The sequence below is a fragment of the Maylandia zebra genome, linkage group LG6 (assembly GCF_041146795.1).
Source record: "Maylandia zebra isolate NMK-2024a linkage group LG6, Mzebra_GT3a, whole genome shotgun sequence".
Classification (NCBI taxonomy): domain Eukaryota; kingdom Metazoa; phylum Chordata; class Actinopteri; order Cichliformes; family Cichlidae; genus Maylandia; species Maylandia zebra.
The window spans coordinates 37,006,172-37,147,525 of record NC_135172.1 but is presented as its reverse complement, the minus strand read 5'-3'; the positions used below and the strand labels follow the sequence as shown (position 1 = coordinate 37,147,525).

Genomic DNA, 141,354 nt, shown 5'->3' with positions numbered 1-141,354 from the left:
GAGAGTTTTAAAAAAAAAAGTTTCAGTTTAACTCTAAAAGTTCAGCAGGTTTTGCTGTAAAGGATCACACAAATATATCCCCACACAATTTTCCTACTGCAACTTTTATTTATTTATTTATTTATTTCAATTTTTGATTTGGAGAGAAATCCCAAAGCCCAGTACTGAGGCTTATCAAAAGTAAGAGTATAAGAAACTATACCTCATAAAATATTCTTTTGTTTTAATTGGTTGTGTAAGCTAAAAATTTTAACTTTTGGACTGGAATAATTTAATCCATTTCTATCATGTTGTCCCAAAAACTCTTTGAAAAGTCGTTTGTAGATCCAAAATGAAGCAGATTTTATACAGTGGCCTTTAAAATCCAGAATTGATTGATTTAGAAATTACTGCCATGTGCAAAAGTGACAGTCAGAGTCTCATGCTGTGAGATCCCTTTTCTCTTGAACTGGCTTCTTGTTTGGGTTCAGCCACCTTCTCTACTTTTGAGATTGAGCTTCAAACGTTCCTTTTTGATAATACCTAGAGTTCTCTCACAAACTCAGGCTGCTGGGTAATTCCCCGTGATGCTTCTTCTCCATTCCCCTCATTCCCTGTGCTTTCATAAGCCACTACTGCACGCGATTAATGTTTTCTTTTTTCTCTCACATAGTTTGCACTTGGTTCTGTGTTGTTATCTCTTTTTTTTTGTCTCTTTCAGTTAGCATAGAAAGATGCTGCCAGTTTCTGGACCAAGAAAGGCCTTTTTTAGAGCCATGTGATTGCTCATAGAGGATGGTTGACTCACTGGATTTCTATCTATGACTTTGTGGTTTCTTTACATTATAATATAAAGTGCCTTGAGATCACTTGTGATGTGGTGATATATCACTGCTTCTCCTCCGTTTTGCACCCCACTTTCCTTTTGTTGTGTTAGCTTGCCGGTATTGATGGTTATTTAAAAGAGCTGTTTGGGAACTCACTTCAGCTGATTTTGCTTTATCTACTAATTAATCACATCTTTGTTTAATGATAATTTTCAAGGCATTTTTAGTGCTTATTACAGACTATGGGAATGACGTGAGTCTCCTGCTGGATATAAACCTGGGACACCACAGGTAATGAACACCTAACAAGGGTTTCCTGTCATACTGTGGTTTTGAGGTCTTGTTTGCCCTTGCAGTTGCACGTGTTTCAGCATTAATCATCACCCCAGCATAATCAAACTAATTTATAAGAAGATGTTAATTTAACTTCTGAGGACATGAAAAAAGGTGCATCTTCATCCAAGCTCCTCTAAACTCCTCTTCCCTGTGACCAACCTGTTCCAAACATGGCTTTATATTTAATTTCCTCCACTTTCCAGGCTGTAGCCACCATTGTCTTGATGATGGAGTTTATGAATCTTACTACCTTTACAACCTCTGCAGCAGTAATTCATCCTTTAGTGATGAACTGTGGATGAAACTCTACACTGTCCCAAAGTAATAACAGTAATCATCTGCCCCTCTTTATCTGCTCAAATTCGCATAAACTGTGGTGGATTTTTTTTTTCCATCAACATAAGCTGAGAATGAATTTTAAATAAATATAATTATTTAATTGTGCTTGTGTTCAGAGAGGAAAATTTGTTTTTTAATTGAAAAAAAGTATTGAATTGTTGATGATGGGACCCTCTTCTGTGCAGTGATTGAACTGAGAGGAAGATCCATTAGAAGTTTCCAGGCAGCATAATATTACTCCTGTTTTCTGCCGGTGCAATAGACGGGATATGATCATCACTCTCCGCTGTCTCTCTGTTTCTGTCTCTGTTATATTTTTTACAGCAATGGTCCCTGGAGTGTCATTTTCTGTGATTTACTACAACCAAAATTCTGCCTCCAACCACAGATGGATTAATCTGATCTGCACTCCTCTGCTGCTGTGCCAACCTTTAAGGCATTTACAAAGCGAGCAAGTTATCCTACCTGACAGGAACTAACCAGGCTGTTGCTCACAGCTGTCAACACCTGACGGTTCAAAGGTAGGCATAAGCATCTCACTTTCAAGGGACAGAAGTTTCAAAGTGCTTACTGAATTGGGAGCCCAAATTAGGAGCACATCTGTCTTCCATGGGCTGTGGGATTTGGAAGACGTGGCCAACAATTTTAGGTTTCCTGACTGTGGTTCATGGGTTTTAAAACCAACATGGCTTCAGTATGACTGCTTTTCACAATCAATATAGCAAACAATGTAAAAGACAGGAATAAAAAAGAAAAATGCCTGAAACCATACACCAGAAAATCTAACCAGAATCAGAAAAACGAACAAAAGTAACTTAAAAAGAGAACAAATGTGAAGGGGGAGTGGTTGGAAAGCTTCACTAGAAGTTTCAAGAGAAAGATGCAAGCCTGCTAACCAAACTAGCTTGCTTTTGCTAATAAGTTAGCATTTCAAGTTCTCTAGTTGTGTTGATTTGTAGCTCCAAAACAACAACAAAAACCCCTTTTCCATGGCTACATCTTTATTTTGAATACAGTCAGTGTTAAAGAATGTCGTGTTTACCCATTTCTGTTTTTGCTCCATGATCTCAAAATTTGCCTCACCTGCTCACTCTCCCCAACTTCTTGTACAGAATTCCAAGTTTTTGTTCAAGTTTAGTATTTTAAGGTTATGCCAAGATGTGAGGGTTTCAGAGTCAATCAAAGCACTATAACTGCAACATTATTTATGTAGTGTTGTACTGTCACTTCTGAATACTAATGAAGAAGACTTCATTCCATTAGGGAGTGCATGCTATACACAGAAACTAGAGTCATAAACTTCACCACCACCGTAACCACCACTGACAACATGCAGTCCTGCACTTTGACCAGAATTTGCCTACTTAAATTTGAGATAGCTGCAGAGTGTCTGTACATTCACCAGATAGCTTGTGTTCCTCACACCAGCAGTAAGTCTGGTGAAACACAGTGGTAAGAAAAAAGCTTTAAGTGGTTCTTAAGTTTCTATTTTCATAATTTAACCATCTTTTGCAAAAATTTTTTAATGGTTTTATCACTTGCTGTGTAAAAGGTGTTTTGCACACTTTACAAATATCCAGAGATAAAGCGTACTAGCAGCTACACGGTAAATCATTTTATGTTTTTGTTCTAAAACTAGGAAGCAAGGGAGTGTATCGGGAGGGAATAAGGTTTTCTTTCCTTTCTCGAGTCTGTCTGTGAGTCATGTTTCTGGAAGTAAATTCTTCCAGCATCTCTAGTATGATTTATAGTTTGCTTTGGGGGCTTGGCAGAAGATGGAGTTTTATCACACAACTTGTGGCTTTGCAGACATCTTTCCAAGAGGACAGATTCCCCCAAGACTGTGCAACTCTGGCACCGTATCTGTACTTTTCCGTTTAGTTGTTTCCAGTTTTTGTAGCACATACATTGCAACACTGGTCTGTGTTCAAGGACAACTCACACACGCATACACACACACAGATGGACGGTTTTCAGCACGTATACATATTTGCATATAAACATGTCTGATTAGAATTAATGATTTGTGATGAAACAAAAAAGGTAAATGATTTTTTTCCCTCCAAAGGAAATCACATGACCTCATTTGTCACTTTACTGCAAGGTTATTTTCGTGCAGGAAGATTTTAAGATGGTCGTGAGTGTACTTGGCTGTAGTGACACTGGAAACCAGAGATGAGCGCACAGCTTTTTTGGGTGGGCTGTGTTGCTGCTGGTGTCATAACAGTGCTCCTCTAGCTTGTCAGGTGATCTTGGATGACTCCTGCATTAAGGTCACTTCAGATCACGGATTGGCAAAGAGAATCTGAAACCTATTTGCCACCAACAACTAATTACTACAGTGATTTTCAGTGGAACAACTGGATGGCTTTCTGCCAAAATGCTTTCTGGAAATGCAGCCCAGACTCATATTTGTGTATCACAACTTGGCTACACAAGAAATTAACAAGCGAAAGCTGTGCAGCACCAGAGAGCAAAAACAAAGTACCAGGTCATCAAGTGAACAGATGCAACAGATGCAGAGCAGGCCTAATGCAACTTTACCCCAATCCTCCCTTTGTGAAGGGACAAAACAAACTTTTGTATATTTTCACCCTCTGTGAAAGTTTTTCATCATTATTATGTTCATTATAGAAACGTTTTGTTTTTGCCAAAATGTCAAAGAATCCGTATCCCCAAGTTACAAATTGAGCATAGAGCTTCTTTATTTTCATCCCTGTTATTTATTTTCTGAAGAGTGATGTGTGATAATGATTACTTGAGTGTTTTAGATTTATTATTCCACCCCAAGACAGACCGGACCATAAATCTCTAACCACTGTAAATATTCAGAACAGACAACGGTCACACTGCATTGTTTCTACAACCAAAGATTTGAGCCCCATCTTAGCCTGGGTGCATACACAGTCAAACACACATCTGGTTTGTGTATGCACAGATGTGTCGGTCTCCTGTGTGCAGTAGTAGCCTTTGGATGTAGAGTGGTGTGCACACATTAAGTGAGGTAAGAAGTCCTATTTATCAGTTGTAATCATCCAAAGTAGCGTCTGTGTTTGAAACTCATTTGGAGCTTTTTCCCGTATTTTGGTAACTCAACAAAAAAAGTTTCCACAAGTAGCTACAGATTAATAGGTGTTTTGTCTGGTTTTTACTCTCTTGAGACCCATGCATGTTGTATACGACCCCTGAGTAAAGCACATACACAATGTCTCTGGTTACGCTCTAGGTTTCTATCAGTGTCAGAAAAAATGACTCAAATGCAGAGTGAAGAAAGAGGTAGTCAAAAGTCAAGTTTATTCGAGATAAGTCTGCTTATAAAACAGGCAGATTAGTGATTCTTACTCAGGTTCCAGGTTTAGCTGAGGCACGGCTAGATCAGGCTATACAAAGACTGGAAAGCTCTATGAAGCATTAAAGGACAATCTGGCAAAAGCATGACTGATTGGCTGCTAATATGTGCACTGATGGCATTTATGGTTGAAGCCTATTTCAGTTGTCATTTGGTAAGAGTCAGTCGGTCACACAACACAATTCATTCACAATGACTTGCACACCAAAATTAAGAATCACTAATTAACCAAATAAGCACGTCTTTAGGTTGTGGGAGGAGATTGGAATATCTGCAGAGAGCCCACACAGGCACAGGGAGAACAAAAGACTCCAGCCAGCCAGCAGGACCTTCATGCAGTTAAGGAAGTTAGTGATTGATGTGTAGCTACTATGTGTAGCCACTATGTGTAGCCATGTGCAGTGGTTGTGCCATAAGTTTTTTTGGCTATGCTGCTATGCTGCAGTAGGTGTAGGCTGCTGGGGGGATACCCATAATGCACTGACGTGTTTTGTGTCCTTCCCGAGTAGATTAAAAACAACACCCATCCCTGACAAAAAGCAGGAACAACTTACCAGGTTTGTCAACCATGTCACATTCAATGTGCTCACCACACTCCATGTCCAAATCTAAAGCAATAGTATTCACCTTTTTAGCCCCAGTAAAGCACCCTTTAGTCCAGAGTACTGGGCAATTCATCTTCCATTGAATTGACACCTGAAAATTTACACACACTCTCTGCTCTTGCTTGGAACTGCCCTGGACCCCTTACCTGGAAACCTCACAATAATCACGTAACTTACCATCACCTCTACATCCCTCAGGCTTCCCGAAATACTCACACTGGGTCTTGTGAATAAGAAAATATTTATCAGCCAAACATGCAGCTCCTGAAGCAGTTTTAACCCTGCGTTCAGCCAGTGTTGTCCAAAAAAACTTGTTTAAATAAATAAAACAAAAAAGAAGCCTTACACAAACCATGGCGTGTGTAGTCAGTATAATCAGTGGTGCAGATGAGTGTACGGGTGGAAGAATGCGGGGTGCAGCAACCAAAATCCAAAGAGATGTCTCAGGGGAAAGCACCAGCAAGCAACTGAGATCTGAAAGCTTTTGTAGAGCGCTGGCACACCGGGCGCAGGTGTTGTCATTATTTGTTATCACACAATATTGTTGTTTACAACACTGTATTTTTATAAAGCTATGTGACAGTGCAACTATTTTCAACACTGGATCCCTTGAATTGGTTCATATTTCCTCCAGAGAGTTATGATGGTTGCACATTCATTATTGGTCAGCCTTATTATTTTTCCTCCATGGCTGCATTAATTTGTATTGACTGTAGTCCAATAATTGTTACCTGCGGTCAAGAATTAAATGAGTAATATCACTCATAGTGCCAATTCCACAGACGATCAACTGGGCAAGCAGTTGCAGTTGTTTTATTTATCGGGGACAGGTTTACACAGTTAAAGCACTGGTTGTGTTATTTACCCCACATAAGATAATACTGAATTACTAGAGGAGTTAACAAAATAATATTTTTTAAATAAACTTTGTACCAACATGTGGCGGTTTGCCACGGTACTGGGCCATGAGGCCCAGGGTTTAAGTTCTAATGCATATTTTTGTATCCACATGTGTAGTTTAACACATCTAGTTTTCTAGTTTGCAGTTTAGTCCTTGGTTTCTTAGTCCCTTTTGTCATCTCTCCCTGGTCCGTGTACCTGTCATGTTTCATGTCTCTGGTTAGGTTAAGTTCATGACTATGTCTCTGTGTTTCCTGTTTTATTCTGAAAGAGAATGGTGTTCTTTGTTCATTGTAGTTAGTGTTACTCTCCCCTGTATTGTCATTATGTTTCCTTCTAGTCAGCTGTGTTCTCATGTGTCTCCACTTCCCCTGATCACCTCATGTGTGTATTTAAGTCCTCAGTCTTCCTTTGTTCGTCGCCGCGTCGTCTGTTCAACTTCCCCCATGTTACGCCAGGTTTCAGGACTCTGTGCTGGTCATGTCCATATTGCTTACGTGTATACGTCTCACAGTTCTTTGTTGTTCCAGCACAGAGTCCTGTTCATAGTTGTCTCCGTCATATGCATCGTTGTCACCCTGTCTTCGCTTTCCCTGCTGTCTGAGTTAAGTGTCAGTTCTTAGTTTTCCCAGTTCAGCTTCTAGTTAGTTTTGCCTCTGTGCTTTCTGTTTTTTGCCACGTTAATCAGCCCAAATAAAGGCTCGCTTTTCGTTTCAAGTTCAGTAATGTCTCCTCGTCTATGTCTGCACCTGGAACCTCACACTCCCACACACGGTTCGCCCGCCGCAAACCGTGACACGGTTAAAATTATCTGGCCTGCAGAATATTTCTTCTAAGTCAGGTCTGGCCAAAGTTGAGACTGACATTTTAACTAATGGGAAAGTGCCAAGGCAGTGTGGCTAACAAAGACTAAAACATAGAATATGACTCAGAATTATATTCATACACACAGGGGATCCGAAGCATTAAAGGGGTCTTATGTGGTGGAGCGTTAAATGCCTTATTTCTCTATAGGAGGTTGTCAAAAGCAATAAAATTGCACAGGAATTTGAGACAGGCAATCCTGTGGCATGTTTATGCTGTAGAGTTTCTGGATTCTACCAGTATGCCACTTTAACTGTTTCATACTCTATTTGTAACACTTCAAATAAATATGAAATGCAGCCTACTGCAAAAATGCACATACATAAATATGTTTATGTATAAACATATTTATATATAAATATAAATATATTCCCCCTGCAGCTTTAACTAATGAACTCCTGATTTAAACATCATTTTCCTCCCCAACAGTCCCCCTTCATATCAACCACATAGTGTAAATCCACCCAGGGATAAATCTAATTTCAGATGAATGAGCTGAGACATCTTTGAGTGAAAGCAAATCATCAAAGTGGCTGAATTTCCAACCACCAGCAATAGTTCACTGAAAATCCATGTCTCCTCTGCAAACACTGTATAACCTTACATGAACCATTTTTAACTTGCTAGGATAGTGTGACAGGACACAGGCAGACACTCTAGCTGTGCTCATTACAGAGGAGCTTCTAGCCAAACGCGCTCTGTTCCAAACCACTGTGGTTCCTGTAATGTAGGAGGCAATGAATTATCAGGTGTAAACCATGGAAAATGGATATTAGACCTTCAGTCACAAGAGCTGCGAACTTACCGTGTCTGTTTAAGAAGAGGATTTGTATTATCGTCCTAAGTATTAACACTTGCGTTTTGTTGATCTTGGGTTTTCTTCCGTATACTTTGGTACCCGACAGACGCCTTACTTGCATGTGCAAAAACAAGGGAAAGCGATAAATCAGTCGCTATTGTTTTTTAAATATACATTTTTTTTAACCTTCAAAACGTTTGAAACTATTGAAGTGACCTTCACCCGTTCTGTTACAAACTTGGTTTGCATGTTTGATAAAGGTACAGCTTTTTTGGAGTTTTTTCGCTTCCTGTATTGTAATCCCAGTGTTAACTGCTAAATGCAGATATATTTCATCAGACTGTTATATCAATTTGTTTAATAAAAATGTATTAACGCCACAGAGTATTTAAAAAAATCAATGCAATTTCCAATTCTGAACAGTGAAGTGAATGCAGAGTGAACCAGGATTAGCCGGTTCCTTAAACCTGCATTTATTTCTCAAAACCAGCATCGGGGGAAATCCTGTGCTTGCAAAAAAGTAGTCTGATTGTATAAAAGTCATTGGGAAAATGGAGACCAGCTTTTTAATTTATGACCTCAATAAAGACTTTATTTAGTAAATTATTGTTCCCATTAGATTCAGAAATAACAAAGTTGAGTATGCTTTACAACAGGCCTACCTTGTAATTTGCAAGTCACAACCTAATAAGAATGCAGTCCACAATCAAGTTGTCATTCAGATCAACCCCATACTCTTAAAAACACTCAACTCGGGGCTTCTTAATGCGACCTCACTGTTGATGTTGGTACCTAAGGACAAAACTAATCTCAAAAGCCAGGATCTCTTGCCCTGTATGAGTGGTAGGAAGGATAATGCTGCTATTATCTTGTTTCTCCTTCTCCTCTTCACCTTACAATCATGATAAAATGCTGAAATGACCACACATTAACACATCAAATAGCTCAATATTCAATTATTTCATAGATTACATTTTGCTATGCAATGACGGAGCCAAAACATATCTCCATATGCAAATTTTAACTCCCAAAAGACCCCTAAATGTGCCCTGCGATATCAAATGCAAAGACATGAGTGGCAGATCCTTGTAAGTCCTGCAAGGTCAAAGAGGTTCAAACATGTTCCAGCAACTTGGGTCAAGATTTGTCTCTCCTTGTTACTCACTCTATAAACCACACATTTTGAAGATGAACTAAATTGTTTGGACGTTATAACATTTAGTCATTTTCCCTGCATCCAACAGAAACTGGATGTTCTCTTACCTTCAAATGTATTCCAGACGTTGACATGCACTGTTGTCACACAGTGAAAAACATAACATCGTCAAGCGGCTTTATCTCACTGGTTTATATCTTGGTTGTGATGTTTTTTTTTAAAAATTTTCTTCTTTTGCTACGGGGAACTCTACAGACTGACTCATCAAAGTCAAGTAAATATATTCCAGGAAGTGTATACAGTGAGAGTTTGTCTTCTTTTTATACTCGTTATTGGTTACTATGGTTCATTTGAAAGTCTGTAGATGACAGACACATTCAGACAGTCAACAAGGTCCAGACTCAGCCGATCCAGGCACTAAACATGGAACATACTCATTAGAGGGTAACCTGAGGTAAGGTCCCTGCCCACACGTAACAGGTGTCTGACTGTTTAATTTGGAAAGTAAACATCTTAATATATTACCTGTGATTATTTAAAGTTCAAAACCTGCTTTGGTCAAATATATAACTGGCTTCACTCACAATCCCAGAGTAATCTCACTTACTATGCACCTAACAGACACTAAAAATAAGTTCAGCACTATGTGTAATAAATAGTGCTAGTAAGGAAGAATAAAATCCTTGTTTCAGATTTTTGTAGGTCTCACATCATTTGATGGGCAGAGTGGAAAAAGTATACATTGGATGTTATGTCTGTGAAGGTTCTCAGTCATCCAGGTCATCGTAGTCAAAGGAGCTTGCAACGAAAAGCGTCTGGACTTCTATAAGTTGCTTGAAGACGTTTCACCTCTCATCCGAGAAGCTTCTTCAGTTCTCAGGTCAAATTGTGGGGAGTCCCAGATTTAAACCTAGTGGGAGTATCCCCCCAAAGAGGGACAAAAGGACCCCTGATGATCCTCTAATCGCCTGAGCCAAGGTGTGAAACTGGGTGTTCATCCCAATCAGCCAGGGTTTTGGGTGAGCTCATTGTGAAACCTGGCCCCACCAGGATGTGAGTGGGCGTTAAGGCGTCTGGGGAGGGAACTCAAAACTGGATTATAGATGGCAGAGAGTTGGTGTCGTAAACCACCGCCTCTGTTCAAAGATGGTCGCTCACAGTGGACGTAAATGGCTTCTTTCACTCCTCTTTCAAACCATCTGTCCTCTCTAGGGATGGGTATCGTTTAGGTTTTATCCGATACCGGTGCCAAATCGGTACTTTTGAAACGGTGCCGGTGCTTAAACGGTGCTCGAACCGGTGCTTAAAGAATGGAGAACACAAAATTGGTCCAAAAACCTCTCATGTTCAGCTGGGTTTTTTTGTAAAAAGATAACAATGTTAGCCTTTTCTGCAGCTATGGGGCATATATGGCATCACTCTTGGCTGGAAGCAGTGCTTAAACAATGGAAAAAACACAAACTTAAACCCTCTCATGTTTAACTGTTTCCCACTTTTTCTTTGGTCATTTTAGCCTTTTTGGCCAGGGTGAAGGGAGTATCTGCCATCAAACAAGAAGACAGCCGCATGTAGCTATGATGATGTTTGCTAGTTCACCTTACATGCATTAATGTAATAACGTGGTTAGCCTACTCAACGTAAATTGCACACGAACAACATGAAGCTACTCACGCAGAGAAGAACGGCTGCTGCTGCATCATCATCCGTCATCATTTCTGCTACACTGGCAGGGCTAGGGGCCAGGACTCTATTCTTCGGGTTTTTGGGGGATGTTGCTCCGGGTCCGATAACTGGCAACCCACCCGACGTGCACGGTATGAGGTCTCGCAGCAAGCTATCAAATACGGCACATTTCTCGGCTTTTAAAAAAAAACGCTATGCGTCGCCAGCTGTTTAATCGGATTCTTGGTGTTACCTCCTTTGACAGTATCACAGTATCACCTTAAAGCACTTGTTGCAGACTGCTGAGTTTGCATATTTTGCTGTGAAGTACAGCCAGACTTTTGACCGCTTCGCCTTGGACATTTTTAATCTGTAGCTCTGCTCTAACAGAACGTACGTACCTGGCCCCGCCTACTATCCTCGGAAACGTAAAATGATTGGCTAGAAGTGTATCACAGCTCAGGAAAAAAAGCACCGAAATAAAGCACCGAAATGTGCGCTGCTTTTCGGTCTGGTTACTACCGTTTATGTCAGAACCGGTGCCATCATGGCACCGGACACCGGTACCCATCCCTAGTCCTCTCTGTCCAAAATATGAACATTGGCATCCTCGAAAGAGTGACCTTTGTCCTTAAGATGCAGATGGACTGCTGAGTCTTGTCCTGTGGAGGTGGCTCTTCTATGTTGCGCCATGCGCTTGTGAAGTGGCTGTTTGGTCTCTCCGATGTAGAGGTCTGGGCATTCCTCGCTGCACTGTACAGCATACACCACATTGTTAAGTTTGTGTTTTGGAGTTTTGTCTTTCAGGTGAACCAGTTTTTGTCTGAGTGTGTTGCTGGGTCTGAAATGCACCGGGATGTCATGCTTGGAGAAAACTCTCCTGAGTTTTTCTGATACATAGGGGATGACAATGTTGTTGCGTCTGGACAGAGAGGACAGATGGTTTGAAAGAGGAGTGAAAGAGAATCTATGTCCACTGTGAGCGACCATCTTTGAACAGAGGCGGTGGTTTACGACACCAACTCTCTGCCATCTATAATCCAGTTTTGAGTTCCCTCCCCAGACGCCTTAACGCCCACTCACAGCCTGGGCCATCTGACCTCAGGAATTCGCATGATAAGGTGGGGCCAGGTTTCACAATGAGCTCACCCAAAACCCTGGCTGATTGGGACACACACCCATTTTCACACCTTGGCTCAGGCGATTAGAGGATCATCAGGTTATTAAGGTGGAGAGGTGAAACGTCTTCAAGCAACCTAAATAAGTCCAGACGCTATTCTTTGCAAGCTCCTTTGATTGGATGTTATGTACAAGCTCCAAGTGACTCTTCATTGTGTCACATAAACAGAAGCCTCCTCCATAGTGCAGTGATGCTCTGCAGGGCTGCACAAACTCCAAATATGGAACCAAAATTATTGGGAAGTGACCAAATTCTTTCAAAGCTTACTGTTTTATTTTATTACAGGGGGCTGTTTATAATGATGCCTCATTCAGCAGCAAGTACAGGCTAATATAGCCGCCCGCCCCATCTTAATCCCGCTGAGGGGAAAAAACGCAGAGTTTGGCTGATGAACAAACGTTGACTCATGTAGTTTCATAACCGATTGTTCACTCTCTCCCCTTGGACTCATCATGTTCCTCTTTCACTCTCTGTGAAGGTTCAAGTCAGCAGCAGTTCTTTTCAAACATGAAAACACCATCTAAATTAACCCTCGAAACACACGCTTTAGTGATAGTAAAAAAAAAAAGAACTAAATAAAACAAAACTTATGTTAGTTTTTTTCCAATTTCAAAGCTCACTTTCTTATAAGAGGCAAACAAACTCATTGTGTACCATTGTTAAATCCACACTTAGAGAGACAGAGTACAAAGATTGTATATAAAAAATGGAAATAGTTGCTGTGATGCCACCCACAGTTTCAAAAGACTGTGGGTGACATCAGTCTTTTGAAACAGACTGGAAAAAAGTGCTATCAACCTCTAGTAAAGGAACTGCATTTTTTTGGCACCCGGAGGCCTTGGAGGTTCCTGCTTGCTAGGGACCAACACACAGAGGCACAATAATTCATTAAGGTGATAAGGCACTGTCTACAAGCAACTGCAAGTTAAATCATTTTTAGTCCCACTGGGGTTGCAAACAAACACTAATGACCTTTTCATGATGAATCTTGCTGATATAATATTGGCAGACCTGTTGATGGAGTTTAATGGTGTGTTTCTGTGGCAATAAGTAAGACATACATCTGCCTGGTTGGATTCAAAGCAGGACTTTGTACCAAGTGTGTAAACGAAATGGTGACTATAGTCAAACCAAACAAGGTGACTAATAATAGGTTTATCAGTCTCTGCCTCTTAGTGTTTCTGCTTCCACACAAACACCTCTGTCTCTCTGCATATTTAGCTGTTGCCCTTTTTATTCTCTCGAGAGCTGTTTTTAGATGTTTGTGGAAGTTGGCCAGCAGGCTCCACCTGGTCCCTTTGTGGATAGAGGATAGCAGTCCAGTAACCCAATGTCCTCTCCACCCACAGTACACAGAAGCCAGTCAACAGTTTTTCACCAAGGGATTTTTACATCATACTCTGGAGCTATAAATTTTAAATTTCCCATAAATTCACACAAAGACCACTTCAGGTCCTGATGCATGTTAAACTGCAAAGTTTTAAAATATTATTGTGCAATGACTTACAAAAAGCAATCCACCCAGACTCCACAGAGAAATAGGCAAACATGAGATCTGCATAGTACAAATCTCATGCGAACAAAAACAGAATAAAAAGTTCAGCCAGTCGGCTGCACAAACTGCCAAAAAGAATGTACTGTACTAAAATCTGTGAAATTACAGGATTTCCAGCTTCACACCCATTGGATTAAGCCTCTATGTAGTTTCATTTTTCATCACTTCTTATAATTGTGCTTCTTTTCCCATTCTCCTCTTTTCTGTTGGGATTAGTGTTTCATGAGTTGAAACATTCCAGAATGCCGTGGAGATCTGAGGTCATACATGGATAGCAGTGCTGCTACCTTTGGTGAAAATTAGGGACTGCTCACTGTAAGAAGGAGCAAAGAGGAAAAATTGTACATTCCACTCTTGCTGCACCTGTTCCATATTTCATAACCGTTTGGTGCCAAGTTGCCAAAGTGGATTCAAAAATTTATTTCACAGTTTAATAAGGCTATTTGAAAACACAGACCAAAATGCAGAGACCCAGGGAGTCAGTGTTCAGAATACAAACAGAACCATTTATTAAGGCTGGTTACAGGACACAGGATAAAGCAGGAAACAAACAGACGGCAATACAACAAAAAACAGAAATAAACTGAGGGCTTAAAGACATGAGAGGTAATGAAAGAAGCAGAAACAAGTGGAGAACTAAACATAGCTGAAACTAACCAAGGATGACAAGACAAGGAAGGTAAAGCTAGGAACGAGACATGGAAGATAACAGCTTCCAAAACAGAACAAGAAGTGACACAGACTTAACAGGATGCAATGGAACACAGGTTAAACTGAAGCTCAAGGACCCCCCAAAAGGTTAATTCTGTTCATCTGGAGGTTTTCAGTGGGAGAAACATTTCGTCACTCATCCAAGTGACTTCTTCAGTCTCAGGTGACTGCAGCTTTCCCCAACCTTAAACATAAACATTGCATTTGCATTTACATTACTGAGGAACAATGGGCTGTGACGTCAGTTTCTTGATTATTAATGTGCAAATTGTCATGACCATTGATCAACAACCACTGATCAAAGCCCATTAATCCATAATCAATGACCATTGATCAATGGCTATGAGTACCATTTACAGAGAGTTAGGGAATGGCTGCAATCACAGCATTGTAAGATGGCGATGTACCCTTAGGCTCCCTCCTTGATTCAGAGATGGTCTTTCCCTTTTCACGTAAATGGCCTCCTTGACTCATCTGGACAGTTGATTCTGTCCAGATGCACAACAACAACTTTTTATGATTTCCTTACCATGATGATTGAGCATGCATCATGAAACTCAAGCCTTTAAATATAAACTCTAACAATAAAATAGAAACGTCACTGTAAAACACAACAAAAATGAAAATAAGAAAATCTAAACCGAGAAAATAACCAACCAGACAATCTGTAACATAATAATAACACAAAATTCAAAAAGAACTCAAAACTACAAAGGACAGATGCTTAAAAATCGGATGAGTCAAGTGGAGGATACCAAAAACAAAAAGGTAAAAGTTCAAGAAGGTGACAAAAGAGCTCAGGAAGCGCTCATCACCAAAGGAAACAGGCAGGTTCAAAATCCAGAGTCAAGCAGCAAGCTGGAACATTCAGTTCCAGTTCAGTTTAACTGCTTAACATCTGACATAAAGACGCTCTAAGAAGGAATGAAAAAGGTCTTATCACAATGCAGCCTGTAACCATGTTTGCTTCATTAGTGTATTGGTGTTAAACAGTTCCCTACACTGGATGCTGTTCTACATTAAAAAGTGTTAAGTGGATGTGTTGGTGCAGTACCTGTTCTGTGTCCAATATAAAGGAAAGTCCACACAGTAAAAGATACAAGTCCCATGTGTTTCTTTCAGAATCCTTCGTCTGTTTGGGAAAGACAAAGGTATCCTAAAGCTTGCTGTTCTTTTTTCCTCCCCTACATGTTAATTAAGTAGTAAAATAATCCAACACCGCATCAGCTACAGTGTTGACTCTACACTGAGTTACACTTGTCACAGAGTGGGAGGGTGTATGGTATGGACTGGAATTGGGCCGCAGACTATAAACACACAGAGGGATACCAATTAGGCACATGTGCAACACATTAGAACAGGAGAAAGCAATCTTCCTGGTGGTAAACACAAGAGGACAAAAACTGAAACCAGAGGAGTGGGGCGGTGTTGGGAAATAAAAGAAAAGAACCGTAATTTACGATGGAAATAGTGTCTGACTCAGAGACAGACAGACAGAAACAGATATAGCTGATTATTTTAACTTCACAGGTGCAGCTGACATGTGTCAAGTAGACTTTTTAAAAAAGATTTAAATACAGCATTGTGCTAAAGGTCTGTGACTAAAACAAAATATCCCACAATGATAATTTGGTAGCCTTGCCAGCTGAAGATCAAACAGCATTGTTCTTGTAAGTAATACATATGTAGCAATCTCATATCATCACATCATGATGCTGCCTCATAACTGGCTCCTGTGAAACTACTTATGATAGGTTGAAACTAGTTAATGATATTAACAATGGATATACTACTGAAGTTAATGGTTGCTTACATGAGAGAAGATGAACATGTATCATATAAAAATATGCACTTTTCCTTCCAAAGGCAAAACTATTTGCATGTAGAGTTTGCTGCCTTGACAACCTCAGCCATACAGTGTCAACATAAGGAGCAACTGAAAGCATCTGCACTTTTATGCTAAAGTGTCTAAGACAGGATTGGACCACTTAGTGCAACAGATATGGATTGATACATCTGTTGTGAATTGCTAGCACAGCCTTTTAGGTTGTCAGCACTTCCATTTAAGTTTTAAAGCAAGTGGCAATACTGTTTCTCAAGAGGGATCTGTGGGACATCTAATGGGTTTCCAAGTAATAACTTGGATATCCAGCAAGTGTAGGCCAGGAAATAAACTATATTTCCTTACTGGTTTTACCGGCAAAGTCTAAACGTTTATTCAACTGTTTCAATAAAAAAAAAAAACCTCATTTAGATTCCAGATGTTTCAATAAAATCAACCAAGGCAAGTAAAAACACAGGTAGCTCACAATTGGCTGCACAGCTCATTTCCTCTTCTAGCTGATCATTTTAAGGGTGAGGCATAGCCTGTATTTCAAGTTAATGGATATGTACAACATGAAGACTCAAACACTGAAAACCAGTGCTCTGAGATGGGCCTAAGTTCAAAGGAAAAGAGATTTACCCCAGCCAGACTTGCTAATGATACGCAGATGCAGATTAGTCAATTGTTCAACAGTCTGCTGAATGTCATAGCCAAGGTTTTCCAGCACTAGTTCTTTGGAACTATACTTTGGAATTATTTGGCATTTATTTCAACCTTTCCCTGATGACAACTGTAAGAGGGCTGCTGATGTGGTGGAGGAAACGCACTTGGAGACAGGAATTCTCTTTATTTAAAAATGCTGATAACAAGGCAGCTCAGGTATACAAAAACACAAAAGCATAACAAAGAAATTCTACTTACCACAAGTCTCTTCTTACAAATACACAAGTGTGTTTGTGATGTTTAAAAGACTATTTGAAAATATTAACAATAAAATTATAAACTTCGCTCTGTGTTAGCCAGTTAGTAAGCTCCAAATCCCCTTTATTTCAAAAATGTTTGGACAACGCCACTTCCTGATTGATAGTCTGGACTTTGAGGATGGCAACAACCTTCAAGCATTTGCAATAATAAATTAGATTGGATGCGTGAGCCCACTGTTTAGTTATATTTATAGTATGACATGAATTATGTTAATGCTTATGAAAATTACAGCAAGTATATATCAAATTTATTCTAGCTAAGTCTCAAGAAAACCAATGAAGGACGGCCCACAGCATTAGCCTCACATTCACAACTAAAACAACTTTGTTTTGCCTGCTAGATGTAATAGAGCAATAGAAAACATTAAGACACATTTTATTTTAAACTTAACAGACAGAGTTGAAAGAAATAAGTCACCGCTGTATGCTGACTGTCTCTGCAGCACGAGCCTCCGGTCACGAGGAGTTTATAATTGCCAGCGCCAGTGACGTGTTCACTTAACATGAATTCTCCTGGTTTAGTTCATTTTTGTTTCAAAAGCAGTATAAATCAGCACTTGACCTACTTTGAACTGACATGAACATATCTGAAAATTGCCAACAGATGTCTGACAGGAACTATTACTGTTGTCACGCATACATAAATATCTTATTACTAAATATTTGTTATTACATGTAATAACACTGTTGGACAAACTAGAGTTTTAAATTAAGCTTGAAATAGAACTGTCATCATCATACCAATCTTATGTTCACCATCCATCTGTCTGTTTAATCACTTATCCAGGGTAGGCTAGTGTGCACCATGGACAGACCATTAGTCTGTCAAGTCCATCACAGCCATAGACTGAATAAAATAAACTTTCTTTCTTTCATAACTATGAAATCTAAACCAGAACTCTGCATTTAAAAATGAATGATTTAGGCTGCTTCTTCATGGTATTTGTGGTGTTTGAAATTATTTCCTTTCTTACAACATGGACGCATTTAACATGGTAACATTGACTGCATGAGGATTCAGTATGAGAAATTCTAACAGAGAAATCGTTAAATGACAGAAAGTTGGCACCAGTCAAGTCACTCTTCATAAAACTTTGGCTTTCCTTTGTTCTCAGTATTAAGGCTTAGTTCTTTTCTTTTTGCACTTTTCTTTTAAAATTTCCTTTCTTCTTCTTCCATTCATTACCAAATGACAATTTTATTTACACACACTCGGCTCATTTGTTTTGCTTCTGTTTTTAGAGACAAAAAATCCAAGATTCAATTTATTTTTTCTCTAAATTTGATCTGCAATATGTAAATATGTTGGGAGGAAAAAACAGCCATTACATATCCACAGTGTTGGGAAGGTTACTTTTAAAATGTATTCCATTACAGAATACAGAATACATGCCCCAAAATGTATTCTGTAACGTATTCCGTTACGTTACTCAATGACAGTAACGTATTCTGAATACTTTGGATTACTTAATATATTATCATGCTTTTTACAACAACGTGAATGTACTATTGCTGTGTGATTTATTACTATTACTGAAGGTCCGCGACTCCGAACTGTAGTAAAGGGACCTCTGACTAATACGGCGGGGTCCCTGTCGGCTCGTAGCCGAAAAATAGCTTTACTTTGTTGTGTGGGTCAACTTTTCTTGCAAGAGATAGAGAGAGGCGTCGAAAGGCTGCTCCAACGGAAATTATTGTTTCGGAGGAAAACATGAACACGGTGTACAGTCAAGTCTTAATAGCTTACTTACAACTGGGCTCGTCAGGCACTCTTCTTGGCTGCAGTGGTTATTATTATATTTACATGCTTCCAGCTCCCGTTTTTGCTCGATGACAACTCGTACCTTTCCACTCCCCTTTTTCTCCCTCCTCGCGCTCACAGACCCATAACGTGTATGGCAGTCCATTCTCCCTGCAACACGGACTACACTGCCCATGATGCTACATTCTTTAGAGCTATGCTTGTAGCATTCTGCCTGTTAGCTTAGCACAACAACAACAACAACAACGAAAAGGCGCTCTCTCACCCAGGAAACACACAGTCGCAGAGAGAGAGAGCATCGCCCTGTAACCATGGCAACCGTAACGCTGCCGCCTGGAACAACAGAACGTAGCTGTCAAACAAAACCCAAACAGTCCTGACCCGCGACAAAATGAAACAGGAAAGTACTGCAGTGTAATCCATTTATTTCAACAAAGTAACTGTATTCTAAATACCACCTTTTTAAACGGTAACTGTAACGGAATACAGTTACTCATATTTTGTATTTTAAATACGTAACGGCGGTACATGTATTCCGTTACTCCCCAACACTGCATATCCAATAGTTTAATCTTTAATATTAGGAAGCAATAGCCACACTTTTACACAATAACTATATACTTCAGCAAAGAATTGCAGACTACTGTGAGCTGAGAATACTAGAATGTATTTTTTATTTAAATTATAATCTAATTTACATTTAAATTAGATTATAAGTGACACTATTAGGAATTATCAAAGGTTTTATATATTTTAATAACCAAAAAGCACATCATGGGCTGAGGGACTTGTGTGGTTGTACTGTAGCTAAACAAATACTCTTACCTGTCAAAACAGCCAGAAAAAGGGAAGGTCGTCTCATGCTGGGTTAAAAATGTGCAACTAAAGCGTCCTTTGAAATGCTGCCAAATGATACAAAGTACTCATTAAAAACATCCATTAACTTCCTTAATGTCTAAGTAGCTAAAATGAGGTTAAATCAGACACTGCTAGTACTCCTGATTTGTACCCCTGTAGACCCTACATTTACAGTAAAAAAAAAAAAAAAATGGCTGTGATTTTAGACAACTTTAAAAGCTCTGTTGTTTTTTAAGGTGGAATATTTTATAGACCTGCAGGTAGTCATGCATGCTTTTCACTTCATGTAGACTTGACTCGTGAAAGTTTGGTATGTTATTTTTAATATTTCCTGTCTTGCACATCTGCAGATGGTACAAAATGCAGCAGCCTGTCTTTTAATAATTTTAGCCTCTAACCAGATGCTTCTTGTGGTTACCTAACAGGAGGATCATGCTTTTCAGGTTGCCGCCATAAAGCTTGAAGCGTGAAGCAATTTACTGCTTTTTATCAGATAAGCCAAAATATTATCTACTTTTAAATCAATCCTTTACACCTGCTGTTTCCAGCAGACGTTTGGTCCAGCTTGAGTTGAGACTTATTAATATTTTTTTATCCTGCTATGAGTAAGCAATAACTTACTTATTATGTATTATTTGTGCCCATTGTTTGAGATAGTCAGTGTGTTTTTCTACGTGTGTGTTTGTGTTTTAGATAGCCTTTTTTTCCTGAGAGTTATGCGGCACTGCTGTAGTTTTGAAATAAGGTCTTGAAGTACACTTTGACTTGACATACAGGGTGAAAGGTCAAACAGAGGCCAGCCTCAGGTGCTGTTGACTCTCAAAGACTTCAGATGCGTTATATATTCTCATTAGTGAATCAGGATGATCAAGAAATGTCAAATTTCATATTTAACAGTGTCTAAACTATTATCCATTATAATATTTATGACTGACATCTGCTCTCAGTATGTGCAAAATGTGAAAAATTCACTCTCTTGCCCAGATCTTGTAAAAAATACTTAGCTTACATGTTATTGATTCCAGATGATTCAAAGTCTGGATTCTCATTCATTCTTTAATCAAAAGGCTATAATATATTAAGAAAAACTCACATTTCTGTTTGAGTACTATATTTATATTGAGCTATGTCTGAAATTGAATTTTAGTTAACTTTTTTCATTTATTGCTTTTACAGTAATTCCTTCTGATGTCTAACAGATGCAAATTAAGCTCAAACTGCTTTTTAACCCCGTAAAATGTGGGCTGTAGTGCCCTAACATGGATAACACTGCGACAGTGTGTGGTTATGAAAAGCAGCTGTTTGTCCCAAACATGTGGTTTTGGTTCAGTGTATGAGGACACGGGGTCATTCAAACATGCACTCGTGCTGTTAACACACCATACATACAAGCAGGAGTTGTGGAGACCTTGCTATTTTACTGCCTTTCACTGAGTTTATTGTGTAAATAAGAAACACTTACAGAATTCAAGCTGGAGTGTTTCCAATGCGATAAGAGGAAATTACAGTATAGGTCACAAAGTCAAGTCGCTCTTTTATGCCAACTGCATTTCTTGGCCAGCAGCTCTGTCTCTACCCAACTCTCCCATGTTTGTGAAATTGCACTGTAAGGAGTGATGTAATGTGCTTCTTTTAATGCCCGTCTATCTAAAAGTAGTGCTATCATTACCATCCATATTTTTCCATCAAGTTTCATCCTCAGATATTTACTGCAGAGATTGTAGCAGACGTCCACCTACACAGAATAAGCTCCACGTTACTAAGTGGAAACTTGCACATCAACACGTCCATCAGAAAAATGTTGTTCAAGCACAGCCAAAATCAGAGTGCTGGGATTTATGTGCATTTTTGACTGCATATGTCAATGAATATGTTTGTGTATTTATTTGTGCAGTGTGCACATGTATCTATAAAGCCAGCTCACCCAAAGCATGTTTATAATCATGTTTAGTTGCTTGTGACTAAAAGCCTTGTGTGATATTTGGTCTCTCAGTGTTTCATTAACAACACAGGACTATGAACCGTGAATATATACAAACAGTGAGCCATGCACCAATCACACCAAAACATTAAAACCATTAACAGCTGTGAACTTCCATTTTTAAGCTGGCAATGAAAGTATTAGTGATCCATGTCATTTCTCCTAATGATCCGCATACCATAATCAGCTACAGTATCTTACAGGAACTTTTAAAACCCCTTTGGTCCAGTTATTTTTCTAATACTTATTCTTTAGAAATGCAGGAGCTTCTGAAAGATGTGTCCCGGTTCTGTGTTTCTCAAATGCCACTCCACAGTTTTATTTTTGTCTAAGAGGAACCAACTGGAAGAAAATGTGTGATACCATCAAATCAGTTTGAGCCCATGCTGTAAAGATGCTGTGGAAACGAGGCTCGGTGATGAGCCTTTGATCCTCCATAAAGCCTCGTGAAAGGGTAGAACAATGACTGACCTCCCCTGGCTCTCACCCCAGCTGTTAGAGAAGAGAAAATAAATAGCCTCCTCAGGACAGCCTCTGTAATCAGAAACGCTGTTTGTCTTTCTGTGCAAACCGTAAAGTGTTGATTTAGTTGCCTGCATTTGCAATCCGTTTGTTGGACACAGTGAAAAGCTCGGAAATTCTAATTTTATCGTGTTATTGATGAATTTCCAAAATATGTCTTTTTTACTTTTGTGATTTTTATTTTATTTTAATTGTTTTATTATGGTGCAAATTAAATTATCTACATATAAGCAAGACAGAAGACAAACTGCACTACCCAGCAGCATGACTGTTAAGCCTTGCAAATCTAAATGTAGTTTTTTCTATTAAAGTGACTTCATATCCACACTTTTAAATTACTTTATAAATATCAGGACTGGGTAAGTTTGTATGAACCTTTAAATCTATAAGAGATTTATTTATCTTTATTTTTTTTTTATTAAGAACATATGATCATTAACAAAAGTTGACATCTAGTGTGCTTCACAGCAGTACATTCTATTTAAGAAAAAGTAAATAAATAAGGGACAAACAAAATCACAATGTATATATTAAAATTAATTTTAACAGTTCCATCTAACACAAACATTTAGGAGTGAAAATAAAGTAAATAAAGTATAGAATAAAGATAAATAAGTAAAATAAGTAAAAGCTGTAGCCAAACCAGAAAAGAATAGTCCATCAAGCCTAGTCATGTTAGAAAATTCAAAAAGCGAGTCCATGTTTGCTCAAACTGTTCATTTCCCCCTATACTGAATGGAGGATTTTTTCAGGAGTGTAGTTTGATGACAGCTCGTTAATCCAGTGTTTCTGGCTCGGAAGTGCTGTTGATTTCCAGTTTTTTAAGTATACGCATTTTGCTACAGTAGTTGGAAGCAACGCAAAGTATCTCCAAGTATCCAGATCTTAGGAGCAGAGTCCAAATGAAATTCACACACCTCTGAGGTTATTGTGATCACAGCGTTCCAGTAGGACTGTAACTGCACACAACTCCAAAGCATATGAACAAGATCCCCAACAGAGATTTTACACCTTTTGAACTGGTCAGAGATACAGTCTCTCAGTTTACTCAGTCTATATGAAGTGTAATATTCAGTGGATAATATTAACTGTGTTGAGTAGATAACAATCATGTCTGAGATGAATTTAGCAACCAGACAAATTACTGTCTTCATATGTTCAATTTAAGTCTAATTCCTTATTTGATTTTTTTTGAACAATTATCACAGGCTGGTAAATTGTCAGTGACAATTTCATAAACAGAAGAAATAAGGCCTTTTGTGGAGTTACGTTTGGTATGGTATGCTAATGTTTGGCTCCTGACCCAATGTTTAATCTGTAGGCATTTAAAAAGATTATGTCTGTGTAGACCATTGAATTCGGATAGCTGTCTGAAGCTAGTAAACATATTATTAGTAGGTCTCCAACTGAACTAATGTCAAACCCAGGTTTGTGATATAGCATCTGCTAAAGCTGCAAGGATATTGGGGTTGTCTTTAAGTGGTGTGTTGACAAACAGCTGTACATCTAGGCCCAAGGCGGAGTGTGACTGCTGCCATGCATCTTAAGTAGCTAAAATAAAAGGGTTTAAAGGTTAATGTGGCAAGCTGCTAGCAATTATCCCCAAGATAGGGGATAATTTCTAATGGTATTGACTTTAATTCCTGATTTATTTATCTTTTTAAAAGAACTATCTTTTGTTTTAACCTCTTTATGAGGCTTTTATTGCTGAGATCTTGTGTTTATAAAAAGAAAAAGTGTTTGTTTTTGGGATTCTACCCTGACAGGATTAATAAATAGTCAGATGGAGTCATGGAGCAACAGATGGCCTGGAAAAGCTAGGACTGATTTTAAAATAAATGACTTACACTGCTTTAAATAGTTATTTTAAAATTATCAGTATTTCAGTTTAGTGCTGGATTTTCCTAAATTTGCAAATTTCATATGACATTGTAACCTTCGCTATGATAAAAATTAACAAACATTAGGGAACCTCTATTAAGAGGCAATAACCTATAATGTTAAACCTTTTGCTAGAAAGAAAGGCTCACGTGTTGAAAGACTACCTATACATCCGTACATACATACTTAGTCGGACTAAGGAACAGGATCGTGCTTTAAAAGCCCCTCGTTATCGATCGACCTATCCAAAAATTGGTGATTCTTGTTGAAAGGGAAAAATAATCAACATGTTAATTTCTGAGATGAACTGACAGAAATGATGTAACATTCCAAGTGACAACTGCTCGATGATGGTCTGTACACCTTGGTTAAACTGGTTCACCCATTTGAGTTCAGATATATACACATAAAGGGCAGGTGCACCAAGCCAAAAAACAAAACAAAACAAAAAAACCTTTTTCCTCCATTGAAAAAAACGGACAAATCTACAGAGACAAGACAGGCCAGGTCCTGCTCCAGAGAGTGAAGACTAACAAAAAATGGGCAGGAGATGCATTAACAGGAAGCCAAGAAAAACAAAGGGTCATTTAGCAAGGCTTATGAGTCCTGGAAGGAGTTAGCAACAGGGATTTGACCGAAACTAAAAGGTTTTTGCTCAACAGAAGACCTTATTAGAACACAAATTGACATTAAGGCTAAAGAAGCATTAGTGCATCAACTGTATGAGCCTATCTGCCATAATCATACGTCTACTCCAGATGTTGTCGAGAGAATGGATGAGTGTGTTGCCCTAACAACAGAAATTTGTGATCTTATTGGTAAACGACTAGAAGATATAGATAAGACCTTTAATGACAGGCTCAAGAAGGAGCTTTTAAGGATGATAATAAGTAAAGAGGAGTATGGATCTGTTTTGGGGGGGAAACTGAAACAGAAACAGTTATTTCAGAGCATTCAGATTCTCAGGCTCAGATTCATACTCCAGAGCCGCCTCTGTGTCTTCTAGCAAACTTGTGGACGCAGAAGCTGACCTTGCAGCTAAACTAGAACAGACGAAAGCAATGCAACAAATACATGAACAGCAAGCAAAGTTGAGTAGCTTAGCATGAATGGAAAATCAAAGAAGCACAAACAATTGCAGAATTTACAGTAAAACTAGAGGACGAGAGAAATAAACTACAACAGCTACAAGCAGAAAATAAGGTAAAAGTAGCAGCAGCAAGAGTGAGAGCTTACAACAATTGCAATAGATTGGAAGGCTTTAAGGATGAGGCAGATGACAAATCACAGCCTTACAGCCAAATTATTGAATCTCTAAATTCATTGATCCCACAGGCCAAAAACCATTTCAACCTCAATGTGCACCACCTGAGATTTTGTGAAAGCAGGAGGAGGTCAGCCTGACACAGGAGCTTGCAAGCTTGTCTCCAACCGTCTGCCTGCACCTGAACCCACAGTGTTCACTGGTGACCCTTTAAAGTTTAAAGACTGGAAGATATCTTTTATGGCATTGATTGGCCAAAAAATCCTTCCCTGCAGGAGAAAAATGTTGTACTCGAAAAGTTATCTTCCAGGTGACGGGTCACACTAGTAAAGAATGCAAGAGAAGGCACACATGCACTGTATGTGGTCGAAGCCATCCAACCTGATTGGACATAGAGAGAAATGAGGGTGCCAGTGAAATGTCAAAGTGATTCACCATCTGAAGGAAATGAGACAAAGGAAGTTCACAATGTCATGTCACCCACATTGACAAGATACTCCTCTGCTACATCTAGTATTGTTCCAGTTTTTGTGTCTTTGGCATCAGACCCCCACAGATAGATTTTCACATATGCTCTTCTTAGCACACAGAGTGACTCAACTTTCATCTGGTCTCTGGACTAAATGTGAAGCCTCAGTCAGTGCAGTTCAATACACTGACATAGACAGTCATAGTGAAGTTGCTTGTGGATTGCAAGTTCATGGGTTCAACAGTGAGTTGCATGTTCAACTACGCCAGGTGTACACAAGGGATTTCATCCCAGCTAATAAGTCTCACATTCCTGCAAAGGATACTGCACTTTAGTGGCCACACCTAGGGCAACTGGCAAAAAAGCTACAGCCACTTTAAGACTGTTAAGTGGGATTTTTGATTGGCTACGATTGCCCATCAGCACTGCTTCATCTAGAAATAATTGCAGGCTGAGAAAATCAGCCTTTTGCTCAAAGAAATGTGCTTAGATGGAGCATCATAGGATGGGATAAAATACACTGTTAAGTCTGTTTCTGACATAAGGTTTGCTACTGTGTTTGCATCGTGATATATCTGTAAACTCTCTCGTTCTATACTTACGTTGAATTGCTATTTTTAGCAAATGGATGCATGTGTGTCACTTAAGCTAGCAGCGCTCCACGAGGAAGGGATCAAATGTTTAAATGTTCACGGGAGTTTTCCCCCTTGGCAAGCGGAACAAGGTATGTGATGTAATGTTATATTTTATTTGATTAACCTGTGAAGCACCCTTTTTTGTTTTATTTAATCAGTGACTGAAAGTAAATCTCAGAAGTACTTATTTTTGAATTTACCTGACTTAATTTAAACAAATTTTTTGTTATTGTTTATCGGTAAAGCATAATTCAAAGGGACTGTGTGAGTAGAAATTTTTTCTTATTTTTGTAGTTTGCTCAACAATGCCCAGTGAATGAGACTCTTCTGTCATTGCTGATGCCAGGGGCTGCCACACTTACCTACATATATGCATACATCTATCCATCAGGTAGGATACATCATGAGCAGATCACCAGTCTCTCAAACAAATACTGTTTTGTTTTTTATATAAATCCTCACATCAACTTGCTTTTAGATGAGTTACAGATGCTTTAAAAGCTTATAAAAACAAGTGCTTGAAATTGTATTATGCCATGTCGTATTCATCATCTCTTGGTTTTCTGTAAATGTTATATGGGGTGTTAAAGAATTTATTCCTGCTATTAAGGATAAATGTCCTTTAATCCTAGAGATGAGGTTTGACCTTTATTAGAGTCATAAGACAAATTACCTGACAGTAGAAAAAGGTCAGACAGCACAATAACTGTCAGCAGTGTTACGATTATGTGTGAGCTGGCAGGTTACTTTTGCTGTGTCACCAGGTACAGCCTGTACCAAACTATGCTGAGCAAGATCAGTGTCGTGAAAGCAGTTATCTGTCCTTCAGCCAACACGATGTCCTGCAGCGTCACACAGCTGTGGGCGGCCTGCACTAAATCTGCCACACACTTCAGTACTCTCATCCCTGCGTAACCACTCAAGTAGAAGACAAATGAAGGAAAAGTGAAGGAGGAGCTTCTTATGCAAACAGCTTCCCAATCCACCACAACAGTGTGCAACAATATTGGCCCATTTAAAGGTATTACTGCTGGTCCGTGAGTTCAATACTTTGATCTGAGAAAGCATGTTTTTATCAACAGCTCTGCAATGACACTTGAGTTAATATGTATTCTATTGATATAAAGCTTTAATCTTCAGAGCACTGCCACCCACAGACATTTCATCACGGCTGTGACACTGATGGCAAAACGGAAATTAAATAGGTGGAGGGGACTGGAGCGAAGAAAGATGGATGGCTTTAACATTTCAACCCACCCACAGTGGTAAGGTTTCATATTAGTGCTAGCAATGTAAATCTTCAGCATGAAAAACATTAAAAAAATTAATAATGTATAATTAAGGTCTCTGTGTATATGCATAGAGAGATATCTGATGTCCATCACAGTAGCCAACAAAGTTCAAAGCAATGAAGCGACTTCATTGATATCTGCAAACAAGAGCAATCCTGTGACTCTGAATTGGATAAATTGTTAAGACAATAAATTGATGGATGAAAAAATAAAAAATTAGTTTATGTAAATGATCAAGTTTTTTTCCACATTAAATCCGGGTGGTCAAAAATTTTCTTCATCAGTCTAGTCACATATCTTACACAGTTCATTTGTGGCAGATGAAAGTTGAAAGAAAGATGAAAGAATGCACGAGAACATGAACTGCCAATTGGCAAGACAGGGCAGAGTCCAAAAATGGAGACCATCCAGCATTTATTATAAGGTAAATAGGAGCTTAATGTGTCTTTGTGAGTCTGTTTTAGAAGTCAGAATATTAAAAAAATGACAAAACAGAAACTACTTCTGCTCGTTTTGTTTCTGTCATTTAACTTTGTAAATGTTAAAGCCTTGGGGCTGACTCCATTTGTCTGCGTTAAATGGCATTTCTGTCCTCTCAGCTTCAATTGTTGAATATTTTGTGCTGATAAAATGGTTCTGAGAACCGAGCAAACAGTAAATAGTGACAAACATTACTGAACAAGCTATCACAAGAGTGATAGCCTGGTATTTTTCAAATTAAGACATCTTTAGCGGAGACTGTTGGGGTTCTTAGCAAAAATTCTCGGGGGCAGGGGGGCTCTAATCAGTATTTATCACTTATGTTACAAATAATCTGACGCCACCAACAACAGTGCTATAAAATAACAAGGAAACGGCAGCCAAAGAGCACACTGACTGGTTATTAGGCGTTAATACTCCAGCTAGCTCCTACGTTTTTTTGGTCTGCTAGCTATGCTAAAAAGATTACTGTCTGTGTCCTGATGAACTCCACTCTGTTACATTACCACACAAGGCTGCAACATCAAAATAAGCAAAAGAAGTACGTAATGCTAGTGGAAGTTATTCAAATCTTCCTCATATTTAGGGCTAGACTAGCAGCAGTTGATTATTTAGCATTATATTTATTATTTGATACACTCACATCTGTCTCCCTTGTTTTCTCTCTTTGTTTTCATTGTGATGTTTTCCAAGCTGGCATTACTTTTGTCACGCATAATCATATGCAGTGTTGGTCAAGTTACTTTAAAAAAGTATTTAGTTACTTTATTACTTAGTTACTTTTAAAAAACATGATACACAACCTGATTACTTTAGCCCTTTCAGCCCAATTCTATTTTTTCTGCATATTCCAGCAAAAAATAACTAAAAGTAAAGATTCAGCAGCAGGATCTTCAGTGGACGCTAATGTTTGTGTCACTTTTTAATGGAACCAAAATTAAAGTAATGGTGTTACTTACAAGCTTTAAATGCTGCATGGTCGTACTCTCTCCCACACTCCATATTATGCTTTGTTGATCTACACATGTGTGATGCTACCACGGACGCCAAATGCTCGTACGTCATTGTCAGGAGACACTCTCACAAACAACATTACTTTTTTTGCAACAGTAATCCCTTACGTTCCTCGTTACTTGAAAAAAGTAATCACAGTGCCCATCCCTGATCATATATGATACTTGCAATGGAAGAGAGTCAGCTACTGTCATTGCAAACTTTCTACATTGCCACTGCTGTAGTTGAAAGTTTGTCCAACCTCAGAGCCCCCCTCCCCCACTGGCCTGTAACCCTAAACAGTTGCCTGGCTTACCTGTTATCAAGCAGGGCCTCTTTTTAATGTAAAATACAGAGCTACATCCAGAAAATAATTGGAATCAAGAGGTTATGTATAGATTTAACAAGATATAACACTTTAAATAGGAAGCTATTAGGTGGATTTTGTCAGTACTGAGAACAACAAAAGTTGTTTCTGCCCTGCTTTAACTTCTTATGTTAGGGTTGGCTAACGATCTCTGGACTCTACCTTCAAAATACACAGATGTTGGCCATTACAGCATCAGGAATCCTGCTACCTACCTAATCAGCAGTGACTAAGCAGGAGATTACGCATACACTCATAAAATTGAACTTACACCCAGCTGCTACCATTAGATCTTTTCAAAAGAATCACTTCTCTGTCCAACAAAGGCCAGTATGAATTCCCAACCACTCATAATAATAATAATACTTGTCTTCTGAGCTTCATTGGAAATAATAGATTGAGCCAACAAGATTTTAATCAGTTCAGGGTTATTTAGAAAGTTTTATCATGACCTCAACATGTACTACTGCATGGCAGTGAATAAGTTTTAAAAAAAAGTATTCTATAAGCAAATATCTTGATTTAATCTAAATAATATTAAAGAAATCTCACCAGTATTTCAAAACTATGGTGAATAATGCCATCATCTGCTAAGAATTAACAGTGACGTTGTTTTTGAATAAAGACGATTTAAAGACTAGCTGGCTTTCCAGGTAAAAGGTTAATGTCTGTTTTTGTGTGTGAGGTGGTAGGTGATGAGCACTTGCATCACAGTTTCCTTTTAATAGCATCTCTGCTAATTAGCAGGCTGCGGCTCTTAAACCTCGCACCAATGCAGATGCACTTTAATTACCTCATCCTCGCTTTTCTTCACACTGACAAGAGCTCTCATTAATCACTACACAAAAGCAAGCGCTTCATTTTTATTACCCCAGACATCAGCAAGACCTCTTAACTCTCAGCCCACATAGTGCGATGGTGGGTGCCGCTGTCTGGGATTAGATCATTCAGATATGTCGAGTCTGCTTGCAAAGTTTCTACATCTTCACCCAGCTTGGTGCTACATTGTTTTTTAAATTCAGTAATTGAAGTGGTCCTGAAATAGAAACTTGGAGCGTATTGCGCTTCACGTTAGAATTTATGTTTTTCCAATGTCAGTCATGCATTTAAAATTTCTGTCCCAGGAACATAACCATCCAACCAACCACGTCGACACAGCTGGAGGTAGACAGAGTCCTCTTTAAGATTCATTCAGAGTATGGGTTTATTTGGCAGGGACAGAGATCTGATGTAGGCCATTAGATGTTGACTGGGAAAACTGTCATTTTTTTTTTCCTCTATGAAAAAGATTTAAGAGAGAAAAGCCCACAAAAATGTTACAGTCTTTTCAAGGATAACAGGAAGGAAGCTATTAGAATTTCTCTTCTTGGATTAAGATTCAGTCTTTTTTCTTTATAAAAAGGTCACTGTGTTCTTCTTGTGTTCACTGAGAATTTACTGCATGAACATTCACAGAACAATTTAGGGAGCTCAGAGTGCTCTGTACATCACCAAATATGATTTTTTTTAATTTATTTATTTATTTATTTATTTATTTATTTATTTATTTATTTATTTTATCACAAAAGCTCTGAAAACAGCAGATGATCACATTTATAACTAAAGCACTTTTTTTGACAAAATGGGAATGAGCTCTATTCAGAAAACTTAGCAACGACAAAGTGAATAAGGGAAAAAATCAGATATTTAAAGAACAGGTGTCTCAAGCAAGCCAACCAGTAAAGACTGTGCTTGTACTTGGCAAATCTTGGTTGTAAAAAGCTGTATTGCTAAAACAGCATGTGTGTGTGGTTGGATAGCTTTGAAGTTATAATGTTCCAGTATTGGGTAGCATGCTGGAACAGTGGTTAGCACTCGTGTCTTTCTGTGTTAGCCCTGCGTCAGGTTGGCGACCTGTGCAGGACGTATCCCACCTCTTACCCTATAGTAGCTAAGGTTCCGTTAACTCTGTTCTTTCTTTTAATTTATACAAATCTGTGCCATATCTTTCTTTCCTGAATGAATCAAATTTTTATAGGCTCATATTTTGGCTTTGTCAGTATACAGTGAATGTAATATATACTCACCTGCCACTGTTAGGTGTTTGGACCCTCATTCTTGGCATGAAGACCTATAAATCGCCCTCACAACCACCAAGTTCATCTGATTTCCCAGTTTGCCGAACTTGTTGGCCAGACAGACTGTATATGTAAACTGACAGGAGTTTAATGGGCTTAGAAATATAACTTTCCCTTTTTGTTTTTACCTTGATACAAGGCTAGATGGATCCATAGATATTTGAATTGCTGTTGCCTCCCTATCAATTTGAACCTCTTTTTTTCTGTAAAACCTGGAGATGGTGAGAAAATCCCAGTAGGTCAGGAAAATTTCAGAGGATCCCCTACTACCTTTTCATCTTTCTTCCCCAGACCTGTTTGAAGTTCAGGAGGCTGTTTTTGTGCCTAAATGCACTGAGCTGCTGACATGTAATTTTCTGATTAGATATTTGTGTTAATGAGCAGTTCAACAAAGTCATCAGTGCTTGTTGGGTAGAGAAAGGTTTGAATCTGCAGAAGTATTTTTGACGTTTCAACTCTCCAGTGGCTGAGCCAACAAAGCTCTAATGAAAGCATATACATGGTGGATTTTGAGGCAAGAGATCTGATGTAAATTTGATTTGAAGAACTCCAAACAAGTCAAACTTTTAAATGAAAATCCCATACTTCAGCAGAATTTGTTTTTGAATATGCAGATTGTTATGGTTTTAATTAAAATAATCCTGGATTGCTTTACAAAAATATTATGTATTGTTGTTGGTTACAGCACAAAAACAATGCGTTGACTAGTTAACGTTTACTCTCCCTTAATCAAATAAATGCTTCTTTTATTTTATGCATTGAGAATGTCTTACTAAATCCAGCTTGGAAAAAACATAACAGCAAGGCCAAATGTGGACAATGGCATCTGTTTTAAATCTACAAATATTTGGTCTGAGTCACAGTCTGCAGTGTCTAAACAAAACACCTAGTATAATGAATGCAGAGTACTCCAGATTCTTGAGCTTCATGCATTCATTTGAGACTGTCATGCCACTCTCCTTTCACATATTGTCACAATGGAGTTATTTTGTATTGCTGAGGAAATCGAGGCTCAAATTGACCAAACTACGGAAGTTCTTATGCCATATGCTCTTTTCAATGAATCACTGCAACTGCATTTGTACAGATCTAACAACTATATCTGTCTACAAATTTGTTTTTCCCTTAAAACATAAAGTATTAGGAAACCTATCCATTAGGAAAGCTTGCTATTGCCTTTACACTGTATGCGGTTCAACAATAAAACCACACGATTAGTGTCTTTTCCCTCAAATTCTGACCTTGACCTTGAAATCTGCATCACATGACTGATTGTATTTTGTCTCAGAACACTGATTACCATGAGTTCTTCTTAATGTTTATCCATGCTGGAAACCAAAAAATCAACCATAATGATCATGATACACTGCCCAGAGCAGATGTCATCTGTTATTATCTGTGGATCCTACAAGACTGGGATTTTCTATTTCTCCTGGCATAATCAGCACCCGTCTTTACAGAGTTCGAGACATGCAGCAGGCAAAACAGTAACCAAATATTAGAAATTGCTTCTGGGTTCCAGCCTGACAATCTGACAGTGTGTTGTTTTTTTGTTTTACAATTTGCACTGCAGGGAGTGTGTGCTACATCAGAGAAAAGTAGTTGAAATTGTTTCTCTCTTTGACAGCGTGTTTGTCTTTTCTTCTCCCAGCTGAATATTTTCATGCAAACATTCCACTGTTCGGTTTTTGGCCAGACAGATAATGTGTGGCTTTCCACTCATAATAGCAAAGAATTCCCATAAATATAATAAAACTGAGGAATGCACCCATATCATGGACACCTTTGCCCCACTGAATATGTTTGCATGATATCACAATGCTTGATTAAAGCTAGTACAGTATAATTGTGCAAAGTGGTGTGATAGAGGGGAATGTTCTTGATGTTAAAACCAAAACTGCAAATCACTTTTCTAAACCCGTAAAACTCCTGTCAGTTCACATATTCAGGCTCTCTAAACAACATGGTGGTTGTGGTGGGCGATTTTTGAGTCTTCATGTCAAGAAGATTTTTTCTGCATATGCAACACTAGAATTTCTTTTTCTTCCATGTTGCATGTTAAAGGATAAAGGCCTTTGTAACCTCTGAAGAGCATTTCCATCTCCCAGTGCGACAAAAAAAAATCAGGTATGCAGTGAGTGAGTTTTTTCTCTTTGCGGTGAATGTAAGGGTGTAGAAGGAGCCTCAAACCCATAAACCTCAGACTTAGTATTGGACAAGCCAGTGGACTGCAGATGCCAAATGGCATATTTTGTAATAATTCGTGAAGAAAATGGAGGCAGCAGGGTCTCCTTTAAGAGGTAGGATAACAAACATGTATGGCAGCCAAGCGCTCGATTGTTGCGCTCTCTAAGTGGGCACTGGTAAAGGAGAAGGATCAGACCTAAATGATTTAGTCCAAGACCAACATAAATAGAGACATGTCTAATTGAATGTCCTAACAAGATAAATGAAGCCAATAAAATATAAAACTATCTAGTTTAGAATTAACATCGTTATGTGCCATCGTTATGTCTCTGTTCTATCAAATAGTGAATTTCTTTCTGTTGGATTTAACAACAAAACTAAAACTAGCTGAAGTGATCTATCTGGTTCTCTTTCACACCTGCTGTGTTTTAGCTCATGGTATTTAAGCACTGGCTGGCACTGCTACTCTCTGCCTTCCATCTGGACTCTGTGAACAATGTCATGAGGTAAAAACTATTTTCATGTAGAAAATTCACCAAATAAAGAAATCAAATGTTCAGGAAATTGTGGCGATTAGGTCAAGTACATGACTCTTCTGGTTCATGAAGAGTAATATTGAGCTATCCCTCTGACTGGCTAAAGTGGGTTTTTATAGTGTGTCCGTTCACTTACACTTTTTTGGGAAAAATGTGCGTCCATGCAAAAGAAAAAGGATTAAAAGCACAGACAGAGGCTGCAGTTGACACTTTTCATTATTTCATTGTGTCCTATAACTTCACTCTCCTTTCCGTCTGGTTCACAGAGCAACAGCAACACAACCAAGAGTGGACCATGGATGGCTGGAGCGCGTGCTTTGTACCCTGCCGTCATCTGACAACAGAGCTCAATGCAGGCAGACGGGCAGTCCCTGGAGTGGAACGGACGGCGAACGTGCTCCCTGTGTTTGACTATAAATCCCACTTGGGTAAAAGGATGAAGAGACAAAGTAACTGGTTAAAAGGAAGACAAGTGGAGAAAAGGAGAAACCTTTAGGAGGCAGTAAGAGAAGCTACTCTTTGCCACGTTGTTGTTCCTATTGTAGTGGGTGTTAAGCCTCTAATGCCTCTAAAAAGTTTTTGTGTTTTTTCAGTCTGTATACCTGCTTTCTTGACTGTTCTTCAGTTGCCCAGCCAAAATCAGAGTGATTGCACTGTTTTCTGGGACTCCTGTTGCTTCAAGGAGTGTCACAGACACTTCCAGTTCCACTTGCCTGGACCATCCAGCCAGTCACTGCTCCTGCAAAGAAAAACACTGCAATACTACAACAACAGGGAACTCATCAGAGGCTAGATCCACTGAATCGCACTATTCAATCAGTGAATTTGAAATTGCCACAACCCTCTGTCACTGAAACATCAGTTCAGCCCAATGTAATGGAATCTGATTTTGTTCCCCTGTGTGTGCAACCCCTGTGTATACACGTGAGCTGGGTTACTGCAGGGGTTTTCTGTTGAAGTGGCCTTTATTGCTCAGTAATACACCCCGTGGCTTCTCTAACGACTACCCAAAGATTTCTCATGTTGTGGGTTTGCTTAATGATCGAGCTGATAACGACTGTGTTGAGTCTGTTCCTTCCCATTCCCTACAAGGCCACCTGGGTTGGCTGGAAGACTCTTTACTTAGCCTGGCAGGGCGAAGGACACTGTCTCAGCTGAACTATGGACACGCACACACATACATATACTGATACTGATAAGCACTCACTGATGCATCACCCTCCCTACCCCGGATCCAACGCCACCTCCAACGCTTACCTCCCCCATGATGTGGACATCGGGTCAGCTGGAGGCGCAGTCGAAAAATTGTAGCGGTCCCAGATCAGATGTACACACTGGAACTCTTTCCCATGTTGCTTGTCTGTGTTTATTGTGTTATGGTGTGTTGATACCTGTGCATTCCTGTATTATCCTTTTGTGTTGCACATTTCAATGTTTTTTTTCCTCGCTACCTGGCCTGACCTGTCTCCCCAATGTGATGTTTGTATTGTATGTACGGTCGGCAAGGTCTGTCATCTCGGTTGTAGGCAAAAGATCTGCAACTGACAAATAAAGGCTATCTCATCTCTCATCTCATCTCTTCGGAGAGCTGAGTCTTATTTAATTAGCAGGTCAAATGAGTCATCCACATAAGTTTGTAAGGCGTTTAAGAGAGTGTTTGATCAGCTAGATGGTTCTTTAATTTATACCAGACAAATACTGTCACTGAGTTCTCAACTGAATTGTGTCAGGGACAAAGGCACTAAAAATCGGTTACCATCATTTCTTAAATAATCAGCTTAAACATGAACTAGCTTTAAAGGACGAGCCAGCATCTCTGAAAGACTTAAGATCTCTAACCACAAGAAACGATAGTCAGCTTTCCAAGTCTTTGTTGATTCCACTGGAGAACAAATCCTGCTTGATGACCAATTGTGGCTCCATCCATCCATCCATCCATCCATCCATCCATCCATCCATCTTCTCCAGTGGGTGCTGGGTTTTTGGAAGACCACATTTAATACACCTTTATAGTATCGCGTGGTGTCTTTTTGGATTAACTAACTCAGCTTCAGCCCTCCAAGCTTTACTTTCTTAAGGAATTTCTGAACAACTTTGTGTTTCTTGATGACATTCTAGAAAAAAATAAAATGCCATTTCATTAAGGCTTTGCAAAAGTAACTGGAAAAGAGACTGTGTGTGAAGGAAAAGAGATGTGAATTTCACACTTCTTTAGTATCATTTTTGAGTTATATTCTCAAGAGTGGGCCAGTGAAAATGGACCCGGAGAAAGTCAAAGCCATGACCAAAGGGCCCACTCCAACCACTTGGAAACAATTACAGCACTTTATGGGCTTTGCCAGCTTCTATTGCCAATTCATCACAAACTATAACCAGGTAGCAGCACCTCTAACTCATCTCACTTCTACCTCCAGAGCTTTTGCTTCATTTCCAGAAGCTGAATGCGCTGACCAGTTACTCCTATTTCATGGCCAGGCTCAGTTGTCATTGACAGGTTCTTAAAAGTAATGCATTTCTTAGCCTTGCCTAAACTTCCCACAGTTACCATAACAAACCAACAATTAGTTTAACATGTTTTCAGGTTGGATGGAATTCACTCAGACATTATTTCTGTCAAATGACAAAGATTCATCTCTCAGGTTTGGAGCGCTTTCTGTGATGCACTATGATTCAAAGTTAGTTTAGTTTCTGGTTTTCATCTACAATCCAGTGGCAAGACACAGATCAAATCATCCAGGCAGCAAATCAGGAGGATTTGCTGATTGGCTTGGAGCTGCCTTGCATTGTGTTGTTTCTTCCAACCCACCTACGTGAAGCTCAATTTGCCTGCTTCTATGAGAATTTGTCCCACTTTCTCCATTTCTCAAATCATACCAGTCACTTCTGTTTTGGCAGCCGTCTTTTTTGGCAAATCCCTAAGGACCTGTGGGGAGGCGTTCATTATCCTGAGAAAATATTTCCTGCTGACCTTTATCACATTACTTCTCCTCAAGCTTTAAAAAACATTTTTTTCATTGCAGACAAAAAATTATAACAGAAGACAGGGGTAAGATGCAACTAAGGATGCCTTAATTTTTATGTGTTTATTTTGGTGGGCACTTTCGACCCTGAAACATCTGTTTGGGTACATGTGATTCTGAATACGAAACTTCAAACCACAGGGATCCAAAAGAGCGCTTACAGTTTCGCTTTGCATTTAAACATTAATAATAATTGCTGGATGGCCTTCATATTTTGTACACAAGGATGAACCCAAATGACGTTAGTTCAGTTTAATTCAATTCGGTTTTATTTACATAGCACCAACTTACAACAACAGTTGTTTCAACACACTTTATATTGTAAGACCAAACAAATGGAGTACACAAACATACAATTTTGCTCTTTGTATGTGTGTTTGTCATTGAGAAAGAGAGAGAAAGCAAGAGAGAGAATGTGAGTGTCTTTGTATAAGCGTTTGTCATGAAACATACTTAAGAATGAGGGTGAGAGACTCCAACAACAACAACTATGCCCCCTCAAAAGCCAGAGGTTAACAGTGAATACATGGGAAGCCCTAAGAAAACCCAAAACCCAAGGCCACACATGCAGATGACGATTGAGCACTCAAATCAGACGGGGGAAGAGAAAGGTCCCGGACAGAGCCGAGGGCAAGAATGCCAAGGGACTGCAGGCAGCGAGAAGCTGACCCCAGTACAAGCCGAGGACGGGGCCCCGCATGCTTCAGTATTAAGAAGTAATGATGCTTAATAGTGAAACCTCTGAAAGGCAGAGTAGAGATCTTTACTGATGTAAATAATGTTACCTGATTGTAATGGAGTGGTGGAGGTGTTCTGATATTTACAGTTCACAGGTAGAGGTCTTGATTTACCCCAGTTAAATCTATGAGCGTAATTCGCTCCAGAAGAGAGTTTTGTGAGTTCCCAAGGAAAAGTAATAGCATCATCAGCGTATAGGCATGTCGGATTGCTGCTGCTAGTGGTTCAATGAAAAGGACAAAAGCTAGGCCTGTCTGGTGCCCCTCATTAGATTAAAGCCTTGCAAATTAAGTTTATTTGTCCTAACACATGCATTTGGATAGCTGTGTTTTGATCCATTTTTTGAAGAATGTACCAAATCCAAATTTGTGTAAAACTGCAAATAAAAATTTCCACTTTACCTGGTCTATGTCTAACGAGACAACTGTGGTTTCTAGTTTATTGATTGTGGAGCAATGATCTATTGCATTAAATGGTCTGTGTGTATTGTTTGCTAAGTGTCTACGCTTGATTAAACCTGTTCAATCAGGATGTATTATGAATGGAGTAATTTCACCTGCTCAGGTGAAATTAACTCCAGGAGGAGGATTTTTGGACTTCTGCTGTTTGCATCAATGTGTGTCAGTGTGAAATAAACCAAGTCAAGGGTAAACAGTGTTGGGGAGTAACGGAATACATGTACCACCGTTACGTATTTAAAATACAAAATATGAGTAACTGTATTCCGTTACAGTTACCGTTTAAAAAGGTGGTATTCAGAATACAGTTACTTTGTTGAAATAAATGGATTACACTGCAGTACTTTCCTGTTTCATTTTGTCGCGGGTCAGGACTGTTTGGGTTTTGTTTGACAGCTACGTTCTGTTGTTCCAGGCGGCAGCGTTACGGTTGCCATGGTTACAGGGCGACTCTCTCTCTCTCTGCGACTGTGTGTTTCCTGGGTGAGAGAGCGCCTTTTCGTTGTTGTTGTTGTTGTTGTGCTAAGCTAACAGGCAGAATGCTACAAGCATAGCTCTAAAGAATGTAGCATCATGGGCAGTGTAGTCCGTGTTGCAGGGAGAATGGACTGCCATACACGTTATTGGTCTGTGAGCGCGAGGAGGGAGAAAAAGGGGAGTGGAAAGGTACGAGTTGTCATCGAGCAAAAACGGCAGCTGGAAGCATGTAAATGTAATAATAACCACTTCAGCCAAGAAGAGTGCCTGACGAGCCCAGTTGTAAGTAAGCTATTAAGACTCGACTGTACACCGTGTTCGTGTTTTCCTCCGAAAACAATAAGTTCCGTTGGAGCAGCCTTTCGACGCCTCTCTCTGTCTCTCGCAAGAAAAGTTGACCCACACAACAAAGTAAAGCTATTTTTCGGCTACAAGCCGACAGGGACCCCGCCGTATTAGTCAGAGGTCCCTTTACTACAGTTCGGAGTCGCGGACCTTCAGTAATAGTAATAAATCACACAGCAATAGTACATTCACGTTGTTGTAAAAAGCATGATAATATATTAAGTAATCCAAACCAGTCTTTCGTAGAGGAAAATGTTTTTCATCTGCATAAACAAGAAAAAAAAAGTATGACATTTGTGTCTTGGATCATAAATCAACTAAATTTTTCGCCTGTTTTACAAACCTCTTTGAGACTGGGCTTCTTTTTCAAGATGTAATCCCATCTAATAGATGTTTTGATATTTTCTGCGCACTCCTCCCTTTAAGACTCTCGCAGGGCCTAAATTCTTCCTCCAGGTGTCTTGATTTAATTTTTTTAAAGGAAAAAAAACAAAATGAAAACAATTTACATGTCAGTGCCCATCTCTGCTCTTTCCTGTGAACCAGCAGCCAATCTCTAATGTTGCTTTTGCTCAGTTTTCAACCCAAAATGTGTGCTAGTGTGCTCCAGCTTGCATTCCGCGACCTTGTAAAATTCAAACAAACAAAGCCACCTGGCTTCAGTATGTACTACAGGAAAAATGTCAATCAAGCAGAATACATTTTTCCTTTACACAGCTGCAGAAACCCTCAAGACTAACACCAGGGTCCTTGAGGAACATCTGTTTTTTTTTCTAGAGCGTGAATATGGCTTTTCCATACCAAATTATCTAAACTACAACTGCAAAACAAACACCTTCACATGTATCCTCGTCCTTTTTAAACATTTTTTTTATTTAATTGTTTTTTAAATTATATCTATAAACGTCAGCCTTTTGCTCCTGAATACTGAGGTCGTTTATTGGAATTACTGAAATAGAAGACCCTTCATAGGAAGAACTAATATCCACCATGTACTGGACAACTGATACCTCAGCAGAGGTTATTTTGAGCTCAGAGTTACGCATTCAACTGCAAAAATAAATAGATTAATAGCGCAGCCTATGGAACCGAATCTGTTCAGATCGATTCATTTACAGAAGAGCCAGGAGCTGAAAAGTGTCTTCGCTTCAAGCTGATTACTGCAAATAAAGCTTTATTAACTATTTCGAGACCAACATTTTGAAGTTTACAGGGAAATTAAAACTCTAACAGCTGCTTAGGTAAAAAATAATGACTTTTTCTTTTTAAATTATTTTTCCCTTCACTCTTTTTTTGAGAAATAGTGACGCTAGGTTGCGCTTACTGGTCGTGCAGGTAATGTAAACAGGCTGCAGGGAAAGTGCAGCACAGGGGTGAGACGGACTTGACTCAGGGGGCGAACAGCAGCAGAGACGCCCACACAGACTGGAGGACACCGCGCTATAAAAATGTGAGTCGGTATTTCAGCGTCAGTGGGGATCCTTTAAAAGCCACAGTGAAATAGACAGGAGCCTTAAGCAATGGAAAAAACTCCGCGACGGACATCGCTGCAGTGGAGCTTGTCGAAAGGAAACATGACTTCTAATGAAAACAGATTTTTTCTTCTGGATTTCTTTGGACTATCCTTATGAATCACAAAGATAAACCAGCTGGACTTATAAGATAACTAATCAACTGTCGAGTGGTAAGTAATTTCTTCCATTTAAATAATAATAATGATGAAGAGGAGTAATAAAAAAGAATAAGTCTTTGTTCATTTTATATGTATTATTTTTTGTTAACATCTGTATATATGTTTCTTATTTAGTGGAAATGTGAACTTTTCTGAAAATATACAGATCAGTGTGGGAATTCTCATAGATTTAACAAAGTGGTGAGAAGAAATTGTGATAGGGTGTGTTGTGGTGCAGAAAAGCAGCTTACTGGCTGTCTCTGGGCTCTGTGGAAGTCTGAAACAGTAGGCAGGAGACAGCCCTAAAAAAATAATATTTCTTTCTGGTAGAAACTGGATCCAGTAATTGTTTTAATTAGTTTAAATTAAGGCAATTACTGTTACTGTTTAGACACCACAAACGAGGTATAAGGATTCTCTGTGTTAAAAAAATGTATGTGATTATGGAATGAAGCATCGTGAACAGTGAGCTGAATAATGCTCAGCTCTGATTTCCCCCAATATTTAGTCTTTTTTTTTGTGTTGCTGGGAGTTCTGTTCTGTTTAACTATGTTTGACCTCCAAACTAAACCTAACAGTGACGCTCCACTTTGATTAACAAAGCACTGCAGTCCTGACAGCTGCCTCAGTAGCCTCTACTTGCTGTCTGTCATCCTGTGTCCTTTCATCGCTCAAGTGTGTCAGGTTGGGTTCAAAAGGAATATTTACAAATCAAAAAGAAGAAGAAGAAGAAGAACTTAAACATTTGTCATCTATTAAATATATATATATTAAATATATGTATAAAAGATTGAAAAAATGTTCCTGCCTATGATGAATAATTATAAGTACATTTATAAGACATTTGTGTGTCATACGACTATTAAAGTTCTCTCCTTTGCACTTCTTTCACATACTTCCACCTGAATCAAACTCAGTTATAAAAGAACAAGAGCCATATTCGTGGGGAACGCAATAGATGTGAAAACAATAATTTCCTTCTTTTCTTTCTTGTAGTGTTTTTGAATCTTTTAAATGTCAGCAGCCCTGAAATCTTAAAAGATGACCATTATAGGATGTCACGTAAAGGTGGTGCCTTTGGTTTCAGAAGTGGCTTTACTGCCTCTTGTCAGTGATTCTTTGGCCAGAGAAAGAGATGAACGCATTTCTTCTGAAAGCTATTGTCTCTTTTGGCGTTTTAACAATCTGCCAATATCTAATAGCCTACCCTCTAAGGGCTGTGGCTAAAGGACCACCTGACCTGGCACTGTCCCCCACTCAGGAAGATAAAACATATTTACGGTTGTAACCGTACTGCATTTTGTGCCCCAGAGTTCAATCGTGTGCTTCAGTGCAGCCACCATGCCTCATTGCAAGGCAGCCACGTCTCCCTGTTTATGCTTCGAGGCAGGAATTCTGTTCACAAATAAAACCGTTAGTCTCATGTTCCCCCCACCTGGTTGGTTTTTGTGTCCTCCTGTGTCATCACATTTAAATAAACAAATCTGGGAACACTATTGTAGATGTTTGGTTGGGTTGGGATTTTCTGCATTCATTTTTTCCAGGATATTTCCTGAACTTTTATTTGTATTTGTGTGAATAGTTATTACAGCTTTTGTTAAATCAACTCATCAATATCATTTTACACGGATCAACAGCAGCTTAAGAGTGCTTTATAACTAAATATGCCTTTTCTATCTCCTGCAGCCTCACCTAACTATGGATCTCACGACCTTCAGAGTTCAGAGATGTTAGCTTTGAGCCACTACAACTCCTCAGCCCCCCTGCTTCTCCCTCATGTGGCTAATGACAGTGGAGGGAAGGTGGAGGTCAGGGCTGCTGTTGAAGGGCTGTCACACCATGAAAACCTCACCTTTGAGGAGCCTACCGCTGGTGGAGCGTTCATTGTCATATTGTCCATGACACTGGGCATCATCTCCAACATTGTGGCCCTCTTCATCCTGGTTAATGCTTACTCCCTTCAGCGCCGGCGCTCCAAAGCTACATTCCTTCTGTTTGCCACGTCACTAGTGATTACAGACTCGATTGGCCATGTGATTCCTGGTGCCCTGGTTCTCCGACTCTACCTCTCTGGAGCTGCAAGGCCTCAGTATGTCAACTCCTCTGATGGGATGTGCCAGTTCCTCGGTGGCAGCATGGTGTTCTTCGGACTATGCCCTCTCTTCATGGGCTGTGCCATGGCTGCCGAGCGATGCCTGGGTGTTACTAAACCACTGCTGCACTCATCTTTGGTCACAAAAAGACGTGCAAAAATTTGTCTTTCCATCATCTGGCTGGCAGCCTTAAGTGTGGCCTTGCTACCCTGCTTTCAGCTGGGTTCCTACACCTATCAAGAGCCAGGGACCTGGTGTTTCATCAAAGTGCTCAGTGACACTAAGGAGGTGGATGTGGCATTTGTAGTATTGTTCTCTGGACTTGGGCTGGCCTCGCTAGCTGTGGCGCTGGTTTGTAACACCATCAGTGGACTGACACTGGTCTTCGCCCGGCTCAGGAGGCAGCCCGGCTCCCATCACTCAACCAAGTCCCACGACATAGAGATGGTGGTGCAGCTCGTTGGAATAATGGTCACTTCGTGTATCTGTTGGAGCCCTCTGCTGGTGAGTGTCAGGAAGTACAAGGTTAAGAAAGAAAAGTCAGTAAGATGGTAGACTTCACCTGTTGTCTAAAAATAAAAAAAGAAAGAGCTCTTACGCATCAAATGTTCTCTCACACAGATGTTTCTACTTAGGTTGGATGATTAGCGACACTCTGAGCATGCTTGCCTTCATGCCCATACTGTGCTTTATTAACTCTCGTCAGTTTTATTGCAGCTGTTAGATCACAACAGCTTTACAGCTCTCTTACTCATTCTGGCAGCTCACTACAAGTGGATTTTTAGCCAGTATGTTTGAAAGCACCTATGTGGTGGTTAAGCAGTATTTTTACTCCTCAAATTTTTGGAGGTTTTCAAGTTATGTCACATAGTGCAACTGTGAGATTAGGGGCAAACTGAGAATTTTGGTTAAAAACTGTGAAGTTAGAAGTAATATTTAAAGTCACACTGCATTAGCAACAGGATCAGTGCTGACAAAGACAAAAAAAGAAAGAAAGAATCTTCTGTCCAAATGGCCTTGTTTCTGTAAAAACAAAACAAAACATGAAATTCTTATTTAACACATTTCTGAAGAGAACTGGATCACATTACACAGCTGGATCATTATGGGATCAAATGTCAGACAGGGAACAACAACTGCTAAATTAAAGAGTAAGTGCTCTTACTTTGTGTAAGTCAATCACTTTGTTTAAATATCAAGCTCAGTTAAGAAAACAAAAAAAACAATGTGCAAACAGAGACTGAAGCAGAAATGTGGTCAGAAAGAAAGACCGCATATTTAAAAAGTGCGTCACATGCATAATAACAGAGGGATTTTGCACGCTATCAAGGGTTTATATAGGATTAGCAGAAAATGAGAATGGGAAAGTATCTCTCAAGTTAGACCTGCCAACAAACTCTAGCTTACATCTCAAGGAACAATAGCAGTCCAAAAATTCTTGCTCAAGCTTTCATGCAGCCACTCAAGTGAACTGTGCAGCAGTCCTCAAGGACAAAACAACATACCGTACACAGCTGGTATCTGGTTTGTATCATATTAAGAAGCTTACAATGTGTTTTTTAATTTGGTGATTTCAGTTTACTCAGATTGTCATTTGCTTGACTGACTCACGTAAAGATTCAGCCAAATTCTGTTTTACTAAAGTGAAATTATTTCCATCGGTTGCTTCCATCCTTCCATTTTCTTAACTGTTTATCCAAATTCAGGGTTTGTGTGGGGCTCGAGCCAATGCCACCTGACAAAAGTCAGGGCGCACCTCGGACAGGTGACCAGTCCATTACAGTTTCAAACTGGGCATGACAGGCATGGTGACTTTGTTATTTTTTGGTCAAACATCAGCACATTGCTGATAGTTACATATCAGTAGCATGCAAATTTAATGTAATGTAATGTAAGAAGGCTCAGGTGTTACTTCTGTGCACAAACATATATGAAGCAGAAGGTTTTTTGTCTTATGATACCTGCATGTGATCAGAGAATTTGCACTATCATTATTAAATAAATGGTAAATACAAGTGATCTCATTACATTGCTCTCCCTAAGATGATTGCATATTATAGATTTCACTAATTAAAAGTATTGGTATCAAAGCTGAAGCTTTTAATACCAGGTATTAGGCGCAATGCAGTCCAGCTAAACTTTTACTCCTGCAGTCTCTACTTTAAAATATCAATAAGAGGTTAGTACAACTATAGCCAGACCTTATAAAGCAATGTCACTGTATCTATGACACTAAGGAGGGCAGAGTGGCATTCTATTTTTATAAACATTTATTTTGCTATTCTTTTAATATATTGTTTTTACTTTTCATTTTACTAACTGCAGTTTTATGTTTCATGTCTGCAGATCTTTGGCCTGATGTCCGTGATTCACTCCTACACGGGAACCATTGGACACAGCTTGTCATACTATGAAACCCTGATGGTGATGGGAGTGAGGCTGGCCACGTGGAACCAGATCCTCGACCCCTGGGTTTACATCCTGTTGCGCCGCACCGTGCTCCGCAAAATCTACCTCATCGCTAAGTGCCAGGCAGGCCTGAGGGGTACTATTTTGGGCCGTTGGGAGCCGTCCTCTTTTCCTAGCTCAGAGAAGAATGATGTAGATCAAGTCTGATCTGAGAGAAAGGCTGACATAGTAATTTGCGGATATATTTTGTTACCAGGTCAGTGAGCATATGAAGAACTCAGCAAAGATCTTTATAAAGAAAAGCCAACAGAAGAGCAGGATGTTTGAAAACACCTCCGTGGCTTTTAAACCTTCTCTAAAAAAGTGCTTCTTGGATTTAATCATCATTTCTCTTTCTCACATCATCAAAGTTTACCCTGAGTTCATGGTCTGGACCTTATAAATGAAAGCTAGCTAATGCTATGATTTTGCACAAAATATACACTTTTCTACTGTTTACCTGCATTGAGTGAACATTCCTTGTTATTATACCCTCATAAGGAAACTCTGAAGAGGACAAGGGAACGATTTAGGCCGCATATGGCTGCAGTACTAACCACGCTTTGTCTGGAGAAGCTCAAAGTTTTGCAGAAGTGCCACTTATACAGGGACTACATACAGTATTGCATTGATTTATTTGTACTCAGTTCTATCTGCTTTTAAAGACATGAATTGCACAGTTGGCATGCCTTCATTGTATGGTTGCAAAAGAAATCGGTTGTACTGGTTTTAACATTTGGAGGGAGCACCGAACTAAACCCAGAAGTATTTAGAGCGTATTCTGCTGAATGTGTTTCATTAAGGAATGTTAATATTCAAATACTGTGGAGTTTATGTATGTTTATATGCTCTATGTGTGCTTATATATTTCTTTTTGTGAAATAAAGTAAGAGGTTATAACGTAATACTTGAATTATACACTCATTTTTCTGAGTGTGTGTAAAGACTGAATGTAAATAAAAAACGATTCAATGTGATTTTATTCCAGAACTTTGTATTTATTTTTTCCCTAAGCTAGAAACAGAATCTTTTAGCTTTTAAAAAATGTTGTACTCTACTATCATACAGATGTCTGTGACATCAGTGTTTATTATTATTATTATTATTATTATTATTAGTAGTAGTAGTAGTAGTAGTAGTAGTAGTAGTAGTAGTAGTAGTAGTAGTAGTTCACCTACAACCACATAAAAGCCTTTTTATTTTGTCCTAGAAATGTCTCTAAATTCCTAGAAGATCTAGACTTGCTATTTCCAATTGCTCCTTCATTATTCTGGATAATGTTAAATATTACTGCAAAATGTTAAATAAATGAAATCTGATATTTATTTAACCTCCCATAAAGCTTTCAGTCCAATCATAATAGGTTTTGCCATCCAATCTTGGTGAGTGGACATATGCCCTATTGACCCTTTCTTATTTCAGCTGATCACAGGATCTGGACTGGTTATATTGTGGGGTACAGAGCAGGTAAAATAATTCAATCATGATCATGTTTCTTGCAAGTTTGTTTTTTCATTTACCCATACAGTGATTAACAAAATTATTAGACCACATAAAAACAAGAAAACACAAATATTTTAGAAATCTGTCAGTAACTAAAAGTCATGTTGATGTTTATTAGGGGAAAAAATAAACTGAATTCATGTTGTAATACCTACATTTGAACTGGCAAACTGGACTTCTCTGAGAAGTCCGAAACCAATCCAGCATAACATTCAACAACGACAACAACAACAACAAAATAATATTATTTTTTTTGTTCAGGACTCCAAGTAAATAACTGTAATTTCAATTTCAAAAAAATATTTTTATGTACTAATTTTTTGCTTTTTTATGGAACAGTAAGTTTTAAAATTTGTGGATAACAAAAATTTTTGCATAAAAAAAATATCATTTTGATAAAATAGCTTGTGAAGATGGATTAACATTACAGAAACATAAATAATGATTTTCGCAATTACCAAATTTTAAATTATTAATTTAGGGCAGTTGAGCCTTACATTGGGTGGTGATCTTATAATTTTGTTAAGCACTGTATGCAATGGAGGACACTGATACAAATTCTACATTTTTGTTTTTTGTGTATGCGTTTCTAAATTAAATACAGTTAACTTTATGTGTGTCTGAAATAAAATAAAATACTGACCTGTATTAAAATGGATCTCAAACAACAGAATCCTTTACAAGAACTATTTAGGTTAAGTTCAAACAGAAATATTGGACCAAATAACTGTTTTTAAGTGGACTGGATCATCTTTCCATCCATTTTCTAAATCACTTTCCAAGCTTAGGGTTGCAGGGAGTGGCTGGAGCCTATGCAGCTGTCATAGAGCAAGAGGCACAGAACAACCTGGACTGATCGCAATTGTATCAGATCATTTAAAACTAAAAAATAATCTGCATCATGAATAGAAAAAATTGATTAAATTAACATATTTATTCCTATTTGTTCTCCAAAATATTAGCAGCTAACAACATTGCATTATATCTTTGTTAGTATGAAGCAGGACCAAAGTCTAACCAGATTGCATAATGCAAACTGGTGAAAGCTGACATGTTACAAAAAGGGAAATAACGATAGCAGAAGAATATGATGTGAAAAGGTAAGAGTAGTAACTGTGTGATGTAATGTTCCTCCATGGATATTTTCAGTGTTAGATGTGGACTTACATCACACAGAACAGAAGAGAAAATGGATTCAAAAAAGAAAGATGGTCTGAGTTTATGTAAAGAGGAATTACTTTAATACTATACAAATATTTACTTGGGATGATCAGGGGAGTGGATATCTGAACATATACAACTGAGTCTGATGGCTATATTGGAAAAAAAAAATTGACGTAGAGCAGTTAGTTCCAATAATTTTTGGTTTGTAACAGATAGAAGAGGCCCAAGAGGCTTAGATCCCAGAGCCATAAGTAGACACTGAGATCATCATATTCCACTTAGAATGTTTTTCCTCGAATAGTTAGGTCTCAGCAAATGGGTGGGTCAAGATCCAAATATAAACAGAAATGCATAATGAACTTCAAGAGAAGAAATATTGATGAACTAATGGATGACAGTCGAGCGATACCATAATGGAAAACTGGGAGACAGTGAAGGATTTGTGACAGAAGAAGTGGTATGCAGCTTTTCCATTGAGGATTATCTCCTTCCCGTCTGCATTCTCCTCCTGTTGCACTAGTCTGTTCTCCTCCTTTCCTCCTGCTTCAGAGCTCCTTCTTCAACAACCTTTGCCCAGTCTATCCTCTGTCCCTCCTCTGAATATTCAAGATTAAAGATTCAAGGTTTTTATTGTCAGTATAACAATATACACAGTATACAGCATATCAAAATGCCATTTCACCCCTTGCTAAATTTAAGTCAAATTAAAAAGATAAAAATGTACTACTACTAACCAAATATATGTACAATAAACAAAGACAGAATAAGAGACAATACAAAGTGGTCATGTGCAATTACAGTAAAGTGAGACTATTGTGCAGTGGGTATTGAATACCAGGTTCATGTTATGCTCACAATATTGTAGACAAGACAGGACGAAGACATGTGCAAGATGCAAAATGTGCAAATATATTGTAGACGTGTTCAATAACTATGTGACTGAGGTGTGCAAATAAGCATATTGTTCCAAGGTCTAGTTTGTAGTGCATTTGTGGAATGTCCAACATGGAACATGTTCAAACAAGTCATCCTTTTTACTCTTGCTTTTACTTTGCATTTATTTATTTATTTATTTAGTTAGTTAGTTAGTTAGTTAGTTATGACATAACGCACACTCCGGTTCACCAGGTGGCGGTATACACCTAAACACGGTAATGTGCGACCCGCAATTAAACTAGGAGAAGAAGAAGCGAAACTTCACCGGAGTGACCGATCCTGCGCAGGCCTGGCTCATCTCAAACTAACCTAACATCCTGAAGCTAACAACGTTAAGGGACCTACACCTGTTTACTGGCCCGTTGACAGAGGTGAGCTCTAAAGACATAATCGAAATGTAATGCAACGTTAACAGCACTGACATTCTGGGTAACTTCACCTAGCTTGCTAGCATCCAGTCGCTGTAAACATAGGCTAATTGGCTGCCTTGACTTATGTGGATGGAATAATTATGGGTGTAAGGGACCAGTTTTTTTTATTATTATTATCATCATCATTATTATTATTATTATAAATATATTTAGTTTGCTGTGAGCGTAGTTACTGCATCCTAACCACATGTCTCAGCCTGCAGCGTAACAAGTGTACCGCTTAGTTAACGTTAGCATATACATGGATAATGTCAAATCATCTGCTGCTTTATTGTGGTTGTTATTACACAGCCAATTGCCTGCTAACTGTTTTTAACAGTGGTGTATACTTGGGGGCGCACAGGTGGTAGCTTGGGTCCTGCGATCGCGACAGCATGGCGGCCGCTGCAGCGCCAGTGTGGGACGAGCACCAGGCATACGAGGAGCTGCTGTACTGGGACAGCCTGATACAACAGGGACACCGCCTCCATCCGCATGATTTCGACAGGTACACGCACATGATGCATGGTCCTGAATAAAAGATGCCCGAAAGCTAGCATTTGCATAGTACACTCTGTACTTTTCATTAAAATACAGCAACAGGTTCTGTATAAAGGAAAAAAAAAAAACTAATGAAATTAGGGCTGTGCGATATGACCAAAATCTCATATCCCGATATAAGAATTCTATCTTCCCGATAACGACATAAATCACAAAAATGTAGCATTTTCTGTAAATTCTGTGACTCTCGGGAAGCTCGTCTTGCGGGAAGTGTTTCCAGCTGCGCGTCATGTAGCTGGAGTCGAGTGTTTTAACCGATGCATGAAACTATACATTTTTAGACATAAGTTGTAACAGCATAACTGTAACAGTTTTCTTTGTGAGTATTTATTACACAGCGTGCTGCGGGGAAAAGCCTGTTCTAACGTTTGAGTCTAAGGTTTATTTTTTAGCACCTGGCGGCTCTTTTTTTAATTCTCATCCGTAAATAATCTGCTCTTTCACGTGATTCAGTTTATTTTGAAAAGTCTCAACAGGATCTTGAGCTTTATTGTGAAAGGTTTGTGTGGAAAATAAACAAGCGGACACGCGATGCTGTTACCATCTTTGTTGCTAACCACAATGCATAAAAACAGGCGCTTGTCCATTGTAGTGTGGTTATATAAAATATAAGAGAAAGAGAGAACTTTAAGAAATTAATATAGCCACTACAGTGACCATCAAAACGATGAAAAAAATATTGCTGTAAACAGTTTATTTTATGACACCACAAAACAAACGATAGTGTAAAATGAACCATCCGATATATATCGTTATATCGAACAGCCCTAAATGAAATAAACAAAACACAAACTATGAAGAATAATCTCTTGAAGACTGAAAAGTCTCTTTCAGTCAGGCAGCTCATGTTCAAGGAATTGGTTCATTGCAAGCACAGAATAAAGGTTCACTCACATGTTGCCACATTGGCCTGTGTTCACACCATGCTTAAACATCTGGCTGGAGTATGCTTCAGGTTTGTTTGTGCATCTCATTGCCTCTCTCGCTTTCTTGAACACACACACTTTTTAAAGGCACACTTGCAAAATATAGGGAGCTTCATGACTTCATGTATTTTGTTGTTTTTTTGTTTTTTTAGGTAAGTCTTCTCTTAAATGGCTTTTAGATCTGTCAAATAACAAAGCAATCAAGGCTGCTGTTGTTGACAAAATATCTGAGTTTCATGTTTGGGCACAGTTTACATTCATCACATACTGGCACTAGTCAAATAATGTGGACTTTGGGGGGGTCAAACATACTTGAGCACTGTACAGAGTGTGCCTAGTGTGATTATACTTGCACAGCCAGTTTACAGACCTGTATTATACCTAGTTCTAAAGTGTGAAAAATTAAAAAAGAATACCACTTTTTTAAAATTCATTTTTAATCTAAGGTTAGTTTGTGTCTGGGACACAGAGTTTTAGACTTTAAATTCTAGGCTCAGTCCTTCCAAATATGCTTCCTATAAAATTGTGAGAGGCGAGTAAACATCCCTCCCTTGCACGTAGGTATTGATTGAGTGTTTGGGATGTCACGCAAGTAGAATAAGGCACATTATGTGTCTATGATGCGGCACAGTTCGACTTGTCTGCTGGAACAAGTCTGCAGCCTTTGAACAGCTCTGTCAGATAATGAGGAATAGATTTGTTTTCCAGTAAGCTAAATGCTTGTTATTATTGTGCTGAAAACAACCTTTATTACTCTATAGAAGAAATTGTTGTTATTATCATTGAAGCATACTGAGTAGATCAGCCGTTTCAGTGCAAATTTAAGAGCCGATACATTAACAAGAGTATGTTTCCCTGTCCTGTGAAATTAAGCAGAGATGGGCGCGTTACTGTAATCTGATTACTTTTTTCAGGTAACGAGTAAAGTAAGGGATTACTATTACAAAAACGGTAATTAGATTACCGTTACTTTCCCGTAGTAACGCTGCGTTACTAAAACCGTGATTTTTAGCGAGAATGTCTCATGACAGTGACGTAAGCGAGTGCGACGTTCGTGACAACAACTGTGTGCAGATCAACAGTGCATCATATATCGAGTGCGGGAGAGAGTATGAGCGTGCAGCGTTTAAAGCGTGGAAGTACTGACCTTACTTTGAGTTTGATTCCATAAAAAGTGACAAAAACATTAGTGTCCGTTGTGCGTGGGAAGAAAACTTCTTTTTAAAGTGAAAAAAAAAACCCTAAACTTCCAAGCAAGCACGGAGTGCGCTATGACGTAATGGGAAATTCACAGAGAAACTCGCGGATTCTTCCACTGACTGCTGCGGCACACCTGCACCAGGGTAAACCTCCGCCTATGCCACTCCTGCTGTACAGGTGAAAATAGAGCAAAAGCACCGCTAGTCTTTGATGTTATTTATTTTCTGCTGTGTTTTACTTGCATCTATTTGAAAGAGTGAGTGTAAACACACAAAAAATATATATTTTATGTGCTGGAATGTGCAGAAAATAGGTTTAAATAGGTTTAAAACAAATTTCTTCCAGTCAGAGAATGTTGCATATAATTTAATTTTTGCTTGATGCATAAAGTTAAAAGGTTAAAACTGATAAAACAAGTTTTAAAAAGAGACTTTTCCATTTGATTACATTTTGTATGATGGATTATGCAGAAAAAGTAGAATTGGGCTGAAAGATCTATCACTTTATCACCTATTCGGACTAAGACCACCAGGTACCGGAACAGCTTCTTCCCCACAGCTGTCAGACTCCTGAACTCTGCCTCCTGACATCTGACCCACGTTAAACTCATGGACTGAACATACACACACCCACAATGGACAACTGTACCCTCAAACACAATAATAACATGGACTGAACCACCACTCACAACCACTAGCACTTTATATAGCCTCTGTAGAAACTATCTACACCCTCACTTATCTTAACTGCACTACTGTATAGCTCTGTGTAAATAATCATTCTGTACATTCGATAATTTTTAATCCTACAACTGTTTACAACTTGCATAGTTCCCATTTCTGTATAGCTGTATATCCCAGATTCTGTAAAGTTATTTATTTCATATTCTGTATAGTTTTTCATATTTATATCCTGTTCATATCCTGTACATAGCTTGTACTCACTACAGCCTGTACATACTTATAGTTATAGAATATTCACAACATACTTCATACCGTGTACATTACAACATACCATAATAGACCCATTTCTGTAATATACTCACATATCTATATTATTGCTAATATATATTGTAATATATCTATATCACTAAAGCACTTCTGGATGGATGCAAACTGCATTTCGTTGCCCTGTACCTGTGCATGTGCAATGACAATAAAGTTGAATTCTATTCTATTCTATTCTATTCAGGTTGTAAATCGTGTTTTTTAAAAGGTAACTAAGTAACTAAGTAATTAATTACTTTTGAAAATAAGTAATCAGTAAAGTAACGGGATTACTTTTTTGGGGGAGTAATTGGTTATTAGTTACTGATTACTTTTTTCAAGTAACTTGACCAACACTGAAATTAAGTGACATAAATTATGTCACTTGACACATCTCTTCTAACTTGAGCTCTGAAACTTTTCTTCATATGTTCTCAAATTCTTTTGTCTTCCAGATATGAGGAGTTGCGTTACTGGTATGACTGTCTGTGCTATGAAGAGGAGCTTAGACAGTACCATGACTACATTGCTGCTATCGAGCATATGGAGGATAAACGTTATCGTGAGGTTGGTTCTGTTTTGCCTGATAAATAGATACACTAGATAATCACAGGGTTTCTACTCCATTGTATTACAAACCCTGCAGCTTTCCATGTCTAAGTTTAGCAGAGGTTAACGATTAAATATTATTAAGTGTTGTCCTTCTGGTATTTCTATGATTTTAAACACACAACCTTTTTTTAAGTCTTTTTTAGTCGTGACAATATAACAGGAGAATATTGTCTCATGAATATCTTGTGACGTTAAGTTACTGTAATAAACCCCCATTTTGGTCACAGTAGCCGCCAGGTCCAACAACTTCCCTGGTGGAAACCCTGAATTCACAGAACATGTCGTATTTTTCCATCCCCATTTTGTTTCCCCTCGTTCTGCAAAAACATTGTTCCTCTTGAAAGCTGTCGCCTGTTTATTTTTCCTTTTTTTTTTTTTTTTTTTTTTTTAAATCACAGACTTCCTATTACCGCTATTACTCTATTATTATACTTCTTCATATGTCTTCACTGGAATATATCAGCAGCAGTAAAACGTAGTTTAAAAATGGCTTTAATGAATCCTAACACTTACCTGTCATGAAATAATATTGCAATATGAAGTAATTATACATTTACTGTTATCTGCAGTGAGTTTCCTCCAGTATGAACTTTGTCTTTATTTTATTTATTTTATTTTTTTTTTCTATTTAAGGAATCTACAACAACTCACGTACAGGCGGGCCCATATGATCGCTACGTGTTGGCCAAACATTCTGAAGTGTACCCCCCAACAGAGGAGTTGGAGGCAGTACAGACAATCGTCTCCCATGTGGAGTGCGCTCTCAAGACTGTATCTGACCAGATGGATGCTCCAAAAGATGACGAAGCAAATACAGAAGCACAGAGGTAAGAGAGAATAACCTGCGATGCTTTTAAAAGGATATCTGCAAGCTTTTAAAATAAATAAATAAAACTGCTTTTGTTTTAATATAAATGATTTAATTGGCAATTTTTATTTTTTATTTTTTTGCACCCCTCAACTTAAAGTGATGGCTCACAAGAGCGTGTGCTGCGTGGGGTTATGCGAGTTGGTTTGGTGGCTAAGGGACTCCTTCTGAAGGGGGACAAGAACGTGGAGCTGGTGCTGCTTTGTTCCAACAAGCCTACAGTTACTCTGCTGAAACAAGTGGCCGAAAAACTCTCTGCACAGTTAGAGGTAGAAATGAGTGCCTGCAGCATACTTTAAAAACACATGTCACATATTTTGACTTGGATTATTTTAATCCAGGTTTAACCGTCTTAATTATTTGTTCTCTTTTTTTAATAGACTAATTCACCTGAGACATATGCAGTCAGCCAGTGTCCAGGAGATGCAGCCATTGTTGTTACGAGCACCAAGGAGTCAGTTCTGACTCTTATTATCCACCTGACATCACCTCTTGTCAGGACAGTGCAAGAGAGTGAAACTGCTGAAGAAGAAGCAGAAGAAGAAGAAGGTGCGTATGTCGGCCCAGCCCTGATCTGTGTTGTCGGTATGCAGGCGCTGTACTGCTCCACTGATTTATTAATCTGCACTGACTGTTTGAAATCAAACCAGTTGTCCCATCTCATTAAACCTCAGTGGAGCTTGTACAGTGACCGTGTCAGACTGATGCCAGTGAACATTGACTCTTTGCTCGCACGAGAGTCCTTTCGTCGTTTTTGTTGCAAACTGACGTATGCAGGATATTTCCTCTGTAGTCACTGATGCATCCTGCTCATGTTGTTAGTGACAGTGCCTCAGTCATTTAAAACAACAACAAAAAAAAACTTGTATATTCTTGTTGTTTTCATGTTTCAAGTGAAGGCTTTTTTTAAGAATAACAAGTTCAAGCGCGCATGCATGATCCTTGATGCTGAACATGTGTTTGGAACTAGCTGCAGCAAAACTGATCAGCTGTTGCCTACCTTAGGAGGATTTACAGTATAAGGCAAAAAAATCATTGTTCAGGTGAATATTTTGGTTGGTGTAGTGTTTGAAAGCTCCTGTGTTGATTAGCGTTAGCTGCATTTATCTGGTAGTCTAAAGTTTATTTGAATTTCAGGGGGAGCCTCAGACTGAGAACCATATCAGTCTCAGTGCAGTTTTAGTCCATTTTAATACACTATACACTGGGACTGCACATTAAAAATCCTGCAATATTAGTAATAAAATTATTAGACTGGATAATTATTGGAGCTGTTACGTCCTGGGGTAGGATTATTAATGCTTAATCATTGTTGGATCAAACCATATTTGCTCTGTTTCAATAAAACAATCATTTTAGGCAAAGGTCTAATTTAAGGTCAAGGTTTGGACAAGTTAAATGTGCAGGTTGATATTTTAAAACTTTAAGTTGTGTTTGTTAAATGCCACAGTGATTAAAATCCTTGCTAATATCATGCACCCCTGATGAAAATGCATATTATCAATTTAAATTCAGTCAACTCCACTCAACTCAACAGAGTCCAAGCAGAGTTGTGCATAGTATACTGTCCAAACATGGATCAGCCTTGTTAAGTGAGCAGATATTTTTTTCCCAAAACATATTTACTGTTGCATATTTACAGTGGCAGAGATTGATCTTGTTGATCTTTCACATCAATTCTAGGGGTAATAAATACTAACAAAAAATCATGGCATAGGTTACTGCACAAATTATTTGTCATCAGCATTGGCATAGATTATCAGCCGGTGTATCCCTAGCTGTATAATGTAGAACAAATGAGCTAAAACTTGCCCAAAGCTGGTATTTTTTCTTTGTTTGTTTTGTTGTTGTTTTTTGTTTTTGTTTTTTAATATAGTCAGTCTGTCATAAAGCCTTTTTAGGCCACTTTTTTTCTGAGGGATTCATCAGTTTTGCTGCAGCGTAGGGCAGACGTAAAGCTTCTTAAATGCTTGTGATTTACAACTGATTACCTTTTAGTTTGTCAAGTTTTTTAGGAACGCTGGACCTTTGACCAACTGGACACACTGTCTCAGGAGGGGGGAGAAGCAACAAACCTAATCCCAGTGGCTCAGGGGAGGGGGTATTTGATGTAGTGCAGTGCATATATTTTAATGCTGTGCAATGTTATAAATAAATACTACAGCTGTTTCTGACAGTCGTCTTACTTCCGCATACACTGTGGAAAATATAATTGGGATCTCTTTTAGCAGACCTTTATGGTTGCTGGGACAAAACGTGTCTTTATGTAAACCCCCTTTCCCTGCTGCTGGTTGTTTGCTGGTTTTTGTTTGCTACTCCCTGAGCTGCAAGACAGAGACAACCCCCTTGGTCAAACTGTACCTTTTCTTCTTACCCCACCTCGTCAATAGAAACGCGAACAGTCAACGATCCGCCGGACGTTCTGGACAGGCAGAAATGCCTAACTGCCTTGGCGTCTCTCCGCCACGCCAAGTGGTTCCAGGTTTGCATTCACGTCCTTACTTGTACATCAGGTTGAACTGTTTTCCTTGAGTGATCTTTTATTTCCTGTCCATTTAGAGGACCGTAACAGTTTTTGCTCTCAGTTTTTGTTCATATTGTTAATGATCTTTATAAAATGTCTAAATTAATGCTCATCTATACCAATGACAGAAGTGGATAAATCATTGGTATCGACATGAGTACATGTCGAGAGACTGAGCTCTCTCGATTTCAACGTCAAAGGTCATAAAAGGCTAACATAGCTTGAATAAGTTTTACTTACTGTTGATTTGGAGAAGGCTCAGTACTTATTACTCTTCTGTGCTTGGGTTGTTTTGTTTTTGTTTGTTTGAAATCTCAGAAAGGATTCCATCACAGACAGAAGCTCTGCTAACCTAATGGGCTTTGTTTCTGCCTCCAGGCAAAAGTTAACACCCTGAATTCTGCCGTCGTTGTGATCCGACTCATGAGGGACTTGTGTAACCGCGTTCCTACCTGGACGCCACTCTCAGGATGGGTGAGGAAACTCTTTGTGCATCTACTCCGACAGCAGCAAAGCAGAGATTTGTGTTTAAGTCATTTCAGCTGCTTTCATCCTGAAGTGTCAGTTTTGTCTTCTTGTCTCCACATAGCCACTTGAACTGCTAGTGGAGAAAGCTATTGGTACATCTGAGAGATCACTGGGAGCGGGCGAGGCCCTCCGCAGGGTTTTAGAGTGCGTAGCCTCAGGAATACTTATGGAAGGTGAGATTTTATTTGAGTTGTGCAACTTGCATGTAAATTTATACACTGAGCTGACATTCATGCACCAGTTGAATGGTATTTGTGCACAGATGGCCCTGGAATTAAAGATCCTTGTGAAAAGGAAGCTGTTGATGCCATTGGCTATTTGACTAGGCAGCAGTGTGAAGACATCACACAGAGTGCTCAGGTAAGGTGAGCCTGTAGAAGCACCCACACACATGTACACCTTTAAAATTAAATCAACAAATTAGTGCATAACTTTGATGTTTTTCTTAGTTTGCCTTGAGGCTGTGTGCATTTGGACAGATGCACAAAGTGTTGGGGATGGACTCTAAACCTCTGAGGTCACGAAAATCGCTGGGAGCAAATTACAGAGATGGCATGGGTGGGCTATTATTTTTTTTTTATTTTTCTTTATTTCCTGTGTTCGAAAAATCAACACTTCCATCAAATCTCCTTTTTTTCCCTTTTTTTTTTTTTTTTAATAACTGTAGCCCAGATACCACCTGTTGGACAACTGAACCTGCCAGCTAAGAGACCTTTCACAGACGTGGACACAGGAGAAGAAGACACACACCTCAACAGCAAACAGAGAAAGTTTCTCAAGTTCCAGAAACGCTTTCAGAAGAAATCCTGTGAGTAATGAATGTCAAATTATTCACTGTAACACAAAAAATACTGCTGTAAAATCCCTTTGATCTTTAACTGTATGACAAAACACAGACTTGGTATTGTGGAATAAATATTCTGTATGTTTACATACATGAACATGCTTTTCTGGCAAGGTGTACATAATTTCCTTTTGCCATAATATTTCATTCTGTTTATCAAAATAATTATAAATGCTATTAAAAGTTAGATTTACTTTTTTAAATCTTTTGGTGTCCTTGGATAGAATATTTAAGTCACATAAGCTGAGTAGTGCTGTGAAAATGACAACTTTGTGACTCCTATGTTAATGTGACATTTGTCTTTTACTCTTTATGCTGACTTCTGTAGCCTTATTTTTCTGTGTGTGCTTCTCAAAATGAATCTGTTTGCTCATTTTGTTGTTTCCTTGTAGTCACCGATGATCTTACCATGAATGCCGTGATGCGTCTGAACCAGTACAGACCTGGTCTGGATTACAGACTTACATCTCAGACTGGCCCAGTTCACGAGCCGGTCTTTACAATGGCTGTCGATCTAAATGGAAAGACGTACGAGGCAACGGGGCCTTCCAAACGTGCCGCTAAGCTTAATGTAGCCACAAAGGTAATGGTGTTTGTTATCTACACAAGCTGACTTTTAGTATAAATACTCAGTACTGTGTTCTTCTTGGTTACTTTTTGGCTGATGGACTAGTTACTGTTTATTGATTGGTTCCATACATTTTGCTAATTGATTGTTTGTTTAAGTGCAGCCCAACTTGTAAGTTTGAACATTTATAAAGTCAGACTGGGCAAAGAAATCAATGTTGTTTTATGTGTCTTATAGTTTTTTTACTTTCATTTTTCACAGGTACTGCAAGATCTCGGTCTTCCCACAACTTCTGAATCTAAATCAGAGCCCAGTAGTGAAAATGAAGGAAGCCAGGACTCTGTTAAAGCTGTTGCACCGACTTCTTCTACATCTGAAGATGTATGTCGTTGAGCTCTCTTTGGACTCCGTATTTACAAATGCATCCTAAAAGTTCCCACAGAGAGAAACACTTGTGCATTTCACCACAGTTTTTTCTTATGTGTGCTTGCTGTGAACAGACTGGTCAGGGTCCAATCTTAACAAAAAATGGCAAGAACCCTGTGATGGAGCTGAACGAGAAGCGCCGCAGCCTGAAATACGAGCTGTCGGCAGAGACGGGTGGCTCCCATGAAAAGTGCTTTGTGATGGAGGTGAGTCAGCAGTATTGTATACAGCAAACAGAAATCAGGTGTAAAGTGAGCACTGCACTGTATAGCAGCTTTGATATCTTGGGCTTTGTAAAGGCAACTGTAGAGCCAAGTAAAGATTTCTGTATTTGTGTTTAATCTGTTAAGTCCCATGTGGGTGGGATTATTTCAGAAAGAAGGACAGAGGTGGGAGATAAACGATTTCCTTTGGTCCTGTGAGCCATTATTCTGGACAGGATTCTTCCCAAAATTAACAGCATATGGTCTGTAATAGATGTTTAAACTCGGCAGGATAAACCCAAACTAATAAACATCCATAGATCAGAGGATACATTAGAGTTACTATAATGAGCTGTTAGGCTGTGTGGGTGTAACAGGCGATTTGTTGGTGGTGGCTCTCCACTCACTAAAATTCTAATGTTATGCTATGCTGCACATGTGGAGGTTCAGCAGAACACTGTAGCTATGTTTTTGCACTGCTGCTCAAAAGAATAGACACGGCGTGCACAACACACATTCTCCATCTCCTCTACCAGCAGGAGTCACTCTCTGTGTATAAATGCTGTGACATGCTTCATAAAATCCTAAAATCTTTTCTCCTCATTTCTGTCTCACAGGTGGAAGTTGATGGGCAGAAGTTCAAAGGACGAGGCTCCAACAAGAAGGAAGCAAAGGCCTACGCTGCCCTCGCTGCTTTAGAGAAGCTGTTCCCAGATGACAGTGGACTTTTAAATAACAGAAATCCCTCAAAGAAGAAAGTCACCTACACTGACATGGTAATGTATCCAACTGGTGAGCTTTAAAATGCACAACTCAAGCAATTTAACTATCAGGCTGTTTCAAAATGACATTTTTCTCACGTTTCCTTTTTGACAGCACATCCCAGGATTCGGCACCATCCGCGGCATCCCTTCAGACTCAGGGTCCCGTGGCTGGGGTCCCCACAGAGGGGGTCGGGGCAGGGGTCGAGGCAAGCAGTTTCCAGCAGGACCCAGCTATAACAAGAGTAAGAAACTTTATGCTATTTACGAGTCAATTTAATCATCGTAGGAAACCTTTAAACCTGTAAATGGAGTTTGCACTAAATGGTGATTTCTTGTTTTAAAAGCCAACTACAGTTATGAGAGCAGCACTGGCACAGGCTATCGTAAGTATCTGAATGTCTGTTAGCTTTATGCACTCTGGTTTTATGTTAGGGTGTGTGTATTTGGTTTTACATGTTTTTTTGTGATGTACACTTTTTTTTAAATAAGGCTTAAATGTCATGCAGAAGCTTTGCTGATTCGTTGAAAGGCATAAGATGCCTAATTACAGTTATATGTGATGGATATATGTGATGATGCATGCAATAACAAGGCTAAAAGACCTTTTTTTTTTTTTTTTGTAATTATGTTTACCAAAATTTAAAACTTCTAGGTAAACATTCCAAGATGTGTTTCACTTATTTATCTTTGTCCCAAAAAGTTGATTCTGTTCTTCTGGGCGTAGCTTTTTCAGTTGGAGAAATGTTTCAGCACTCATTCAAATGACTTCTTCAGTCTCAGCTCACTGCAGGTTTCCAACCCAGTACATTTGCATAAAGACTGAAACTAGCACCACTGGTGAAAAATGGCCTGGAGGTCAGTTTCTTGATCATTAATATGCAAATTGACATGACCATTGATCAACAAACATTGAGAAGTGATAGTTGGTCAATGGCCATTCACAGAGAGTTAGGGATTGGCTGCAGTCACAGTGTTGTAAGATGGTGCCCTTAGGCCCCCTGCTTGATTCAGAGGTCTTTCCCTTTTCATGTAAATGGTCTCCTTGACTCTGCGCTCAAACCAGTGTTGCTCCCTGCCCAGGATGTGTACATCCTCATCATTGAAAGAGTGTCCACTGGCCTGTAGGTGTGAATAGACCTGTGGGTTGTTTGGTTTCCCCAGTGTATAAATCATGGCAATGGCTTAACATCCATCCATCCATCCATCCATCCTCATCCGCTTTGTCCGGGGCCGGGTCGCGGGGGCAGCAGCCTAAGTGTGTGTGTGTGCAATGGCTTAACAGCGTACACTAAATTACTCTGGTTGTGCCGGGGGACCCGATACTTAGGGTGGACCAGAGCACGTTTTGGGGGTTGAAAGCCACAGAGATGAGGTCTCAGCCGTTCCGATACTCCTGACACATAAGGGATCACTAAAGGTTTTCACTTAGGTAACAGTTGTCCTTCTTCTCTTCTGGATTGCCTGGAGATTTCTTTAGGTGCCCTCCCACCTTTGACAAATGTCCAGCTGGGATAGCGACTTTCACTCAGGGCTTTCTTCAAATGATGTTTTTCTGCTTCCCTGCTACGCTATGTCCAGATAAACAGGATCAACTTTTTGGGATTCCCTTACCTGGATGATTGAGCATGCATCAAGATCTTTATCTTTATGTGTGTGGTGGGGTTTTGTTTGTTTGTTTGTTTAAACTTGAACAAGCGTGAACTGTCTCGGTTCTATGATTTGCAAATAGATCAACAGTCACTTGTAGTTGTCGTCAGTTGCAGCTCTAGGATCGTGTCTTTTAAGAAAATGGCACTTACCTCTCATTTACCTCTTGTTTCTCTTATCTTAAAGATAAATTATATGGCAATAATGGAGCCACTGCCACAGCCAAAGGTACCGCCCCCACCACCTCAGCCTACGGCACCTTTTACCCCGAAAGCACCACCATCACGTACTCATCCCCACCCGTCTCCAGCTCCAACACCAGCACCACAAAAGAAGAAAGCTACCAGTCAATGCCGCCTCCTGCTGATCAGGAGAGTCCGTACAGCTACGGCTACGGAGATGAGAAGAGAAAGATGCTGACCCAAGGTGGAGACTACTCTATGTACAGCACTGCTTACCCCAGCTCTGTCACCGGGGGACAGAGTTATAATAATTATGGCAAGTTCCTTTTCTATTTCTTACAGTAACTTCCCGCTTTTCCTATTTCTTTATATTTAATCTTGATTTATACATATAAATGATCTGGGGTTATAAATGTTTCTTCACAGGCTGGGAAAACCAGTCGTCCTGGGGGAATCAGGGGTACAGCATGTACCAGGGATTTGGAGGACACACCCAGGGCTCATACTCTGGATACGGCGACATGAATTACTGATCATAACATCACTGGTGCTTTTTATTATGCTTACATGACTCCCTTTTTTTCCTCATGTCTTGACTGCTTCAAGCAATGCTATAAGGAAGGATAGGCCTGTTTCCCAGCTCTGAGCTCCTGCAGATGCCTCCTCATTTCCTCAAGGTGGGATTTAAGCAGTTCAGAGTTCCTCTGTGATGGCAGAGGGGTAGGGGAAAGAGTGCAAGGAAGCATGTCAGCATAATGAAATATGTAGTCTTTCCCACCTTGATGATTAGGGATCATCCTAAGGTACCTCTCTTAAAAAGAAATAAAAAAAGAAATGCTGGTGTTTTCTCTGAAACTGGAATTCTGCTGATCTTGTTTGATACTCTTAACCTCAGTTGTCAGTTCTTTTGACAAACCAGTAAGCCAGTTTTAAGTTACGTTTCTTTTATCTGTAGCCTTCATCACGTCAATGTTGACATGAGTGTTACGTTGGGTTGTTTTGTCTTTTTAATGTAGTGTACTGGTTCTGTATCAGTATATTTTTTTTATGTAAAGCTGCTTGTTGTTTTAAACTGAAGTCCTTTCTGTCTCATAAAAACGCTCTAATCCTTGTACAAATAAATGACTTATTTTGGAGCTGAGCTTCTGACCATCAGTTTCTTAATTACAGACATTGCAGAGATCTTGTTAGTATGATTGTTGGCATTTTAAGAGCTTCATCTTATTCAAGCTCTGACATGTGGCAGCTGCAAATGATTTGTGCATGCACAGCCAGACTGCTGTGAATGCAGGACAAGCATACGGCACCCACGCGCTCCCTACCTGCGCTGCTATCAAAGCTGACAGGAACCCTCACTGACCCGTAATTAGAGGAGTGTAGTTAAAAGTTATTTGAAAATTTAAAGCACATTTTGCAAGCTTGATCCAATATTAGCACTCCCAGTGAAATTTGATAAAGATTAAAGGAGGGGACAAGTGGAAGCTCCAGAGATGAGGGTTTGCTGACTGTCGGCAAAAACAAAAAACTTAAGGACAGCAAATTATTAACAGTAAAACTCATCTTGTGTTTTTGTTTTAGCAAATGAATATCGCTCGAAAACAACTTTAGGGAATTGAGCTCTGTAACCACACTAAAAGGAGAACTGCATACTTTGTTTTTGCATTAGTATGTGACACCTCTAGGTGTGAGAGACAATTCCAGTAATGTCTTACAGCAGTTTTTCTTGATAGAGGCTTCACATACTTCAACCTTTTACCAAAACTTGTGTGAAACACTGTGAAAAAGTCTTCAACCTCTTTTTTTTGTTGGATATTTGTAAGACTTGCGTGTTTCAGCTCAAGCAAGTTCTAATATGAGATAAAGATAAGGCCGGTTTTCAGGTGATGATCGTCATTTATTAAGGGGAAAAAGGCCCAAACCAAAACGAACTAACTGGGATTAACCACGTTTTTTGGAAAGCATTGTGAGTCAGTGTTTTCAGTCGTTATGCAAATGTAGTGTTTGTAAGGTTGGGAAAGCTGCAGTCAGCTGAAACTGAAGTCATTTGAATGGGTGATCAAAGATTTCAACCAGTGAAAATGCAACGTCCAGACGAAAAGAATCAACTTTCTTTGGTTCATGTTTAATGCTGCAAGACTATATTCAGCAATTTGACCCATTATTTTACTGAACTTAGTGTTTTACGTGTTATTTTGAAGTTATTCAAAAAGCAGGAAGCAAAAGATGGAAAGAAAACAAGCTAAACAGGAAAATCTGAATAATATTGAAGTGGAAAACATGTCTGGACACCAGCTATATTAACCACAATAGATCACATGTGTGCCCTTATGACCTTCTAGTCAGTGTCTGAGCAATGATCATGCCTCTCCAGCGTGTCCCGGGGCTGGTCCTCCTACATCCTCTCCTCCAGGACTGCTGATAAAAGGCGAGGGGGGAACGACGATCACTCTGAGGGTGGAGAGTGTCCCAACAGATCCCATCAGCCGTGAGTGTTTTGTCTTTGACGACATTATCTCTGCATATTGACACCTATTCTTTACACATGAAAAGCTGTTTCCCCCCCTCATCAATCAGGCAGCACTTCACACTGTTGTTGTGGCGTCTCTGTTGAGGGTCTTTTTATCTGTTTAATTATGTAGACGTTTGACCTTTGCCTCACACACACACGGTTTCTTTGATTGGTTTCTATTTACTCCAGCTGAGGCATGTCAGCTTTAGGCTGCAGCCAATCACAAGTCACCTTTAGGACAAAAAAAAAAGCATAACTGAGGGACTTGTTCTTTAGCGTAGTGGGAGGCAGAGAGAGAGAGAGCGCGAAGCTTAGCGTCACATGGTAGGTTGTGGTTTTGGTTGTTTCATTTTGCTTCTGCTTTGTTGCTTTTGCAGGTGCTGACTTTCATTTCTGTGGTGTCACATCTTGTGACTGAGCCGAGTTTAAATTTGCCGTTAACTTAAATTCCAATGCTTTGTTTGTCTTTGAAGATGGCAGTCACTATTTTATCCATCTTGATTGCTGCCATCCCCGTGGCCTACTGCTATCCAACTGCCTTCCAAAACCTGGAGGAAAGTCGCAGTGAGTATTACGCCACACTGACTTTCATAAGCTTACTTTCCAATCAGAAGTACTAATATTCTTTTCCTCTTACAGGCAACAGAACCTCCATTAAGTTTCTGGCAGTGGGCGACTGGGGTGGTGTGCCTTATCCCCCCTACATCACTGCTGTGCAGAAGGCCACAGCTCAAGAAATGAGCAAAATAGCAGACCAGATGGGAGCTGATTTTGTTCTTGCTCTGGGCGATAACTTCTACTACAAAGGTGTGAACACTGTGGATTCTCCTCGGTTTAAGGTGAGTAGAATAAATGTGGCGTGAAAAAACAACACTGTATTTTAAAACTGTGTGTTGAAAGCAGTAACTATGTTTTCCTTATTCTTATCAGGAAACTTTTGAATCTGTGTACACTGCAAAGTCCCTCCAAGTCCCTTGGTATGTGATCGCTGGCAATCACGACCACGCAGGGAATGTCAAAGCCCAGATCGACTACAGCAGCAGATCTAACAGATGGTAAGGGGCAGAATATAAAGTTCGGACATCTTAAAGTTTTAAGCTTTTAGGAAATACTCAGTTAAATTTTGATGCCTCTTCATTACCTTTGATAGGAAATTCCCCTCGTACTACTATGAGCTGAACTTCCGCATTCCCAACACGGGGAAGACTCTGACCATCATCATGCTTGACACTGTGATGCTTTGCGGTAACTCTGACGACAATTCGGACAAGAAGCCAAGTGGACCCCTGAATGAATTGGATGCCAATCGCCAGCTGGCTTGGCTGCAAGAGAGACTGGCTCTGTCCAAGGCAGACTTCCTGTTGGTGGCAGGCCACTACCCTGTTTGGTCTGTGTCCGAGCACGGCCCCACAAAGTGTCTGGTGCAAAGCCTCCGTCCACTGCTCATCAAATACAAGGCCACTGCTTACCTCTGCGGCCATGACCACAACCTGCAGGTTGGTTCGGGAAGAGTATGTTTAACATTTGATATAAATCTGCATAGCTACTCTTAGAGCTACAATGAATTTTCCTCTTCTTTTTCCCACAGTACCTCGAAGAGTCTAACATAGGCTATGTGGTGAGCGGTGCTGGAAACTTCCTGGATCCTGACACCCGTCACTGGCGCCATGTTCCCAAAGATTCTCTTAAGTTTTTCACCGGCAAGGCTTCAACACTGGGAGGATTCATCCATGCAGAAGTGACAAAGAACAAGATGACCGTGACTTTCTACCAGGCGAAAGGCACTTCTCTCTATCGCACAGTTCTCTCGCAAAGAGATCTTGAATAGACTGATGAGCAGGAACAGTTATATATGGTGTAATCTGCAGCGTAAGTGTGAAATCAAGTAATGAGTCTTGATCTCTTATTTTTTTTTTTAAATCTTTGGCATTAATTTCAAAGCATTTTTAAAAGAATCATCTGGTTTTAAATGTGACTTTATGCTACTGTAAAATAAATAGTGCCTTTGTCATCTGTCCTGAACTTTTGAAAATGTGGCTGTGGTGCTTGAATTTCTTACTCTGCAAGTGCATCTGAATTTATGTCTTTCAAAACAAATGAGAAATTAGAGAAAGCATTGAATGATTTGGGGGCTTACACTGATTTCTGAAACCTGTCAAGTCTTATTCAATCCAAAGACTTAAGAAATGTACACGTTTTATTACCAGTTCTGATATAACTGACTGTTAATATCAATGCATTGGTGAGGTATGCATCAAAAGAAAGGCACTTTTTTTTTGCAAATAAAAGACATATTGTGACAAATTTAGAGTTGATTTATTCATCTGTTACATGTGTGCCAGAAACAGCACTTCATCACATCAGGAGATTTAATACTGATGAGGCTGGCTATTGCTGAAGGACAGGAGAGGTCAAGACTTTCACAGGGAGAGCTCTTTTGTCTGTGAGAGAGAACCACCTGGCCTGCCAGCAGAGGATCAGGCTCGACGACAGCAGATTTGCAGTGACTGTGATCTGAATAAATTCAGCCAGCCAGTCAAAGTTAACCTGGGAAGGACGCAGAGACTGACAACAGGCTGGTTTTTATTCTTTCTACCTTCGTCTGCTGATATATATTTAAAAAAATTCATAAACTAAAACCTGTTTCATATAAAATAAAATTATGAGAATCGTTGATTTTTATTCTCCATTGTCAAAATATGTTCACCCATCGCTTTCAGAAACAACAACAGGCAAGAACTATAATTTATTCTACATGATGTAATGCCACAAACATTTTTACCTTAAGCTTGGCCTTGCCTTAACTACACCGAGGCTATTACAGGGCCGGTGAGTGTTATCCTGATCCAATTGGGATGAGTTAAAGTCCACTAGTGTCATGCATCGTCAGAGTGAGAGCAAGAATCACCAAGTGAGTCAATGCTGATGAGAAGTCAGTTGAGGGTAAGCCATCACCTGAAGATAGAGGACTGCCAAGGATCACTTAACCCTGACTTATTTAAATCCACTGTAGACCAAAAGAAAACCTGACTGAGGTACATGTCAGGTCAGACACTAAAGATTAGGCAGTTTCTAAAGTTCCTGTAAGTGAGTCAGTCTACTGATCTTTCACATCTAGTGGATGCCTGTATGTTCTAGCAGTACATCAGCAGCAGTTAAAATTCAGGTTTTAAGTGGCTATCATACATATTTTCAGAACTGGCATGAATGGAAAAAAGCACTAAAAAGGCAAAAAATTTAGCAGATTAAGTCACAAATATCTTCTTTAGGAGACCAATATACATCTTAGACTTCTTAAAACTAATTTTAAGAAAACTGTTAAAATAACATACAGATGAAGTCCTTGATCCGCCCTCTGCTGCTACAAAGTTAGCTCAGTTAGTTAGTTAGGTTTGTTGCCACTGACACCACTGAAATAGAAGAGAGCACAAAATGTGGGATTAATAACAAGAAAAAGGAAAACATTGATTTGATTTAAAACAAAAGGAAAAAAAAGGTTTTAAAAAGTTTTTTTTAATCTATGTATTTAGTGAAATAAAAAAGTTGTGTCATCAATTAGCTGTTTGAGTTGTCTTGAGAAGCGTTTGTGCACCTGCACATCTGCAATGCTCAGCTCCACATTTGTGCATTTGTTTTCCTTTCAAGCAAAAGCAAACATCAGAGGCAGTGTTTAAAAATGCAGTCATAGAAATTTTAACCCTCTGTGCCTCTGTCACACAAAACCCTTTCAGAGAGCTCAATCCTGGGTCACTTAAATCCGATCATTTCCTCTCCCCATTAATCTCTGGCTCTTTACTTCCTGCTTCTGCTCTTGACCCCTCTCTTCCCCGGAAGCCATTGAAGATCTTCAGTCATTCGTCTCACACAAGATTTGGAAGTTCATACACTGAGAATGGCCCGATGCTGTCCGATTATCTAATTCCACAGCTCAAAAGTAATAAAGGGACACTGTATTAAAGGCTAAGCCGCTCATCTAATCTTCTCTCCGTAATCTCCACCCCTCACTGAATGCTGACCTCCGGGTTTCACAGATGGAATGAGCAATGTGAACTCAATGAGCGTTCCCCCTGAAATATGTTACTCTGGTCATTTTTCTCCTTTTAAGCTCCAGGCCTGTACCTAAAAAGGAGATTACTCCACCTTTGCTGGCAAACGTCGTATTAACATGGTCTGTTTTTATGAGTGAAAGTGCTGACAGCGTGCAAATATGTGTGTGTGTTGTCACAGCCTCCATGTGCTTTTAATCTCCACGGATTTTGCCGGCCAATATGCTGCTTAAAATGGCCCCTGAAATCTGTCATTTGGTGTTGTATAACCATGTTTTTTTAATCCCAACAAGCAAAAAAAAAAAGTATCCCTTCTACAGATGTTCATTACATATACACATTTTTTTTAGAATTTAAATAACAATCAATTATAAATTCTTAGAAATAAAAACTTGTTTTATTTGTTGATGTTGCTTTTCTTAACCTCAATATCAAAGTGGAGATTCTTGTTCTGTTTTTGTATTTTCCATTTTTTGAAGTAACCTTCACATCTTTAGAAAGCATCACACAGTCACCTTAAAGAGGTCACACTAATCGAATCAACTTCACCCTATTAATTAGCGAGTTCAGCCTATCCTCCTAAGGCTCAGAATATATTTAGTATAGGAATAAGTCTGTGTTAGCAAATAGACTAAGCACCAATATTCACCACATGAATTCAGCACAAACACCTTCAAGGTGCACTGCTTTCATTATTATTTCTCTTTAGGTATTTAAATTTTGTGAATAAACTTTGTGATATTATTAACAGTTGTTAATAAAAGCTTTAATACATGATATTAACTGAAGTTTGAACCTTTGCCTTTGTTCACAATTATAAATGTGGTTAAATGATCAAAATTAAGTTCTTTATATCTTAGCTACAGACTTTAGTGACAGTTTAGGATGACATGACAACTGGCAGGAGAAAAAGGTATAATCATGACGCTAACTTGGCACAAATCCACAACAAGTGAAGGCTGTTAAACAAAGTATCACAGGCTCTACGTGAGCTCAGGACTGCAGGAAATGTGCAGTAGTCTGTTCCCGTCTTGGTCGAATACACATCAGCTGCTCCAAGAGAAGGAAATCCATGCATGCAAACTGGCCTTGTGAGTCATACAACTTGTGTATTTCCAGACAGATAGGGTGACTCTAGGGCAGGTTTGGAAAGGTGTTTCAGACATGACAAAAAGGAGCTAAAGAAGCTCAGCAGAAGAAGGTTGAGATCCTGTCTCAGATCCTTTGTGTTCTTCATGCATCGCTCTCCTTTGGGATTGGTCGACTGTGAGAAGGGCTGCCCAGACTGATGGAGTTGGGGAAAAAGGACGGTATGTAGTGGGAGACAGTCATCAAAGGGCTGGGCAGCGGGCTCTCATGCTCGGGCGTCATAGGGATGATGATGTCGTCTTGATCCCACACGTGGAAGGCATTTGGGTGGGAGTGAGTGAGGGCAGGTGGCATGTGGTGAGGGCTGACTCCCTCCACCTCTCCATCTTTCGTTAGCTCCTCTTCAATTGGTCCCAGCAAACAGTCTGTAGATGGATAAAAAAGCAGGGATAAGATCAAAATTATTGACCTTTACTGTCCTATAATTTACTTCTGAAACACCCAAAATTCAGTCTGCACACCAGTAAAAGGCAAATCGAGTAACCTCGGGTTCTTTAAGAAATAAACTAATAAATAAAACGGCGAACTAGTAAAGAGCATGTTCATGGTTGCATTGCACATTGACAATGATGTCAGAAAACCTCAGCTGCAACTCCACCAAACCTGAAACTTTGGTAATGACCATAATCATAATGTTTCTGTTCTAGTGATAGTAGTTTGCAGTCTCTTCACTTGTGTTTAGCAGTCCTTTAAAAATAGCGGGTGTGTTTTAAAAAGGATACAGCCTGGTCCCAGTACAGGGATCTCCAAGGTGAAAGGATTTAAGGTTTGGACTATTAATACAAACTACTCCAACTACTACATCACATTAGCAAACACCACAGCACATCACTTTATTCCAATTTTTAAAAATAAAATAAAATATGGTCTTGTATATAAAAAAAATTTCAGATCATTGGAGTGAGCAGCTACCTCTGATAGAATAGATTACCTGTTATATCCAGCATGAGGTCTTTGATGAGATGACCCACAATAGCGTAAGCTACAGCAACCACGACCAGGGCGGCCATCAGAAGGTAGAGGACCGATTTGGGCAGCTGGATGAGATCTCTGGGAGGAGGCTTGTACTCCTTATAGAGAGGCTCCTCATTGTAAACCAAATACTGAAATGATGGCAATCCTTCTTCTGTGTAGTTAAAACTGTCCATATTCCCAGATTAGCAGCCTCCACGTCCAGCACAGAGAAGCAGTTATTCCATTGCATGTATAATTTACCTTCTTGCTGAGACGTCACTCCCAACAGTTTACAGGAAAAGTGTCAAAATCTACATCTGTTATCATTTCAAATCCAGTCAAAGAGTAAATTTACCCACCTGCCAAGACCATGTGTTTGCTGCTTGCAGATTTAACACATGTGGATCCCTCCAGCTCATATTTCTACCCAGCTTATTCTTTAATTTGCATTATGATGCATGTTGTTATCATCAGTTCATCCTCCAGTAAAGCAAAAAAAAAAAAAAATCAGGATATCAGCCTCTGTGCTGCCTCCTGCGTGCTGCAATCTCTGTTCTGAAATAATCCAGACTATGATCAGCAGCAGAGCAAGAGAGAGAGACAGAGAGAGATGAAGGGAGGGATTAAGCTCCAAATCACAGCAGCGATCAAGCAACTCCTCATCCCATCCCAATCCCAGCCCACAGAATGACAGAGCACCTAATCCACAACTATCTTGTAAGTGCTTACTCAGCTATAATACTCACTTACTATTAAACCCATTCCCACAAATCCACACATATGAAGAGCATCCCAGTGAAAAGCTCAGACAAACCAGCTTCCTAAAGGTGTTTCACTATTACTACTAGCTTGCATCCTTTCTTTTGAAAAAAAAAAAAAAAGATACAACATATAAAAAAATGAACCTATGTCTTGTGAAAAAGTACATAAAAAAAGAGTTTTCTTTCTACAGCCTTTTAACAGGAAGTTGTCTGCATGATAGCTTCAGACACTATTGGCAATATCTAAACCAGCTTAATGGGGTCATCACCTGGAAAGGTCTAAATTTAAAAAGCTGGGTCTTCTTAAACATTACCTAATGTTTGCCTTCTTTTGAGCTCATGAGCTGCGTTGCTCGTCTTGGTCATGTTGGTGCCATATTATTGGAACATCAACCAGTCAATCTAATGTAATATGCAAAGAACTGTTGTTTTCAAGTGCAGCTGCAAAAACTTTGCAGTTAAAGTGCAAAACACATCCAAATATCACTTGTAGGAAAAAAGCTTAACTCACTCACTTACTGCAAGAAGACCACCATTTCTGGAAGCTGATAGAAATAACGTGAATTTTAGTTCAAACTTTTTCTTCTAAGCCAAATAAAAGTCAATTTACATACATGAGAAATATACATAACATCAGTTCAGACTATTGAATTCTCAGTGCACTTAGGTATGTGGACCTGATCAAGGTGACCTGCTAAAGTTCAGTGGGATGGCTGTGCCTCAGGAGGTGGAGCAGGTCATCTGCCCGTCCAAAATTGGGTGCTCTGATTTTTTTAAGATGATGCAAAAAGGATCTAACATAACCATACTTGATGATACACGCTCATTTACATGATACATGGTTAAAAAAATGTTTGCCTCTGTCCTAACACATCACACCTGAGCAGCATTGAACCTGGATTAAATGGGAGTGGAGACAGTGGCAAGTAGCGTTACTACTCCCTCTTGTGGTGACAAGTTGTAATAGCACCAAAAACATCAAACGGCTCTAACACCAGGCAGAAGTTTGAAAATGTTAGAAACTGCTGATCTATTTGAATTTCCTCACATTTCCCCATCTACAGAGTTTATAGATGGTCCAAAAGTAAGTATCCAGTGAGTGGCAGTTCTCTGGCTCTCTTCTTCTCTACCTTGTTGATATCAGAAGAAAAGTGAAAACACATCATCTCTGAATGCACATAAACATAAAACCTTGAAATCTGGGCAAAAGAAGACTAGAAAAATATTGCCTGACCTGATGAATCGCGTTTTCTGCTTAGACATTTACTGGTATTAAGGTATGTAAGAAATATGACAAATACGTCCATTTTTAAAGTCGGTTAACTCTCAGGTATCCAGACGTCTCCGTTTCAATAAATATGTGTATCTAAGCTGCTTTTTCTTGTATTAGGATATTCTAAAAATAAAGTATATACATAAATTAAGCCGCTTGGACTATTTTTTGTTTTTAGGATCATTCAGATGGTTGTTGTTTTATTAATTTATTACAGTTAACTAAAACTTAACCAGTAGTTTCATTTAGTTTAACTATGATAACCTTGCTTTTATATCTACAAAATTATAATCATACGTCGGTGGGTTTGGAGTCGAGTGTGGTTTACTGTTGCTTTACTATTCCCAACTTTTCGAGGTATCTGGGAACATCTCCCCGTTTAACCATTAATTGCAGACACACATGATATATACATTCTGTGGTTTTAACACAATAATGTTCAAGTAAGTATGGCTGAATAGGTTTTAGTAGAAAAACCGCCGGATTATGACTCTAGCTTTAATCCTAAATAGGTAGTAGTTAGCCGTTAGCTAGTGTAAAGCATTATTTGTGTAGCAGTTTTGGGCCAAAGCTAGGTTATAGCCCTTGTTTATTACTGTATATGACCAACTGAATAATGTAATATGTATGTTATATAGAGGGGTTCTTTTTGACGCAAATATGCCTGTAACTAAGCTAGCTTTACAGACTAGCCTAACTAGCTATATACTTTTGCTAATGACTGTATTTTAAACTTTTTTGTAATGGTGTGATTGTTTTTCCCCCGTTCAGCTCAGATTTAGCTTTGCAGAGTCAAAAGACCCAAATGGATTTTGGTTTTGAGGACCTACCATCAAATTTTCAGTACACTCCCAAGAAAGGGTGTGAAGTCTCACGGATGGTAATGTGTATTCTCTTAATACAAGAATAAAAACAACACTGGCATATTTAGATAAGGTGACAAAGATTATGTGCAGTTATGATTAAAAACACTATATGAAAATAAATAATGGTCCACAGGTGTGTCATATCAAGCACCTAGCCGTGAAATCTTTCTTCATTTGTGAAAGGATGGGTCTTTGCTACTGTTGCAACAAGTCAGTTTGTAAAATTTCCTCCCTACTAGACATTCAGTGATCAGCTGTTAAGTGTTATTATTGCAAAGTGGATGCATCTAGGATCAGCCATTTACAAGGTAAAGTTGCAGAATAGGGTTTAGGGCATAATTTGTAATGGTTTTGACCCAGTAAGAGGTTCAAACCTCCTCTGGTTTTAATATCAGCACAAAAACTGTTCACTGGGAGCTTCTTGTGTGGGTTTCCATGGATGAACAGGTCCTGCAGGTGTAATGTGTAGGTGCCCCAGTGTTTCTGTGGATACAGTGTATTCCAGGAGGGGCCAGTATCACCACACCACTGCTTAATAAACACCTAAGACTAGCACTTTACAGGCGGCTCTTTCCTTTAACATTGGAATATCTTTTGAACGGTAGTAGTCCATCCCTCAAATTGAGCTCTAAGGAGGAAGGTACTGTAGCCTAGTGCCTTAATTATCTGAGATTTTACTTTGGGTGATTGATGATTATACAGGTTAAACTATAATTTCAGTTCTTCCTGAAATTCAGAGCATCTGCAGCATTAGATCTCCATGATTAATGTTTCTTATACAGCTGATTAAAGTAGAATAATTTCTTTGTTTCATTATGTTTGATGAGGCAGACAGAAGACACAGACTGTGATTCATCAAGGGGGGAATCTTCAAGTGTGAGCGTGACTGAGATTCAAGAGCACCATAGCAGGTAGATCAGTCATCTTTACTCACCCAGCTGTGTAATGTTGGGAACGTTACTTTAAGATCACTTGTATCTTTCCTCAAATAATAAGTGCTTCTGTACTTAAAGGTTTAAGTTACTGTATATTTAATCCAATTGTGAATTAAATGGGTGGAAGAACCATGGACTGCTATGTCTGGCAAATAAGCAAAGTTTCCAATTTACACTAGTTATGAATTTATTGGTTACATTAAGTTACTAAACTAAAATAATTCCTGCCCAATGTGATGAAAAAGAGTGAGTGAAAGAGAGTGCAGCCCTTAAATTATCAGGAAGACAGGATTTCACTTATGTGCTAAAAGAACCAATCTGTGATGGGGGATAGAGGACAGATCGTTAGGTAAAGGAAGTGGGGAAAATGTTAATTAAATAGGAATCTTAACTTCAATAAGGAATTGGATTCTAATCTAATCTACATTTGTTGTAGCTCAAGGACAGATGATATCAGCAGAAAGGCACAGGAATTGGTGGAAAAGATTAACCAAAGCCGCATCAGTAACCAGAAAATGATAGACAGCTTTCAGGAGACGTTGGTAGAAAAGGTACAAAATTAATTTTATGCATCTAGCTGGAGCTAGTAGCAGATGCTCGGCTGTCATGTCTACAAAGCTTCTGACCATCTCTGATCTGTTCTGATCCTTTCCATCTATCAGGTGACAGATTTGTGCATGCAGATGAAGGAGCACATGTACAGGGTCTTTGAAGAGAACAGTGACAGGATGCAGGTGAATCTGCAGGAGCTGCAGGAGGTGCTGGACAGCTGCACAAAGTTCAGTCATGAGCTGCTGGAAGCCAACAGAGCCCTGGCATGTCTCCGTGAAGGAGACATGCCATGAGATTATAATTTCTATCTGAAGTTAATCGTATTGTGAACTCATTAAGTTATTCAGTATTAGTAAATATATTCAGTGTAATGTTCAGTGTTTTGCTTCCTCTTTCTTTTGGTTGCTTATAGGACAATAGTTCTACTTAACATTGATGGCTTCAGTCCAAGATAAGAAAAGTTGAATACTGTTTTCTCTCTCTTTTGTTTTAACATAAGTTGATTTAGTAAATAAAATGACAACAAACAAGCAAAATATTCTAAATTACTTGTGATTTACCATTTATGTATTGTTATAAACTGTTGTCTTTACAGTGATCCCAGTGTGCGATTCTTTAGATTGAAATCAACCAATGTGACATGAAAACATTTGAGAATTCAAGACGCGTTATTTAGGGTCTTCAATTAAAACATCTTCCTGTTTATTTCAAGCCATTTATTTACATGCATTGTCATCATAAATATCATATCTCAGTTGGACCGTAAGCTATGTTAGGTTGACCTTTAATATTCACTTTAACAAGGCAATAATATATTGCCTCCCCCAGTATGCTATAAATGTGAATATGATGAGGTGTTTGTGATGTATCCCACCATGAATTGCTCTTAATATGAGGTAAATTAGTTTCAAATTTCATCACTTCAAGTCAGTTTGAAGAAGATAGTTGACATCATTTAGTTTTCCACAGTGAAAGACTGAAGTCCAGTAATCGCTCTGCCCAGGATCAAGGCATGAATATCATGGGTTCCTATAAAGAAAGTAGTGAAATGGAAAAAAGGTCATAAGTTGTTTTCAAATACAAAAAATATCTCAAATACAGTTTAATAAGTAAACCAAAAACGTTCCGTCAATAATCTGTACATTGCTGACATCTAGTGGTGGACATATGTAACTGCTGCTGAGTTTAAAAGCCTTTTCATTACTTTTAATTTTCCCTACCCTCGTATGTATTGACAGCCTCCAAGTTCATAACATGACGGATGATGTGGTACTCATCCGAGATGCCGTTTCCTCCTAGCATGTCTCTGGCCTGTCTAGCAATATCCAGTGCCTTGCCACAGCTATTTCTCTTCAGCATGGAGATCATCTCCGGTGCCGCCCTATTAAGATGAGGAAGAAAAAACAAAAGAAACCCTTCTTTAGTTGTTTTTTTTGGGGGGGGGGGGGGGTTTGCAGGGGAGGGGCAGTAGAACAGCAAACAATAAAGCAGGCAGTGACACGTGAAAGACAGCCCTCACTTCTTCTCATCAACAAGCCTTCCCAGGTACAGGCATGACTGCAGCCCAATGGTGATCTCTGTTAGCATGTCAGCCATTTTCTTCTGCATCAGCTGGTTTCTGGCCAGTGGCACACCAAATTGGATTCTGTTTGGAGGATACAAAGGTATGAGCCATGTGCGGGGGAAATGGTAACATGGATCTCTTTTCTCTGGATTTTTATGTTTTGCCACGTTTTTGGGCAATGTCTGCAAACACAGTTGTGTACCTGTCCAGAGTGTACTGTCGAGCAGCGTGAAAGCAGAATTCAGCTGCTCCCAGAGCTCCCCAGGCAATACCATACCGGGCATTGTTCAGACAACCAAAAGGACCCTGTATACAAAGACAAACAACAAAAAATTTAAGCTACTAATATTCATACAAGCTGTAAAAATTAAGTTTGCCAAACTTCATTAGATAAAACATTAACTTACACCGAGGCCAGAGACATTGGGCAGTAGGTTCTCCTCAGGAACTTCTACTTCATCCATCAGGATCATGCCAGTGGCAGACGCCCTAAGAGAAAATTTTCCCTCAATCTTGGGGGTAGAAAAGCCCTTCATGCCACGCTCCAAGATGAAACCCCGCACTCTCCCATCTTCACACTTCGCCCAGACTACTGCAATGTCTGCCACAGGAGAGTTTGTGATCCTAGGAAAAGATGTGGGGAAATCAGTGTATTTGATTATTTAGATATTTAAGTAATTTAGTTTCACAGAGAGCAACAGGCTTTGTCAGCATGTCTAAATTATTACACATGTTTACTTCTATATGATTAGTCATCAAATGGCAGAACTATTGTGTCCTCACCCATATGGAAAAGATATATATAAATCTTATAAAGTTTGTATCTGTCTTGTGTGAAACTTGTATGAAAAGCATATAAGAGTGAAAACAGATATAAGATCCCTTGAAAAATTATATAATGAAACTTGTATGTTTTGGATACTTACTAAAACAATGTATGAAAGTAATGAGAAAGTGGCCACTTTCATGAGTAATCACATATAAGTTTTTACTATTTCTTTTCCATATGGGCAGTATGGGGATCCACACAGTTCCAAGTTATATAAACTTATACAGGTCTCTGCTCCATTGTCTTATTTTTACTCCATGCAAGTTTCAAACCAATACATCTTGTTCTATATGTGTCTATCTACCAGGTCTTAGCTCCGCTGATGGTGAAGGTACCACTCGATGGGTTGTACTTGGCCTTAGTCTCCATACTGCTGGGATCACTGCCATGATTTGGTTCTGTCAAACCAAAGCAACCTACAATTTCTCCCCGAGCTGCAGAACAAATAAACACACACCAGAAATCAGATGGATTTTAGCCCTTTGCAAATTTTAAATGTCAAGTACAAGAGGAGAGAATGTCGCACTTACCAAGCCGGGGCAGGTACTTCTCCTTCTGGGCTGCTGTGCCGTACGCATTAATCGGGTGCATGACCAGTGAAGACTGGACGCTCATTACAGACCGATATCCACTGTCCACCCTCTCAACCTCTCTGGCAATCAAACCATATGCCACATAACTCGTACCTGCACAACCATACCCTGCAGTGTAAAGGGAAAAAAAACAACTTAAAAAAACTACTAAGTGTAATCAGTGAAATATAACAAAAAGCAGGAAAAAAGGAGGGAGGGGGGAGCATTAGTTTTTTTGTTTGTTTTACCTTTAATAGTCGGGCCTAGGACTCCCAACTCTCCCATCTCTGAGACAATCTCACGGTGAAAATCTGTAGCATGGCGCATGTTAGAAAATAAGAAAATGACAAATATTTAGATGAGATTCATTTTACACACCTTAATGTAAAGGCGGATTAAAGACAGAAACAGATTTTTTTTCTGAATTATTCACAGTGTGCACAGCCTGAACCACACATATTAATCCTGCTTAACTCACGTTCATGTCTGTTGGCCATAAGGACGCGCGGCATGAGTTTTTCCTGGCAGTAGTCCCGAAACGAGTCCCGGATCATGATCTCTTCCTCCGTCAGCTGACCCTCCAGGTCGAGTGCATCCCACCAGTTGAATGCCACCTTGGCTGAGCGCCAGAACATTAACACACACACATTCACTATGATCACATCACTATAATAGAACATAAGATTCACTTCAAATCTTTACCTGGCTTTGCTGGCTTTTTGGCTTCTTCAGCACCTAAAGATGTAAATTTAAAGTGTTGTTGATCATCTGAGACAAATATAGAAAACATATTCATGTTTTTCCAGCTCTTATGTGTGCTTTCTTTTTTATCACAACTAAAAATTGCATTTCCTACCTCAAGACACCCATAGACTGTGATTCCAAACTTTACACTACCTTCCTGTGTATCTAAAATATCAGTCGTACCTTTTTGTGCTGCAACCGCTGTGCCCTGAGCTCTGGATGCAGTGACAGCCACGGACATACGGCTGTTGGAGAGTAGACGTGTGAAGGCACTTCTGAGAGCCATTTTACTAAAGGGCACAAAATAAAAGTAAATGCATATTAGAGTGTACACCTCACAGTGTTTGAGGCGTTATTACGCAATAATACCTGAGTGCAAGTTGTAGCAAAGTTACTTTTGTGTTTGGGTATTGTTATATCATCTTATTATATAAGGGGCAAACTTTGGTGTGTAGTTTTTATTTGGGTTAAACAAATATGTTAAAAATGTTTAATCAGACATTTCCTTATAACCTGTGTAAAATGCTTCACACATTTCTCCTTAAAGCATGCCAAATACATCAAGATCAACATATCCAAACAAAATACTTTATAGTAGCCTACCTTTTTTCCCCTCTCAGGTGGGTGATCAGATTATAAGATGACTTTTCGATGGCGATATGAGCTGTGAAAAGTTGCTTAAGTAATAGAAACGTCACAGGTTTACGTAAAGTGTAAGACGGGAAGACTTTTCCGCCATGATAGATGAGGCAAAACACTGAGCCAGCGCATGACAGTAAAAGTAGTGCAACTCGTGAACGTCACGCAACGGACTTTGAAGAGCCTTTTGCGCTTGTAACAGATTTTTATAAGATAAGTGCGGGAAGTTTGAATATTGGAGGTGTTCGAGGCTGCTCCTGCGCTATTTTTACACAAGTGTGCGAAGTTTCAGCAGGTCTGCGGACTGAATTTGGCACATATTTACGCACTCAAAATGGCGTGTGTGGATGGATGGATGAGTTAGGGGTGTGGAAGGTGTTGGCCCAGCCTTCGAGCTCATTGGCCGGTAAAATGAGCCATGTGCAGAATGTTGACCCTGCACTGAAGTTTTACAAGTGACAAGAAGCACATATGTAGGTTACACTGTAACTTTTAAGTTTGGGTAATATAAAGAAGAAAGGCAAAGAAATGAATCTGTAAAATGTAAATGTGCATATATAAATGTTTTTGATGTTTTTCCTGCTCACAGAAAAAAGCCAATTAAATGAAATCTCAACCTATATATTTACAAATTTTAAAAAGAAAGAAATACCAGTGAGCTTTGTAAAATGTTGTATGTTACAGTTTATTTGTTTGGCATATTGTACTAAAAAGCAATAAAAAACATCCTCACGCTTTTCATAAGTAACCTGATAACGTGCCAAACGCTTTAATTATTTATTGTTTTCCTGGCAAACCTTTACATGACACTTTTGGAACCAAAGGCTGGAGCCTATTATGCAATGTGAAGATGCATTACAGTCTTTCCAAACTGTTCGTCTTTCAATCATTAATTAATCTTTCCAAGAATGTGAAAATTGGTTTTGTGTAACACAGCATATCTGTAATGTCAATACCTCCCGCGTGGAGCAAAGAAACAGCAGGCCAGCAGTTTTGCCAGTGATGCCCTTCTCCCTTTACCCTTCTGATGAAAATATGTCTCCAGGTCATAGTATCTTCTTGGTATGCATGAGTTTCCTACTCCACTTTTCTATAAGCTTGAGTCTCCCATGTTATGAGTCAGTAAATGGTAATAATTATCTTACTTATTTCTTAGTAAAACATCATTTCTCAGACTACACGACTGTGCTGGTGGAAGAAGAATCACTTACTAGCAATGATACAAAATACATAGGTTAAAGAGAATTTTCTCTTCATAGAGCCTCAGAGATTTGCACATTTAAGCCACGTTTACTTGTAAACACAGAGACTGAGGGGACTGTATTGACAAATTTGGATTTTCTCTCGGTGGCAGAATCCCAGTTGATACTTTTTCTTTTGAAGAGAAGATTGCCAATAAAATTTCATTTTTATGGGGCGGAAAGTTTCATTAATTTGAGGTAAATTTGACAAAAATGTATTTTTCATCACCGTGCTCTTTGTATGCGTCTTCTTTGGGAAGTAGTTCTCTTCGATTCTCAGCAAACGACGTAATGATGTTTAGACAAAATAAATAACTTAAAATAATTACCGTATTATGCAATAATCTTTCTGAATGCGTTATGTTCTTTAAAAGCACATTTGGTCTTTAAATTCTACACATTCCATTGCACAGCCTTTGTCCTCGTCAGGGTAATCCTGAGTGGCTGCAGCAGCTGTCGGTCAGCAGGCCCCGGTCTCTCATTGGCTGGCTCTCCTTTCCGTTAGACTGGAATGCGCTTTGCTCCAATTTGGCTTGGGGTGGTCTCCGTCTTCAGTCTGCTGTGTGGCTGTTGCAGTCGGTCACTGTTATTGATGTTTTTTTGCCTCGACATTTCCATGGAAACTGTCCTGGGTTAGGTCTGATCAGCAGCAAGCAGCAGTGCGTGAGAATGGAGATGGAGGAGAAAAACCCGGACCCCAAATACGGTAAGAACAGTTTGTTTTACGGCTTTCTCTTCGATCTTTCTTTCTTTTTTCTTTAAACGGGGGAAGAAATGGAAACAATGACTGCAATGGATGGATGGGTGTGGACCTCATGAGTGTCATGCAGATCTGGAGCTATCCACATCTTCAGCAACCGGACTATTTTTTTTCCCCGATTTATCTTTAAACTCTGAGAAAACGCCCTTTAAGTTGCATTTAATTATTCAGTTTGCATTGCACAGCGGGTGTAGAATGCGTACTCTAAACGAGTCGTTTATTTGTCATTAAATTACAGCCTGTATAACAAACTAAATATAGCTAAAAAAAAAAAAAAAATCGAACAAAAACTAAAGGTAGTTAATTATTGCTCTTTCGGTTAATTAGGGGTAATAAACAGAACTAGGTTGCCGGGTTTTTCCCTATTAGGCTTTATATGGAGGCGATTCTGTACTGCAGGAACACACAGAAACAGAGCAGAGTGGAGAAGGAGAGCACATATGCTGTCTCTTGGGCTCCATAACCATTTGGTATTTTGTAGATTGACATATGGCTGCTTCATCCACAGATGCACACAGCCTTTTGCAAACACATACATTTCACAGATGTTCACAGCTTTTGTATTTTTATTACATTTTCGTACACTTAGTGTGGAAAAATAATCTTCTATGTCAGTCAAACGTATGACTCATTGCAGATTATTATGTGCCACACATGCATTTTTTCCACCACCACCAAGTTAGCAGCCCACAGCAGCCTGGCGTGGTCTGGGCAGGGTTGTTATTCATATGGACTGTTGAGTCATGAAGTTTTTGTAACCACTGTTATTCTTTCTTTAATACTCCATGTCTACATTATTACATGAAAGGTTGTTCTTAGAAGGCTAAAAACCAAACCACAATCCTCATGCATTGGGAAAACTGCCCTAATACTGCCTTACTATTGAGCTATTCCTTATTTCACAATGCAAATTGAAATGTTAAATCCACATCTTCTCCAGTCAACTCCCATAGTGGGCCATTTCCTTGTGGTTTTCCTGTTGCTATACAGTGATCTGTTTTCCTCAACTGCCCTCTCCCATGACTCAAGGGTCAAAGACCATAAGCCCTTTAAACTCAAGATAAAGGTTTATACGACACCAATGTACAATACACATTTCAGCTCCTTAAACATGAGTTTTTATTTGGAGTTTCAGTTTAAACTGTAAGCAGTCACTGGCTTCTTACTACTATTGCCACATTTCCTCCATGTCTACGAAAGTGTGCGTGCTTGCAGGCAGGCCACAACCCGCTCTGCCTCGCCTGTGTTCAGCCTTGTCTGTACTACCCACTCAACAGATTTAGGAAAGTGATTTTCAGTCAATATCAAGCTGGGAAATAAACACAAACACACACACACACACACATACAGCTCTGTACACAGACAGAGATGCCGCTGACGATATTCGTCATTTTTGATGATCATTGATTTAGTTGGTTTTAGAAAATCTGCTTTTTCTTGATGTGAAAAGTAGCGACTCTGAGGAGTAACAAGAGACAGTGATCAAAGCCAGTGGATGACAGATTTATGTATCTCCTTTAAAAAGACTTTAGTATGTTTCCTTGTTCCACTGACCTCATTAGTGGCTTCAGGAGGAGTATTTGAAGCAGTTACAGCTGCTTGGCACAGTACAGGAACAGTTTTACACAGAGTGGCTTCTGTCCTGTATTGTAATGATGTTCAATGAATCTGCGTGCCTGGAATATAAAGATAAAAAATTCAGGGATAAGCACTCTTGTGACGAGATATATTCAGAATGTCTCCTTGTGTATGCAGTCAGTGAGTGTACATACAATCATGCACAACCACAGTAGCCACTATCCCATTAAGGTAGGCAGGGAAAGGTTCATCTGATAACCCCTTTGGGCCCATTAGCACATCATCAGTCATGACATCATCTCTCCCTTAAACACGCACACATACACGCACACAAACAAATACACGCAGAGTCACACACAGTACTATACAACTAAAGGCTGGATCATTGGCAGATACTTTTAACCCGTTACTGACCTGAACCTGAGATCTGAAGGGCCTTATACATTTTCACAGCCTAGGTTCTGTGTAATGAAGTACCTGAGGACATCCGGTTACCAAAGTGAAAAAAATATATGTATGTATTTTTAACCTTTTAAAAAATGTGTTTAAGGTGGCAGACTGACATCAGTGAACATTTTGCCAATTACATAAACGAACAAGACGACTTACACGATATTTGGCAGCCTGAACACAACAACAAGAAGAACAAATCTGCTCGCATGCTTTTCAGCACAATCAGAGATTGTTTTATGGACAAAACAGGCAAAGAGCCGCCTGTTCCTCCAGCTCTAATGGAGCTGTGTCTCACATTCACAGATGGCCCTACAAATGAAAGGCTGAAGGGAGAATCTCTTAATGTTTATCTTCAGAAGAGAGACAGAGGAAACTTAGTAGTGATGGCAGACTGTGTGGGGTAAAACTAAAAAGCAACAATAATAAATGCTGGAGAAGAAATATCTAAGCACTCTGTTATTTATTTATTTATTGCAACTCTTCTTTTACAGTATTCTTGCCCAGAATAAATATTCTTACACCAATAGCTTTATAACAGTTTGGTAGTTTGAGCTCTGTTCCATTCAGGTGCTATGGCTTAGCGGCTCTGCTATCATTGGTAAATTTATGAATGAGAAACACACTGTAAAGTGGGTTGTAGATCCTAATAAAGGTTCAAAAGGTGCTACGTATGTGTAGATCATTCAAAATTATGTCCCCAGTGGCCCCTACTCATTTTGTTTGAAGAGAAAAAGCGAATCTACTACTACTGTTCTTAAAAAAAAATCGATGTACGTCAGTGCTAATACAGGTTAAAATGCTTGATTCATAAGAACAAGGCTGATTTTTGTGGTCATGTCTATTTGCAGAAGAGGCCAAGATACAATATTGTGCCCAAGGCTAAAGTCACCCTTCATTTGTTTATATTTTGCTAGAAAAATGAGAAATGGGTGTAGCAAATTATCAAAACATCTGCAAACATTCATAGGGATACAGTATGTAAGGCAAAAACAGAACTTGCACTATTCTCATGGGTTTGAAAGTTAATATTTGACATGATGGCCTTTATTCTTCAGCGCACTCTGAACTCTCTTATACCTGCATTCTTGTAATTACTTAAAATAGCTCAGGGGCAGATACATCTCTCGGGTTTTGTGTCAGGTCTTTACTCGATTTTTGGCTAATTCTTAAAGACATGACCTTCAGATAGTGTGCATCTGCTGTAGATGCTTTTTAAGCCTGCCACTTTGTTTGTCTGTTTCTTTTCATCCTCTTTTTGTCAAGTTTCCTCTCATTTTTAAAAGACTGAGATATTTCAAGTCTCAAGTTAAGACTAGACTAAAAGTAAGTTAGACACAAAACAAAACAGCAAACATGTTTAAAGTGACCCAGCACATGATCACATGGGAAGCTGTGCCAGAGTCTCAGAATGTGTAAATTCAATGCACTAAAACTCCATCCGGCCATCGGCTTTGAACTGAGAACCTCTTTGCTTTGGAACAACCACAAGTGTTCACACGTTGCACACGTTGCACCACCGGTGGTTAGGTTGATTCATTAACCTGTAACCCCAGGAACTCAACTAGTGGTTTTTTTTTTTTTGTTTTTTTGTTTTTGTTTTTTTTAAAGTTTTACCATTATTTTATTTTATTATTTTATTTTATTAGTGTATTTTACCATTATATAGCTATTTATGAAGAAAAAAATGTAATCAAATGTACTGAGAATGTTTTAGGGTTTTTTTAAATTTCAGATAAACTTCCTGTGAAATTAATAGTTTAGCTAAGACTTTATGTTCTAACTGCACCATTCTGAGAGTGTTTAAAGAATGTTGTCACGTTTCAGTTCATAAAATGTTCCCACACTGTTACAATCCAACACTGAGTGTGTATTTGAGGTCTGAGATGAAACATTGTTTCATTATGTGATTCTGAAACTGTTTTCATAATGTTGCACTGAGAATGTTTTTCCACTGTAATCTGTCACATGCCAGCAGAGGTGGTCATGTGCCACCAGAGTGGGATGGCGTTATCTCTGATGTGCTTATCAGCTCATTGCTGTGTATATGTCAGACATGCGCAATGCATCAACATTTGCCATTGGATGACTGTGGTTATGATGGCTTTGTTCATTGTTCCGTTTGAAACCACTGAGAGGTGGGTGCGCTCAGAATGAGGTAACAAGCTGATAAAACAAAACAGGATGCCGAGGAAACAGAAAGAGGGCAAGTCGGCTAAAATTTTAAGAACAAACGACACAGTAGCTCAGGGGTGAGAAATTTTTTTTTACAGGTGGCAGTGCAGCTGCAGCACATGCAGGCACACTCTGTAAAACACAGCTTATCTTGTTGATTCAGTGAACTGAGCTGAAGTCTGAAATAACCATTATGTGTTGGGGTTAAAGACTGTTTTGATGTGAGAACAAGCACCCACAACTGAAGCAAACACTCTCTGCAGCAAGATGTATAAAACTGGCACATTTTAGTTTTTAGTTCATGTTTTTGGCAGCTTTGGCAGTTATCAGGTGCCACAAGTCTCTGTTTATTTCGATATCCTGTCTCAATTTTTCCATCGATACTTCTTTGCTGCAATTGGGCTGACGCAGCTTTTGCAAGGAGGAAACCCACAGAGTAAAAGAGGGAATTGGAGGTGAAGGCAGAGCTTTGAAATCTAAAATAAGGAAGTGAAGAGTAAGAAGCTAGAGGACACGCAAGCACTGTTATACAGGAAGGACCTTTAAAGAAACAACAACAGAACACAGAACACTGAGACGTATCTGTAAAACCATCCGTGACACAAACTGAGAGCAAAACAGCACCGGAATGACAAAATATGATGGAAAAGGTAATTCGCAAGCCTGCATTTCTTACATAACTGTGACTGAACGTCTTTTTGATAGACTTGTGAGATAGTTGAGTAATGGCTCACAGTCCTCTAATTGTGATGGCTAATGTGCTGCTTCACTGCTAATAAGCATAGTTTGTCTCAGACAACGTGACGCTTTTTGGTCGTTCCTCCATTGTGTGAGGAGAGCACGTGTGTTTAAGTTCTATATGTGTGCGTGTGTGCAAGGGAGAGTGTATTGTTTCCTCGGTAAGTGTAATGCAGTTAGAAGAAACAGATGGGGCTGGCTCTAGTGCTCGGCCCATTGTTTGTGCTATAGATCCTTTAATAAAAGTATCTGTTTTTAAAAAAATGTTAAAAACTGCTCAACTATAGATTTTAGGAGAAAGTAGTAGGCCAGGTTGACGCTGACAGTAATAGGTCATGTGTGACACATCACAGAGTCTGACATCAGTTCATATTTTAACAGGATGTAGCTTGTGTTTATTAGTGAGAAGTCTTTTCTCACTGATTCTCAAAAACGTTGGCTTGCACTTTTGGCTTCGTTTCACTGTAACCAACGTGGGTTTGGTTTATGCTTCTCTCCCCTGTTGAGTATGAGGTGTTTCCATGGCGGCTGGCGATGTCCACAGGGGGCTCCCACTGTCACCGGGGAGCCATTTTGTGGGTTGCTAGGCATGACGGTCAGGCAGAAGAATCCTTTTGTTCTGTAGAAGTCACTACATGAAGTCACTCTAATGAAATACTCCCTTGTACACATATATACATTCCAGATAAAAGCATTTTCTGCAACACTTTGGCCTGCAGCCTACCTGTAAATGTGTAGTAAATGTAGTGACTATTATTTCGTAGCTAGTTTCACTTTGGTTTAAACACAGAGGCAGTGACAGCTATATTTTGAATGCCTAATTTTTTCTTATTATCCAAATTTCATTTATTTATTTCACTTATTTATTTTCGTGTAAAAATGTACCAAAAGCTGCATATGTAAAGCAGCTTACGTCTTTCTCTTTTTCTCTCTTTTGTTTTTGGTTCTTTCTTTTCTTTCTTCTTTTGCATTTCCATAGTAGACACCACAGATACAGACAGGAAATGTGGTGAGAGACAAAGAGGGAGGATGTGCAACATGACTCCATTATTGAAAGGGCGGGCCTGTCATAAAGTGTTTTTACCATAAGCCCAAAAAAGTGTTGAGCAGCTTTACTGAACACTTAGACAGACGTGTTACATAAAAGAGGAAACTTTTTTCATTACAATTATGACATATGCTATGTCAGTCATAGATAGTGCTATATTTAAAAAAAAAAAAAAAAAAGGCCCTTTCCTGATTTTTTGCATATTTGATGCCAAAGCTGTCAGAGCAATCAGGTTGCTTATTTTCCAGTCAGCAGTCCAAGACCCATATAATCAATCTGGTATTATTTTAAACATTAGATGCAGCAGATACAAATTACTGAGAAACAACACTGTCCAACATTTTTGCTTCACCGGGAGTTTTTAATTCTATGCTTTCAGCAAAAATGAAATATGAAGACAAGACACAGCAATGAAGGCTAAAAGGGGTCAATTGTTAAATGTGAAAAATAATGACCTGTGACTCAGGCTGGCTGTTGAAGGTTAGGATGGAGTTTTGCAGAAGAAGGAGGCATGTGAGCTGTTAAACTAATAAGCCAAGAAAGGAGGATAAATCTTGACATATTCCCAGCTGCCTATGTTATGCACTTTATTAGAGTAGCTTTGCATGATTCATTGCTTCAAATAATGTTTATTTATAATTTTTTATCTTAGTCTTGAGGCATACCCTTTGTTTTTCCTTTCGAAGAAACAAGCTCCCTTACCTATTAATAAAGTAGTAGTAATGCAGTATGTACTATTTTACAGAAAAAAAGGGGAAATTATATTAGGTCCCATTTAAAAATCACATTGACAGAACTAAACACATCTAAGCGGGCCAAAGATTTTCTGCTGCCAAACATTATGGCATAGAAATCTGAGTGAAACTCCTGGGTAGCTGAAGAGGCCGATGAATGATGGGATGCAAATGTGCAAGTTGTTGAGGTGCCTCACCCACATGGGCGAGGCAAACTCACAAACACAGAGACGTACACAGGGGACAAGAAACACAGGGAATGGGAGGCAAATGGAAAGACGGGAGTCTTGGTGAAGACCATAAAATATTTATGAAAAATCATTATGGACTCTCAAAATAGCTGTAAATTATATATTATTTTTCTGTAATACAAAAATGTATCTTATATACTTTATTCACAATCCAAAAGCAAAGCCCAACAATGTAATTGTATACCTGTGTTGTTAACTTTTAATACATGTTTGGTGTAGTTGTTCTGCCCCTTATCAAAATAAATTCCAAGAAAATTTAAATTAAAAAAATAACCATGCCCTTAAAAGTTGTTAAAATTGTATGATTAAGATAGACAGTGTATCCCATAAACGTAATGTTGTACAAGTACACTGTTATACTGTGAATTTATATTGAGCTGTATCTCCCAGATCTTTCGACATGTGTCTGTCTCAGATAGCTGACCGGTCAGTGTCAGAGCCGACCTGACTGTTGTCCATTCATCCATCGGGTCACCAGTCCAGTGCAGGGATAACACAGAAAGACAAACAGCCATTCACACTCACATTTACACCTACACCAACTTTAGAATCACCAGTTAACCGAACCACAAACATGTGATTTGGACTGTGGGAGAAAGCCAAGGTACCCCGAGAAAATCAGTTCAAACACAGGGAGAACATGAACTCCACACAGAAAAGCCCCAGGCCGCCAGCTTTGAAAGCAGGATCTTTTTTTTTTTTTTGCTGTGAGGGAACAGAGTTAACCACTGCCCCACTGTGCTCCACTTCTTTCAGCATATGTTTATTTGTTTATTTATAAGGAACCCCATTAGCTTCCACAACAGTGGTTGCTAGTCTTCCTGGGGCCCAAACCATCAAATACCACCAAATAAAATGTTACACAATGAGTTGGATGCAAATTGTCCACATAATTTGGCTTTTACATCCACAATAAGGTTTTACAATTCTGAAAATGTAAACATGTGAATATTAAAAATTATATAAAAAAACCAAAAAAAACCAAAAAACAAAACACTCAAACAAAATACGCAATTTCCATTACAAGTGACATTACCCTCTACAATTTTTACAAATAAATTAAAAACTGCCTAAATAGGCTTTTAGGTGATTTTTAAAATTATGAATAGAAGCCAATTCTCTAATTGCATAAGGCAACTTATTCCACTGAAAAGATGCTCTAAATATAACAGAGTTTTTCAAAAAGTTACTTTTAACTCGAGGAGTTACTAAATTGTGGTTAGTTGAAAATCGTGTGGCATGGTTATGTATTTCATCTGGATACTACGGAGCCCCCCAGGGGACATGGGAGAAAAAAAAATTACGGAGGAAAAAAAAAAAATTAGGGAGAAAAAAAAAAATTAAGACGGACTTTTGCGAGATCTCGCAAAAGTATTGCGAGCGCTCGCAAAAGTATTGCGAGATCTCGCAATAAGTATTGCGAGCGCTCGCAAAAGTATTGCGAGATCTTGCAAAACTCCAACAATGGCGGCAGCTACTTAGTTGTAATATTACTCTTTCTGGGTCACAAAATACACTTTTAAGATATTTTGAGGCGTGAATGTAGTTGTGTAAACGTCAGATACCTGCTCGGTTTACAAGACATCACATATTTGCAAAAGAGCTCCGACGTTTTTGGAGATCTGACACCCACTAGCTCGAAGCTAACGGGAGGTCGAGACCTACTACAGCCGGGAGGAACACCGCTTTCCCGGCACATCGTGCCTCGACCTCCCGGTCGGCTTCGAGCTGGCGGCCTCCGAAGAATGCGGCTAAAACTTTTGCGAGATCTCGCAATACTTTTGCGAGCGCTCGCAATACTTATTGCGAGATCTCGCAATACTTTTGCGAGCGCTCACAATACTTTTGCGAGCGCTCGCAATACTTTTGCGAGATCTCGCAAAAGTCCGTCTTAATTTTTTTTTTTCCTCCGTAATTTTTTTTTTTTCCTCCGTAATTTTTTTTTTTCCTCCGTAATTTTTTTTTCTCCCATGTCCCCTGGGGGGCTCCGTAGGATACTGCAACTGAGCATAAAAAAAGTGTGGTGTGTTTACCAGTATTGCTTTCTTTAAAAATACAAGTAAGCCATAGTATAATTTAGCTTGTACAGAAAGCCAAGAAAGTTTATCGTGCATTTTATCAATACTTGTATAATATGAACACCTTAACACTAATCTGGCCGCCCTAGTTTGGACTAACTGAAGTCTGTTCAGATCTGTCTTATTAGCTGCTGACCAAATGATTGAGCAGTACTCTAGATGAGATAATACTAGTGCATTAATGACATCTTTCATAATTGAAGAAGTGATATAAAAAGAGCATTTCCTAGCTATAGCTATGCCCTGTCCCATTTTCTTAATAACAGAGTTGATGTGCTGAGACCATGAAAGGTGGTGGTTTATGGTAACACAAGTAATTTAATCTGGGTGACCTGTTCTAATACTGATCCAGCTATGGAAAGATTTAGTTGTGGGCTGTTGACTAAGCGTACTCTACTTCCTGTTAACATGGCTTTGGATTTCGACACGTTTAAAATCATGTTGTTTTTACTTATCCAATCAAACACGTTCAGCAAATCTAGTTGTAATACGCTTGTCAATTCAGAGTGGCTACTGGCTGAATAAAACATGGTGCAATCATCAGCATACATTACAAGATGAGATTTATCCAGGACATACGGCAAATCATTTGTAAAGACTGAGTAGAGAAGTGGACCGAGGCAGCTGCCTTGGGGTAGACCACAGTTCATATAACAGCCCTCCGAGAAATAACCATTATAATAAACCTTTTGCCTTCTTCCAGACAAATAACTTTCCATCCAGCACAAAGCAGCTAGTGAAAATCCATAACATTTTAGTTTATCTATCAAAAGATCATGATTTATCAAATCAAATGCAGCACTAAAATCCAAAAATACCACCCCGGCCAAATTCCCATTATCTAGATATTTGTACCAGTTATCTGTCATGTGAATGAGAGCTGAACTGGTGGAATAACCAGGTTTGTAGGCATGTTGAAACTGAGTGAGTAACTGATTTTCTGTTAGGTAATGTTGAATTTGTTCATAGACAATCCTCTCCATAATTTTACTTAGAACGGGGAGTAGACTAATAGGTCTGCTATTGACACCATTAAAAACGTCATTCTTGTTTTTAGGAATGGGAATTATTTTCGATTCTTTCCACTGCAATGGAAATAAGCTGTATGCCAAAGATCTATTAAATATGTGACATATAGGAAGGGACACGAACTTGGCTGCAACTTTGAGCAGTTTACTGTCTATGTTATCAGAGCCGGAGGATGTATCGTCAGGAAGTGATATCAATAAGCGCTCTACCATCTCTACATTCACTGCCTCAAACTTAAATTGGCATTGCTTATTATTCATGATAACATCCTGTATAAGACGACGTGATAAGGTGGGATCACCTCTGCTCATATTAGATTTTAAATTTGTTATTTTATTGCTGTAATAATTCACAAAATAATTGGCTATGTCCTTAGCTTTACTTATAAATGTACCACCCGTGTAGATGTGAGACATCACCGGAGCAAGATCTCTACCCATTATATTATTTAAAACTTTCCACACCTTTTTGCTGTCCTTATTGGCCTCCTTGAGCTTAAGTTGATAATATTCTTTCTTCTTGCGCCTATTCAATTTAGTTACTTGATTTCTTAACTCGCGATATCTTGCCCACTCTTGTGGACTGACAGACTTATGTGCTTTTGCTTTTGCTATATCCCTTTCTGACATTGCAACCTTAAGTTCATTATCTAACCAAGGTGCGTAGTTCTTTTTAACAGTAAATCTTTTTAAGGGGGCATGTTTGTCAGCCAGGTAGCAAAAGTTTTCAATAAACATAGATAATGCCATATCAGGGTCACTCTCGAGGCAGATGTCAGTCCAGTGAATTTCTTTTACGTCATTAATATACTTATCTGCATTAAAATTTTTGTATGATCTATGAAAAATAACCTTTTGTGCAGTTTTCAGTGGTTTCATTTTCTTGGTCAAACCTACAAGATTATGGTCACTATAACCAACTGGAATAGAAACAATATTAGAGCAATGCTCAGGAACATTTGTATATATATGATCAATATGATCATATATATGATGACCTATGACCTCCTGCGTTGACCGTGACCCGGGTGGGAATGGTGATCATCTGAGACAGGCAACAGGCCGACGCTGATGAACTTATCTTTTTCCTTAAAGGACAAGAAGGAGCTGACCAATTTATATTAAAGTCTCCTAATAAGAACATGTCTTTGTTTTCCTCAGTTACTCTTTCCAGCATTTTACAAATTCGTTTTACATACAACATATTACTACTTGGGGGTCTATAGCAGCAACCTGCTAATACAGGCCTGCCATAGAGCGGGTGTAACTGAACCCACACAATTTCCAGGTCGTTAAACATTAAGTCCATACGTAGTTTGCTTGCCATATTATCATTAATGTATAGGGCTACGCCCCCTCCAAATCTGTTTCTGTCCTTCCTATACAACTTATAACCGTTTATTTCAAATTTATTATTCTCAAAGGCAGCATCTAAATGTGTCTCGGAAATAGCCAGCACACTTATCGTATTTGTTGACAACAGTGACTGAATTTCCTGAACCTTATATTTAAGGCTACAAATATTGACATGAGCCACTGAAAAATCTTTACCGGAGAATCCGGGAATAAGTATAGGATCCAACATTTGCAGACCGATCGATCTCAACAGCTACAAATGGCAACATTGCTGAAGTCTAAATATTAATTCCGGCGTTCTGTGACCTCGGTTTAACAATTAATTTGTCATATTTCAGGATGGCAATATCACCTCTGTCTCTGGCCGCTCTCAGCTGTGGTTGTGGTTTACATTTTAAAAGACGACCATTAATCAAAAAATATCTCTGAAATGAGAACAAATTAAGGAAACCTCGGGTTTCATTTCCCCAGGTTTAATTTTGGGATCAATTCACCGCAGCCTTTGTCAAGTATCAACAGACTGAAAGCCATTGTTTGAAGTCTAATTTCTAATAACAGGCATTACTAAACCTGTTGTTCTGTTTTCGTCCACAGGGGAGTCCAGAAAGTTTGATCCAAACTTCAAAGGGCCGATCCACAACAGGTGAGACGTCTGCTTTGATTACTGGTGATCTTTTGCTGTCGGCTGTATATAGCAGACTTTAATGGCAACATGTTGCACCTGCTTTCCCTTCCTCTTTTCTTTCCTCAGGGGCTGCACAGATATCCTCTGCTGTATACTCTTCATCTTAGCCTTGCTGGGGTACTTTGCTGTGGGTATCATTGGTAAGACTGATCTCTCATCACTATAGTGTGTTCTGAGCATTATTTATATTTAGGTTGTTATGTTTTTTTACCATACAAAATTTGTGCATGGGTGGTGTCTAATATTATTAATCAGAAGTGGGAAGTGAGGCACTACCTTGGGTGGAGTGAGATGAACTTTATTAACATGTAGTCCAAGTCGTGTGAAAATGCCTGTTTTTACAGTAGCCAGTCTACATAAGCCAAGTTATAAATAAAATAGTTTCTGACTGGTTGTAATTCTACTGCCTCAAAGAAGGAAGTAAAACATCCTGTTCAACATCTCTGTGCAGCTCTCCTCCATTGTGAGGTTTGATGAGACAGAAAGCTACTTATGAGCTCGAAGCCAGAATAAACAAGTGAGAGTGATTTTTCCAAAGGTTTTCTCATCATTAGGCACCACAGAGGTAACACTACCAATAACAGCTCCCAGCTACTTGCATTTTGGAAACATTTGTGAAAATTCAACCATTGGCAAAGTTATTTAGGTCAAAACACCTGCCTGTTTATTGTGCATCATGCACACTGATTACTGCACGTACTACAACATCTGTTTACAAAGTAATTATTTGCATTATCTGCGACTTGAAGTCTTGCACATCGGCTACATTCCCTCCACCCAACCACAAGCCCCCACTACAACCAATACCTTTGAAAAGCAACATAAGTGGCCATCGGTTTTCAAGCAAAACATACAATGTACATTTACTGTTAAATTATAACACATATTCCCAACCTCACAGGACTTATCGAGCAATTTATTAGTGACTTTATAAATAGATTGCAGCTTAGAAAAACCAGGAAATGTCTCAGACACCACCCAGTGGGAAGGAAATATAGCTGAAGCCAAAGTTAGCTGAAATAGATAAGCGTTACGCAACATGTTTTATTTTTATGTTATGAGTTACACTGAGGATCACGCCAGTCTGTCCCACACTCTGTGTATGCTGTCAAAGCTGGAAGGTGTTTACACATTAAAGTCACAATACTGTGTGGGTCTACTTTCTCAGTCTTTCTTTTTAACTCCTTCATGAGGCTGTTGTCTAATTTAAGACCAGGAGCTTTTTTAAACTCAGACTTTAATTCAGAAATGTTCATATATCTGAATTTCTAAATGTATTAGAAGATGTTTATTTTATTTAAGCATTAAATAAAAGGAGCGTGCTCATGAGGAATTTAAGATGGTATTTTATTTCTTTACTTCCTGATGTTCTCTTTGCAGCCTGGTCTCAAGGGGACCCCAGGAAAGTCATTTATCCCACAGACAGCAGAGGTCAGTTCTGCGGACAAGCTGGAACACCTCTGGAGTAAGTTACAGTGTAAAAGAGCATTTGTGTTCTTGGAAACCTTCTATAATTGGATGATCTTAAGTATGATAATACTATAATAACAACAATAAAAATAATTGCTTTAATCTCATACTCTTTATTTAGTGCTTACATTTATTTATGATGAATGCAGGTGGTCACAACAGTTTAAGAAATGTTCAGAGTTACTTGTGTGGCCACTTTGATCAACACAGGCCACTGTAGCAGTCAGCAAATGCAGTTATTTTACAAGTGATATGGCCTGTTTTACTAACACACACCAAAGGATTTGTTTGGAGGAAATACTGGTACTTTAATTGCATGTTACTCAGCCTGAACTATGAAATAATTACAAGAAATCAAATCAAATTTTCTATTCTAATTCTAACTGGAGAGTTTATTGAATCTTCTGACAAGTGTTGAGCGGGCGGGCAGCCCGGGTTCGAGTCCAACCCGCATGTCTTCCCCACTCTCTCTGCCCCTGCTTTCCTGTCCTCTCTTCACTGTGTCTATCAAATAAAAGTTGAAAAAGGCCAGAAAAAAAACATTATTCTTAGCAACATTGTGATGAGGTTTTTCCTCTGGTACAGAGGAAAAAAATAGGTATTCTTTTGTAGATACACTAATCGATAGCGAAATCCAACAGGTGACCAGGAAACAAAACCAAACCACAAAAGATGGTGATCACAGTTGTAGAAGAAATAAAGTTCCCTAAAAGACAATGGATAAAATAGGACTTCAAATCAAGACTTCAGAAACCATAGAGTTATATTACAATGACTGCATCATTATCGTCTATGAAGACCTAATAACATTGTCATTTCACTGTGACACAACAGGAAGAAACCACTTCTGTTCTACTTCAACATCCTGAAATGTGCCAGCCCTCTTGTGCTGCTGGAGTTTCAGTGTCCCACCACACAGGTCAGAAGCATTACTCACTTTATTTTAAGTTGTTCTCAGTCTACTGTAAAGTGTTGAAGTTACGCGGTTAAATGTTAATGTCTTTGTTGTTACATGTGTGCAGTTATGCGTGGAAAGCTGTCCTAATAGGCATCTTACATTGATAAAAGCCAAGGTAGGAAATAAAGATGACCAGGAATACTACAAAAAATACTGCAAGGAAGGAGTGGACTTCACTGGACTGGTAAGCATTGAAAAATTAGATTATTCATATTGTACACATTTCAAGGGGTTCTGCTAAATGTGAAGTAAATTGACTGTTTTCTATCAGAGTCCGCCAGAGATCCTTAAAGATGGCTTGTGCCCAGCTATGCTGATGCCCAGTAAAGCCTGTAAGTGAGATTCTCTGTGTTAAACTGTTTTAAAGGACTTTTGTTTCTGCAGGAAAGTGAAACTAATAAAACCCCTCCCTCCACAGTCACACGCCGGTGCCTTCCTGCTTTGGCAACATTAAAAGGTGGTGTTGTGGTGGTGGGCAACGAGACGACTTTCGATGACGGAAATAGTGGCACTGTCAATGCCAGTGATGTGCTGGAGGCATCAAAGTGAGTGTTTTTCATTGTATAGCAACATGTATGTGCAGCATGTTGCTATTTTATGTTGTCTTAAACCCATAAAACATAAACAACAAAGTGTGTGAAATGAGTTTGACCAAGTGAAACTTTTCCTTCATATTTGTTCTTCTTTGTTCATTAAATTTAATGTTTGATTAGCTAGTTTGATGATTAATTTATTAATTCAATATCAGCCTTAAGCTGTAAGCGTAAGACTCTTTCAGCCCTGTCCAACTGCTGTTTAGTGAATGATTGCTTGTTTTCAATGACCTTGGCACTTATCATGCTAGACATGAGGCATATCAGCTTATCAGTCTCCCTTTACATCTCACTGCAGTGACCCTGGCTGAAGCCTCTGTGTGCTTCAGTTCTGCTCTATTTGTGTTTACCTCAGAAGGTCCTTGTGTTACTGTTTTCCTTCCTGCTCTCACTGCAGAGAGGTTTTCATTGCTCCCTGTATGTTATTCAAGAAGATGATGAGTAATACTTCCTGTTGTTTTCTTGCAGCTGACAGCTTCCTAGAGCTGGATAGCTTCATGCTCCAATACTAAATTGTATGTGGCATATTATGTCAGATATGTTTTCATATAAATTTCATATAAATTTATAACTTAATTATTTTGTCTGGTGACAGCTATGCTTGTTTTCTTAATCTTAGTCTATTAGTTCCTCGGTATAGATGTCCAAAGCTAACAAAAGGTTATTGGACAGCTAATGTTAAATGTTAAATATTCAAAGGTTAAAACTGTAGCACTAACATCACTGGAACACTGGAAGTGGTGTAAAATCCAAAATTCAGATCATAAATGACCTAGCATGAGATCATAGGGTAGTGATTCATCAGCATAGCAAACAGTACAGACAATAGTTAGGAGAAAGGTCCAAAACTACTGAGTCCGTGCACAAAAGCAACACAAGGAATTCCCTTGAACAAAATAAAGCAAAGTCCTGTGAAATATAACAAGAAATAACTGAACAAAACCCCAAAACATCCTTGTAGCCTCTGATGAAGGTCAGTCAACCTTTGGAGGAAGCCTTGTGTCTCTTAAACCTTTTTAACCTATGGGTAGTCACTCTGAAGTCATATCATGTCAGGGCAACACTACTAAATGAAGTTAGTGTTTAGCCGTGTGTAGCAGGCAAAACAGTCCTCTTCATTGTTTTAGTAAGTTTTTACAGACAGCTGCAGAATGGTGGTAAACTGAAAAGACAAAATGTTTCTGAAAATGTGTTAAAATAGCAGAGAGCTTATGATATATTTCAGTAATTGATCGGTTCATGTGGACATGTGCAGAGGAGACAGTGGATTCATTGGGCAAAGGATGACAAATATAGAGCTGCTAGGTTGAAGGAAAAGAGGAAGAGGCCTCAAACAAGGTTAATGGAGGTAATGAAGGATGATATGAAGAGGGTTAGTGTGACAGAAGAGATAGGGGGCAGATCCACTGTGGTGACCTGTAAAGGGAGCAGCTGAAAGAAAAAGCTGAAGAAGAAGAAGATCAGTTTGTTTACATGACCATTTCTGACTTTTTGAGTAACCTTTTCTTATCTTTTGTGACTTTTAGGGCTCTATACAACATGGGGTTCTTTTTAAGCATCCGTTCTCTAATAAACATAATATTTCTAATATGACAGTTAAATGTTTAAGGATATAATTGGTCATGTTTTTAGACTCATTTCATTTTGTTACAGGAAGTCAAATATAGCTGTGGAAGCTCGTCAGGTTGCCATGAGAATCTTTGAGGACTACACTCATTCTTGGCATTGGATATTACTGTAAGTCTCCCTACTCTCTGCTATCACAGTAATAGACTAAATGTTCAATCACAGAACTACATAACTTATAAATTAGGATATAAAACCAGAATATATAGACAGAACACCTTCATCACCAAGTCATTAACCATAATATGTGTCCAGCGGTCTGGTGATAGCCATGGTCGTCAGCTTGATTTTCATCGTCCTGCTGCGATTCTTGGCTGGCATCATGGTCTGGATCATGATTATTTTGGTTATCCTAGTCATTGGTTATGGTAAGTCCTTAGCTTCTGACAAAGTTAAAGATTGTTCTGACTGAAAAAAAGGTCAGCCAATTAACTTGTCCATTTTTAGGCATTTTCCACTGTTACATGGAGTTTGCCAGCTTGAAGGGTGAGCCTGGTGCTGATGTCACCATCCGTGACCTGGGCCTGCAAACGGACTTCTCTGTCTACCTGCAGATCAGGCAGACCTGGCTGGCTTTCAGTAAGCACAGACACACTTTCATTGTTTAGCATGTCTGTGGATGAAGAGTTGACAAATCCCATTAATCTGTTGTGTTCTGTTCGCAGTGATTATCCTGGCTATTGTGGAGTTCATTATCATCCTGCTACTCATCTTCCTCAGGAAGAGAATAATGATTGCCATTGCCCTCATCAAAGAGGCCAGCAGGTCAGTGTGAAATGTGATTTACACCAGGATCTCCCTGGTCTGTTCTCCTGGTTAAAATTAAAAAGTAACCAGATGTGCTCACATATTTAAAAAGTTAGCAGTAGATCAGATGAGAATTATCCCTCGCTGTTTTGATCTTATGGTATGCAGCTTTAATGTTGCACATCTCGTCTCTAGCCTGGCATGACTAGAAATCAGATGGAGTTTTATTAATTTAATTGCCAGCTGTTATGTTAGAGTACGCCTGTCTAGTGTTAAACAGCTGAGATAAAACAGACAAAATTAACCACCAGTGGGTAAAAGTAGCAGAGTACGTCACTTCTTAAGAATCAGATATTTCCTGTATGACAAACCCGAAGACCAAATGTAGCTCAGTGGACTATTGCACATGCATTCATAAGATGTGCATGAACTATTTCTGTCCCAGCAAGTGTTAGGCAATAATATGTTAATGCTGTAATCATTGCTGGTGCTAAAAGATTAATTGCATTTGTTTCCTTAGCAATAAAACATCATTGTAAATCAGCTTTACCTCTCCTGCTATACAGTATTGCACTCTTAGAACAAATGTATTAAAAAAAATGTGTTGGACACATTTAACAAATTTTGTGTGAATTTTGACATGACGTTTTTAAAAAAAAAAGTATACCATTTTCTTTGTCAGAGCTGTTGGCCACGTTATGTCATCGCTGTTCTACCCACTGCTGACCTTTGCCCTTCTGGCTGTGGTGATCGCTTACTGGGCCATTACTGCAGTGTATCCTTTCAGTTGTCTATGATAATCAAAGATAATCCGAACCTAATTGTCTCCTTTCATCACGGTAGCAGGTATAGCATGACTTTTAAGCAAGGATGTACTTTGCATTCTTCTCCTTGACATGTCTGAACAGCTTCTTATCCACCTCTAATGAGCAGGTGTACAAAGTTTTCAACACCTCTGTCTGCCCATTCTCACGAGAGACCTGTAACCCCAAGGTATGCTTCTAAATGTCACTGTTCTGTTAAATTAGCCTGCTAAAGATATTGTAGGTGGCAAGGTGGCAAAGTTATTGGTTGTAAACAAGCACCTGTTTACCTGCACAGCAGCATAGATCACAGAACGAAAGATGTCTTACAATATGCCCCTTCTCTCTCTTTCTCTTGTTCAAAGACATTCAACTCCTCCAATGCATCACTTGTGTGTCCAGATGCAGAGTGCCTGTTTGCTTTTTATGGTGGTGAGACTCTCTACCATAAATACCTCATCCTCTTTCAGTTCTACAACGTCTTCCTTTTCTTTTGGTGTGCAAACTTTGTGACGGCCTTGGGCCAAGTCACTCTGTCGGGTGCATTTGCATCATATTACTGGGCCTTCAAGAAGCCTGAGGATATCCCTGCCTACCCCATCTTCTCCTCTCTTGGAAGGGCCCTAAGGTTAGAAAATACATTTTTAATAATAACAGTTTTTTTTATTTGTAGAATTGTTTTAGCGCAGCTTGAAAGGCTTACATGGTAAGATATCTACAACGCTGACAGGAAGTTTTCTCCAAAATGTTTAAACTTTTGTTACCCTAAGATAGAATGACTGATGCTCACAACTAGCCTCTGTTTCCTTGTGCTGATTAGATACCACACAGGCTCTCTGGCTTTTGGCTCTCTCATCCTGTCTTTAGTCCAAGTTATCAGGGTCCTTCTGGAGTATCTGGATCACAAGTTAAAAGGTGAGCTATAACATGTTACATTTGCCTTTTGGTCTCTGTTTATTGTCTTATAATTAAACTCTGTGTTTATATGCATTTACGTTGTTGATACAGACTGTTAAATATACATGCAAACTGCAAGTTTTGCATGTAAAGTACTTGATTCTTATGTTATCATAAACTGTTCCTGCTTCTAAGGTGCTCAAAACAAATTTGCTAAGTTTCTGCTAAGCTGCTTGAAGTGCTGCTTCTGGTGTCTGGAGAAATGTATCAAGTTCCTGAACAGAAATGCGTACATCATGGTGAGTTCCTGTAACTGGACACAGCGGCCTGACAGACCGTCTCAACCGTTAAAGCGCTTCACGATCGTCTTTTTAAATTTTTTTCCTCTAGATTGCAATCTATGGAAAAAACTTCTGCACTGCAGCTCGAGATGCCTTTTTCCTTCTCATGAGAAACATTATTCGGTGAGATTTCATTCATATTCATATTTTATTCACTATTTGCTATTCTTAGCGTGTTTTAATTCAACACTCTCTCATATTCTGCACAGGGTGGCTGTTTTAGATAAAGTGACCGACTTCCTGCTGTTCCTTGGGAAGCTCCTTATTGTTGGCATTGTTGGTAAGAGAGGTTTTTTTTATTTTATTTTTAGATCCAACTGCAGAGAGAAAAATCTGCCTTTCTAGTGTAGATCTACTAATTCACCTTTTTCCTGCATAGGGATTTTCTCTTTCTTCTTCTTCTCCGGAAGAATCAAAGCTGTAGAGCAGGCTGCTCCATCTCTCAACTACTATTGGGTCCCAATACTGGTAGGCACAATTATATTAATAAGGTTTGGTGTTAGTCTTCAGTTTGTCTGTGGCCATTTAATGACATGTGTGACTTTCTCCTGTTAGACAGTGGTAGTGGGATCCTACCTCATCGCCCATGGCTTCTTCAGTGTGTATGCTATGTGTGTGGACACACTTTTCCTCTGCTTCTGTGAGTAATTTTTGCCAAATATCCACATTTCCTCTCTTCCTTTTTTACAAACAGCTGTCTAAATGTGAGCTGCTGGTTTCGTCTTCTTCCTAACGGTTTTCTGACCTTTCTTCTCTTTGTCTCATTTTTCCTATTAATTTCACTTTACTTTAAACCCTACACATTCCTTTCTTTCACCTTTTCATTTTCCCTTAATTTTCCATTAACCCATTCAAAAACACAACATACCCATGCACTTATAAGGTGAGGACTTGGAAAGAAATGACGGCTCTTCTGAAAGGCCTTACTTCATGTCCCCTGAGCTGCATGATATCCTTTCCAAATCAAAGCCGGTGGAGGAAGATCGCAATGGTGTTGAGCAGGCGGATGCTGCGAAACAAGTGGACGAAGTTAAAGTGGAGGAGGAAACACCTCTTCAGCAGCAGGATGGAGAAATACAGCTGAAAGAACAGACAAAGCTGAAGGGGGAAAATGAGGAGGAGCAGGCTTTGCAATCAAAGATAGATGCTGACGAGTCAAAAGAGGAGAAGACGGAGGAACAAAAGATCAGTCTGGAAGATGAGACTGAAAGGAAAGAAGAACCAGAAGTGAAAGAGATGTCAGAAAAGCAGGAGTTGAAAACGGAGGAAAAGGTGGAGGAGGTGTCCGCTGCACCTGTGGAGGCAGAGAAAGAGGAGACTGGTGAAAAGAATGAGAAAAAAGAGGAGACTAAGGAAGAAAAACCTTCATCTGGACCACAGGAGTAGATGTTGCAAAGCACCTGAGGCTCAGAAAATCTCATAGAGCATAAAGAATGAAAGATGTGCAACTATACCTTTGTGATATGGACCTGTTAAATGTATGCCATACAACAAGCTAAAGTTTCAGATTGCTTTGCTATGTGAGTATAGGAGGGATGTCCACCTGGAGAGGGTTGAAGGTTTGAAGCAGGTCAAAAGCCCAGTGCATCTCTGTAGCTTGAAAAAAAACAAAACGCTCTTTGTGTTGGTTTTAGAACAGTGTTGGTTTTTATATCGTGAAGATCTGTTGAACATCGTGAGTGCTGAACCTGTGCCTGATTACTGTCACTAATATTTGTTGTCTTAATGCTGTTAACAAATGCACTACAGATACACTTAAGTACCGTGTTTACAGTCAGAACAAACACATCTCAATCAAATCTCTTTCACTGTTTACAATAATACCAGCTGACGCCAAAATGTTAACAGACATATTTGATATACTGTATGAATATTGGATTTTTTCCCCTATGGAACTTGTACATATACAGTAGTGTACATCTGTTATGTATTTTTTGGCTTCAGTCAAGTGGAGATCCTTGCAGAGAGGGGTTCCATATATTGTCTTTCCACCTACTTGCCTTGGTATTTTGGACTGACGTAAGTGCTGTGATTGTGTCGCCATGATGAAGCCATCGTGACCTCTCGGACTCTACGAACCCCCCAGTTTGTTTACTGATGCCTCCTGCCTTGCTCTGTCCCTCCCCTTAAATCTCTCTCTCTTTAAGCACTGCATGGTACTGACATGACCTTCTGAATGCTAACTAACATCTTAAGTCTCTGGATGCTTTTGTACCTTTTTCTTGTCACTTTGTGAAAAATCTAAGTCGTTTTTCCACTAAATTTTCTGATGACATTCCGTCATCACTGCGTGTCAATCTTGATTAAAGGTGATTGTATTTTAATCGTAGTAGTTCAGAATTTCAAGTTTGGTTGGTGTTTTGAAGCAGGTGAGTTTTCATGTGAAATAAATCCCTGGCAATGATTTAAAGCACCTTTAAAGCACACAACAACAAATTTTACATGCCAAAATCAGTCTGTATAAATTTCTCTTCTTCTTCCTTCTTAAAATAATTATCACTTGAATAAATCTACAGTTGGGCTTTAGATACTTAAATCAGAATATCTCTCTCTTTGTTATTAAGAGCATTTTCTTCACAATTGTTTCCCATTTATAGCTTGTGAGCCCTTAAAAGAAGTGGCATCGTGTATACATTGTGACCCTTAATCACATGCTATTGAATTTTGTGTGGAAGTTACTTGTGAACAGTTTGAACTAAGAGATACATGATGAGGTACATGAAGAAAGGAATGAGAAAAGTCATTAAAATAAACGATACATTGTAACCTAAATGTGCCTTTTCCCCTTTTTTCCTTTTAGTCATGTCATTCAGGGTTTTTTAGGAGTATTTAAAGGATCCCCCCCCCACCTATTTAGATAATACTCAAAGCAATTTACTTAAGTACACCTTAGGGGGCTGTAAGATAAAACTGGCGGCAGATAGACGATGCATAAATAAAAGAAAGATAGATTACAGATCTGTGTTGGTGTGTGTGAGAAAATTGTTCTTCAACTCTCTCTTGTCCATGTTGCAGTGGAGGACCTGGAGCGCAATGATGGATCACAGGAGAGGCCGTATTTCATGTCACAGGACCTGCTCACACTCCTCAAGAAGTCTAATGAAGATTACAAATCAATGGACTAAGCCTCAGTTTGTATTCATGGGTGTATTTTTCTGTGTGTGTGTGTGTGTGTGTGTGTCTCAAGTTAAAAGAACAAAAGGAGGAATTACAGTGCCATTTCATTTGTACATAAACAGTGTATTTGTATCTAACTGTCAAATCGGATTCATTTATATTGGTTTTATAATATTACTCTTTGTTTTGTATTTTGTGACAAACTCTTAATTATCTCTCTTTACCTCCATGCACAGGTTGAGATTTATTACAGAAGGAAAATGTGAGCTGGAGTTACAGATGATAAGCCCTGTTGCCTTAAGAGCTATTGCTTTCTGTTTCATTGTATATTTGGATTTTATGTCTATATGGAAGTTTCAGTGGGTACAGTTTAAGGCAGATTGAATAAAGCTGTGCTTTATTAGTTTAACTAAGCATATTGCACTGTTTAAAAATTAACTCACCAAAGCAAAATTCCTTAACTGCAAGTGATTAAATCTTAGTATGATAACCAAAGCCTTAAGAGATTACAAATGACCCAAGTGGTTTAACCTGGATATAGACTCAATATTTTAATAGCTTTGTCTTTATTCTTTTTTGTGTCATACATGCCACTGAAAATGAAACATGTTCATACTGTGTGAATTTTGACTTTGTAAAATGTTTACATTGTCTTTTCTTTTGTATTCAACTAATAAATGTTGGTTTTGACATCCTTTTTTGTTTTTAGTGTTTTGTTGGTTTCTTTAAGCTTTTCTTTATCATTGGATTATCATTATGACTGATTTACTCAGTCCAGCTGTCCATTACTATATGGTGCTGCTTGATAATGTTGGCAAATAACAGTAATATTTACATAAAATGAAATAGCATATACAAAATAATTTTATTTTTGTAAATATCTTTATCTTGGTAAAAACTACTACACTATAACAGGGTTCTACAGGGAACAAGTTGAGAACCGTCTCTACGACGGCCGTCAAGCCGTTAAATCTCAGCATTCATTCTGAGGTACAGCAGCCCATACAACGTACATTATTATAATTAGAATAATTGTGAAAGTGTAATAATTCTACTAGACTTGTGGGCTTTTGAGACAGAAAATACAGCTTTTAAAAAAAGGAATGCTCGAAAGATCCCTAACTTTCAGTCCCGTTATAAATGTACATGTTGCTAGGCAACGTGTGCACGTAAAACATTGCGGTTAGCTCAAGCTAAAACGAAATACGGGATAATTTCTCCTTTGCGCACTCTGTGCTAACTCACAAAAATGGCGGTCAGTGGCAGCATATCTGATCAGAAACTGGAGCTTCAGCGTAAAATCAAATTTCTTGGTATGTTTGTTTGAAATGCAGTGGGTGCCTTGATTTAATTTCATGCTAGTAGGCATGGGTTAGCTGGAATCAGCCAGCTAACTGCCATATTTAGCGTGAATGAATATACATGAATTCTTAATGCTTTATAATTCATATAATTAAGTCGAATAAAATAAGCGAGCTATTAAGTATAAAGTTATGGATCGCCTATTTCCATGCAGTATTATATTTGTCCACTAGAGGGCGAAAAAACATTACGTTATGAGAGGACTGAGGCCACCACCAGGAAGCAAAAAGAGTTCATCCGTCAGCTGAGGCAGGAGAACGAGAATCTGCGTAAACAGCTGGCAGAAACTAAGGCTGTAAGTAAGGCGATCAGATCACAACAAACTAAACATGAAACATGTTTTTAATTGTGGGGAAGTGGTCTGAAATTTGGATAAATCCAACTTACTGAAATAATAAAGGTTACAGATCAAGGTTGGGCACATTTTATTTCAATTTAGTTTTATTTATATTGCACCACATCACGAAAACAGTTGCCTTAAGGCACTTTATATTGCAAACTAACGACCCTAAAATAATACAGATAAAACTCTAACAAGCAAACGACTCCCTACGAGCAAGTGCTTGGTGACAATAGCAAGGAAAAAACTCCTTTTAACAGGAAGAAACCTCCAGCAGAGCCAGGCTAAAGGAGGGATTGTGGTTCTGCCACTGCCACTTGATTGTGAGGGGAGGTAAGTGAAGAAGAAACACTCTAAGCCTATTGCAGGGTAACTGAGGGAGGGTCCAGGGTCTTAACTATAAACTTTATCAAGAAGGAAAGTTTTAACCCTAGATCCATAGATTGGTACATCTCTTTTGAGCAACACCTGACATTAGGGAAATTAGGAATCTCACACATACCACAACTAATTAGAAGTGGTTTCTCAGTGTTTATTTTTTGCTTCATTTGCTTTTCTTTATGCTTTATTGCTTTTAATTTATGTCAGTCTGTATAGCTAGTAGTGACTTGCACCTGGGCACGGCTTTGGCAGCAAAATACAGGTTAATCTGCACTTGTAAAAAATCATTTCTACTGGGTCAAACATTAGAAAAAAGTGTCCTGAAGTGCAGTGTTTTAATAAACTAAAACTCATCAAAATAAAAGACACAGAGACAAGAGATTTTAAAAAATGCTTTGCACTCCCCACAAGGAGTCATCCAGATCAAATGTGTCTCAGTCATTGTCTTGTCTTTCCTCTTAGCCTGATGAACATATAATCAAAGTGGCCTTTAAAAACAGAGATATGGAGGGGAAGGCCTTCTGCAACAGCACAGTGAAGGTGAGAGGAAGTCAGTATACACATCATGAAAAAACAAAGTGTAATAAGATGGGATTTCCTATTTTATATTAAATAGAAGAAAGTTTTCACAGCAGTCTACTGATTTCTATAAACTAAGTACACCTTTACATAATGCCCGTTTGCTGCTATATCTATACTCCATACTGGTACTCAGGTTGTTGTACTCTATTTATTTTATTTGTATTACTTTAATACTTGCATTTATATTACTCAGGTTGTTGCACTCCATTTATTTGTACTACCTATTACTTCTTATTGTTTCTTCTTATTCTGTTTCATTCGCTCCGGGACCGTGTGCACGTAATTTCGTTCCACCTTATGTAAACATGTGATGCGAATGACAATAAAGAAGCCTTGAATCCTTTAGCAGAATTAGGTTAATGTCTTTTTGCTATTTTCTGACCAATGCACAGCCTGACCTCAGAATTCATTTGCATCTACTCCTAGGATGATTGCTGGACCAGCAAACTGGCAAAATGTGTTTATATACAGGTGATCACACTTGTTGATGATCAGTTAATCAAGTGTGTAATTACTCATCCACTTAATTCCACTAGAAAGCGGTGTACATAGTTTTTCACAACCCCGTGAAAACTTTCTTTTTCATTACTGTATACAGTGTCAGTAAATATAGTTTTATTGTATGTTTTATTGACTGTACTGCATTCCTCACAAACGCCTGCATGTTTTTCAGGAGGTAAATGAAATGCTAAATGAAGGAGTGCTGTTCAAGAGGAAGTGTATCAATGCTGTAAAACACACAAATGAGGTCTACCAGCGTCGCCTCAATCAGTTGAAGATGGAGTACCAGAGGCTGAAATCAGAGAGCAGCAGCAGTAAAGTATCCTCTGATGCTCGCACTCGGAAAAAAAAGGACGATGCCATGGTAATTACCTCTCTGACCCCCCAAAAAAATCAAATTTTCTTGGGATTACTTTTTGTTGTTTGTTGTGCTCATTTGCAGACTTGAGCAAAATGACAGATCATAGATGACGATGACCAATGATTTGTGTTTATGTTTAGAAACTGCGGACTCTGGAGAATGATCTGGAGAAAACCCAGTTTAAATGCATGGAAGCTAAGAACATCATGGTTAACTATCTGAAATTCAAAAATCACTTACATGTAAGTCCAGCATGTGAGAAAATGTTTTGTTACGCTTAAACTTATCTTCATTTGATGTGATTTTTGTTAGAGAATTTGTTAATTGTCCTATAATGGTTTGTCTCAGATATTTTTGAAATATCAGTAAATTTGTAGTGATTATTTTGCTATTCACGCTAGCTGTTAACTCTCCATTATGCATTAGCAGATGCCTGCATGCAAGTGGAAGCACTCGAACATGAGCAGTGTTTTGTACAGAGTCTATTATTTATTGCTGTTTGGCAGTTTTGCAGAAAATAGTACATCTTCGCTGTACTCTGCGCTTGGTTGACTGTTATATGGGACTCTGTTTGATACTGTACTTTTTGTCCCTGTTTATTCTTCAATTGACATACTAGTTCTTGATTCCTGTTTTCCAAGGAAACCAGTCAAATTTATTTACATTTAAGGTTTTTTTTCCCATTTTTTTTTATGTGTGGTTTAATTGCTACTGTAAGAGCAAGTACGGTATATATAACTGCTGCCACACCATCAAAAGCCCCTTTGACAGAAATAGAGCAAGTGATCTGTCTGTTTATAGTGCAAACAAACACACTGTTACATACACAGGTGGAGATTTTAAATCCAGGTCAGGAATTTTTAAACCTGCTGAAAAAAAATAACCCATCAAAAACTACAAAATAGAAAGGTAATTACAGGATGTCAATCGATAAGTTCCTAATTTAAATACAATGTTAGCAATAAATAACAGCATCAATGGGACCTGACTGTTGAAAATCGTAAGGATTATATGATTAAAATATTATTTAAATTAAATTTTGTGTTAGTGCACATTTTGTCTTGATTTGGTTTTAATTCCTTGATCACAGTCAGGTAATCTAAATACTTTATTTCTCTCACATGGACAACCTTATTTCTGATTCTGTTTATTTCATGTTCACTCACTTTTCCACCTTCACCGCCTCAGGAGGAGAGTCTCACTTACAAGGGCCAGTTGGACTGTCTGGAAGCAGAAATCCTGAAGCAAAGAGAGGAGATGAATAGGCTGCAGATCATGAATAATGACCAACAGCTCTCCAAAGAAGCTACTAAGGTGACCTATAAGATATATCCTGTGTGATGAGTTAAAAGCATAAATGTTTCAAGATACAGTGTAAGAATTAGAATCCACTCCCTATTGCTATCATAAGTCAGACGATGTGCTGGAATTATAAATTAGGAGTTATAACTTGGAAACACTAATACACTAGCCTTGCCTTACCTTATCTTATCTTGTGAAGGTAAAATGAAATGATTGAGGATAACATGTCTGTCCACACTTATCTCAGACACCTCCTTCTGGTCTATATTATAGGTAATAATACGATTCTGTCATACTAACAATCTGTTTGTTTCACTGTCTCCATTTAGTTTAAGTGAACTGAAACAAGTTTTTCAGCCATTCTTCTTGTTCTTTGCAGGATGAGTTGCAGAAGCGGGAGGAGCTGCTTTACAAGGACAGTAAGGAGAGGGCGTGTATAATAGCAAGTTACAGGAAAAAGGTTAAGGAATGCAAGGCCCAGGCTGAAAAAGTCGATATAAGGGTGAGAGACATAAGGTGACACATTATGTATGTATTGAATTTTACTTACCAAGAAATGTATAGCCGTAATTATATCAGTGGGGTATTAAATGTATGGATGCGAATAACTGGAGATTTTCACAAGGAAAGAAAGCTAAAGCAGAGCAGCCTAAACCTAATCCACAGTGAAGGCCTCCCTATTCTTTGGTAAAATAATAATAAGGGAAGAAGAGTCATTTACATTTGGAATGATTAATACCTGCAGGATCAGATAACTCTGCCAGAAAAACTAAGCGGTGAGGCCCAGCACATCATCACCAGGATGGAAGAAGAAGATTTGAAAAAAATTTCTACTTTTGAGGAGGCCTTCAGGCGCATCAGCGAGACCACAGGTGTCACAGACACACAGGTATAAATGTTCCCACTGATTCTAGTACACACCGTGTAGTTGCTGTTATTCTTTTTTTCATCCATTTTGTGTTTGTGTAGGAGATACTGGAGTGCTTTAACTCTCAGGAGGAGACACACCAGCATCTGCTGAAACTGAAGGAAGAGAATGAGAAAGTCCTGCTGCAGCTGAAGGAAGAGAAGGAGCTTCTGAGCCAACAGTTTGAGGAGATGAAATATTTTAGACAGGCTAAACACCCCAGGTGAAGTATAGACATCTGCTTGACAATGGTTGAAATCTATTATTACTCTTGTGATAAAAACAAGAAAACACAAATATTTTAGAAATCTGTCAAGAACTACAGAACTACAAGAACTAAAAATTATATTTAGTCAGATAAATATAATTTATAACTTATTCTGTGTAACTTATACAAAGGTTTGAGCCGGCACACTGGGCATAAAAATGTTTTTTATGTCCAGAAATGCAAGTAAATAACAGTAATTTGACATCTTAATCACAAATAATAATGTGCTTTACTAATTTTTTCGAATTGTTGTCCATGAAATTGAATATTCATGGATAACAACAAAAACTCAAGCATAAATATGATTTTGGTTATTACAAATGCTGTTAATTTAGGGCAACTGAGGCAAATAAAAATACATTTGGTAAGCCATGTATTTAAAACTTTAATGCAACAGCTATCACATTGGCTGATAGCCTCTGCTCTTTCTCTGTTTCATTAGTGACCAGCAGGCCCTGCAGGAGTCTGAGCAGCAACTGCAGACTCAGCAGCAGAAGTGTGATGCAGCCAAAGAGCAACTGGATTGGCTCTTGAAGACTCTTCACACTGCCCAAGCTGGAGTTGAGCACCTGGCCAACAAACTTCAACACATCTCACTGGTACTAACAATTTCAACCAGTCATAATATTGAAATAGCCAGTTTATCACTTATTCCTAATATTAAAATATTTTTCTGCCCTCAAACACAAAGCTTTTTAAGTGTAATTCCTTTTTATGTTTGTTCACTCATCTTCTTCAAGAGTGAGGACACAGTTCCTGAAGTGGATCCAGATTCTGATCACTTTGTTCTGGAGCTGATGGCCCAGTGTGAGAAGAAATTATTGTCACTGCACAAAGAACTTCAGGGGAAGGATGTGGCTGGTATAATGAAGGAGCTGGAAAAAAACAAGGTGAGACAAAGGCCCTCTGTAGCAACACGGCTATTTTAAAGACAGGTCCTGAGCAATGTTTCCTCTAATTTTTCATGTGTCTGAGCGAACACACAAACTCCCTGAGCGGTCCCTTGGACCACTGTGAGCAACAGCAGACGTGTGGTCACGCCAGCACTGAATCCCTCTGGTATAACGTGGCCTATTAACACAATTTAAAAACTGGTATAAAGTCCACACTTTTCCCGTCAATTGTTCCGTCTGTCCTGCTCACATCTCCAGTGGTTGTACACGTTGTCATTAACGGCTTCACTCCTTATCAGCCACGCCACTTTGCTAGCTAAAACACCGGTGTCGGCACATAAGGACGCTGTCATAGCCTGTCAACCACGTTGTTTAGTTCGGTATATACAAATGTAAATCGCATGATTCAATGCAATTCAGGTTAGATTTTTTTTGTGCACAAGGCAGATTTTTTGTGTGCAGAGACTGTGCCAGCAGTGTGCAATTGCGCACATGCGCAGCTTAGAGGGAACATTGGTCCTGAGTCTGGATGGGATATAGAAAACATGGTTGACATTTGCAGAGGTAGTTCTAGCAAAGATGTAGTAGTCAGAGTGGGAAAGGCATGGGCACAACATTGATTGCATTGCACATGGTGTCTCTATTAACAGAGAATGTTAGAACATTATACGTATATAGTATAACACTTATGAACAGGTGCCTTTGAAGAGCTGAGAGTCACCTGATCAGAGCTATTAACAGGAAAACGTTTGGGAACATTGTCAGACAACTTGTAATAATTAGACTGTCACAGTTTGAAATTTAAACACTGTCTGAGCTTGAGCTTTTCACAGCTTACATAAAGCTGTGTAAAAGCTGCTGTGTAAAAGCTGCTGTGCTTTCTTTGCTTTACTTATCAGGATGGAAAGGTAACCATTAGAGGCACCTGAAGTGTTTGTTCTTGACTGAACACTCAACAGCACCTTCTCACTTTGAGAATATGAGGACAGGAAACATGCAACAGTCTGCCTGACATTCAAACATGACATTGATAATATGGGTCACAGGTCCGTTTTTAAATGGTACGATCTTTGTAACTGACGCAACTCTGAGCTGATAATTTGGAAATCAGTCCAGCCTTATTTGCCTGGCTGGTGCAGTTGAACTTTACTTGGCTTTCCTTTGTACCTCTACTAAAGGAGAATTTGAAGTGTGGCAAAGATCAGTCTGTTCATCTTAGCTTTTGCAAGTTAACCCTCTCCAGGCAGACGTTGCAGATTTGCAACAGTTAAGACCTAACAACCTGATTACCCCACATACATATTTTATGAGGTTTTTTTACTCAGAAGTACCACTGCAGGACTTGGTTGTGCATTAGCAACAAAAAACTTAATTTGGTCCTGAGAGGGTTAATGTTGTAGACATACATAAGCCTAGTAACCACTGCTAACACATGGGCTATGTTAAGAATCATATTGGATAATATAAAACAAGTAGCTGGTATTATGTGATAAGGTGGTTAAATTTCAATAAGCTTTTAACTAACTTATTCACTGTATTTAAAAGGGCTGCAATGATTCATTGAGTAAATCAAATCATTTCATTACAAAAAACTTTTGAAAAATTGAAACAGCAACACTTGTTACTGCAATCATCATTAATGCAAGCAGACTACAGTACAAATGTATGTAAGCAGATGATCTGTCTAGATTAGGCATCTTGCTGAAAGCTAATGATAGCCATCCCATTTTCTGTCACAGTGATAAAAGAGGCGGTTTACGACACCTTATTTCAAGGTTATTACTATTTCCATATTATTTTTTAAACAAGTATAAAATATCAAATTATATTAGTTAAATTGTATTAATATTTTTAAATATAAAAAAGGTTATTTTTGTTTTGTTTTTTCTGAAGGATGTAAGATCTGGTGCTGTTAGGCTGAGCTGAATTATTCTTAACATTAATTAAGATCATCTGCATCAACATAACATCTGTTTTCTGCAGCAGGAAACACTGCATCAAAGCACAGGCCAAACCTGAGAATGCTGACATGCTCACTACACTTAACCCTTTCATGTATGAATTATGACAACCTCAATCAGGATTTTTTTCTTAAGTATTTTTGATCATCTTTAGGCATGAAAAAAAGATTTTTGAACTTCGTTTTTATAAACATGTACTTTTTTTCAAAGAGTTTTTTTTTACATGTCCACCTGTTAGGAATGTGGACTTTGATGTTTTATTTATCAGGGTACAACCTTAACAGTCTTTCACCCTATGATAGCTGCGATCTTACAGGGCAGTGTCCCTTTATTTATCAATTGAATAATTTTGGGAGGTGACTTGCAAGGTTACAGAAATGTTGTACTCATTGTTCCCCCTGGTGACATAAAAAACAGAAAAGGATGCATGTGTTTAGTGTTGCACACCTGTAGAGAATGAAACTATAATCTTATGTTGCTATCTTTGTATCTCTACACACTGAAGAAGGCACAAGCCAGTAAGTGAATTGCTTTAAATGTGGGCAGGGCTTATGACTCACAGATTTTTAATGGAATTTGAGATTTTTAGTGTTTAAAAAAACATCTTAATTTCTGACTTGATGTTTCTTTATTAGTTGTACATAAGAAGTGAAGAAAAACTGTCAGCATACATCACCAGAGCCAAACCACCTGTGGATCAAGCACATGACCCCCTCCATGACAGTAAGTTGGTATCCTTTTACACACCAACAGTAATGACTGCATACTGTCCCTACTTACTTCACCGCTTCTGTTGCAGAGAATGAGACTGACGAGGGCAAAGCTAAGGTCATCACGCGTGAAGCGCTGAAGCTTCAGTCTCAGCTAATCATTGACTCCCACTCCAAGAGAAAGACCAAGATGAAGATGATGAAGAAGAAGGGCAAGTTATAAAGCGACAACACAATCCTCAATGTCTCCCAAAAACATGAAATATAAAATGGGATGATTGTGTCCAAGACTTTCCACCACAATTGTTTCACCTCTGTAATTGTTATTTTGTGTCTTAGCCGGTGCTATAAAGATATTTAGTGTACTGTAAATGAAAACATGTATTTTAACAGTATAACAGTATTAAATGATTTTCATAAATTGATGCTTCGTGTCTATACTTATTGTGTAACTGGGTTTGTTTTGGCAATAGTCAGGTGTCACTGTTGCACCAACACACTCTACCCCACCTCTGTTTTTTGAGCTCACATTTCACCCTGAGCCTTCCTGGAAGCCAATGAAAAAATACTGTTTTTAGTTTTTATTCTTTTTACCATAACTCCCTGTATAGTGTGTGGAATAGAACCCAGTAACTAGCAACTCCTTAGTTGTTAATGTTGTTATTTTCCTGTTGTTAGAAACAATGAAAGTTGTCGGTTTTATCTAACAAACCCAAAGTATAGTAGCCTTCTGAAAGCCAATACTTGTGACGAATCCAGCCTTTATTCATGCTTGAATTACATCAAACTTGCTTTGTCCTGCTATAAGTTACAGATGTGAATATGAACCCTCCCTAAAGTGCGTACACCTGAACTATCTCTGCAACGATTGGCATCTCAGACAGTGTTTGTTGCTTCTCTTCTTAACCACTGGTTGAGTAGACTGAATAATACATCTCCATACCAACATGTCAGATAATAACCACAGTGAATGTCTCAGTGTCTCGCACAGGGCTAGGTCAGCAGCAGTGATTGAATGACGTACCAAAAGCAACCAGAAAGACAACTCTGTGCTGTGAACAAAAGCTCTCTGAGCACAGTTATTAGGTTTTTGTGTATATATGTGTGTGTGCTCCAAAAAAGGTTAGAATAAGGACAACTGTGATAAAACATTGTGCCTAACATGGCTCAGGTTGTGTTCATTTTATAAGTTTTGCTGAAGTTTTTTGACTGCTTGTTCATGTCTTTTTTATCCATTGCTCTCTAAAACTAAGTTTATCTACATTTCAGTATATTTTATGCGGGAATAGAAGCTGTTAGAACTTATATGATGTTTGGAAGATAATATAAAGGGGATTTTGTGATACTGGAAACAAAATAAATCTGACTTAGAGCGTAGCTTAACTATCTGAATGCGTATTTGATCCCAGCACAATTATGCAATTAGTACTAAGCCTCTGTTTGTTGTTATGGATGGACTAATAAAAGCTCCTGAGAACATTTATTTAGAGAGTTTTTTCACAGACTTATGCACTTTGAGTTCATCTGAAACATTACATTAGCCTATACCTAAAGTTATTGTTATGTACTGGAATTTCTATAGCACTTCTCTGGTCTTACCGAACACAAAAAGCACTTTAGCTACTAATCACATTTTAACCATACATTCCCACAGTGATTTATTCTATATTCACTGCTCAAAAACATTAAAGGAACACGGAGAAGGCCGTTGGTTTAGTTCACCAGGATAAGCAGTAACAGAGAAATACACCAGATCTCAGTGGGGGAAAAATCACAATGGATATCTGTACTGATATGGACTGGGTAATGTTCAAATGAAATGATGCCACGTCATTTGGTGGAAATTAAAAATAGCAACTTACAGATGGCTAAATTCAAAGAGACCCTGAAATTCTAAGAGAAAACACGATGCAGTAGGCTTGTCCTTTTTACCGAAATTTCATTGCAACAACTCAGGCTCTTATGTGCCTGTAAGCCTTTGTGACAATGTCAGGGCATGCTCCTAATGACATGATGGATGGTTTTTTGGACCTCTCCTCCAGGGCATCACTGAGTTTCCGGATAGTCTGAAGTTCAACCTGTTGCCTGTCGAGGTCTGTGTGTCCATCTATGGTTATGCCTCCCCAAACCATCATTGACGCACCACCAAAGTGGTCACGCTGAACGATGGTTCAGACAGCATAACATTCTCCACAGCTTCTCCAGACCCTTTCACATCTACTACATGTGCTCTTGGTGTGGTGACCCTGGTCTCTGTGAAAAGCACAGGTCTGAACCCATCAATTCTGCTATTCTGTTGGCCACAGGCTCTACAGTGATCACAGGGCCCACTAGAGAATGCTGGGCACTCATGCCACCCTGATTAAGTCTTTAGGAACTGTGCTTTCTCCCACCGTCAAAAAATATTACACAAAATATTTCTACTATAGTGATATTTTAAGCATCAGACACTTCCTTTGCCACATTCAAGTGAATCTGCACAAATGTATCTATTTTATGCATCAATATGTGGTAGGAATGTTCTTATTAATGCCAATGACCCATATAATCAGGCACCAGGTAACAGTTCAACATAGACTGCAGTTGGTTTTGCTTAATTATGCTCCAGGTTTCTTTCTGTAAATTGGCTTTGATACATCAAGGCAGACGCACAATTTGCTCTTCAGTCCTCATTTATGTTTGCTTGGTTCCATTTGAGGAAGTCAGAGCATAAGGAGACAATACTGCACCAGGCTACTTTTAGACAATTTGAGAAGGTAACCTCTTAAAGTTGGCATCTATTCATGTCAATGTTAATTGCACTTTATGTATTTATTTATTAGGAATCATGCATATCTCTGCTTTGTTGTTTTTAAGGTTTAGCCAGGGAAGTAGCAGCAGTACTTTGACAAAGTGGCTCACTTGTTTTTTAGACTTTCTAGAGAAAAGATGTCCTAATATTAGACTTCCTTGTTTTTCTTTCTGGCTCTTTCATGGCTATCAGCTCTTCTGGTCGTCTGTGCATGGTTGCAGCGGAAAGGCTATACAGCTGCTGACTGACATCACAACATTGCGTGTGTTTAAGGATGTTTATTACCAAAAAGCGCTGCATTATAAACACAGAATTCATATTTTCTAGTAAAAGAGCTGCCCATTCCTGCACTGCCCATTTCTTCTCAATAATTCCTCTGCTTCCTTAATTTTATTAAGAATCTAAATTTCTGACGGGGGCTTGTCTCCTCAGCTTCCTGAAATCTACACATGTATGTCTGCTTTATCGCTGCCTTTTTGCCTTTACCAACCAGTTCGTGAGAGGAGACAGGCATGCTCCTTCTGCTGCAGAATTTGAATCACTGCCACAAGTGTAGGCTCGATTCTTCAGCATCTTATGCCAAAAATGCTTTCTGTTGAACATGCCTCAGCTGTTAGTGGAGGCTTTAGGTGTGACTGCATGCTTGCCTTGCCTTTCAAATGCGAAATAATACATTCCTAGGTAAGAAGAATTATTTAAGGGCTTGGCATTTTACCACCAAACTCTCATCAGTCAAAATGAATTCATGGCAATTTGCACTGTTTAACAAAAAAAGGGCACGTTTTTTGGGTTTTTTTTACATTTCTGCAGCAGAGGTGCTTATTTCTATCCATGGCTGAGGGGGGGGAAAAGAAGGCAGTGAATTTTTGTGAGAAACGATTAAAATGGGACATAATTACATATCACAGAGAGTACAGCCAAACAAGGAGGAGGCCATTCCAACACACACACACATACTCACACATACACACACGTACACACACGTACGTACATGCGCAGGGCATCATCCACCCACAAACACAAAGAACAATCAGCCCTCGGTGATAAATACCAGAGTCTCTTCCTTGCAAGTTTCACACTGCTCTAAATGAGTATTCTGGTTGGACAAGTGCAGCTCTGAACAAGGATTACTGAGAAGCAGTAAGTGACTGTCGTTTTCTTTGCTTTGTGTAGATGTGATCGTATTTAATATCAGACTGATGAAGATTTTTCTTGGAGATTCTGTGGCCGACGCATTTTCTGCATCTTGCAGGTGTTTCAATATGTTAATTTTGTACCTTATTAGAGAAATATTGAATGGTCAAAATGAAAGTAATATGTCACTCAGTGTTCATGTTTTTGTTTATTGTCTTATGTGCCCATTAAAAGCCTTTTTAATAGAAGATAGGCAGCTTTTAAAAAATCAGTATGATTCCAAAAATGTAAGCAGTGTCATTTTAACAAAGCAAACACTGGCGCATTTCATGTATACACTCAGTATTGGGTCAGTTTTATTTTATTAAACTTAAATTAATTCAAGATAAATGCCCCATATCTTAATGCTTTCTTATAGTTCTTTCTGTTTTTTTATGCTATAGAAGAACAGATAGATGTATTTCATTAAGAAGTGAATTAATCAAATTAAAATGTTTTATGTCATAGTGCAGTGCTGTTTTCTGTTGAATATGATTTTATTCAGCTACCGTTATTCCAGTTTTTAGCACTGGTCTGTTTAATAGATTTTAAAATGGCTGGATATCAGAGGTATCAAGCAGTACTACAGTGTTAGCCGCTCTAGAATAAACTTTAAATGACTGTAAATGTGTGGTGGTTGTTTTCACGCTCTCCTCCATGACACAGATGAGGCATCAGGTGTGGGAGAGGTCTGACGAGGTGTGCGTGGGCCTGTAGCGTGACCGGCACAGAGCCAAAACATGAGGACCATCCTGCCTGTGTGTGGAGGCAGTGATGCCGGGGAACCCCGCAGCCTCCGCAGCAGGGTTGGCAGGATGAAGAGGCTGCTTTGGCTGAGGCAGAGTCAGTGCATGGGCGTTCACATGAACACGGAGCCTGGAGTGTGGCTAAGGAGTTTCCAGTTTTTGGACACCGATGGACAGTGTGAGGTGAGTTTGGAGTTTTGTAGCAATGTTGAGAAAAGGCTGGTGTCACGCTCAGCTTTATGCAATAGTGGGGTGCTATTCTTGGTGCACTGTCAACAACTGTGTTTTACATTTTCATCTAAATAGTTCAGGTGAACCTCCTGAAAGTCAATAGTGAAACTAACCCAAAACATCAGTAACCCCAGTTCAAAAATGCCGTTTATTTTCTGAATAGAAAACACAAGGTATGATTTCTATATAATATGACTCACTAGAACATTACATGAAATATAATCTATAATATTATTACATTTTGAGATTTATATGCCTTTATTCAACTCAACTGAGATTTGGATTGTAAGCAATAGTAAACAAAACCAGTACACAACATAAATAAATGAATTACCTATAACATTTGTTAGATTCTGCAATCACGAAGTTGCACTGAGCTGTAAAAGCACTTACAGTCCATTATTGCTAAAGAGTCCTGTGTAGTGGCAAGGCCCTGCCAGCCCTGCCAGTTTATGTAATAACCCACAGCTGATAAAAACAATGATCTGCAAGACTTTTCATTAATGATTAACTGTTAAGATAGTTCACACCATTTAGCAAAATATGTTTTAGAAAAGCACCGTTCACTCTCAGGAGACTTAAGTTTCTCCATATTCTTTGTTTTGTGTAACCAGCAAAATATATTCAATTTCTAGAGAAGAAAGGAAGTTATTTATGCAAAGACTGATCCATCAGTTTCAAACTGGAATTAATTATTTTTCATTAAAGGTTCATTTTTCTTTGAATCATTGTGAAACATTAATAGAAGTTGCCTGTTACAGGTTCCTATATCTCAGGTTAATGTTGCCAACAACCAAACCTAATATTCTTTCTAACTATCATGGATGACTGGGATAAAACTGGAAAACAAGAACTTACTGATATCTAAGAAAGAAGTCAAATATAATAGTTTTAAACTGATTACTTAAAAATCCTGTGTCCTGTGTGTGTGCGTGTGTGTGTGTGTTCATGGGTGGGGTGAGTTCAGCTATTGTCCCGTTGTTTTTACAGTCATGACGTCATCACTAACAATAGCCTTTTAGTAAAACTAAGGAAGAACTACAGTGCATTAGACTCTCCAGAAAATATATCACATTTCAGACCAAAGAAAAAGCCTTTTGATCATGCGTGTTTTTCAAAGCAGTCATCGTTAACTGTTTGTAGGCTGGGTTTTACTTGTTGCCTGCCTGCCATCACATCACCATTTATTGTGTCTAATTAGAAGTAATTGAGGTCTCCCCTTCCTCTGTTTCTCCACATTTTTGTTTAGCCTCTTTCGAAATAGAGGGTGGCTTTGTGAGAGTGAATGAGAGTGAAACTCATTAGGCAAACAAAAAGCTCATTCTTCCTTTTGGGCTTAATGATCAATGACAGAAGCCTGACTGAAGATGCTCCATCCGCTCAGCTTGTGTTTTGCTCATTTGTCAGTTTGTCTCCAAATTCATATGAAAGAATTTCTTTGGTTTTAATACGTAGATGCCTATCGCTGTTTTGTACCTTTTCTTTTTAAATCGCACACATATTTTTAGAACTACGACCTGTCTTTGTGGTATGTCACCGCGCCTTTAACACGACATTAAGCTCTTGGGGAAAAACTGTCCTGACTGGATTCTTTTATGGTGTGACTGCATTGTTTCTAGTTTTTTCACACTGGCCTAGAATTAGCTTTGCATTTGCAAGATCAATCTTCCCTTAACATTTTCCAAAAACAAAAAAATAATATTTCCTCAAAGAAGATGAAGCAAGTGGAAAGCACTTGGGCCTGTTTAAAAGGAGCGTTTATGTCTATTTACAGCTCTGTATCTACTGGAGTCTATATGATTCACAGTTCAAAACAATCCCTGTTTATCTCGAATTGGATGCCTTTATTGTCAAGAAAACAAAAAAATAAGAAAAGGAAAATAAAAATATATACACATTCTTATATATGAATACATATGCATACACACCTACATATACGTAGGTGGCCAACAAGAAGTCATCATTTGGTGGGAGGCTTCCATTAAATAATTACTGCAGCGATTAACATTCTTCGGGTGGGAACTGGTTAGTTAACCCTGACTGATGCAGTGACTAACTTTTTAAACATTTTTTAAAAATATTTTAAAACCACAATTTCAGAAGCTGCCTCCTGTTGTCGTGGAAGAGATGATCGTCTGTTTCAGAAGTGTCCGATTTTAAGCCTGCATCAATCAGAAAACCAAACAGACCATAAAATAAACTGTAGAGCTCATAGCAAACTAAATGGATTGGGGGTAAACAGCTGTTTAGCTTTAAGAAAACCGCTTATCAGTGAGGCTGTTTGGCAAGGAAAGACTTTCACTTTGCTAGGGACTGGACTCTGGAGCAACAGAAAGGTCAAACGGTCAGATGACTCCACATTTATCCTGTTCCAGTGTGACTGGCCCATTAGGATAAGAACTGAGCTGAATGAGGTTTTCCCCCTTATGAATAGCATCTGCTGTACAAGCCTGTGGGGGCAGTATTATGATGTGTTTGCTTCGGTTAGTCAGGTCTTTAATATTAAATCAACCCTGCCTGAATATAGTGTCTTTGGGACATGCTGGAGAAGACTTTAGACAGTGGTCTGACTCCTGCATCATCAGTACAAGATCTTGGCAAAACACTTAATGCACGTCTAGAAAATAATAAATGTTGTGGCATTTTGTAATGCTTTTCAAAACACTGAAATCTAAAAGGTCCCCAATTAAATAGAGTGTGAGGTTTTGGCCAGACATAAACACAAATCTACATGTACACACAGATATATTCATGTATAAACAACAGAAAGTAAAATCCCCAGAGTAAATTGTAGTAGTAGTATTTCAGTAAAACAGTATAGGATGAGGAGAAGTTCTTTCACATGATTAGGAAGTGTTAAATGCTGTTTCTTAGTCTCGCCCTGATTGGATGGTCCTCTACAGTTTTATTTGCTCTACAATTAAGGCCACCCAGACTTTGAGACAGAGGTTCACAAACTTCTTCTGACATGCCCCCAAAACTGTTAACTTCCCACATAGCACAATTTTTTATCCATCATTAAATGATGATAAAAAGTTTCCTCCTTTTCATTAGGCTGTTCCCTTTAGGGGCTGTCGCAATAGATCATGTGCGTCCATCTCAAAATATTTCTTGTAACCGTGCATCAGAATCCAATATATGTCAAGACATACTGAAAAAGATGATAGTTAAGGAAATTAAGGTTTCATCAAGTCCATCTTTTACTATTTATACCATGGCCAGCAGATGTCACAGTAGTTGCCGATTATCATTGTTTTATGAGTTTTATGTGATATAAATTTGAACATTTCTAAATACTTACTTATACTTATTAGTTATTTAAAAACATATATGACTCACTATTACCACACATATTGTAAGCCGTCACATTGCATTATGTGTCTGGTACTAACACTCAAATGGCACTGTGGAGTCAAGCTTCCCATTCTAGGAAGGGTGCTGGACCATAACAACATCATGGTGGCTTCAGTGAGGGAGGTGAGGCTAAATTTATGACCAGCAAACATGCCAAACCCATGACAAAATGTGATATCTCTGACACTAGAAGTCACAGACTTCACCTGTAATGGCTGTGCTGGGTTCGTCTAAACTCTTTTAAAGAGTCAAACTCACATCAGTGATAGAATATGAAATCGTTACAGAGGTTTCATGCAAAAACAAGTTGGTTTTTAAGACCATTCTTACTCCACTTTATTTCTCATGAAAATATAAATAAAATAATATTTTTATCCGACATGTGTGCTTTGGAGACTTGGAAACTCAGACAGCAAACTCTATATGGTTGGAGAAATAAATATAGAACAATTTAATACCATTCGGGTAATTATGTCTTTGTGACTCTCCGTGGTTTATTTTACTTGAGTGGCTTTCAGTTTGAGGATCCGGCTTTTAAAAAGTAGCCAGACAGACGGATAGATGGGGTCCTTACTTCCTGATGTCACACGTAAACAGCAGTGATCATATTACTCTGCTGATGCTGCTGTGATAACAGCGCTGGAAACCTTTACAGTATTGCCAGTATCAGTAACAAATTTCCAGTCACAACCTCAGGCTTAACATATGCACGATAGCGTCTGATGCTATTTATTTGGCTAATCTTATTGGTTGTTTGTGTTGAGCCGGCCCACACCTGTTTATTAGCTCCGCCCACCGAAATAACTTCTATTCGTTTTACCCGACCAGGCGTCATTCTAGTTAAGCGACAGTTTGGAAAGTTGTGCTCGCGTATCTTTGTATTTATTTATTATTTTTTTAAAGAGACATTTTCGCTATATTATTTATGAAGGATGAAAGTGTCAGGTTTACTTCAGACTCAAGCCAAGTGTCGAAGACCGTGATTGAATCCTTAAAAATCCACTGCCACGAGAGTTTACACACAGAAGGACTTATTTACCCCAAGAGCAGGATAAAGATGGGAAAATGGCACTTATCCATGGTAGGTCAAATGAACGATCTTCTTTCTGGCATGCATTAGTTATAAGTTAACACATGAATCTGACTGCAGCTTTTTCATTCTTGGTTGTTTTCATTTGTTGTCAGCTTCATGTGAACTTAATCGTGATTCTATGGTGTGCAGGGAAAATATAAAAGTTTCATTCACTGTTGAGTATGCGCTGGTGTCACAATGCTTTGCACACTGGTTTCTGTCATGTGGTGTCAGGTATTTTAAAGAGTGCTCTGCTCCTATTGTCATGCATGCACAAAATAACGCTTGTTTACCAGCAGGATCAGCGAGCCTCATTTCAGGTCTGTGAGTATTAGAAGATGAGGTGACACCCAGATCTCATGGCAAGTTTGAGATTGTTTGCCTGTGGGGTTTGGAACCCAGTTACTGTCTAATGTCTGTGGCTTTGTAAAACACCATCTATTTGGAGTTATAGTTATTAGTTTGAAGGGCTGCTGGATCAGTTTAAGCTAGATCAAATAAGTATTGTTGTCTTTTCTGCATTTATAATTATTTGTGCTTTAAGAGTTGCTCTGCAGTTTCACTGCCTGATCTCACATGTCTTCCATAGCTTATATAATTAATAATTCAGCTGATCAGTGGTCTGTTTAAATTCCTTTTAAAGTAAGAGTGGTAAATTTTTATGCTCTTAAAAATCATCATTGTTGTTTGACTGTCAAAGATGTTATAATGTTGTTGTTTGTCATTAATATGACTAAATTACAAAATTCCAATCTAGAGACATCTGGAGTTTTCTCAGATCTGATGTTAAAATAAGTTTTAAGTTAATCTTTCCATTACAAAATGTCATAATTTTGTGTCACACGTAAAAATAAACCAATGGCCCGTTTTTTTCCCCTATTACATCTGACTATTTCTCTAAAGTTTTGGAGGAGGAAATATGAGGTTGTATCTAACTAAGACTTTCAAATTCCTCATCAAATTGTAGTCAACTGTGTCAGGTGCAATGAATCATCCCCATGTTTTTTGGCATAAACAAATACGTCAGTAAAACAAAATTTTCTGTCATTGGTCACTAGGTGTGTGTGTATGTGCGTATGTCATCAGTGAGTTTAACGAAGCAGAGTTCGATCTTTTTAAATAAAATCATGGAATTTGTTAAGTTAATTTTGAAACAATCATCTGCGTATTCCAAGGCTTTAAACAAATTTAGATCACATTTTTTTATTCTCTCTTATACACTGAATGAATTCTGGGGGCTCTGCAGAATCACAAAGACCAGAGCAGAACACAGGAAGAAATTTCATGTGCTAGGTCCAGATTTGTCAGATCATTACCTGAATTTTCTCCTGCAGGACCCGGTTCAGGAGTGGGGCGAAGAGGAGGAGGACGGGGCAGTGTTTGGGATCACGCTACGCAGGGAGCCTGTGCCGACCTCGACCATGGGAGAGCTTCCAATGAGCTTCGTCCAGTACCACACGGTGAAGGTGCGCAGGCTGAAGGCAGCTACCCTGGAGCGTCTGGTTACCCATCTACTGGACCCTGAGAAAAGGGAGTCCGACTTCATCCAAGTGTTCCTCTCCACCTACAGGGCCTTCACCTCCACCAGCACCCTCATTGAGCTGCTGTTTCAGAGGTGAGATTTTATAGACTTGTGTTAACAGAAAGCATGAGGGTGCTGTCAGCTGGTGTGTAAGCCCGTATATGAGATAATTTTGCTGCTTGATTTAACATGTATAAATGTACACAGCTGGAGTCAGATGAAGGCCTTAATTTTTTGTGAAATGGACCATTTGAAAGACGAAATCAGTTAAGCCCTAATCATCGCTCCTTATCAGAAGCCACAGATAAGAAGGCTTTAATAATTGCCTTCTAACTTATTGACATTTATTTATTATTCCACTTTGTGCTGCTTTTAAAAAGGTCATCACTGCTTACAAATGAAAGTGGAGCGCATGCGTAATAACCAGGTTTACAACATGCCCAGTGCACAAATCAATTTCCAAAGGACAGAGCAGTTTAACAGCCTGTTTACATCGCCTCAGCAGGTTTCTATGACAGGTATTATCGTCATGAACTAAACAAAGCAGTCTCGAGCTTTATTCCATTGTGAAACGATCATGGCTACACCCTCCACACCCAGCAACTATTTACAGTTAACTTATTGATTTTGCCTCAGGAAATACCTTCAGGAATCTTTTGCAAAGTACATATTTCGGAGTTGTGTATACACCAATGTGTTAGGATGATAATAGAAATTATTCTATTCTCCTCCTAATTTCTATTAGGAGGAGAATAGGATGTTCTAAAGTTATAAAACAAACACAGCTCAAAGAAACTTTGATGTCTCTTTTCTTTCTAACTCAACTTTGCTAATTACATCATGTATGGATCTGTGACCACTAGTGTGGAGTTCATATATTATTTGTCAAACAGTCGCCCTCATGACTGCAGTGCTGGTGGCAAAAGATTTCCTGGGAAATTTCTTAGAAGCGATCACCATCAGAACAAACTCTGAATTGTGTTTTCCGTCTTTTGCCTTACAGGATTTTGTACAGGATGTGGCCTTTTGCTGCTGTTGTAAAACTTCTTAAAGAACTATATTTTAACTGCATAAGTTGGGTTGAATTAATTTACCCAGCTTACACAGTCTTTGACTTGCTCCTGTGCCGTGACCACTAAGGTTCTTAAAGTTCTGTTTTGTTCCCTGCTTTCATGCAATAAAGGCACAGGATCCTGTTATAAAACTTCCTGCACATGCGACAACGTGGCACCATTCTCCAGTTTTACTGCACGCATATCATTATTAAACACCATGGGGGGCATTTATCTGTTTACACTCTGTAACAAGGACACGGTGTGTCTGCAGGGAGTTAGAGTGTTGCAGGACATTTCCACAGGATGAACAGTTGTTAAGCTGCAACCCTGGGACTTTCCTTGTTTACAGGGTTTATTCTGTCATCATTCGCTCACTATGTTGTCCTTTTCTGTGGTGATAATACATAATCCTGTCTCCCTTGCCGATTACAGAAATGACTCGGTCACAAACCTGGATAACTCAGTGAACGCGAACAGGTGAGTACAAAAAACAGTTACAAGTTTGTTTGTTTTTTAGTTAATCTGTTGTAAATTATGCATGTGTTCCTCAGATATCATCAAGTCTCATGTAAACTAACCTTGTGGAGTAAAATTAACAATCAATCAGTAATCGTCATCTCCCATGAATCTCCTTTAGTACCTTGGTCCCAGTGATCCGGCTTTGGTTAGAGGAATACAGCGAAGACTTCAATGAGCCCCCTCAGTACCAGGCTCTCCGGACTTTGTGTGTCCACATGCAACATCGGCTCTGCTTCAGATGTTTGGTTCATCATGCAGAGGGCCTGCTCAAGAGGTTCCAGGAACAAGGTAAAAAAAACAAAAAACAGATACATAATGTGTGAATCAGTTTTTATCAGAAGAATTTAGTATAACCTGATGTTCAAGACTTTATATCAACAATAAATCATTTAATTTACAGGTCCAGATTAAGCTAATTACTTCTAATAATCTAATCTTGGCTATTTATCTAAAAGAAGGAAGCTACCTGTGAGATACTTGTTTCAATGACCTCATTGGTCTGTTGATTTTTACAAGGTCATTTTTGCAGCATCTGAAACAGTTCTCCTTATTTACAAATACCGCCGTGGGTTCACGAGTGTTTTCCTTCACGTGTGCATTGAGCTGCACGTTTTAATGTCATTTATGATTTGGCGTATTTGACAGATTGCGGCCAGCCTGCGTCAGAGCACAGCAGTGAATCACTGCAGCAGGTAGATGAAGCCGAGATGTTCACTAAGAATGAAGACAAATACAACTTTATGGACTTGCCCGTGAGGGAAGTGGCTGAGCAGCTGACCAGACTGGACGCTGTAGGTTTCGTTTTTATAAAAAATTGAAGTTCTGTGTTTCTCGGGTGATTGTGGGAGGGTTTTTTTTTTTCTCATTAATTTTTTCCTGTCTTATGACAATTTTTTCCCCCAGGACCTGTTTGTCAAAGTGGAGCCCTTCCACTGCCTGGGCTGCGTCTGGTCCCAACGTGACAAAAAAGAAAACCGAAACCTGGCACCAACGGTCCGCGCCACCATCTCCCAGTTTAACGCTGTCACCAACAGTGTCATCACCTCACTCCTCTGCACATCCCCGCACCTCCCTTCCACTTCCTCCCCTGGCTTGTCACCTTCTTTGTCCTCTAACTTCCTGTACCCCTCCTCTGCTCCGAGCTCACCTTGCATCTTGCGCACCAGCCCCTGTCACAGAGCACGCGTCATCGAGCGGTGGATCGCTGTTGCACAGGTTTGCATCACAAAATATTTAGAGATTAACAAAAAGTTTCCATCCAAAAACAAAATGAGGACACAAGAAAGACACTAACAATCTTATTGTATCTGTGCAGGAGTGCAGAGAGCTGAAGAACTTCTCTTCTTTAAGGGCCATCCTTTCAGCCCTGCAATCCAACGCTGTGTATCGCCTCAAAAAGACATGGGCTGCTGTCAGCAGGTCAGCAAATATTTCATTTATATTACAGGGTTGTTTCACTCAAAAGAAGAATATACTACTGCAGGAAAAAGAAACGATCTTTATGTAATAAATATTTTGGGTTTTCAGGGAAAGCATGGCCACCTTTGACCACCTTTGTGAGACTTTTCCTGATGAGAACTGTGTGCTGACCAACAGGGAGATCCTGGTGGAGGTAACTACATGTATTTTCTACACATACACATGTGGGAGAACGTGGACCGAAGATGAGAGAAGAAAGCTGTTATTAGTACCTAGTGTTCTTGAAATAGGCAGAACTGTACTGCCTTCGGGGTATCTGTATCTTTAGCTCAGTCCTCAGAGAATCAAGGAATACAATAATGAATGCACTGCAGGAAGACATTACCAGGATTCTTCCTGGAATGTACAACAAGAGCCTTGTTTGACTTCTCATAAAACCTGCTTTACTTGTATATGTGCCTCTTGGGTCTGTAATTACAGCTGGATGATGATAAATGTAAACTGTGGTAAATTAAAACCTGACAAACAAACATGGACAGAGAAACACCTTTTAAAAACTAGCCTAGAGAGTGTACTGCTACTTAAAATTCCAGCCACGAATACCAATACAGTCACATGAATTCTCACACAGCTCCGTGATCACATTTTCAAACTAAAATGTTTCAAAGGAGGTCCTTAATCATTTCATAGAGAAGCTTCATAGAGAAGTCCTGTCAAGTGGCCTGTTATTGTTCATTAATTACTTTCTCCTTTTTGATGGTTGAGTCACATATTCTTCTGAATTTAATTCACAAGTCTAAAGGTGTGTCCAGTTCACTTACCACTTTGCTTTTTGTTCTGAGAGCCTTTCCCTGTGGAAAGAAACTGATACGAGTGTGTATTCAATGATACTGCTTTTATCAGTGACAAAGAGAAGCCCATTGTTCTTAGCTGACACTAATAAAACTGCAAATAAAAGTTACTCCCTGGGCATTTGTCCTACTCAGTGGTTATTAATATGTTGAGTGCACATGTCTAACACTCGTTTGCAAGTTTTAAACACATTTGTTCTTCAGAAGTACCCTCCCACAGCACCCTGTTAGGAGGCCCTCAACCCTGACAGGAAGAATTATATAACATGCCTACTTTGTTTTCATCTCACATTACAAACCTGAATTTCCATTTTCCTGTAGGATGGGACTCACCCACACAGCAGTGGCATGTCGGCTGATAAATCACCCCAGCTCTGCTCGGAGTCCAGGCAGATGGTAAGAGGATACTCATCATCATTTCTGGTTCCTCAATTTTAGATTTCACCTAAAAAAAAAAAGTGAATCTGTCAACTAAGCAGGCTGGTAAAACTAAAAGAAAGAGGTCATTTTTTCCCCCCATCATCAATTTAGCTTCCTTAAATATCACTTGTTCTCAATTTTAGTTCCCTGCTCAGTTTCTAGATATGTTGCTAAGTTCCACTTCTTGTTTAATAGAAATATATTTAATGGAAATTTTAAATGCACTGACAGCTCACACAAATATTTGCATGTATGGAAAGATGCATACACCCAAGAGGTGTGTGTAGCATTTCCCACGTCCATTTGTTTACTCAGTCTGGGTGTGGCTGTGTGTAAAATGTTTTATACCCCCATAGTCATGATGTCTATATACTGAGATGCTCTTCTCTCTGCTGTTTTGTTTCTGTGCCTGCTTACGTATTAAATATCATTTTCCCTGGTTTCCTTCTGCTCTGCTCACCACCGTCTTAAAATCTCACTAGTTTTTTTTTCTGCTCATTTTGCGGGGATGTTCTCAGTCTTAAATAATGGATTTGGCTTTTTTGTGCTTAGAACTACAGCAGTGGTGTGGTACCATACCTGGGCACTTACCTGACAGTCCTCACCATGCTGGACACAGCGTTGAACGACACAGTGGACGTGAGTTCTTTATTTGTTTGCCTTTATGGCACTTCAGTGGATCTATTATCCAATATAACTCAGGTTGTTTATTTTTCCCTCTTTTGTTCACAGGGTGGCCTCATAAACTTTGAGAAACGCAGACGGGTAGGTGTCGCCTCCTAGTGGTGTCTTGCATAAATTACTGACAGATTTCTATATGCCGCCTTGTTCTTTCTGTTCTATATTTTAACCTCTGCTGTATTTTATTGTTTCCTTTATAGGAATTTGAGATTCTTTCTCAGATTAGGCAGCTTCAAGCTTCTTGTTCCCACTACCGTTTTCCAGTCAACCTTCGTATCGCCGCCTGGCTGCAGACGCACACGCTGCTCACAGACCAGGAGAGGTGAGAATCACATAAAACCCCTTCATATACATTATGAAGTAGGTTTTGGTGAAGTCCATCATGCCTTATTTTATTTGTTTTTGTCTGTTGTAGCTATGAACTGTCTCGTGGACTGGAGCCTCCAGCTGACCTCTGCCCCAGCTCTCCCAACACATGGAGCAGTTATCTGCTCACAAGGAAGCTCGCCGCGTAAGTTTAAAGTCTGTCGGTTTATTTTTAGGTGCTTTAGAGGTTACAATTTTAGTTAATTGAACATTATTTAGTTAAGGTGGGTGTTCATTTCTGACTCCATAACTTTAGAATGTCATCCTTATTTATCTTACACACGACCAGTCAGTCGCTTTAATGCCTCTCTCTGTAAAACAGCTTTCTTCCGATTGGCTGTTCCTCTTAAATAGAAGGTTTTTTAAAAAAGCAGGTGGAGGAGGCTTCATGGGAGCCAAGAGCAGAACAAGAGATCTGAGCATGTAGATCAGTCTGCAGTCTGAGATTTTGGCTCACAGAGATCACTTGTATATACTTTGGCCTCATGATTTGAAGTGTTGGTCATGTTTAACATGAGTATCTACTTTTGCTACACTATAAATATGACACAAAATTAGGAAAATCATAATAGCCACTCTTTAAATTCTGTTTATAGCTTTTTGAGTCAGTTGAATGAAAGCTGTAAGTGTTAAAGTGCTCAGAAGTGCTCAACTCAAATTGCATTTGCAGGTTGAGAACATCTGTCGACACTCCTGTCAGGAAGACCCACGCTGACCAGATCAGTGTGTCGTCTTCTGGCTCGAGCGGTTCAGACATGGAGGACCTGTCTGTGCCTCAGCTCTCCCCCCTCAGACTGAAACTAAAGGTATGAAACCTCCACACTCCTGTATATAGTCAGACAGTATAACGGTTACCGGGGACAAATGTTGTATTCATATTCTTTCCTCGTCTCTCTCCCCTCAGTCGTTCTCGGGCTCCCTTCACAACGTCACAGAAGGCACCTCCTCCGGGTCCTCCTCCCCATCCCTGTCTAGATCCTCCTGCAGCTCCTCACATCCAGACCTCACATCCCCCTCCCTGGTGCTAAACCCAGACCCATCGTCCTCATCATCATCCAGCTGCTCTCCTCGGGCGCTGCCTGTTTACAACAAACAGGTTTCTGACTCGTGTATCATCAGAGTCAGTGTGGAGTGTGTCAGCAATGGAAACGTCTATAAGAGCATAGTGGTACGTCTGGTGATCTGGTATATCTGCTCTTTAAAGGTCAGCCAGAATGTTTTTGGCAAACTTTGTTCTAAAATAAGAAATTAGAAGAGTAGTGTCGGGATTACATGATGAACTTTCTTGTCCCCCTTTGTGTTGACGGAAAAAGTTAGGTGTGTTTTTAGCTTCCTTTTAAGGTGACAGTTCAGCGTAACGTTCAAATTTCAAATGCATCAATGCGGATGTGAAGTGTTGACTCTGTTATTTCCTCTCCAGCTGACCAGTCAGGAGCACACACCTCAGGTGATTCAGAGAGCTCTTGAAAAGCACAACATGGAGGACTTCAGTTGCAGTGACTTCGGCCTCTACCAGGTGCTCAAAAATGGAAAAGGTGAATATCTCTGCTTCACACTTCAATTCAAACAGTCTAAACATTTGAGTGCTGGTGTAACCTGCTCAGAACAGAATGAACCTTTATCAGTGAGGACTTTCAAACTGTGTGTCTCCTCTGCTTTTAGCTGTTTGCAAAAACACAAGAGTATGTTCTAAAAAGTAAATAAATCATGAAATGTGACCTTAAACTGTGCACTGCATTAACTAGATAAACGATATACCAAGATTTAATCTCTGAAAGCAGGAAACATTTTCACTTGTGCAATGATATGTTTCACCATCAGTCTGCAGCTTTCCATAAATTAAAATGCAAATCAGCCTCAGCACAAGATGACATATATATATTCTAACTCCTGCTCTTGTAATATTTTAATAGCTTTTAATTTCTTAAATAGACTTGAAGGGCAGACATTATTGGAAATTTGTTTCTGCATTAGTCTTGCAAATGGAGAAAACTAAATGGTACTTTACTTCTCTTCTTGCCACAGAGCTCCAGATACCTGACAAAGCCAACGTGTTTTATGCAATGTGCCCCACTGCCAACTATGACTTTGTCCTGCGCCAGCGCTGGAGGAGCCACGGGAGAAATTTTGGCTCTTCAACCAGCCCTGGAGCTCTGCCCAGGTGCCGCCGTGGAAGGTGAAAAGTATTTGGTCTGAATGAAAGGATCGAAGGACACTTTTTTTAGAGCGAGAGTGGAGCTGTTTATCTGCACCAACCACTTCAAGACACATCTGTGGCTGTTTGCATCTACTTATCAAGATGAGATTGTTACTATGTAGCAGCAGACGAGAGCAGAGATTCCCAGACTTCGACTGAAACATAACCCGGAGAAGTTCTCATCGAAGCTTAATATTCATCAGGAGCAGCACTGGAACAAAAGCGATCCTGTGCTCCTTGAAAAAGTTTGAAGGAAATGTTCAGATATACATAAGACTGAATGCAGAGAATAACCTGAGTAACAAAAAGTGCAATCTCACCAAGGATTGGTGCCACGAAGAACTCTTCAGCTTTCACCGCAGGAGATGACACATATCAGGATCAGCTGGTCTTACAAAGCAGTCCTGTGTCATGACCCAAAATTAACTTGCTGTGCGGCTTCTGTCTGTGACCAGTTTAGCACACATGACACTTTTCTCTCAGCCTGTTCGGCTGCGTGAGCAACAGGGGCTGCTGTCTTTCACAAACCCGGCAGAACAAATGGAAGAACAGTGAGTCAGGATGATTAAATATGAGATGTTCGCTCTCAGATGATGAGCACAGATTCCCAAACAGATCGAGGTTGAATTTTACTCATGCTGAGTGCATTGGATGGAGTGAAGCTCTGTTTAGACCAACACCTACTGACCCTGATGTGGACGTGTCTGCAACAAGTATTCATTTGTTTTGTAGTAAATGATTTCAATATTTTAATGTAACTTAATGAAATCTTGTCATTTAAAATTATTTATAGTGTTTCAGTATTCAGCTTTTAGAGCTACGGTGATGTAGTAAAAACGTGTCTGTATGTTTTTTCATGTTTTCTAGTCTTTGATGAAGTGCTGTAGAAATCATGTTAACATTTAGTTCTCATAAGCTCAACTCAGTTTTGTATCTGTTTGATCGAAGAAAGCTATATCTCTTTTCTTTTTCTATGTTTCTTTTTTAATTTGCTACGGTGAAATGAAGGACTCTTTTTAAGTAAGATAATATGCACATTATGTATGTTTATATAGTCTGTGGCCTTGCCTGGATTGTGGCATTTGTTTTAAGTTTTAATGCTTACATGGGACATCACACAGATCATTTTCCCCTACCCAAACTGTTATTCAGGTGCCGCTTATGGTCACTAATGTCTGTAATCTGGGGTAATTATAGACCACCAGGCCTACTATAATAAGTCAGTTTGCATGCATCACTGTGCATGAAATTAATCTGAAAAATGGTTCTCGTATGTGAAAATAAGGATGAACTAGCATGTGAATTAAATTAGCAGGTTAGAGCTACTCTGTGAGGCTAATCCTCCTGAAAACTACCAGCCAGATGTTTTTATGCATCTAAGATGAAAATTTAAGTCAAGTTCAAAAGTGTTCAGTCACTGAACGACATAAAATATTTTTTGTTTTGTTTTTTAGCTTTTGCACACTGGTGGGTTGTTTTTTGCAGGATTTTGCATCACCCATTCATTTTAAAGCTTCTATGATCTGGTTTAAAAAAAAATCAAGTGAAAAGTTGGTAGCAAAAGGAGTGGCAGCTGCATTAAATGAAGGAAATGAATTAGCAGGTTTTCATCTTTGTTTGTTTTTTTGCACATCAGAAGTTCGGTATGAACATTTTTTAAACACTTTATTTCAGCAGATTCTTTATTTAAGTTTCATCTAAGCATTTGCTCATAATAACTGATGTTAAATGTTTAGTAATAAAATGATTTTTGTCATAGTGACACTGTAATCAGTTGTTTTAATTTATTCCATTTTTAATGGTGTGACTTCCTTGAACACAGAAGAAATGATACACTCGTCCATCCATCCATCCATCCTCATCCGCTTTGTCCGGGGCCGGGTCGCGGGGGCAGCAGCCTAAGCAAAGAGGCCCAGACCTCCCTCTCCCCAGCCACCTCCTCCAGCTTATCCGGGGGAATACCAAGGCGTTCCCAGGCCAGCCGAGAGATATAATCTCTCCAGCGTGTCCTGGGTCTGCCCCGGGGCCTCCTCCCGGTGGGACATGCCTGGAACACCTCACCCAGGAGGCGCCCAGGGGGCATCCTTGTCAGATGCCCGAACCACCTCAGCTGGCTCCTTTCGATGTGGAGCAGCAGCTGCTCTACTCTGAGCCCCTCCCGGATGGCCGAACTTCTCACCCTATCTCTAAGGGAGAGGCCAGCCACCCTTCGGAGGAAGCTCATTTCTGCCGCTTGTATCCGCGATCTCGTTCTTTCGGTCACTACCCACAGCTCCTGGCCATAGGTGAGGGTAAGGACGTAGATCGACCGGTAAATTGAGAGCTTCGCTTTTACACTCAGCTCCCTCTTCACCACGACAGACCGGTGCAGCGTCCGCATTACTGCAGCTGCAGCCCCAATCCGTCTGTCGATCTCCGGCTCCCTTCTCCCATCACTCGCGAACAAGACCCCGAGATACTTGAACTCCTCCACTTGGGGCAGGAACTCATCCCCGACCCGGAGTGGGCACTCCACCCTTTTCCGGCTGAGAACCATGGCCTCAGATTTGGAGGTGCTGATCCTCATTCCCGCTGCTTCACACTCGGCTGCGAACCGTTCCAGTGCGAGCTGGAGGCCCTCACCCGATGAAGCCAACAGAACCACATCATCTGCAAAAATCAGAGATGAGATTCTGAGGCCACCAAAGTGAAAGCCCTCCGCCACTTGGCTGCGCCTAGAAATCCTGTCCATAAAAATTATGAACAGAACCGGAGACAAAGGCCAGCCCTGGTGGAGCCCATCACCCACCGGGAACGAGTCCGACTTATTGCCGGCAATGCGAACCAAGCTCTTGCAACGGTTGTATAGGGATCGAATGGCTCGTAGCAATGGGCCAGACACCCCATACTCCCGCAACACCTCCCACAGGACACCCCGAGGGACACGGTCGAATGCCTTCTCCAAGTCCACAAAACACATGTAGACTGGTTGGGCAAACTCCCATGCACCCTCAAGTATCCTGGAGAGGATAAAGAGCTGGTCCAGTGTTCCGCGACCAGGACGAAAACCGCATTGTTCCTCCTGTATCCGAGGTTCGACTAACGGACGAACTCTCCTTTCCAGCACCCTGGCATAGACTTTGGTGAGGGACCAAACAAAGAGCGATTCATAAGACCCTTATGAAAAGGAAACTGAGGAAACAGTTTACCCTGCCCGGGATAGGGTTACCGGGGCCTCGCCCTGGAGCCAGGCCCGGGGAGGGTGCCTGAGGGCGAGCGTCTGGTGGCCGGGCCTTAGTCCATGGGGCCCGGCCGGGCACAGCCCGAAGAGGAGACATGGGCCCATCCTCCCGCAGGCCCACCACCCGCAGGAGGCGCCATAGGGGTCGGGTGCATTGTGTGCCGGGTGGCGGCCAGGAGCGGAGGCCCTGGCGGACTGACCCCCGGCTGCCAAGACTGGCAATAGGGACATGATACACTCGTATCAGACTTTATTCACGGCAGAGAGAATTTGGTCCATATTGAAATGACGACGTCACGCAGTTACTGTAGATTTCCCGTTTCACCGCTTCTCACAGGTGTTATATTGGATTGAGATCTGGTGACTGTGGAGGCCATGAACTAATAGTCATCTTCAAGAAATCAGTTGGAGATGATCAGTTGGAGCTTCATGATGTGGCACATTATCCAGCTCACAGGAGCCACGTGTGGATAGGCACACTGTGATCAAAAAGAGATAGATATCGTCAGCAGTAATACTCAGCTAGGCTGTGGCATTTAAACGATGTGCAACTGAACAAAGAGGCGAGAAGTGTGCCAAGAAAATATTGTCCACACCATTAAACCACCACCACTGGCCAAAACCAATGGCAAAAGGTAGGAAAGAGCCATGTTTTCAAGTTGTTCACAGCACATTCTGGCCTTCCATCGGGCTGTTGCAGCAAAAATCAAGACTCAAAGACATCAAGACTTAAATCACCCTTTTCTGCAATTATGATGCTCAGTTTGAACTTCAGCACATCATCTTGAGCTTGTCTACATGCCTAAACGATACTGCCATGGGATTGATTAATTACATATTTGCATTAACAAGCGTTTGAGCAGGTGTACATAAAGTGACTGTGAAGTGTATATATGCTAGAAGCCTACAACACAAGGAAAACATTAGAGTGGCCCTTTAAATGCATGTCCCCTCGTGGGTTTTTTTAACCAGAGAGGCTGTTAAAAATGTAACTACCTTAAAATGTGTTTAAACTGGGGGAAAGTTACTGTTTTTGAGACAAAGGAAGTCGGTTAGCGCTCTAGAAGACAGGCTTGTTTTTTACAGTGTAACCCTGCTGGATAAATGATGTGTTGTAGGCGGCCACTAGGTGGCGATAGTCACAAAGACTGCTTTTGAGGCGTTGCTTGGCGCCTTTCAAAAGCAAACAACTGGTTCACCCTTTAGTTAAACACTTCTTGGCCATTGCCTACATTTGATGCAATATCAAACGTGTTCGCTTAAAGTGTTTCATAGGAAACTGAGTTGAAATGAGAATAAAAATAAAAATAAAATAAAAAAGTCCAAAAACCACAACCAAAGAGCAGCAGGAACACATGAGGAAAGTCTAGTCAAGCAGGCCATTCTTCTGCTTCTGCACCCTTTACTCTGATGAGGCAGTGTGGGAGGTCAGAGTTCACACTGACAGATGTGTGGGAGGTTGTGACCTGTCTGGCCAGTTCTGCTGCCTGTGACTACAGCTCTGATGTTGGATTTCCATATTTTAAACTGTCAGTAGCATCAAGCTCAGAGTTACTGAGGTGTTTGTGAATCAAATATATTCCCCTCCTCTGATTATCAAGCTTAACAATACTTTAGATTAAATTTTTTCCTCCCTTACACTCTTTCTTTTATCTATGAAAAAAACAGTATAAATTGTATCAACATGTTAAAAGACTGCCTTTTCTTTTTATATATGCAGCAGCAGAATAATAAGATGAACTGAAATAATCAGTGGCATGGCCCTTGAGGGCAGAGCCGTTTTCTCTTCCCACTTGTGGTTTTTGGTTTCTTGTTGTCCTCCGCTGCCCCTGACGCCTCAGACTGATTGATTGTTTATGACGTCCGTTTTTTACAGGTCACTTCAGGCCATTTTCCTCATCTGAACTTACTCTGCAGATATTGTGGAATCAGCTGACAGGGTGACTAATAGTAAAGTGGCTTCATGTGAGTGGATATTATTTCATGTCAGTTCAGATTAGTCCTGCTGGGTCACAATACAGAACAAATATGGTTGCTTGAATGAAAAGCATTCAGCATTCAACTCTAAATTGTGCCTAATGCTGTAAATTTGTTATTTTAAGAACGAAATGTTTTACCTGGACGTTTTTTGGTGTGTATCTAGCAGAATGCATGTTAGAAGTTGTCATCTACAAAAATAAATAAATAAATTAAATTAAATTAGTCATTAATTAGCAGCTTTGTTTGTTGGGTTTTTAAAGACACTTACTGGTTGGTTACATATTTTAAAACATTATGAAAATATGAATAGATTTTTTTATTAAAATGGCACAAATGATTTTTTATGCATTATATGTTTAAAAAGTTATTTAAATCCCCATACGATGCTGCTGACTCTAGCAAAACTAATCTGGTTTAATGAGCCTTTGGCTTAAGTTAATGAATTGGGTAATTTATTAAGTTAGGTAATAACTACAATACACAAAGTGTGACAGAGACATGCATGTAAGGCAATTGTTCCGGTTGGGGTCTCACATAACTGAAAAGCTATTATTCATTTAAATCCACTATAACCTAAAGTGTTTTCTTTAATGGCTTTTTCGAACTAAGCCACAGAAAATATCTACATGTATAACCTCACTGTTTTCTGTAGTAAATCCCAGGTCTTCATATTCAACTTTTAGATTTTCTTCAGCTAAATAATATAAATTAAATTAAACAACAATCCCATTAAGACGAAAAGTTATGCACAGTTTCTCACAAGCACAGTCACATACTTATACATTTAATCTAAACAGAGACAGCTGTGTTCAAAGCCACACGCCACTGATTCCACCTTCTCGTGTACATGAGTTGCATGTCTCCTGTTCACTCAGCTAATCACAGATTAGTGTGTGCATGTATTTTTCATAAGCGTGTCTGCAGAATGCATGCATGTGACGTGAGCAAATGTGTTCAGTGTGTGTGCGTGCCCGTGCATGTATGATCACACATATTGTAGATTTACAGTACAGTAGGTCAGTTGGAAAAGATTTGCTCACATGCTCATGGAGACATATTTCTAATATGTCTTTTGTTGTGTTCTCCTGCGTGTATGTGCTTTGCTAGTGTCTTAGCGTGCGTCCTGCAGAGCTCGTGCATCAGCAGGTCTGTGCTGTAACGGTGGACAGATGGGAAACATAGCTGAGACTAATCCAAAGGGGTTAATCCCTTAATAACCAACTACAAATGACTGCAGGTTACCTCACTGATTCCAGCTCCAACATGTTGTTTGTAGTCTGTCGGGCTGCTGGAGCGCCATTAAAGTTTGACTGTGAGGAGAATGCTGACTGGGCATTTATGTGGTTAAATAACACATCGCCAGCTTTGTGCACTGTATTGTGAGTTTTTTTGCAAACACTGCAGAAATGTAGAAGAGCTCACAAAAACAAAAGAAAACAAACACAATGTATGGACATGACCTAAAACATCATCAGAAGTGCAAAAAGTGCATTAAGAGAACCCGTTTGAACAAATGAAGAAAAAATAATATTTTCAGTGATTATTTTATAGAAGAAAAGATGCAATATTGCATATACAAAAGGGTCAAACATATGTGAACCTTTTCTTTTGGTGGCTGATGTGACTCCCTGTGTACCAATGTTTCTGTCATGATTGTATTTGAGTTTCTTTTGTTCAGCTTTTGATTTTATCAAATTTTTTTTGATTGTCTATGTCTCCCTTTGTTTTTACACAGGGACAATAGATTTTATTATTTTTGGTAATAACTCAATTTTGTGTCTCTGGTTCCTTTGTTGCCTCTGTTTTGTTGTCTTGGAGGCATTTCCCCAAACTAACCGTTTCAAATCTGTGATCTTTGATGGTTTACTGCAATGAACTGCAATGAACTAAATCAAAGACATTTAGTGGAGTGAAATCAAGACTTCTACTTGACAGTGGTGTGTGTGTGTGTGTGTGTGTGTGTGTGTGTGTGTGTGTGTGTGTGTGTGTGTGTGTGTGTGTGTGTGTGTGTGCGCTAAGTGTTGCTGTCTTGGTGCACGTGGATAGTGCTTGATAGTGTTATAACGCTTTACTGCAAACGTAATGTCTTGTATTTAAAACAAAAAGCCAATTTTGTCTCATCTGTTTATTCAGTAAAGTGTAAAAACTGAGGTTACACCATCATTAAGCATCATTCTGATGGTGGACTGATGATTGATAATAGCCTATATAAAAGAGGCCTTTAGCTTCTTCAAAGCTGCCCTGGGCTCCTTCATGACTTCTGAAGTCGTTGCACATCTTGCCTTTGTGTGAGGATGACAAAACTCTTTAATCTTTTCATCTCTTTCACTTTATCTGATTGTATATTGAATTATCAATGTATTCAATTACTGACTGAATTATTTCTAATGGCCTGAAGAAGGCCATTAGAAATGCACTGGGCTGCAAAAATAAGTCCACAACAGTTGTACAACAGCCCTTGGCTCCTTTCTCTTGCTCTCACTAAACACTTTCCTGAAGATTATGTTCTTGCTGAATTCAAGCCATACTGAAAACAACATGAACATTTTGAAGTTTATTAGTGTCCAGAAAGCCTGCTTTGTGACTGACAACCCACTACTGCTACAGGCCTGTAGTCTTCCTCGGCTTCACAGCCAGATCCATTCTTTTGACATCTGGTTTCAAAAAGCTGAGATAGCGAAAAGGAAAACGCTCACCCACGGTGGCATCATTCATTAGTGCATTAGTAGTCTCTTTTTAAAACTTCTAGTGATTCCTTTTATTTGCTTTGCAAAGATCATGCTTTGATAGTTCACCATTCCTTAAATAAAAAGACTTAAACCTGAGTCAGTCAATAACGGGAAACCCCCTGACTCCAATTTATCATCAAATGAACTTTTAATCATAGAGGTCTGCATGCTTTTTAATATTTCCTCAATACAGAAATGCCAAATAATGGAGTTTTCAGTTACCTTCTGCTCCCTTTATCAGCTTAAAAATCTCTTATGAATTTATGCAGAAATATAAAATGCTGTGCCAAAGGGCTTACAATCTCTTTCAGTCTTGCAGCTGCATGATTTTGAATACTTTCATGCATCCATGAATGTCTGTTATTATTTTTCCTTTCTGTCCTAACCTTGATTAAATCTCTAAAGCAATGGGGGATACGATATAGTCATTTTGAGTGGAAAGGTACTCTCAAATAAATCTGAAAATTAGCACGTTGAAGCAAATCAACTGGATATCTTCCAAATAATCTGAAAAAAATCACTTTTTCTATATCACTATATAGCTTCTTTGCCATGCACATCAGTGGAAAATACTCCCTTTATTAAATAAACCTGCTCTCGTGAGCATAACTTGAATTTAAGCTGTAACTTTGTCCTCCTTAGATCCTATTTCTATTGATTTAGAAGGGATGTGTACCAAGAACCATTTGTCACTGTACGTGGACCTGTGAGTTTTACTTCCCCCATCTATACTGTTTGCTCACACTCATGGCTAAACTATGTATTTTGTGATGTGCTTCAGTAAATATTACACAAGAATCAGTAAACCAGAACGTTGGAGATGAACATCACATTCCAGAGTATCTTAATCATGGTGCGCAAACCTGGCTAACAATT

At 39.2% G+C, this 141,354-nt stretch overlaps 9 protein-coding genes and 1 long non-coding RNA gene across 23 annotated transcripts; 7 read left to right on the top strand and 3 right to left on the bottom strand.

Moving 5' to 3' along the window:
* Window positions 1–14,067: 14,067 nt before the first annotated feature.
* On the bottom strand, window positions 14,068–19,168 carry LOC143419207 (uncharacterized). The gene is made up of 3 exons (XR_013099187.1): window positions 18,822–19,168; window positions 15,317–15,394; window positions 14,068–14,446 (listed from the first exon to the last, which is right to left on the bottom strand). It is a non-coding gene; the product is annotated as an uncharacterized LOC143419207 (long non-coding RNA).
* Window positions 19,169–39,082: 19,914 nt separating this feature from the next.
* Window positions 39,083–46,706, top strand: ptger1a (prostaglandin E receptor 1a (subtype EP1)). Its single transcript, XM_004538889.5, has 4 exons — window positions 39,083–39,389; window positions 40,788–41,136; window positions 42,811–43,721; window positions 45,564–46,706. Exons 3-4 carry the CDS (start codon window positions 42,852–42,854, stop codon window positions 45,831–45,833), a joined length of 1,140 nt encoding a protein of 379 aa, XP_004538946.1. The 5' UTR covers window positions 39,083–39,389; window positions 40,788–41,136; window positions 42,811–42,851; the 3' UTR covers window positions 45,834–46,706.
* A 2,800-nt stretch (window positions 46,707–49,506) lies between these two features.
* On the top strand, window positions 49,507–63,658 carry LOC101478147 (interleukin enhancer-binding factor 3). 3 transcript variants are annotated; one of them, XM_004538890.3, is made up of 20 exons: window positions 49,507–49,639; window positions 50,043–50,186; window positions 53,807–53,918; window positions 54,597–54,790; window positions 54,932–55,100; window positions 55,212–55,380; window positions 57,222–57,313; window positions 57,734–57,829; window positions 57,945–58,056; window positions 58,146–58,243; window positions 58,333–58,441; window positions 58,551–58,691; window positions 59,120–59,310; window positions 59,557–59,676; window positions 59,796–59,927; window positions 60,542–60,700; window positions 60,801–60,930; window positions 61,033–61,071; window positions 62,522–62,833; window positions 62,944–63,658. In XM_004538890.3, exons 2-20 carry the CDS (start codon window positions 50,074–50,076, stop codon window positions 63,048–63,050), a joined length of 2,595 nt encoding a protein of 864 aa, XP_004538947.1. In that variant the 5' UTR covers window positions 49,507–49,639; window positions 50,043–50,073; the 3' UTR covers window positions 63,051–63,658. The 3 variants fall into 3 exon arrangements, with proteins under 3 accessions (XP_004538947.1, XP_012774696.1, XP_076741299.1); XM_012919242.3 differs by having other exon boundaries at window positions 50,019–50,186; XM_076885184.1 differs by lacking the exon at window positions 61,033–61,071.
* Window positions 63,659–64,853: 1,195 nt separating this feature from the next.
* On the top strand, window positions 64,854–67,330 carry acp5a (acid phosphatase 5a, tartrate resistant). 2 transcript variants are annotated; one of them, XM_012917705.3, is made up of 6 exons: window positions 64,854–65,002; window positions 65,500–65,590; window positions 65,666–65,865; window positions 65,957–66,081; window positions 66,177–66,522; window positions 66,615–67,330. In XM_012917705.3, exons 2-6 carry the CDS (start codon window positions 65,500–65,502, stop codon window positions 66,852–66,854), a joined length of 1,002 nt encoding a protein of 333 aa, XP_012773159.1. In that variant the 5' UTR covers window positions 64,854–65,002; the 3' UTR covers window positions 66,855–67,330. The 2 variants fall into 2 exon arrangements, with proteins under 2 accessions (XP_012773159.1, XP_012773158.1); XM_012917704.5 differs by lacking the exon at window positions 64,854–65,002 and adding an exon at window positions 65,193–65,350.
* A 1,192-nt stretch (window positions 67,331–68,522) lies between these two features.
* Window positions 68,523–72,760, bottom strand: LOC143419054 (uncharacterized). Its single transcript, XM_076885189.1, has 4 exons — window positions 72,614–72,760; window positions 72,452–72,481; window positions 71,153–71,745; window positions 68,523–70,586 (listed from the first exon to the last, which is right to left on the bottom strand). Exons 3-4 carry the CDS (start codon window positions 71,367–71,369, stop codon window positions 70,306–70,308), a joined length of 498 nt encoding a protein of 165 aa, XP_076741304.1. The 5' UTR covers window positions 71,370–71,745; window positions 72,452–72,481; window positions 72,614–72,760; the 3' UTR covers window positions 68,523–70,305.
* A 148-nt stretch (window positions 72,761–72,908) lies between these two features.
* On the top strand, window positions 72,909–76,160 carry syce2 (synaptonemal complex central element protein 2). Of its 6 annotated transcripts, none has more exons than XM_012918464.5 (5): window positions 72,909–73,020; window positions 73,981–74,089; window positions 74,907–74,986; window positions 75,447–75,561; window positions 75,673–76,160. In XM_012918464.5, the coding sequence occupies exons 1-5, from the start codon at window positions 73,010–73,012 to the stop codon at window positions 75,853–75,855; spliced, it is 498 nt and encodes a 165-aa protein (XP_012773918.1). In that variant the 5' UTR covers window positions 72,909–73,009; the 3' UTR covers window positions 75,856–76,160. The 6 variants fall into 6 exon arrangements, with proteins under 6 accessions (XP_012773918.1, XP_012773920.1, XP_076741302.1 ...); XM_012918466.5 differs by lacking the exon at window positions 72,909–73,020 and adding an exon at window positions 73,064–73,213; XM_076885187.1 differs by lacking the exon at window positions 72,909–73,020 and adding an exon at window positions 73,416–73,566.
* An 82-nt stretch (window positions 76,161–76,242) lies between these two features.
* On the bottom strand, window positions 76,243–81,577 carry gcdha (glutaryl-CoA dehydrogenase a). Of its 2 annotated transcripts, none has more exons than XM_076885186.1 (12): window positions 81,381–81,577; window positions 79,455–79,561; window positions 79,230–79,262; window positions 79,006–79,146; window positions 78,776–78,838; window positions 78,486–78,656; window positions 78,260–78,389; window positions 77,534–77,750; window positions 77,329–77,432; window positions 77,082–77,207; window positions 76,783–76,943; window positions 76,243–76,591 (listed from the first exon to the last, which is right to left on the bottom strand). In XM_076885186.1, the coding sequence occupies exons 2-12, from the start codon at window positions 79,555–79,557 to the stop codon at window positions 76,518–76,520; spliced, it is 1,323 nt and encodes a 440-aa protein (XP_076741301.1). In that variant the 5' UTR covers window positions 79,558–79,561; window positions 81,381–81,577; the 3' UTR covers window positions 76,243–76,517. The 2 variants fall into 2 exon arrangements, with proteins under 2 accessions (XP_076741301.1, XP_004538948.3); XM_004538891.6 differs by lacking the exon at window positions 81,381–81,577 and adding an exon at window positions 79,875–80,304.
* Window positions 81,578–81,677: 100 nt separating this feature from the next.
* slc44a2 (solute carrier family 44 member 2 (CTL2 blood group)) lies at window positions 81,678–105,279 on the top strand. Of its 3 annotated transcripts, none has more exons than XM_004538892.5 (22): window positions 81,678–81,857; window positions 93,942–93,990; window positions 94,099–94,172; window positions 95,413–95,497; window positions 96,337–96,421; window positions 96,525–96,644; window positions 96,732–96,792; window positions 96,879–97,005; window positions 98,707–98,790; window positions 98,935–99,047; window positions 99,127–99,258; window positions 99,345–99,444; window positions 100,109–100,201; window positions 100,335–100,419; window positions 100,595–100,857; window positions 101,050–101,144; window positions 101,322–101,425; window positions 101,517–101,590; window positions 101,677–101,747; window positions 101,847–101,935; window positions 102,023–102,107; window positions 102,351–104,239. In XM_004538892.5, the coding sequence occupies exons 1-22, from the start codon at window positions 81,821–81,823 to the stop codon at window positions 102,851–102,853; spliced, it is 2,529 nt and encodes an 842-aa protein (XP_004538949.1). In that variant the 5' UTR covers window positions 81,678–81,820; the 3' UTR covers window positions 102,854–104,239. The 3 variants fall into 3 exon arrangements, with proteins under 3 accessions (XP_004538949.1, XP_004538951.1, XP_004538950.1); XM_004538894.3 differs by lacking the exon at window positions 102,351–104,239 and adding an exon at window positions 104,483–105,279 and having other exon boundaries at window positions 81,681–81,857; XM_004538893.6 differs by lacking the exon at window positions 81,678–81,857 and adding an exon at window positions 86,417–86,764.
* Window positions 105,280–105,741: 462 nt separating this feature from the next.
* odad3 (outer dynein arm docking complex subunit 3) lies at window positions 105,742–114,577 on the top strand. 2 transcript variants are annotated; one of them, XM_004538895.3, is made up of 13 exons: window positions 105,742–105,897; window positions 106,120–106,241; window positions 107,130–107,207; window positions 107,923–108,114; window positions 108,252–108,353; window positions 109,300–109,425; window positions 109,793–109,915; window positions 110,159–110,302; window positions 110,383–110,543; window positions 111,031–111,187; window positions 111,329–111,478; window positions 114,078–114,165; window positions 114,242–114,577. In XM_004538895.3, the coding sequence occupies exons 1-13, from the start codon at window positions 105,834–105,836 to the stop codon at window positions 114,373–114,375; spliced, it is 1,641 nt and encodes a 546-aa protein (XP_004538952.1). In that variant the 5' UTR covers window positions 105,742–105,833; the 3' UTR covers window positions 114,376–114,577. The 2 variants fall into 2 exon arrangements, with proteins under 2 accessions (XP_004538952.1, XP_076741298.1); XM_076885183.1 differs by having other exon boundaries at window positions 105,764–105,897; window positions 106,101–106,241.
* Window positions 114,578–117,995: 3,418 nt separating this feature from the next.
* On the top strand, window positions 117,996–134,311 carry rgl3a (ral guanine nucleotide dissociation stimulator-like 3a). 2 transcript variants are annotated; one of them, XM_004538896.3, is made up of 18 exons: window positions 117,996–118,083; window positions 118,783–119,045; window positions 124,854–125,134; window positions 126,529–126,573; window positions 126,734–126,903; window positions 127,261–127,406; window positions 127,519–127,830; window positions 127,931–128,034; window positions 128,143–128,227; window positions 129,207–129,281; window positions 129,858–129,944; window positions 130,038–130,070; window positions 130,187–130,308; window positions 130,402–130,497; window positions 131,023–131,158; window positions 131,257–131,520; window positions 131,773–131,887; window positions 132,378–134,311. In XM_004538896.3, exons 2-18 carry the CDS (start codon window positions 118,857–118,859, stop codon window positions 132,530–132,532), a joined length of 2,415 nt encoding a protein of 804 aa, XP_004538953.3. In that variant the 5' UTR covers window positions 117,996–118,083; window positions 118,783–118,856; the 3' UTR covers window positions 132,533–134,311. The 2 variants fall into 2 exon arrangements, with proteins under 2 accessions (XP_004538953.3, XP_004538954.3); XM_004538897.4 differs by lacking the exons at window positions 117,996–118,083; window positions 118,783–119,045 and adding an exon at window positions 123,282–123,528.
* The last annotated feature ends 7,043 nt before the right edge of the window (window positions 134,312–141,354 follow it).

Excerpts from the sequence above, each read along its gene's own strand:
- ptger1a (XM_004538889.5), top strand. The coding sequence starts at position 42,852 with ATGTTAGCTTTGAGCCACTACAACTCCTCAGCCCCCCTGCTTCTCCCT. Across the intron at positions 43,722-45,563 it reads TCTGTTGGAGCCCTCTGCTG|ATCTTTGGCCTGATGTCCGT; the intron begins GTGAGTGTCAGG and ends TCATGTCTGCAG.
- LOC101478147 (XM_004538890.3), top strand. The coding sequence starts at position 50,074 with ATGGCGGCCGCTGCAGCGCCAGTGTGGGACGAGCACCAGGCATACGAG. Across the intron at positions 50,187-53,806 it reads CATCCGCATGATTTCGACAG|ATATGAGGAGTTGCGTTACT; the intron begins GTACACGCACAT and ends TTTGTCTTCCAG. Across the intron at positions 61,072-62,521 it reads CAGCACTGGCACAGGCTATC|ATAAATTATATGGCAATAAT; the intron begins GTAAGTATCTGA and ends CTTATCTTAAAG.
- acp5a (XM_012917704.5), top strand. Across the intron at positions 65,866-65,956 it reads TGGATTCTCCTCGGTTTAAG|GAAACTTTTGAATCTGTGTA; the intron begins GTGAGTAGAATA and ends TATTCTTATCAG. Across the intron at positions 66,082-66,176 it reads AGCAGCAGATCTAACAGATG|GAAATTCCCCTCGTACTACT; the intron begins GTAAGGGGCAGA and ends TACCTTTGATAG.
- LOC143419054 (XM_076885189.1), bottom strand. The coding sequence starts at position 71,369 with ATGGACAGTTTTAACTACACAGAAGAAGGATTGCCATCATTTCAGTAT. Across the intron at positions 70,587-71,152 it reads CCTCATGCTGGATATAACAG|ACTGTTTGCTGGGACCAATT; the intron begins GTAATCTATTCT and ends ATCCATCTACAG.
- syce2 (XM_076885187.1), top strand. The coding sequence starts at position 73,466 with ATGATAACCTTGCTTTTATATCTACAAAATTATAATCATACGTCGGTG. Across the intron at positions 73,567-73,980 it reads ACTATTCCCAACTTTTCGAG|CTCAGATTTAGCTTTGCAGA; the intron begins GTATCTGGGAAC and ends TCCCCCGTTCAG. Across the intron at positions 74,090-74,906 it reads GGTGTGAAGTCTCACGGATG|ACAGAAGACACAGACTGTGA; the intron begins GTAATGTGTATT and ends TTGATGAGGCAG.
- gcdha (XM_076885186.1), bottom strand. The coding sequence starts at position 79,557 with ATGGCTCTCAGAAGTGCCTTCACACGTCTACTCTCCAACAGCCGTATG. Across the intron at positions 79,147-79,229 it reads CAAAAAGCCAGCAAAGCCAG|CCAAGGTGGCATTCAACTGG; the intron begins GTAAAGATTTGA and ends TCTGGCGCTCAG. Across the intron at positions 77,751-78,259 it reads ATCAGCGGAGCTAAGACCTG|GATCACAAACTCTCCTGTGG; the intron begins GTAGATAGACAC and ends ATCTTTTCCTAG.
- slc44a2 (XM_004538892.5), top strand. The coding sequence starts at position 81,821 with ATGGAGATGGAGGAGAAAAACCCGGACCCCAAATACG. Across the intron at positions 94,173-95,412 it reads CTTTGCTGTGGGTATCATTG|CCTGGTCTCAAGGGGACCCC; the intron begins GTAAGACTGATC and ends TTCTCTTTGCAG. Across the intron at positions 99,048-99,126 it reads TATCCTAGTCATTGGTTATG|GCATTTTCCACTGTTACATG; the intron begins GTAAGTCCTTAG and ends GTCCATTTTTAG.
- odad3 (XM_004538895.3), top strand. The coding sequence starts at position 105,834 with ATGGCGGTCAGTGGCAGCATATCTGATCAGAAACTGGAGCTTCAGCGT. Across the intron at positions 111,188-111,328 it reads AACTTCAACACATCTCACTG|AGTGAGGACACAGTTCCTGA; the intron begins GTACTAACAATT and ends ATCTTCTTCAAG. Across the intron at positions 114,166-114,241 it reads ACATGACCCCCTCCATGACA|AGAATGAGACTGACGAGGGC; the intron begins GTAAGTTGGTAT and ends CTTCTGTTGCAG.
- rgl3a (XM_004538896.3), top strand. The coding sequence starts at position 118,857 with ATGAGGACCATCCTGCCTGTGTGTGGAGGCAGTGATGCCGGGGAACCC. Across the intron at positions 130,309-130,401 it reads CTGCTCACAGACCAGGAGAG|CTATGAACTGTCTCGTGGAC; the intron begins GTGAGAATCACA and ends TGTCTGTTGTAG. Across the intron at positions 131,159-131,256 it reads CCCTCAGACTGAAACTAAAG|TCGTTCTCGGGCTCCCTTCA; the intron begins GTATGAAACCTC and ends CTCTCCCCTCAG.